The sequence below is a fragment of the Magnolia sinica genome, chromosome 4, assembly GCF_029962835.1.
Source record: "Magnolia sinica isolate HGM2019 chromosome 4, MsV1, whole genome shotgun sequence".
NCBI lineage: Eukaryota > Viridiplantae > Streptophyta > Magnoliopsida > Magnoliales > Magnoliaceae > Magnolia > Magnolia sinica.
In genome coordinates, this window is record NC_080576.1 from 67,788,437 (window position 1) to 67,932,615 (window position 144,179).

Consider the following 144,179-nt stretch of genomic DNA (forward strand, 5'->3'; position numbering starts at 1 on the left):
CTGCGACCTGGTCAAAATGCTAAACAAACCACTAATAATTAGCCATCTATAAACAATGGAATCAGTGAAAACCCATTGAGTTAACTCGATAACAAAACGACTAAACTAGGTCTTGACTTACCTTGACTTGGTAGCTCCACTTGGCAACTCAAATCTGGGTCAAACAACAAGTCATAGATTCGGCTGCGACCCGCCGAGTTGACTCACCATCCTCTTCCTTCCTTCTTCCTTTCTTTCTCTCTCTCTCTCTCTCTCTCTCTCTCTCTCTCTCTCTCTCTATCTTCTCTCTTTTTTCCCTCCCTTTTCTCCTCCTTTTCTTTTCTTTATTCTCCTCCTCCCTCTTTTCATTTGCTGAAGACCTAGCAAGGGTCCGGACCAAGTCAACTCAGACTCAACTCAGCAGCCAGCGCTTGACTCGGTCAGACCCACTACAACTTGCCCTCTTCTTCTTCTTCTTCTTCTTACTCTCTGTTTGAGAGACTAGGCAGGACCCTGAACTCGACCCAGACTAAACAAGCCTGGCAAGTCAAGCCCTTAACTCGATGTGGTGACTCAGCAGTGAGTCATGGTGCAACACAGGCCCACTCTCTTTCTCAACATCTTTCTTCTTCTCTTCGTCTTTCTCCTCCCATCTCTCTCTACCTTCTTCTCTTCCTCTTCTTCTCTGCTTCTCCGGAGACCTAGCAAAGCTGCTGGCTCAAACCAGACTCGAGCTCGACAACAGCTCCCCTTGACCCATCTTGGTGCGACAACAACAGCCGCACCCATCCATCTCTCTTGTTTCTTTTCTTCTTTTTTTTTTCCTCCTAGACATGTTCAACAGGGCCTGAACGAGGCCAGACAGGAATCAAAAGCACTAGCACTCGAACTGGCTCGACCCGATCGACGTTTCTCAGTGGAGAAGAAGACTACCAGTAATGGCAGAATCTCTCCCCATTGCTTCTTTCTTCCATCTAGCAATGCGGAGTGTCTAAATGGGTGCCGTGGAGCTTCTGGTTAAGAAGTTTTGAAGCTCAGGGTTCATTTAGGTGGTGGGTTTGGAGGTGGAAGAAAATGACTGGTTTTTCTCGAGTGGTCGCAGTAACGGGGAGGAGACCTAATGCACATGATCCCAAGCTCTTATATGGAGTTCCTCTAGCAATCTTACACCGTGGGATTCAAAATGGGTGGTTCGGATTGTGTTGCTTTGCTACACTCTTCAAATACAACTGGTACAACCAAAACTGGTCGTGGTTTTGCTTTACCACGAATTGAAAACCCTAAGATGAAGGGTTATGATGCCCCGCATCTAACTGTTAGGATGCAATGTGCCAAGTCTTTGCAGGTTGCCAGCTCATGACGATATATGGTTTCCGTTTTCGGAAATGTGCCGCACGCGACTCTGTTTGGGTTGGCCCTCACATGCATGCACATGTGCTTCGGCTTGCTAAAGGAGTAAGGGTTTGGATGGATTTGGATGGCCAACAAGATGGACGGTTCGAATCATCCAGTCGGACAATCAAGGTGGGTCATAGCATATCCCAAATGGATGTTGTACGTTTAAAACGAACGAAGGCGGGAAAAAGAAAGGAAGAAGAATCCTTCTTTCGGCTACTGGTGGGTCAAGTTGGTTTGACCGGGTCTCCCAGACCAGTGCACAGTGAGTGCACGTGCAGGTTGTGCACATGCATCACAGGTGGGGTCCACAATGATGATATCGACCAATATACTCCATTCATTCATTTTGTCAACTCAAATTAGGGCCCAGCCCAAAGTATAAGGTAGATTTAAGGCTTAGGTGGGCCATACTTTGTGATTTGGGGTCTTTAATTATAGGTTTCCATCAATTCAACAGGTAGATTTCTTATAGACTTGATCACCACTTATCCAAAAAGGTTCTAAGGGTCTAAGGACCACCCACCTAATGATTTAGGACTGGATTTAAGACCCAATCCTTAAAGTCTAGTCATGTGTCATTTGTGCCCATTTCTAAGGTTGATGGTTGACGAATTTTTGCTGATCCAACACTATAGGCTACTAGTGGACAATTAAATTCGCATATCAAGGAGGTCGGGTCCTAGTAGGTTCTTCGCATGAGTGATGGTCCATTTTTGGAAATCGATACATGGATGACTCGACTTATAGGTGAGGATTCCTTTTATTGGTCAAATTTAATTTAGAATGAAAACGATTATTTAGAGGAATCAGGTTTCCATTTATACTAGATTATGTCCTCATGGTAATGCCCGAGTACTAAAACGTACGAGGTGTTACATTAGACACAACTTCTATAGGTATATTCTTGTCTAAATCCTCTAAGAAGACTCATCTAAATGAATCCCTTAGGATTACAACATTCTCATTAGTTGTAGGAGATTCACCAACCTTCCATCACCTTGGTCGCCTTAAAGGAGCACTTCATAGAAGGTGTTTGATATTGGAGCTGAAGCCTTGACAAATAATCAACATCCTTATCGGGAGAGCAAAAATGGAGCTGATTGAAGCACATGAGAGCATCGATTAAGTAACCCAAGACGGGACATCAATGGGGCTCAATTCAACAAGTGTCATTGAATGAGTCCATGTACATTCCTTCTTTGTGTAGGATTGTCTGTAAGAATTTGATTGTCAAACTCAATTATGTTCTTGTGTAGGACATTAGTTATTCTGTAAGACCTAAATTAAAGTCTTTGGGTAGGTTACCAGATACATGTGTATACGTATTAGTCTCTGAAGGATCCTTTGGTGGGAGTAAACATAGGTCCTTAAACTAGGACCGAAGTTCGTGGTGACCCTATAGAAAACCACATAAGTCTCTAACGGAGCCGGTCCTTGTGTATGATTATAAAGTTTAAAGGTGAACCTGATTTAAAACCTCCAATAGTGAAATTTCGTATAACTAGGGGTTCAGTGCGTCCGCCGAGAGTGGAGTAGGGAAACCGAACCACTATATGTGCTTGTGTTGGAATTGTCTTTGAGCACTTGTGTAATTAGTCTTATGTGATTGTTTAGATGAATTATATATATACGTGATTAGATGTATGTTATGTTAAGAGTTTGTACATCTCACAATTTCATGTACATTATCATGTTTATAGACTAGTTGCTTATTACAACATCATTTGTAATCTATGTGATTGGACCCTCTATTGGCTTGGAAGCCTTAGAGTTAATTGATTGCTTAGTTTAATTTGTATATTAGTTTAAGTTAGGCAATTATGTTTTAAAAGACTTAATTTTTATTTGGTCCTAATCACCCCCTCTAAGACAACCTTCAGAGCGGGTAGCCCTTGAAGGGCTTAATCGCCTTAAGTTGATCCAATGGGCTTAACAATGATGTTCACCTAAGAGGGGTGTCGTCACACGACTGCCATATTTTGATAGGTCTAACTATGTCTATTGGAAGGCAAGGATGATGGTCTTTCTAAGATCCGTTGAGCCTATGGTTTAGGCAATTGTCGAACAAGGATGAGCGATGCCTATAAAATAAGTCGTAGTTGATGATAAAACCATTAGTACTCTCAAAGATAAATCCAAGTGGAGTGTCGATGAGATAGCGTGGTATACCTATGATACCAAAGCTCTCAATTTCAGTTTCCCCTAATAAATTTAAATGCATTTACACATGTGAAACTAGGAAGGAATCGTATGACATATTAGAAGTCTCTCATGAGGGAACTAACATAGTAAAAATATCAAGCTTTGGCTCTTAATGACCCATTTCGAAAAAATAAGATGGAAGAGTTTGAAACTTTTATGAAATTTTATTTTCAACTGAATGATATTTGCAATTCTATGTGGGGTTTAGGAGAGAAGATTTTGGAAGAGTGTATATGTAGGAAAATACTTAGATCCTTACTGGATAAGCTCACTCCCAAGATAACCTCGATAGAAGAGTGTAGAAACATAGATGAGATGAAAGTAGAAGAACTCTTTAAGTTCCCTATAGACATTCGAACTACACTTTATGACACCTTATAGTGCAAAAAAGTTAGTCGTCCTCAAAACATCTCATAGGCATAAGATTGCTAAATCTAAGAGTGATAGTGATGATGCGGACGAGGATGAAGATTTCGAAAGAAAAATCAAGAATTTCTTCATATTAAATAGATGGAAGAGTTGTGACAAGAGGGACAGGATACTTGAAAATCATAAAGGTAAATCTGTAAAATAACCCAAGCAAGTCCAATGTTATATTGTGAGGGTTGTGAACATATTGCCACTAATTGCCCTAGCAAAGTAAGATCCAAAGGCAATGTATATCGACAATATGGGATGATATTAAGGAGTTTGAATCTTCTTCAAAAGACTCATCTAGTATTAAAGGCTTAGTTACTTACTCGTCTTAACGGCTTATGCTACAATATCCCTCCTTAGAGACTTAAGAGACGCAAACACCTCAAGAAGGTGACCTTAGAAGGTCCCTTTGGGCTGAATTGAAAATAAGAAGATTAAGCCTCATTAGTAAGCACAATATGAATATTCGAGAATTCTTGCTTCATCTTATGCTTAATTGGTAAATTTAAGGATTAAGCCTCATTTGTTTTGATTGTTTCAGCTTTAAAATTGATGAATTTTGGTAACATATGTTTTTAGCTTAAACTGTCATTAGTCATTCTTATTTTAAAAGATATATTATTTGAATGACTATAATAAGCATGCTCCATGTTTTAATATTTATATGTACCCTTTAATCCCTTATTAGTACATGTTTTATAATTGGTAAATCTATAACTTATAGAGTTATTCCATGCTACATTTTTATTATATATTTATTGGAACTAACACTTTGTCAAATACTGACCAAAAGGGGGAGAAAGATCAAGTCCCACCAAAACAAGTTTAATTCTGTTTTGTATGATTGATTTTTTGTTGCAGTAATTGATGAGTTATGGAGCAATTATGGGGGAGCATTGCTAAATGTTACATGTCTTGATTTTTGTATTTAAATTTCTAAATCATTGCATTATTGGATATGTATTATTTTTTAATATGTCATTGGTATAGACCATGACATGGTCTAGATTAGGTTTTTTTTTAATCACGTCATTGACAAAGGAGATTGTTAGTGCACTGATTTGTGCATCTTGTTTGTCAATCACATGAGTCCTTGTGTCATATAGTAATTTGAGCCATAGGGAGTTAAAAATCGAAGACACAAGAGGACACGAGCATCAATTAGCAAAGAATTAGTAAATGAGATACACTGTTGACCCTAAGCCTTGACCCAAAACAATCCTTGAACTTTTAGATGATCCTTAAACTTATAAGTAAACTTTATTGAGCATCCCTTAGCCTTAAAAGCTTAATTGAAACATGATAAGTTAGGTTATAAGAGGTATGAAGCTGTTGTGAAACCATATGCCCAAAATAGTAATTTTTCGAGTGGTGCTCGATCTCATCGAGCAGTCGTCGAGGGGTTTTCGATGTCATTGAAGATTCCCTTGATGGTGTTGAGTAAGTAAATCAAATTTGTCCAACAAATAGTGATCTTTTTATCTGAGTTTCTCGATGACATCGAGGACTCATTTGATGGCATCGAAAGGTCCCATCGATGCTATCGAAGACCACTCGATTTTGTTGGCTAGAAGTATATAAATTGTCTAGCAACATTTCAGAAGGAAACTTGATTTTCTCAATGCCACGAAGGTTTACTCGATGCCATCAACATAGCTGTTTTCTGTTCATTTTTTTTATTTTTATTTATTTATTTATTTTTATTTTTTTTTACCGTTTGAGCTCGAACTTTATATATAGAACATTTGGTTCTTAGATATTTAGATGGGTTTTTGGTGCAATAGAAACTTTGGTGATTCCATGATCATATCACTCATCCCAAGCCTCTAAATTAATGAGTTCTAAGTCATCTTCCTTAAGATTAACACTTTAATGAGGGTTTCAACCTACACCTTAAAGATGTGCTTGAACTCCATCATTTTCTAGAGTTTAGATCCAACCTCTACAGGTATATCCTTGTCTATATCCTCTAAGGAGACCCATCTAGTTGAATCTCATGGGATTACAATATTCCCATTAGTTGTAAGAGATTCACCAACTTCTCATCACCTTGATCACCTTAAAGGAGTACTTCATGCAAGGTATTTGATATTAAGTTGAAGCCTTGGTAAAGAATTGACATCATGATCGAGGGATCAAAAGGAGAGCTAATTGAAGCATGGGAAAGCATCGGTCAAGCAACCCAAGATAATGCATCAACATGGCTCAATTCAACAAATGTCATTCAATGGGTCCATGTACACTCCTTCCTTGGGTAGGATTAAGTGTAAGCGTTTGATTGCCAAACTTGATTAGGTTCTTGTGTACGACCCTAATTCCTACACAAGAACCTAAATCAAAGTCCTTGTATAGGCCACTAGATACGGGTGTGTATGTGTTAGTCTCTAAGGGAGCCTCCTGTGGAAGTAAACATAGGTCATTAGACTAGGACCGAGGTTCGTGGTGAGTATATAGAAAACCATGTAGGTCTTTGAGGGAGCCGGTCTTTATGTAGGATTATAAAGGTTAGATGTGAAGCTAATTAAAATTTCTTATATGAAATCCGATACACTCTTAGGTTGAGTGCATTCATCGTGAGTGGAGTAGGGAAAATGAACTACTATACATGCTTGTGTTTGGGATTGTCCTTGATCACTTGTTTAATTGCGCTTATGTCATTATTTAAATGAATTATATGTATGCATGATTAGAAGAATGTTATGTGTTGATATTTAACACATCCCATACACATGTACACCATCATGTTTATACATTAGTTGCTTATTTCCACATCATTTGTAGTTTATGTGATTAGACCCTCTATTGGCTTGAAAGCCTTAGAGTTAATTGTTTTACTTAGTTTAATTTTCATATTAATTAAGTTAGGAAAATGTGTTTTAAAGGGCATAAATTTTATTTGGTCCTAATCACCCCCCTTTAGGAAATTGCCTTCATTCTTTAGCTCTGTCAAGCTTCCGTGCACATAGTCGTGGTATCCTATTTCACACAATTTCAATTAGTATCAGAGTGGATAGCTCTTGAAGGGCTTAATCACCCTAAGTTGATCCAAAGAAGCTTAACAAAGATGTTTACCGAAGAGGGGTGTCGTCACACAACCGTCGTATTTTGACGGATCTAACTACGCCTGTTAGAAGGCTAGGATGAAGGTCTTTCTAAAATCCTTTGACCCTATAGTTTGGGCAATTGCCAAACAAGGATGGGAGATTCCTATGGAATAAGTCATAATTGATGAAAGAACCATTAGCACTCCCAATGATAAATCCAAGAGGAGTATTAATAAGAGAGAGCGATATACCTATGATGTTAAAGCTCTCAATGTTAGTTACAATGCGATTTTCCTGAATAAATTTAAACGCATTTACACATGCGAAACCCGGAAGGAAGCGTGAGACATTGGAAGTCACCCACGAGGGAACTAGCACAGTTAAAAGATTGAGCTTCAGCTCTTGATAACCCGTTTTAAAAAATAAAATAAAATGGAAGAGTTTGAAACTTTGATAGAATTTTATTCTAAATTAAATGATATTTACAATTCCATATGGAATTGAGGAGAGAGGGTTCTAAAAGGGCATATATGTAGGAAAATACTTATATCCCTACTGGATAGGTTCACTCCTAAGGATTGACTTATAGCCATTCTTAATGCCTAAATCACTTTATTTAATTAGATAACTCAATTGGAATTGAAATTCTATCCTATCCAGCTATATAATAGAGAGGTTAATTTAACACTGACAAACCAAAATAGATTTGAACTTCAATTGATTCATTTCCCACATAAGGCACCAATTTATTGATAGCAGGGAACCCAATGTATCTATCGTGCTCGTAATCTATGATAAATCTATAAATTTTACAGATTAATCCCTTCCAAAAAAGATAATCCAACAATCTTGGTCTTCCTAAGCATCCAAAGTGCCCGATGTAAAAAATCAATCAAAGTAAACTAAAACTAAAGATTTATTCAATCTAAAATCAATGAATTTTCCATCATTCAAGCCAATAAACTTAAATCAAAGTAAACTAAAACATAAAAAATAACTACAAGCTTCACCTTTTAGCCCTATTTAAGAGATTTAGCCAACCATTGTAATAGTTGAAATAAACTCAAACAAAAACATGAAAAACAACTTGATTCGAAAGATTGAAGAAGAGGAAGAAGAGTGGCTTCGTAGAAGCTTCGCAACCTCTTGCTCTCTCTCCCAAACCTTAATTCGTATATAGAATATCCTAAAGCATCCCTTTATATAGGAAAATTTCACAGTGACTTCAAAATTCCGCACTTTTGTTACACTTCGGTCGCACCGAACCCACCTTCAATCAGACCAAAGTAGAGCCGAGTCTAGCCAAAACTACATTCGGGTGCGGTTGAATTTATTTAAATTTTGTTTGAAGTCTGTCTCCTTTCACTCACACTGAACTCTCCTTCGATGGCACCAAACATAACTTCGGTCGCACCTAACTGTCGAGCTGAATTAAATATGAAAATCATTATTTCTTCCTGGACTGTTTTGGACACTTTCAGTCGGACCGAACCAACTTAGGTGGGACTGAACAGTCTGTTATTTCTGTTATTCAACTGTATAATTTTTCAGACTTTTGTCTCTCATTTGAACTTAGTTTTCTTGGATCTTTGATACTTGTATTATTTAATATTATCCTCCATAGATCCAATACTTCACTTGATCATTCTTCGAGCATTAAATCTTCACTTTAATCGACCTTTTTATCTTAGTTCTCTAAATCACCTCACATAGCAAAACACATGTAATTAGATCAATTTAGCACACATGTGTATATAAAACCAATGCACAATTAGGGAAAAATATGCAATATTTCATACTCAACACACTCTCAACCAGCATTTTGTTAGTACCAAGCAAAACACGGTAAACTAAAATCAAGACCCAAACTTCAAACATCTTTCATAAGAGCAATGTTTTGTATAATCCAATGCATATGTAGATAGAATTTAGAGATACATTGATAGAATGTTGTCAATCTAAAACATAATATGACTAGTAAATAATTAAAATAAGTCCTTATTCATCAATCAACTTATGGAGTGCCTTCAAACATCAAATTCCTAGTGTGCTCAATGAATTCTCGCTCATTATCCATAAAAGTTAGGCTTTTCACCATAAGGTTAAATGTGACAATTACATAGAAGCGGTTAGATCAACATAAGTCACTGATTCCAAACCCATCTCCATTTCCTATTATTTTTTCAGCTTTTGTTTTTCATCAATGACTTTCACACTATCATCTTTCTTCTCTTACTTTTTTTCTATAAGCACATGCAATAAGTAGCCCTTATTTATTTATTTTCATAGTTAGCCTTTTTCTTCTTCTTATATCAGGGTAGATAGGAATCTCCAGGCTTAGTTCTTAACACTTTTGAATAATCATCAAGCTAAACACAGAGTTTAAGTTGGCTTTAAGGAATATGAGTCAGATGTGAATTCTGAAGTTGACTCAATTGATGTTTAAAACTTCCTATCAATAATTCATTAAATGAACTTGTTTGAAAATGTACTAATTAACTAGATTGTGGACTTTAAAATTTTACTAGTATCTCATCATCATATACTTACACACTCAGGTACACAGAAAATTAGTCTTCAAAAAGAGTTTCGAAATCTGAGAATTAAACATTTTTTAAAACTTCGCTAAAAAATTAGGAGAATGCTGATAATTCCATCGAATCTCACCCCCAACCTAAAATCTACATTGTCTTCAATGTAAAAGGATATGCAATATATCATAACATGAGACAACAAAAATAAAAGAGTAGAGAGAGTGCCTAAGAAGGATCAAATGAATTGCATGAATTCTCCATCAACTAAGGGGTTTCTACGTTGCTAGACAAAAACAACTAACCAACCAAAAAAAAACCTAAACTACTCTAACCTAAACTAGGAAAGCATTAAATAGGGAGAGGACCTCCATCAAACTAGAAGGTCAGTCCTGGTAGGCAGGATCTTTTAGAGGAATGGACATATCCTCTAAATCAAAGTTCTCAGCAAATGGCTTAAGGTGGTGACGGTTCACTTTAAAATTGTTGTCATTCGCTAGATTTTCTATCTCGACAACCCCATGAGGATAAACCATTTTGACTATAAAGGGACTGGTCTAATGAGATTTCAGTTTTTTGGAAAAAAGATAAAGTCTCAAATTATATAAAAGGACTTTCTGATGCGGTGCAAATTTTTTTCGAAGGATGTTCTTGTCATAGAACACTTCATTATGTCCTTGTATATTCGAGAGTTCTCGTAAGCCTCGTTGTGGATTTATTCAAGTTTATTCAATTGAAATTCGCACAGCGAGTCAGCTTTGTCTAGATTGAACTGGAAAGTCTTTATAGCCTAATATGCCTTATGTTCCAACTCCACCGGCAAGTGACAATCCTTCTCATAAGCAAGCCTGTAAGGTGACATACCTAGGGGGTTCATAAGTTGTACAATAAGCTCATAGCAAATCGGTTAGTCGAAGTGCCCAATCCTTGCGATCCAGGTTCACTATTTTCTCAAATATTTGTTTGATCTCCCTATTTGATATTTTAGCTTGGTTGCTCCTCTGTGGGTGATAGGAGATACTTACTTTTGTAATACCATATTTCTCCATTAAGGTTTCAAATGGCCTATTGCAAAAGTGAGATCCTCCATGACTAATGATGGCTCGAGGTGTTCTGAATATACATAAGATATTTTCTTTTAAAATTTTAATAACCACTCGATGATCATCATTTCAGCACGGAATTGCCTCAACCCATTTGAAACACAGTTGACGGTAAGAAAAATATGCAAATTTCTAAATAATAAGGCAAACGGTCCCATGAAATCCATGCCCTAGCAATCAAATGCTTTAATGATTAAGATGAGACTCAATAGTATATTTCGATGGATATTCCTCCTAATTTCTTATATCTCTCACATGCTTTACAAAATTCATTAATGTCCTTGAAGGGCATTTTATTTCCAACTTACCTTTTAGGTTTAGTTTAAAATGTGAGTTTTATTCCATTCTTATTAATGGTTCACCACCATTTTACATGGAAAAAAAAAAAACTTAACTTTTAAGTTATATTAAATTGTGAGTTTTCCACCATTACTAGGAATGGCTCACCACCATTTTACATTGAAAACTTACTATCAACTTATCTTTTTAAGTTATTTCAAACTATGAGTTCTACACCGTTTAAAGAGAATGAATCACTACCATTTACATGAAAAAATTATAGTTTTAAAGAAAACTTCAAAAAAAGGGTTCACTGTAGATGGATAGATGTTTGGATGATTGGATGGGATGGTTGGTTGGATGGAAGAATGGATAGATTGGGATGGATGGATAGATGTGTGGATGATTGGAATGGATGGATGGATATTTGGATGGTAGATGGATAGATGTTTGGATGATTAGATGGGATGGTTGGATGAATGGATGGATGGATAGATGTTTAGATGATTGGATGTGATGGATGGATAGATGTTTAGATGATTGGATGTGATGGATGGATGATTGGATATATGATTGAATGATTGGATGGGATGGTTGGATGGATGGATGTATAGATGGGATGGGTGGGTGGATGTTTGGATGATTTGACGGGATGGACGGATGGGTGGGTTGGTTAGAGGATTCGATGGATCGATAGATGGGATGAATGGATGGATGTTTGGATGATTGGATGGGATGGGATGGATGGTTGGATATTTGGATGATTGCATGGATGGATGTATGGTTGACTGGATAGATGGGATGGTTGGATATTTGGATGATTGCATGGATGGATGTATGGTTGACTGGATAGATGGGATGGATGTGATGGTTGGATGTTTGGATATTTAGATGGGATGGATGGATGTTTGGATGATTGGATGGTATGGTTAGATGGATGGATGGATGTTTGGATGATGGGATGGGATAGTTAGATGGCTGGTTGGTTGGATGGATGGATAAATGGGAAAGATGTATGGATGTCATGTTGGATACATGGGATGGATGAATGGGATGGTTGGATGGTGCATGGATAGATGTTTGGATGATTAGATGGGATGGATGGGCAGTTTGATGGATAGATGGATGGATGGATGTTTGGATAGGATAGGATGGATAGATGGTTGGATGGATGGACAATTGGTTGGATAGATGGAATGGTCGAATGGATATTTGGATGATTGGATGGCTGGATGGGATAGATGTTTAGATGAATGGATGGTACGGATGGGTGGTTGAATGGGAAGATTGGATGGGATGGATGGATGATCGGATGGTTGGATCATTATCCATGATGTATGTGTATTGTGTTTATATATGTAGTTATGCATGTATGTATAATGCTTGGATGATTATGTATGGTTGTTAATTGATTTAATGAAATTTAAGTGATTGTTTTATTATTATTGGAGTGATTTCTTACAATAACACATGCTTTTAAGCCTCCATTAAATAGAAACATATTATGTTTGTATTCTTTCTTCAAATTTTTTATTCTTAAATATACAAACATATGTATTTAGATCTCTCTTGAAGTTTCATTAAAAATTCCCACCATTTTCTCCATGTTTTCCCCTTTTTCCATGCATTTCTACTTATCGGTGTTAGTATCGACGACAACGATATTGTTTCTTTATCCCTGACTAGCAAAACTTCTAGCGATACTGACAACTCAAACACTAGCTACAATATTCATGGAGTTAGCAGCTTAGGCCTCCATCATTTTCCGCTTATTCTGATATTTGTATTTTTGTCATATGCATTACATACGTGCACATGCACTCTATTGAGCTTTGTAGGAGGCTAATGTGTGTTTATTTACACATTAGGTAATGCTAAGGCATATCAGCAACATTCAATCCGAAGCATCAATTTGATCTTTTAAATTTTGGTTACACTTTATATTTCTCTTTTCAACACTATATGCAAAGATTATATAGTGGATATGTGATGATAATGTTTTTGTGACCTTGGTACACTTATGGTTATGCTCCTTTACAAAAATAATAATAATAATAATAAATAAATAAATAAATAAAAAGCACCCTAAAAATCCTCCTTATAGGACCTAGGATCAAAACTTGGTGTATGAGAGCTAGGAACCAAGAATGGGGTACTACAGATGCTATCAGCACCGAATTCAACGGACGAAAATTTAGTGAGCCTGGTTCCCAAGTTTGGGGCATGACACATATAGTGATATTCATTCTCTCCAATATGAGATTCAGGATATTGCTACAGTACGAAAGCAATATTTCCTGATATGCAAATAATGCATTTTCCTATAAAGACACAATATTTCACTTCCTTTTATGAAGATACACAGGTAGAATACACATACTCCCTTATACCAAATCTATTCAATATTATCATGGATTCTATACTAGAAAAGAGATTACCAAACGAGGGTGCTCACACCCTGATATGTCACTAGGTAAGGAGGCCGCAAATCTTAGAACAATGATCGCAAAGCTGATCTGTAGATTGCCTAAAGACATCCACAACCCTGCATTATCTGCATTACATACATTTCTTCCATTCTATTATTTATCATCTATTTTCTCTATATATTTACCATGACTTTTCCTTATATTTTAGCTTAAATTCAAGGGCTATTCCTAAAAATGTAATTTAGAGTTTGCGATGTACCACAACTTAGAATATAATAAGAATTCAAAATAATAATAGTCTTTCAACTATACATGCCCATTGAACAGCAATGTTGTCGGAATGTCCTGTAAATGAATGGTAATGAATGTAATTCCCAATATACATTTACACACAATCCAAAATAAATGTCTACACACTCACCGAATGGACATGCTACATTATGATATGGTCAGCATAGAGTCTATTGTTAACTAAGTCCCGTCATCGTTCATTGTACCATTGTTTGTACACCATTGCTTGACCTGTGCTAGTACAAGACTGGTAAAACTTTATGGCTCCTCGTGATGATGCATACCTGCGAAGTTCAAAGCACGCTAAAAAGGTACTAAAGGCACTGTCATAGTCCTATTGTCACACCATGCCTATGTATGCAAACAGTCCTTGCAGTGCTTATGGGAAAAACCTTTGACGTGGCCAATCCCAAATACCTCTCCTCTGATCTTTGGATATGATACTTCTTTATATATATATATATATATATATATATATATATATATATATATATATATATATATATATATATATATATAAAGAGCATATTCAAATTATGAAATGAAACTTCCAAAATATTCAAATTTTGGAAGGAAAACGGAAAAAAGAAAATCATATTTGTAAGTTACAACCCTACCTTTGAAAAACACCCCCAATTCAGTCTATATTTCGTATTTTGCAGATATCTAATGGTACCTACCAGATTCCCAAATTGCCCCAACATGTAGCATACCCAGGTTATCATTAGTACATGGAATGTCACAATACAATAGCTTGTTAGAACCAGCAAATCATAAATACATAGAGTGGCCATCATAAATACATAAAGAGAGGCCCATGCCATATGAGTTGAAGAACGTCTTATAAAATACACAACTATCAATACATCCTCAAAGCATACAAACTGAAACTTTCAGCTTATTATCTGATATCATCATGCAGTAAATAAAGGTAAGGAATTTTTACAGTAGCATGCCACAGAGCGCAACTCATGTTTATTTTCTGTTCCGGTTTGTATCTTGAGTCCCTTTCCTCATCATGGCCACAAACTCCTCGTAGTTGATCCTCCCATCCTACACAAATCCAAATTAGCAAACTTAGCCAAGGTGTACACTGCATAGACCTGCTGCCAGATTCATATGGAGAAATACCATCGTCCTGTGAAGCAAGGTCCCAAAGTTTTTAATTGCCAACTGGGACAGCCAATCATCAATCCAGACTGACCATTCGTATCAATAGGGACAAGCAATGGTGCAAGCATCATGCTTATCGGATGATCCTAATCCTTCGAATGCAGACCGTTTTGTTACAACCCTCCATATTTCACGAGCCACTGATCGGATGGTTAGCATCATTAGTTTCAAGAGAAGTAAGTTCTTCAATGTTTTGATAAAGTAATAATCTTATTATGGTTGAGAGGAAGTAAAAGTATCCACTCGGACACTACAGTGCAAATGTGTTGAATCAGGAACAGAGAGTATCTTTACTATGCAAATCTCATTTTGTCCCAGGGTCAAGTAGATACGATAGGTATCGTGAAGCAAAGGGTTTTACTTGCACAAAGGGAATGAATTCAAGCCGAAGTACTTTTTTAGAGTCATAAGCATCTTTATTACGGACTGTTGGGTGTTTGCACGCAGGATAGTACAGATCGATTGTGTGTTGCCCCATAGGTTGGATGGGTAGCATTATGTAACCAAAGTGCTTTAGAATTGTAAGTAATCCATAGTGAGGCACGTTGGATAGATGTTTCAAGATGAAGATTGACCTTTTATCTCTACCCTATCTAGACTATCCGTTTTTCTTGCTATTGATAAGATGGTTAGATCATCTGATTGGTGTGATTTTTGCATCAAGGTTTTCCAATAATTCTAATATCAGATAATCGAAAGGAAATTTTAAGACGTCGAGGGTGGCATCATAATAACCCATGAGCTAATTCATTTGATAAAGAGAAGAAAAGCGGGGAAAGGCTGGCTACGGTTTATGACACTTCGGATCAATGATTGACCACCTCACGTGTGATTTAAAAACTTTTAGAATGTTGCATTCCTACTGGAGGATCTTCGAATTCCTCCTTATATGAAAACTTTCCAAGGTCAGCCCCATGGCATCCAAGTTGAGAGATAAATTGAACAAGTCGTCCAGTGTACATGTCAAAGCTTTTAAATGACAAGTGGGATAATTAATTATTGATCTTGAGTGTCCATTGTTCCATATCACAGTTGTTAAGTCATGTAGCAGACCATTCTACCAATCTGATAGAGCAGAGAAAGAAAGCTTCAATCATCATCTTGAAACATCTCTTTGAAGGGCCTGACGATAGACCTTTCCAGAAAAGAATGTATGCCTTGCTAACCCCACCCAACCCGTGCATTATATATACTAGTGGTATGGCACGTGCAGAGTAGTGATTTGCAAGACTTGGGAGAGAGGTAAAGGTTGTAAAAGGGAGTTATTTATAAGACGAGAAAGAGCTAAAGGTTGTAAAAGGGAGTTATTCCATATACTATTGCGCGTGTGAGGGTTGATATGCAGTGTTCTATAACAACTCAATCAAACCATTCAAGTTATGGTAATTACTTTCAGGTAAGTTACTTTCCAAATTTCAGATTGATTCTATGTTTCTAACCTCCAATTATTTCGAATTTCACTTGAAGAATTTTGACAGTTGACTGTAAAGTCCAGCAATCAGCCAGTTAGAAAATCAAATCAATACAATTTTTAACAAAAATCTACCTGAATATAAACCAATGGTTTTCACTATTTGATTTCAATTCATTCTCTTCCACATGTACAATTTCTTGCTGCTCTTGGATCAACTTTTTTTTTTTTTTGAAGGATAATTCTTAAATTTTATTCACCACAGCTTGAAAGAAAAGAAGCCACACAAAAGAACAATAATGAACTAATTACAATCCAAAATAGAACATGCAACCAGAATATCAACATTGCAGCAATTAGTTGCCAATTCTGACTCAACACCTGCCATGCACATGAGGCACATGTTTGGGGAGAATCATAGCCCCCTTCTGAAGGTTGCCGATTGTGAGGATGCACTTCTGATCCACTAACCACGCAAAGTGACCTTGGGGGGAGCCCCATAAAACCAAAATGCATAGGAAGAACTCATCTCTTCTCGAAATCGCCAAAGGATGAATCTTCTGATAAAGGGACTTGACTGAGAAGGATCCCAGTGGGGAAGCACTCCAAAATAAACAATCCAGAAAGTTCGGAGAAGGGGATAAATCATGAAGGTGTTCCAATAACCATGTGAACTCCCCCACCTCTTCATCATATAGAGATCTTCAACACCAAGGACACCATACACAGCTTCCCTCCGAAGTAGAGAAGCAACTAGCAACGGATTTGTCTCTTGAGGTAGACAAGCTGGCTAAAACTGGAAAATCCAGCACTAAGAGACCATTACCACACCAATGATCAACCCAAAACTGAATCCGACACCCACACCATAGGGCGAATGATAAATTAGTTTTAGCCAATAGGACCACTAATGTAACAGCTTTCCAAATTCTGGATGCTCGATGCAATGAAGATGATGCAGGACATGGAAAATTAAATATGATATGCAAGATTGCAGGCTTAGATCACACCAATTCAGAAACAATCACACAAATTCCACATCCCACATGAAAATCCAAACATTCAATTAAAGGGGAATCTATGCAGGTTCAAGCCGACACAGGTTAGGACTGGACCAATAAAATTATAAACCAAACAATGTCAAAGGGAAATAAAATCAACTACTCGTGCATAAAAATCAGTCCCTAATCCAAGGGATTCCCTAATTTCAATTCAAGGAACCCTAAGGTGATAAAAATGGGCAAATCAATTAGGGATCATGTAATATAGGGTTAGGATTCATGAAAAAATGACTATGAGAGGATAAAAGAGGATAAAAACCTGAGCCAAAAGATGATCCCGCGTGTGGACAACAACAATGGCCCAAACGGACGTGCGTGTGATCCCGGCCGCACGTGTGTGGGGCCCACTATTCAGAAAAAGGCCACCTTAGCCCTGGTCAGCCAGGGATGGACTCCAAAACCTCCAAATTTCAGCTCGATCCGATGTACGGTTTGTGCGTGGTGCTCCGCCGAAGTTTCAGCTCGCCTGCGGGCCGAAATCTGGAAACCTGCTTCAATGAAGAAATCTGATGCAACAAAAGGACAAATTCAAAGTACGGATGGTGGGGGAAGATGGAAAAAAAAGATGATGGAAGATGGGGGTGAATTGGGATCGATGTGGCTTCGCACCACGGTAGTTAGCCCTTCGAAAAGGGAGGGCTTCGCACCCACTTTTGAATTCTTCCACAACTCACGAAGAGAGCAGAAAAATAAAGCAGGAATTTTTTTATTAACTTCAATGAATGAAAAGAACTACAAGGGGTGCCTATTTATAGGGAGAACCCTATACCCAAAACTCGCACCATGTGCGACACCTATTACTTGGCGATGAAGTAAACTAAAATAAAAACCAAATAAGGAAATCTAAAGCGTTCACGATGTTCTAAATAATAACAATAAGCAAAACCTAAAATATAAAACCAATCCGATGAGTGGGCCACGATCATGAGATCCCATGGTGGGCTTTTCTTGACTATCGGGCCACTTTTCTGAACCAAAACTTGTCTTCTAGCTAGGAGGCCCTCTCTGGACGTCGTCATCGAGCCAGATCGATGGTGGGGTCCTCCTACGTACGTACGTGCATAGGGGGGGGCGGCGTGAGTGCGCGTGTGCGCGTGATGTCCCCATCAATTCTCCCCGGCTGCAAAGATTTCGCCACTGGAGAAATAAAACTCCTGAACCGCTTCAGGATGTCAGGATCAAGTCTCTGAAGCTCCTCCTCAGTGAGCCACATGCTGCCTGAAGCTGGGCGTGACTTCCATTTAACCACGTACTTCTGAAACCCGCCGTCCGACGTTGAAACTATCTGATGGTCCTGGATATCCTCTATTTCCTTTTTGGGTGTGTGAAGGTTAGGTATGGGAGATAGAGGCTGGGAAAATGAGTCGGGAAGGATAGGTATGGGAGGTAGAGGCTGAGAAGATGGGTCGGGATGGGTAGGTATGGGAGGTAGAGGCTGGGAACATGGGTTGGGACGGGTAGGTATGGGACGTAGAGGCTGAAAAAATGGGTTGGGAAGGGTAGATATGGGAGGTAGAGGCTGGAAAAATGGGTTGGGACGGGTAGGTATGGGACGTAGAAGCTGGGAAAATGGGTCGAGAATGGTAGGTATGGGAGGTAGAGGCTGGGAAGAAAGGTTAGGAAAAGTAGATATGGGAGGTAGAGGTTGGGAAAATGGGTTGGAAAGGGGTCATGGTTCAAGGGATAAATATGAGGAATCAGGATGGGTGGGCGAAGGGCCGGACAAAGTATCAGTGGTCCTCTGAAAAGTAACTAAATCCTCCACATCAGATGTGAAACTAATTCCCATGGAAGGTGGAAAATCTATCTCATACACATTGAGACCGTTTCGTTTTATAATTTTGACGGGTCCAGCGTTACACGCGTGTAACTTACGAACGGCCCTCGAAGGATACCGCTCGGGCTTGATGCAGACCATCATAGAGTCCCCAATATTGAATCCTTTGAAACATTTATACTGGTCTGTATAAAATGTGTAATGTTCATTATTAGTCATGATCTTCTGCCTGATTTCTTGATGCCATGAATGAATGTGATGCGCAAAAGACTCTGCAGACTCTGACGGCCTATGGGACAGTGACATAGGGACAAGATTAATAAGTTTCCTAGGTTTATAATCAGTAACGACTTCACAAGGACTTAGACCTGTGGACCTATCGACAAACTTATTCAACGTGAACTCGGTTGTAGGTATTACGATGTCCCATATTCTGGTGTGCTCTATATCCTTCCTAGGGGACTCATCCGGTAGATCATCAGGAAAGATATCACGTAACTCATCCATTACCGGAATGGCCTCAGTGGGTAACTCTACACTAACCGCTGGTGCACTCTCTCTAGCCACAAGGCCACACATGTTGTACCCCTCAAAATAGTGGTCTTTATGTCTCTCATGGGGTGGGTGTCTGGGTGCACACCCATAACTGATTCCTTGACCAACTCCATTCATTGGTGTATCCTCCAGGCCACCTGCTTGAGATTGGACATCTACCCCAATGGTGGGGTTTGTCCTAGCGATGGTTTTTAGTCGGGTAATGCGTACATCAAGCTGTTCACAGCATTGGTCCATTTCCAAGCGCTTAATCATAGACTCCAACGTCTGAGATATCTTGTTTAGTGACTCTTGCAATTGTTCCATGTTTAGTGTAGGGTGCAAACCGAAACTGCGACCCGTACGTGTGGGCATATAGTGACTTGCTCAACCTAAAGACCTTCTATGACAACTATATGTGTCTAAAAACTAAATGACCTTACGAGACTCTATATGAAGGAGACTACACACTGTTACTAAAATTCAACTATATATGATGGACTGAATGCATGAAGGACTCAAACTAAACCCTAAATATGTTGTGAATTCCCCTACAAGAACCCTAGGCTCTGATACCAAATTTGATGCAGGACATGGAAAATTAAATATGATATGCAAGATTGCAGGCTTAGATCACACCAATTCAGAAACAATCACACAAATTCCACATCCCACATGAAAATCCAAACATTCAATTAAAGGGGAATCTATGCAGGTCCAAGCCGACACAGGCTAGGACTGGACCAATAAAATTATAAACCAAACAATGTCAAAGGGAAATAAAATCAACTACTCGTGCATAAAAATCAGTCCCTAATCCAAGGGATTCCCTAATTTCAATTCAAGGAACCCTAAGGTGATAAAAATGGGCAAATCAATTAGGGATCATGTAATATAGGGTTAGGATTCATGAAAAACGGCTATGAGAGGATAAAAGAGGATAAAAACCTGAGCCAAAAGATGATCCCGCGTGTGGACAACAACAATGGCCCAAACGGACGTGCGTGTGATCCCGGCCGCACGTGTGTGGGGCCCACTATTCAGAAAAAGGCCACCTTAGCCCTGGTCAGCCAGGGATGGACTCCAAAACCTCCAAATTTCAGCTCGATCCGATGTACGGTTTGTGCGTGGTGCTCCGCCGAAGTTTCAGCTCGCCAATCTGGAAACCTGCTTCAATGAAGAAATCTGATGCAACAAAAGGACAAATTCAAAGTACGGATGGTGGGGGAAGATGGAAAAAAAAGATGATGGAAGATGGGGGTGAATTGGGATCGATGTGGCTTCGCACCACGGTAGTTAGCCCTTCGAAAAGGGAGGGCTTCGCACCCACTTTTGAATTCTTCCACAACTCACGAAGAGAGCAGAAAAATAAAGCAGGAATTTTTTTATTAACTTCAATCAATGAAAAGAACTACAAGGGGTGCCTATTTATAGGGAGAACCCTATACCCAAAACTCGCACCATGTGCGACACCTATTACTTGGCGATGAAGTAAACTAAAATAAAAACCAAATAAGGAAATCTAAAGCGTTCACGATGTTCTAAATAATAACAATAAGCAAAACCTAAAATATAAAACCAATCCGATGAGTGGGCCACGATCATGAGATCCCATGGTGGGCTTTTCTTGACTATCGGGCCACTTTTCTGAACCAAAACTTGTCTTATAGCTAGGAGGCCCTCTCTGGACGTCGTCATCGAGCCAGATCGATGGTGGGGTCCTCCAACGTACGTACGTGAGTAGGGGGGGCGGCGTGAGTGCGCGTGTGCGCGTGATGTCCCCATCAGAAGATCTTCTAGCTTCCCAACCGGCCTCTTCCAGACCATACTTAGATGCTCTAACTTCCATCCATAAGCATCCCTCTTCGGATACGAACCTCCAATCCCATTTGCCGAGCAATGCCTTGTTCATGGCATCCATGTCTCTAATATCCACACCTCCCTCCAATAGCGGCTCGCAAACTTCCTCCCACTTGAGAAGATGGAATTTGTGCTTTTCTTCGGCTCCTTGCCATAGAAAGTCCCCACCGCAATTTATCCAATCTATCCAGTTGTTAAGGCATAAAAATTTGTCATTGACTAGTTGCGCGATCGCACAATAGAGGGGTGTTGTGTGGCGGCACAACACTTAGGAGTACATTGTGAGCCCCCGCGACGGTACTTTGTGAGCCCCGAGCAACACAGTTGTTGCATGCCCGCGCAACAAGGATTATACCAGCAAGTGTTATGTGAATGCGCTATCGTTTGGAGTTATGCGAAGAAAGGTTTCACACATGTAAATGGCTATAAATACCCAATCGGCCATCTCATTTGAAGAAAAAAATTTCGGAGTGTCCATGGAGATTTGGTTCGCACAACTAAAGGTACCAAGAAGATCCGCACAACAAGTCCTTCCTGAGAGTCATGTGCTAGCCTTAGTTAGTTGCATCTTAAGTCGGAATTGAAGAAAGAGAAGGCTAAAGTTCCGTCAAGTAGCAGACATGTACAACAGGTGTTGTGCGATTGCACAACTAATGGGTGTTGTGTGACCACGCAACTAGGGTTGTGTATGGTTGCACAATAACTCTCTCACGAGTGCAAAGAGAGTTATTGTGCGACTGCGCAATGGGGGCTTCAAGTCTTCGAGTCAAGAATGATGACATGTTTCTAAACCAGCACAAAATTCCCTTCGTTTCGATGGATATCCAATAGGAGTCGAGATGCCGCGAAATTATTTTTTTTTATGATATTTATAATCTTTATGTAAATGTTGTATACCTAAATATATCATGTTTTAGAATCAAGGGATTTGTCAAAAGGAACGTGATTGAATTCATATGAATAAAAAATTTTATGACGAACATTCTTTCATTCAAATTTTCTTTAGTATTTATTAAAGTACATGTATTCCTGTCCCCAAAATAAAATTTTGACATTACAAAATGGTGGCTCCATTGGGGATTGAACCCGAAATCTCTGGTTGGGGACTTGGAACATTTGTACTTAATAATAGCATTGAAATAATTGGAAGATGTTCGTCGTCAAAGAAGTGTTGCGAAGGCACCAAAATGGCGACTCTCGACAAGATCATTCCTCTCTTAATCTCTAAAACAAGATATAACTAGTACTGACTGGAATAACTAATGGTGGCATGTTTGATATAGGCATTGTACTCCCTTGCAATCTTCATGGCTTTCCCTCCAGCTAATGTGTTTGTTTACTTCACACCTAATGGGTTCGTTGTGGCCTACATAAATGAATTTGAAGCATCATCGAAAAGGGTATTGAGAAAAGCCGTTCCAACTCTTGTTTGGCGTGAACAACTACGAGAAGTAGCCACGGTGATTTATGCTTCACCAATGAGGATTGGACGGTGGTGACAACTAGGAGGAAGATCCAATCCCCCCCTGCAAAAAGCACAATTCTATTGAGAGTGACAAAAGGACCAATCAAGCGGAATGCCACTAAGCGCAATCCTGACGTGACTCCACCTTCACTCTTCCCAAAAAGGACCAAACCTCTTTTCCATCCACAGGATTTTCCTGCACTTCCGATTACAACAGGAAACATGTTCCCGCTAGCTTCATCAAAAGCCCCGAAGGGGAAAGGGAAGGTGATCATGTCGAACAAGCTTTCACCTGTAGTACCACTAATAATGAATTCAGTGCGAGCTTCCGTAGCAAAAACATCACAGTCTGAATCCGTTAGTTCCCCGAGACAACAATACGCTAGTTCCGGGTCAAGCAATGGTTCATTTTCCTTAACATCACCAATGACAGTGTATTTAACCTGTCCTTCAATATCAGGCCAACCAAGGATCAAGGAAGCGACAATCCTCATGGCAAACACTAGTCAGACTAATCCGCTTTCAACAGATGAGCATTTAGCTAAGATGGCACACACGTAGGCCCTTCTAGTGGAAGAATGTAGGAACCTTCGAGATGCGTTAGCAGCATTAACCCGCAATGTGACTTAGGCCTCTGTTCCTCCAATGATGGCTACAATGAACAATAATAGACAACAAATAGAAGGGTAATAGCCGCAAAAAGTCGGATCTCACAGGTTCGCGCTTGTTGCTGCTCAAACTGTAACACACGAGAAAATCTGACAAGTGGTCGCTGAAGTCTTTCGCATTGAAAGGGAACGGGATCAAAAGGGAAGGTTTCGATATCAAACCCCATATCCTCGCGAAATAGAGGAGATGCCATTTCCCACTAGTTTCAAATACCCAAACTTCCAAAAGTTTGATGGAGATGGCTCGCCAGAGGAGCATCTAATGCACTTTGTAACAACCATGGGGAATTTTTCCACAGTTCCTCAATAATGCTTACGACTATTTGGGTTGTTTTTGATGGGAAAAACCTTTAAATAGTATTTGGCCTTAGTTCCTGGATCTATTTGTACTTGGGATCAAATGCAAGATGTCTTATGGCAAACTTCTTCTCTTCTGATAAAGAAATTAGCTTGATTGAATTGGCTTCCGTTCGTCAAAGAGAGAGTGAAGCAGTTGAAAATTTCATTGACCAATGGAAAACTTTGGGAGCGTCTGTCGACAACTGTCATGAGAGGGAGAATTAGTTAAACAATGCTTGGGCGGTATGGAGCCGGAAGTAGCATTTGGCTTAACAGGAGTTGATATAAGAACTTTTTGTGATCTTGCTACAAAGGTTGACGCTCTTGAAATCATGGCCAGGAAAGTGTAGGCTTCCCGGACAGAGCCGCCACACTGAAGTTCCAGTAGGACATCAGCATGCATCGCTAACAAAGGAAAGACGAGGGGAGACCCTCGAAGTGGATATAAAGACAACAAAAGAGAAAGTAGGAACAATTACACAAGCAGGGAGACATATAAAAGACCCAGGCTATATAAGGATCATGAAAGGTATGTGTTTGCGAAAGAAGACACACTGCCTATGATGAACCAACTATTGGTCGCGGGAACAATCATGTTACTTCAGCCGAAACGCCCCGAAGAAGTGGGGAAAAGGAAAGAAAAAATATTATTGCCATTATCGTCATATGATAGCGTATCAGACCGAAAAATACTATACCATCAAAAGTATACTTCCGAAAATGATTGATAAATAAAGTTGGGCATCGAGTTGAGTCGAACCGAGTTAGGGCTGACCCAACTCGATCCAGTTTTGAAAAAGGCCTGACCTGAACTTGACCCGACTCGGTACCGAGTCTAGCATGCATGACTCAATCCGAGTACGGGTCTGGGCTAGACTAATCCGAACTAAGTCGGACTCGGTCAGAAATACCGAGTCAGATCGAGTTGGCATCGAGTCGGATTGAGTTGCTAGGCTGGGTTACTGGGGCAAGGCTACAAGGACTTGGGCTCAAACACTTGACCCGAGGGCTGAGCCCAAGCTTAAAAACCTAGCCTTGGGGATCGAGTTGGCACTGAGTTGGATCGGGTCGCCCGGGTGGGTTACTATGGCAAGGCCACAATGGCTTAGGCTCAAACACCTTTTTTTTTTCTTTCTTTTTTAAACAAATTGTTTGTATATATCAATGAACAAGCACAAAGGCTACACAAGGACTATCTTCGGGAAGGGCCTACCGCAAAAAGAGGATAGCCCCCCATACGAGTGAGCAAGATACAGAAACAGAAAAAATAAAGGAAAAAAAAGGAGAGACTGGACCAAGGGTCAGGCAACATGCAAGTTGCCTAGGCCCACTCTATCAAGAAAGAGAAGACCACAGATGGAAGAGGGGAGGTCCTCCCGAGATCTGAAGACTGGGCTTGGCTTTCACTACCCAGTTTGGCCAGCCCATCAGCAACCGCATTGGCTTCTCTAGGGGTATAGGACAGGATCACTTCCAAGTTACGCATACAGGCTTCGATTCTTGTCTTCTAGTACCATATCGACCAGGGAGACGCTGCTTTGTTAGAGAGGGCCCTCACCATAGAATTTGAATCACTAGCCACCTCTATCTTAGAGTACCCAAGTTGGGCGCACAAAAGATACCGTCTAGGATGGCCTTGATTTCAGCCTGAGTGTTGGAGTCGAAATTGTACCCAAAAGAGAAACCGAATAAGAACACACCTCTGCAATCTCTCCCGATGCCTCCGCCTCTGGAAAGACCCGGGTTCCCTCTCGCCGATCCGGGTTCCCTCTCGCCGATCCGTCAACATTGAACTTGATCCAACCACTTTGAGGTCTAGTCCATTTGACCGCTTCTACTCTTGGATGGATGGGGGCAGGTATAGGAATGCCCAGCACGCTAAGCATTTGGATCGTGGACCTCTTAGAGGGCTTGGGAGTGGGTAGGATGGAGCTGGCCCATTTAATCCAGAAGCGAGTGCCGGATATAATATCTGGAGCGCGACTCTCAAGATTTTCAAAGCGGGCTTTGTTTCTAGCCTTCCACAGTTCCCAGAAAATAATGATGGGGATGAGACCTTTGAGAGTAGAATGCATAGAAGAGGAGAATGACCACCATTGGCTGGCCTTGATGGAAGCTGAGGTGGAAAACGGACCCCGCATATTGCAGGCCTGGCTGAAGAAATCCCAAAGATGGGTAGCCGCACCTCCTGTAGCAAACAAGTGGTCGATTTAATCCCAGAGATGGCTTAGGCTCAAACACTTGACTTAAGGGCTGAACCCAAGCTTAAAAATCTAGCCTTGGGATATCCAGACTACGTTCAAAATACAAACGTTGCTTAAAAGCACTCAAAGGGGTCTTCTTTGCATTGCAAGTTGCGACATGCAAAAAATGCGACTATGCTCATTTTAATTTTTACATGACTAATCTCATAATACTAAATGGGAGAGGAAATGAGAAGTGGTCGAAAAATGTAGATTTGTTTCATACATATGATTTTGAATCTTTGATCATTGAAACATGACAGATCCACTAGAGTTGGGCATTGAGTCGAGTTGGACCGAGTTAGGGTTGACCCTACTCGATACTATTTTGAAATCAAAAGTAAACAAACCATGTCGATAAAACAAACAAAGTAAATAAACATTGTCAAAAATCAAAAGTAAATAAACCACGTCCACATACAAACCAATAAACCTTCCGTTCATTCAATATCTTCTGTATGATGAATGCCTTTGTGGCGTGTAACCTGAGTAACCTTGTCCATAATAGTAACCCCCTCCTCTACCTTCGTCATCAAAATCATCCTTTGGTTCTCTTTTTATGGCTTGAACTGCGGGGGAACTCTATGCTGACTTCGAGCTTGAGGTGTCTAAAAGATGGTCGTTTACCTCTGCTGAATCGGACGGTGAAGACATCTTTCCATCGTCCTCATTCATAGATTCAACAAGTTTTTTCAGCCTCTTTTTATGATCCGATTTGTACAGGATTTCCAACCACTTATAAAATGCTGCAAGACTTCTAAGAAACTTTGATGATTTATCGTTTGGCTTATTTCATGTTCTCATGCCTGCTTCGGCATCATGTTGTCTTGAAAGGGGTTGATGTTGTTGTCTGGTCCTGGATGCCATTTTCAAGCTTTGTTTTACTGCTTCTTTATAATCTTGTTCTTCTTGTTCCCTTAATAGTTGGTCTTCTTCTTCTCTACTAACTGTGGAGGCAGTTCTTCTACTTAACCTTTCTTCAATTATAATAGGCCTACTTTTATATCTTCTGTGGCTGGTTGAATTGGTTGTAGGGGAAGAGGTGGAGAAAGTCTTTGTATTTGAGTCGAGAATGGCTCGAAATAAATCATGAACTTCTTGAGGAGCTTTGCTACATGGGGCAGCGTCTCCTCCCCAACAAGCCAAATGTAATTTTAACATATTTGTTTTGTTTACAAAATGTTTTCCACACAACTTCCACTGCAACTTTATCTTTTCGTCCTGGGAGTATACTTGGGCTCCATAATCCCAAATATATGTTGATGGATCATCTTCTGATGACATATCTATAGGTGTGTATTTTGAAAGAAAAATTATTTGGTTAGGTTAAGGTAACATAAATAATTAAGGAATAAAGATAAATAAACGCAATCAACCAACCATATGAGATTTAAGCAACATTTACTAATTTAAAAGTATAAATGAAAAGAGGAAAATATCCATCCACCCATCAAATATTACAATTTTAAGTCCATAAAAAATAATTGTCAAAATCCTGTTGTAAGCAAATGCAAGAGATATAGAAGGTAGTGTCTTATCCTGCTTCATGCAATTGTTTCAAGTACTGTCTCATCATGCTTGTCACTCTCCTCTTCTTCGAACTCCTCATCAATAGAGTTCCCTTTCCCCCAGTTGGACGCAGCAAATCCTATGTACAAACGAGCACTTCAACTGATTCCGGTGAAAGTGAGCTTCGATACTTGTTCACGACCCTACTCCCCATACTAAAAGCATATTTTGACGCCACGATTGAAATTAGAATTGATAATATGTCCCGTGCCATTAACGAGAGCACAGGGTACTGTGAATCACAAGCTTTCGTCTTCCATCAGTGTAAAACATCAAATTCTTCGCTTTTGTACTTTATAAGTGTCTACTTAAGATAGTGGTCAAGTTCTGTTTGGGTTGTCTGCGTTTAAGTCTCAACTTGTGCCATGAAAGACATGAAATCATTGGAACGTATTTCGTTGTTCATCAACACTAGAACTAGAACCCACTTCAAGAGTCTGACCTGCGGCTACAATATTGTCTTTTGCGGTGCCCAAAGTTTGTACATAGAAATTTTATAAATCATCAACTGCATCACGAATCTTATCGACCTCAGTGGCACTCTTCTCACCATATAACTTACTAAAGATGAATATAACCATGAACATCTTGTATTAAGGATGAAGAACGACTACAACAGCCATTACCAGACTGCACTCAGATAAATATTTATCAAACTTAAACTGCATACCCATAGTCATTGATTGTAAAAAGTCTGGTCCACTACAACTTTTGTACGAAACATCCTTTACTCTCCAAAGTTCTGACAGAAATATATTTGTTGTTAGATACTTGCTTCCTGAAAATTTCTTCATTGTGTCATAAAAAACTAAAAGGAACTTACAAACTGCTTCAGCTCTTGTCCAATCATCATCATAAGGCAACCACTGATATACTATCATGCTCCACATAGTGAGATAATGCATCTCTGAAAGCTATCACTAAATCCAACATTTCGTAAGTTGAATTCAAACTATCATGACATCTACCTTCATTGTTCTCTAAGATGATAAATTCAACTATTTCACGATCTCATTCCATGTATTTAATCATGAAGGTGACCCCCGTATGTACTTCACACTCTCTCTTATGTTCTTGATCGTTAGCTCAATTATTTTAAGGTCATCTTCTATAATCAAGTTTATGATGTAGGTTGTAACATGAAATATTTTTCCACCAAAAGACAAGTCACCAATGGCACTAAACTCGTTCCGCAAATTCATTATCACATTATCATTTACGGAGGCATTGTCCAAAGTTATTGAGGAGATTTTCTTCTCAATGCCCCACTCCACAAGGCGTCTATAGATTCAGTCTAAAATCATCAATCCAGTGTGAAGAGGCGCAAGATAAAGAAAGTTTATAGCTCTTTTGTAAAGCCTCCATTCGGCATCAACGTAGTGGACAGTTAGTGACATATACCCCTTTCGTTGATTGGATGTCATTCACAAATCTGATGTTAGACTGATTCAGGAAACCGATTCCAACTGTCCTTTTAACTTGACCTTCTCGCTTGCATACAACTTCATGCACACTCTTTATTGTTGTACAGGAGACATTCTCCTATCTGAGGTTAAGGTCTCTGGCTAATTCGACAAAAGGACTCTCTAACATCTGAAATGGACTTTCATTGACAATAATAAATCTGACCATCAGCTCATTCACATGATCTCTGTTATACTTACAGAGGACAATGTACCTTGCGACAGACCCACTAAAGATTGGGTAAATGAAAGTGTCTGTTGCCCTGAGGTCTGGCTTCTCACTTTTTTATGACACTTCAAAATGTGCTTTTTCAGAGTTGTGGTCAACCCATCTACTTGTTTAGAATATTGAGCCTTGCAGTACTTGCATTATATCTTCACCATGCCATTTTTCTGGGTTACTTCCGTAAAATCTTCCCACACTACCGATCTTTTTTTCTTTTTTACTTTTGCTTTTCCTAAAATATGTGACTGTGAGATACTAATATTAATGGGCACCTCTTTATCTTCTAGACCTAATCCTTCATCATCCGAGATCATCGGTTGACAAACCACCGGGGGTATTGTAAATTTTCACACTAGGCATCTATTAATTGAAAGATACTAAATCAGATTAGCATTAGCACTCTAATGCCTTAAAAGTTTCTATTAAACCCCAAATTAGCCACACATTCAAGGTTGGATAGATTGTAATACTTTCATATTCCCATTTAAATGCCTATGCCAAAAATCAGGCAGTATATCCCCATGTCTCTACAGATAAGTTGATCTTCCATTTCATTCTGATGCCAAATATCTAAGCAATGTGAAGATCTTTGACATGAGAAATGAAAAGGTAGAAACATATCCAAAGAGAAATAGGGTGATGGAGCGCAGATCAGGCATGGACATTTAAATAGGTTATATGAACGCATACTATCTATCTAACCTTGAACTATCTAAAATGAGACAATTTGAGCAATTTCTATGCCACCAAAAACACAATCTATGTTTGGCCACATAAAAATCCTCAAATGAGTAACTAATTATCTAACTCACAATAATAAGCTAAGGAAAAAAGCAAAATAAGTTAAGCAAAAAGCAATGTAATCCATACATATTAAGCTAACCATCTAATGCACAATAATAAGCTAAGCAAAAAAGCAATATAATCCATACATATTAAGCTAACTATTTAATGCACAATAATAATCTAATCAATAAGCAATGTAATCCATACATATTAAGATAACTATCTAATGCACAATAATAAGCTAAGCAATGTAATCCATAATTCACAAAAATAAACCAATAATTGTTTAATTCAAATAAATAAAACACATTAGCAATTTAGGATTTAGGGTTTAGCCAGATTAGGGTTTAGGGTTTGGATTTAGGGTCTAGGTCTTTAGGGTTTAGGGTTTAGCCATTTAGGTCTTAGGGTTTAGGGTTTGGATTTAGGGTTTAAGGTTTAGGGTTTAGGGATTAGATTTAGGGTTTAGGTTTTAGGGTTTAGGGATTAGGGATTAGGGTTAGATTTGAAGTTTAGGATTAGGGATTAGATTTTAGGGATTAGGTTTTAGGGTTTAGGGATTAGGGTCAGGGTTAGGTTTTAGTGTTTAGGGTTTAGGTTTAGGTTTAGGGATTAGGGATTAGCGATTAGGATTCGGTTTTAGCTCGTCCGCACCCGAACCAACCCAGACGCACCACCGGCATCCCGGTCATACCCAAGCCAGCCAGGACGCACCACAGCAAGCCCAGACACACTTGAGCTAGCCCGGACGCACCACAACGAGCCCAGACACACCTGAGCCACCTCGGATGCACTATAGCGAGCCTAGGCCGCACCCAAGCTAGCCCGAACGCATTATAACAAGCCCAGGCCACACCCGAGCCAGCCTAGACGCACCGCAGCGAGCCCAGGCCGGACCAGAGCCAACCCAGACATACCCGAGCCAGCCCGACCAAATTAAAACTTAATAATTAAAAAAATACTTAAAAATTACATGTTGATCGAGTGGTCGGGTGGGTGGGACTGTTGATCGAGCGGTTGTCGCCTGCCGGGGCTCGAGCTTGAAATATGAGGGAGTGGAGAGGAGAGAGAGAGAGAGAGAGAGAGAGAGAGAGAGAGAGGAGGAGGAGGAGGAGGAGGAGGAGGAGGAGGAGGGCTGTCGGATGGGTTTTCAGATCGGGTAGGTCCGGTCGGGTGCCGGCATGCGGCAAGTAGGGGTAGGATAGAGAGAAGAATATTATTATTTTTTTATATACCCTACACAACAACGCAAGGCGATTCGGGTTTCGGATCGGGTCAAGTCGAGTTAAGTTGATGTGCAACTCGAACTCAACTCAGTTTTCTGTTGGATCGGGCTAAGGCCACTCGGTTCGGACCGACTGCAGCCATTCGATTTGAGTCGAGTTGGGTCTAACCTAGTCGGACGAGTCGAGTCGTCCTGTGCCCAGCTCTATTGATAAAGGTGAAATTGTAGTGGGAAAAGATGATGAAAAGGGAAAGAAAGTCATAATGAACGTAGTGTTTATAGAGAGTCATAAAGAGCACGTGTTATATGGTAAAGATACCTTTCAGCCCGATGTAGGAACCGCCTTTCATGCTCCCTCCAGAGGTTCTCAATTCGGAGGTTGAGAGCGGAGGCAAGAAGTCGAATGAGCCTTAGGTGATGATCACAAGCAAGAACTGTCAATGACTCGCGAAAAGAAAGGAAAAAGAATTGTTGGGACAACAACAATGGTTAAATGTACGAAGAATTGACAGGTCAATGATTCGAAGACAGCTATGGAATGATCAGAATACAAAAATCAAGCAATGGAAAGAAAAAAGAAACAGGCGATCCAGAAGTTCGTACATAGCAGAAGATATCGGGAAAGGTTACATTAGGAGAATTGCTTCAAAAAGAATTCTTTGAAGACAAGGACATTTGTGACAGAAAGTAGACCAGAAATGTCTTTCGAAAAGTCATCAGTAATTCATGGAGTCTAAAAAATAAGAGATCTGTAGAAGATTACCTGGAAGAGATTGTTGCATAATGTGTTACCATATCCACGGTCCCTGATGATCATCGTCAAAGAAGGGTAGAAACAATGTTGGTAGTAAAGGAACAAGGAACACATACATAAGTAGCTGTTTGTCGAAAGAGGAAGTAAACCGATACATTGAAATGTTGAAAGAAAACAAAGATGTGTGTGCCTGGACAAATGGAGAGATGCTCAATTTGGAACCAACAATGGTGATGCATCGACTTAACATCTCCAAAGACAAGAGGCCAGTTAAGCAAACGCAACAGCGCATCCATCCGGATTTAGTTTTGTGAATCGAGGAAGAAGTAAATAAGCTAATCAAAGTAGGCTTCATTAGAGAAGTGAAGTATCCCAAGTGGACCTCCAATATTGTACTTGTTAAGAAAACGAATGGGCGGATAAGAGTTAGTGTTGACATCAAGGACCTTAATGAGGCATGCCCAAAGGATGACTTCCCACTGTCCATCACAGAATTGCCCATCGACAATACAACAAAATATACAGTCATGTCTTTCATGGACAGATATTCAGGATACAACTAGATACGAATGACACCAGAAGATGAAAAAGCCACAACTTTTCGAGCAACTCTGGGAATATATTGTTATAAAGTCATGTCGTTTTGACTCAAGAACGTCGGGGCAACATATCAAAAGACAATGCAAAATATCTTTCATGACATGTGGAGTGTTACGTTGATGATTTGGTGGTACGATTAGATAATCATACGGAACATCGAGAACATCTACTATCAGTCTTCCTCAGACTCAGAAAGAAGTAGCTAAAGATGAATCCGTTGAAATGTACATTTTGAGTGTCAACAGGAAAATTCCTCAGAGTTTGTTGTCAAGCAACGAGGAAATGAACTAGACCCAGGAAAAATCAAAGCCATATGGGAAATGCCTACAAGGGAAGCTCGCTTACATTCGTGGTTTTATATCAAATTTGGCATGAAGATATCAACTATCCACTCGCCTTATGAAGAAATGGGTAGAGTTTGAGTGGGATAAAGAGGGCCAAAACACATTTGAGTCCATCAAGGATTTACTGAAGCAACCTCTAGTGTTGACAGCACCTATAAGAGGCAAGCCCCTTATTTTATATATTGCAGCATGCTAAAGTTCCATCAGTGCTTTGTTAGCACAATGGAATGAACAGGGGAAAGACAGTGTTATATACTATCTAAGCAGAACATTGGTGAGGGCATAGCACAATTATTCTCCTATCGAAAAGACATGTGTTGCCATGATCTTCGCTGTGTAGAAGTTGCAACATTATAGTTTATCACATGATATAACACTAATCTCGTGAGCTAATCCGATAAAGTATCTCAAGATGTGGCCGAAGCTTTCGAGAATGTTAGGCAAGTGGGTGTTGCTTCTCTCGAAATTCACGATAACTTATACGCCGTCTAAAACAGTAAAAGGCCAGGCAATTACAGATTTCTTGGCAACACATCCAACTCCTGACTGTGAAAAAATATCAGATGAGCTACCAGATGAACATGTGAATGGCATGTATATGAGTTTCTAGAATATTGTATATATGGGTTGTTAGGTGTAAAATACCATGTATAGAGAAGCTTTACATAAGCTTCCTTATATAGCTTTATAGTGTGGTTATTTAGACCCACCTTTGGGTTGAAGAAAGTAAGAAAGACAAAAGGAGTAATTCACTAGATTCTTGAATTATCATGGTATCAGAGCTGCAACTTTGAGCATCGATCCTTCAGTCCTCTATCATCACAATCCTCATCGTAGCAGCAAGTCCAGAGATCTCCTCTCGCTGCTACCATCTCTATCAATCTTCCTCAGATCCCAAATCTCTGCAACCATCTGCCCCAAATCGATTGTTGCCATCTCCTCCATCGCAGCTTTGTCAGCATGCTCGCTGTCAAAACCCATTGTCAACAAGAGAACAGATTTGCACGTCTCCAAATCTGGCGGACAGTCTCTGCCATCTCCAGATCTGGCGGTAGTTGCTGCTAGTCTCTGCCATCTCCAAATCCGGTGGCTCATACCTACCGCACGAACCTAAAAACCTCCAGATCCGCATTAGATCGCACCAACCCATCACCAAACCATCAAAGCGTCTCCACCTCTCCATCAACGATTTGGTCCTGCTCGTCAAATCTGGTCTTGCTCGCCCAGAAATCAGTGGTACATTTCTTTTTCGTGATTTTTCTTTCTTATGGCATCCATGAATCCCTCCGATAAGATCGAAACTATCCATGTTAGGTTGGATGGGAAAAAATTTTCCTTATGGTAGTTTCAATTCAAGCATTTTTTAGCAGGAAAGAGCCTCTACGGCTATGTGGATGGTTCGATGGGCAAAACCAAATGATGAAAAAGAACTCCTATCTTGGACCACAAATCGAAGGTGATCACATGGATCCTTAACAGTGTTGAGAGCAACATTGCAATTAACCTCACGTCATTCGAGACTGCATCTGAAATATGGGCTTACTTAAAAATGTGTTATCAACATTCGAATCATGCCCGTCGCTATCAAGTAGAGTATGAGCTGTCAAAATTAGAACAAGGAGCTCTGAGTATACAAGATTTCTATTCTAAACTTACCTCCCTTTGGCATGAGATTCAACTTATGGATCCAGTTATTCCTGCTGCGGCGGTTGAGATAGTAAAGATACTTAGCGACACTAGTAAATTGATGCAATTTCTGTATAAACTCCGTCCGGAGTTTGAACCAACCCGAGCTGCTCTGATGAACCGGCCTCAACTTCCATCTCTTGAGGCAGCTCTATCTGATTTGATGGCAGAAGAAACACGTTTGAAAACCCTTGCTTCCATGAGAGAGGTTATTCCTGATGCTACCTTCATTACTCGCAATTTTTCAGAAAAGTCACGAGACATGTCGAAAGTTAAATATTTTGAGTGTAATGGATTTGGTCATGTGATTGCTCGTTGTCCCAACAAGAAAGCAAATATGAATTCCTCTGGACCAAGTACTATGTTTTGTCGATATTGCAAACAAGAAGGACATGATATAGCCAATTGCCCGACTCGCCCTCTACCTCCTCACTACCAGCGACGTGGACGTGCATTTCTGGCTTCCTCTGCTGAGAAGCCTGACTCATCATCTATGGCTCCATCGGTGCAGCCTAATCTACTTTCCCTAAAACACATTCAACAAATCTTTCAAGCGATGGGTTCTTCAGGTTCGATAGGTAATATTGATCCTAGAAATCTTTGGTATATTGACTCAGGGGCATCTAATCATATGACTGGGGATCTTTCTTGTCTAACTAATTGTGTCCCATATAGAGGAGTGAGTTCCATCTGCACTGCAGAAGGGAACCATTTACCTATCTCTCATTTCGGGTCCTTGAAAGTCTCACCTTCATCATCTCGCAATTTCTTCATTCGCAAAGTATTTTATGTTCCTAAATTATCTACCAACTTGATTTCGGTTGCTCAACTAGTGGAGAATAACTGTTTGGTGTTGTTTTCTCAGTCTGGTTGCTTCATACAGGATCTGGAAATAGGGAAGCTGATTAGGAAGGGCCATAAGAGAGGAAGGTTACTTTGGAGTTCGATCCCGGAGTTGTCTCATCTCGTTGTTTTTTTCTTCCATCTTCTCATGATATTTCCTTTGCTAATAAATGCTGGAAACTTTGGCATATTCGTTTAGAGCATCCAAATTCTAAAAACATGCTTTTCTTATTTAGATCTGGTCTTTTGAATGATGAAATCAATATTAGTCCCATTTCCATTGATATGAATTGTGTTAGTTACAAAGCGTGTAAATCTACTGCACTAACCTTTTCATTGAGTAACACTCGTACTCAAAATCTGTTTGATCTCGTTCATACTAATGTTTAGGGTCCATCTCCCATCATGGCTCCTAGTGGTTCGTTGTATTACATCATCTTTGTGGATGACTTTTCAAGACACACTTGGATTTATTTCATGAAACACAAGTCTGAAGCATTTTCATCTTACAAACAATTTTCATCATATATGGAGACCCAATTTGCAAAGAAAATTAAAGTTTTACGGTCTGACTCTGGGGGAGAATATGTCTTCCGAGTTTGAGACTTTTCTAAGTTCAAATGGAACTATACATCACCGAACGTGTCCTCACACACCGGAGCAAAATGGAGTAGCAAAATGAAAGAATCGGCACATTACTGAGGTCGCAACCACCATGGAGTATGCAAGTGTTCCGAAATTTCTTTGGTCTGAAGCAAAATTAACAGCTGTGTATCTGATCAATAGATTACCTTCCAGTGTTTTGGCCAACCAAAAAACTCTCATGTTCTTCCTTCACGATAAAGATCCAGATTATAATCGGTTACGAGTGTTTGGATGCATTGCTTTTGTTCATCTTCCAGAACGAGAACGGGATAAACTCAGTCCCAGGGTAGCTAAATGTGTATTTCTTGGATATGGGGAGCATCAGAAAGGGTATCGTTGTTATGATCCATTTTCTCATCATGTTCGTGTGTCTAGTCATGTTATATTCTTTGAAAATTTACTATACTATAAAGTTGTCCATGCATCTCCTTCAGTTACCGTTGTTCCATCTTCCATTTCTCATGTCCTCTTTTGCAGAAAATCATTTTATGCTTCCTTCTCCCACTCCTTTGCAGGTCTACCAACACCGTGTGAAGCCTATCTCTCTTGGGTCCTCTCCCTCAGCTGCTCTTGCTTCCGATCAGGTGTCTTCTTCTCATATAGTACAGGTAATTGTCCCACCTTTCACTGAGATCCAATTACGTCGTTCTAGTCGTCCGTCTACTCATCCATGTCGATTAAATCTTTTTGCCTCTATCATGCCTTGTTTTCTGGATTAAATTCTTTGGTTGTCCCTACTTATTCTCAGACATATACACAACCATGTTGGGTAAATGCCATGGATGATGAGATTCAGGCACTCAAGGAGAATGCTACTTGGACGGTGGTTCCATTACCTGAGGGGAAGCAAGTGATAGGAAGCAAATGGGTATATACTGTGAAATTAAAATCGGATAGGAGTTTAGATCGATACCAAGCTCGGCTAGTGGCCCAGAGCTATAAATAAGAGTATGGAGTTGACTATGATGAGACATTCGCTCCAGTGGGAAAAATGAAAACGGTCCGTTCCTTGATCGCTATAAGTGCTTCTAAAGGTTGGCAACTCAGTCAACTCGATGTCAAGAATGCTTTCCTCCATGGAAATCTCAAAGAAGAAGTTTACTTGAAGTAACCTCCAGGTTACAAATCCAAGGATCCATGCTTACTTTTCAAGCTATCTAAAGCTTTATATGGACTCAAACAAGCACCAAGAGCATGGTAATGCAGGACATGAAATTTAAATATGATATGCAAGATTTCAGGCTTAGATCACACTAATTCAGAAACAATAACATAAAAATTCCACGTCCCACACAAAAGTTCAAACCTCGAGCTAGGGGAATCGGTGCGGGTCCAGGCCTACACAGGCTAGGACTGGATCAGTAAAATTATGGACCAAACGATGCTCAAAGGGAAATAGAAATCATCCACACATGCACAGTAACCAGTCCCTAATCCAAGGGATTCACGAATTTCAATTCAAGGAACCCTAGGGTGAGAAAATGGGCAAATAAATTAAGGATAACGCAATTTAGGGTTAAGGTTTATGAAAAATTGATATGAGAGGGTAAAATAAGAAAAAAACCTGAACCTGAAGACAGTTCTCGCGCGCGGACAGCAACAATGGCCCAGACGCACGTGCGTGTGATCACGGCCGCACGTGTGTGGGACCCACTATTCAGAAAAAGGCCACCTTGGCCCTATTTGGCCAGGGATGGACTCCCAAATCTCAGCTCGATCTGATGCATGGTTTGTGAGTGGTGATCCGCCGAAGTTTCAACCTTCCTGCAGGGCCGGATTCTGGAAATCTGTTGTAGAGAGAAAACGGCCGCAACTATTGATGAATTTGCAAATGGAATGCTTGTAGGAGACAAGAAATATGGATGGAAGAATGTGAGATATGTGGATGGAAGAGGGTAGGGACGGATGAGAATAGAACACCATAGTAGTTAGCCCTTCAAAAACGGAGGGCTTCGTACCCACTTGCATTTTTCCACAACTCAGAAACTCAGAGAGTAGAAAAAAAAAAACACGCAGGAATTTTTATTAAAGTTCAATGAAATCAAAAGAACTACAAAGGGTGACTATTTATAGGGAAAACCCTATACCCCAAAACTCACGCCATGTGCACAACCTATTACTTGGCGATGAAGTAAATTAAAATAAAAATCAATCAAAGAAATCTAAAGCGTTCATGATGTTCTAAATAATATAAATAAGCAAAACCTAAAGTATAAACTTAATCTGACTAGTGGGCCACAATCATGGGATCCCAGATGGGCTTTTCGTGACTATCAAGCCCACTCTTGCGAATCAAAACTTCGTCTTCTAAGTAGGAGGCCCTCCCTGAACGTCGTCATCGAGCCAAATCGATGGTGGAGCCCTCCTTTGTACGTACGTGCATGGGGGGCGGCGTGCGTGCACGTGATGTCCCCATCAATTCTCCCCAGCTACGAAGATTTCGCCACCAGCGAAATAAAATTCCTGAACCGCTCCAGGATGTTAGGATCAAGTCTCTGAAGCTCCTCCTCAGTGAGTCACATGTTGTCTGAAGCTGGGCGTGACTTCCATTTAACCAAGTACTTTTGAATCATGTCGTCCGACGTTAAAACTATCTGTTGGTCCATGATATCCTCTATTTCCTCTCTGGGTGTGTGAATGTTAGGTATGGAAAGTAGAGGCTGAGAAAAAAGGTCAAAAAGAGTAGGTATGGGAGGTAGAGGCTGGGAAAATGAGTTGGGACGGGTAGGTATAGGACGTAGAGGCTGGAAAAATGGGTCAAGAAGGGTAGGTATGGGAGGTAGAGGCTGGAAAAATGAGTCGGAACGAGTAGGTATGGGATGTAAAAACTGGGCAAAATGGGTCGAAAAGGGTGGGTATGGGAGTTAGAGGCTGAGAAGATGGGTCGGGAGGGGGCTACAGATCAAGGGATAAATCTGAAAAATCAGAATAGGTGGGCGAAGGGCCGGACAAAGTATCAGTGGTCCCCTGAAAAGTAACTAGATCCTCCATATTGAATGCGGAACTAATTCCCATGTAAGGTGGAAGATCTACCTCATACGCATTGAGACCGTTTCGTTTTATAATTTTGAAGGATCCAGCACTACACGCGTGTAACTTATGAACGGCCTTCGGAGGATACTACTCGGGACTGATGCGGACCATCACAAAATCCCCAATATTGAATTCTTTGAAACGTTCATGCTGGTCTGTAGAAAATTTATAATGTTCATTACTAGTAGTGATCTTTTGCCTGATTTCTTAATGCCATGAATGAATGTGATGCACAAAAGGCTCTACAGGCTCTGACAACCTATGGGACAGTGACATAGGGACAAGATCAATAGGTTTTCCAGGTTTATAACCAGTAACGACTTCATAAGGACTAAGAGCTGTGGACCTATCGACAGAACTATTAAACGCAAACTCGACTGTAGGTATAATGATGTCCCATGTTTTGGTGTGCTCTATATCCCTCCTAAGGGGAGACTCATCCGGTAGATCATCAGGACAGACATCACGAAACTCATCCACTACCGGAATGGCCTCAGTGGGTAACTCTACACTAGCCTCTGGTGCACTCTATCCAGCCACAAGGCCACACATGTTGTACTCCTCAAAATAATGATCTTGATGTCCCTCATGGGGTGGGTGCACAAGTGCACGCCCATAACTGATTCCTTGGCCAACTCCATTCATTGGTCTATCCTCCTGGCCACCTGCCTGAGATTGAACATCTACCCCAATGTGTGTGTGAGTGGGGGGGTGTCCCGACGGAGGCCTTTAGTTGGGTAATGCACACATCAAATTGATCAAAGCGTTGGTCTATATGTTGTTCCAAGCGCTTGCCCACAGACTCGATCTGCTGGGATAGTTTGTTTAGTGACTTTAGCAGTTGCTCCATGTTTAGAGTAGGGTGCAAACCAAAACCATGACTCGTACGTGTGGGCATACACTTGCTAACTTCACCTAAAGACTTTCTATGATGACTATATGTAACTAGATAGAACTAAATGATGCTATGAGACTCTATATGAGGGAAACTACGCAGTGTTACTAAAATCCAGTATCATAGCTGGCAAAATAAGGGAATAACAGAGAGTTACAGCAATGTGAATTGTTAACTCCCTGCTAACAGAAATTTCAGCAACTAATATCAGGGACTACGGGCTTCTAAACAGCTATATGTGATGAAACTGGATGCATGAAGGACTCCAAACAAACTAACCCTAAACATGTAATATACTCCCTTATGAGAACCCTAAGCTCTGATACCAAATTTGATGCAGGACATGAAATTTAAATATGATATGCAAGATTTCAGGCTCAGATCACACTAATTCAGAAACAATAACATAAAAAATTCCATGTCCCACACAAAAGTTCAAACATTCAAGCTAGGGGAATCAGTGTAGGTCCAGGCCTACATAGGCTAGGACTAGATCAGTAAAATTATGGACCAAACGATGCTCAAAGGGAAATAGAAATCATCCACACATGCAAAGTAACCAGTCCCTAATCCAAGGGATTCACGAATTTCAATTCAAGGAACCCTAGGGTGAGAAAATGGGCAAATAAATTGAAGATAATGCAATCTAGGGTTAGGGTTTATGAAAAACTGGTATGAGAGGGAAAAATAAGAAGAAAATCTAAACTGGAAGACAGTTCCCACGCGCGGACAACAATAATGGCCCAGACGCATATGCGTGTGATCATGGCCGCACGTGTGTGGGGCCCACTATTCAGAAAAAGGCCACCTTGGCCCTAGTTGGCCAGGGATGAACTCCAAAACCCCTAAATCTCAGCTCGATCTGATGCACGGTTTGTGCGTGGTGTTCCACCGAAGTTTCAACCCTCCTGCAGAGCCAGATTTTAGAAATTTGCTGTAGAGAGAAAAACAGCTGCAAATGGATTTGTAAATGGAATGCTTGTAGGAGAAGAGAAAAATGGATAGAAGAAGGTGAGATATATGGATGGAAGAGGGTAGGGACGGATGAGGATAGATGTGGCTTCGCACCACGGTAGTTAACCCTTCGAAAATGGAGGGCTTCGCACCCGCTTGAATTTCTCCACAACTCAGAAACTCAGAAAGTAAAAAAAAAAAAAAAACACGCAGGAATTTTTATTAAACTTCAATGAAATCAAAAGAACTACAAGGGGTGCCTATTTATAGGGAAAACCCTATACCCCAAAACTTGTGCCATGTGCGCAACCTATTACTTGGCGATGAAGTAAACTAAAATGAAAACCAATCAAAAAAATCTAAAGCGTTCATGATATTCTAAATAATATAAATAAGCAAAACCTAAAGTATGAACTTAATCTGACTAGTGGGCCACCATCATAAGATCCCATGATGGGTTTTTCGTGACTATTGGGCCCACTCTTGTGAATCAAAACTTCGTCTTCTAACTAGGAGGCCCTCCCTAGACGTCGTCATCGAGCCAGATCGGCGGTGGGGCCCTCCTTCGTACATACGTGCTAATGGGTGGCATGCGTGCCCGTGATGTCCCCATCACATGGTTTGAAAATTTTCATGGGGTGTTAACCACGACAGACTATTCTCAAAGCCAATATGACTCCTCATTGTTTATTCTCAAGTCTAATTCAGATCTTGTTACTTTATTGGTCTATGTTGATGAAATTCTCATCACAGGAAGTGATGCTTAAGGAATTGCCGATCTCAAATCATTACTTCACTCCTCATTTCATATGAAGGATATGGGGCCGTTAACATACTTTTGGGGTCTTGAAATTTCTTGTAATATTCAAGGTTATCTCATGAGTCAATGGAAGTATACCTGTGATTTGATCAAGCTAGCAAACCTTACAGATAACAAGACCCATGAGACTCCTTTGGAATTGAATGTCAAGTATGGAAAAGATGATGGAGACCTTCTCACCGATGTTACATCCTATAGGCAGCTGGTGGGGAGATTATTCTATCTCACTATGTCTCGTTCCGATATCTCATATGCAGTTCATGTTGTTAGCCAGTTTGTTGCAGCACCTTGCACATTGCATTGACGGCAGTTCATCGCATTATTCGATACCTTCGAGGTACCCTCAACCAGGTGCTTCTCTTTCCATCATCGCATGATCTACAATTATCTGCTTACTCTAATGCAGATTGGGCAGGTTGTTCCATTTCACAACGGTCCACCACTGGTTATTGTGTTTTTTTGGGACAATCATTGGTTAGCTGGAAGTGTAAGAACTAAGAAGCAAACCACGGTATCTAGATCCTACACAGAAGCCGAATACCGTGCAATGGTAGAGACCTGTAGTGAAATTACTTGGTTTCAGGGATTGTTGACATGACTTGGGATCCATTTGTCTGTGGCGACTCCATTATATGCTGACAATCTTAGTGCGATTCAGTTGGCTTCGAATCCAGTATTTCACGAGCGCACTAAACACATTGAAGTTGACTGCCACTTTGTGAGAGAAAAATACACGGCTGGAATCATTTCTCTTCCTCATGTCACATCAGAGCTGCAACTTGCTGATTTATTTACCAAAACTATGACCTCATCTCGTCATAGGTTTCTTCGTGGCAAACCGATGTTGGTTCATTATCCCACATCAGTTTGAGGGGGGATGTGAATATCATGTATATGAGTTACTAGAATATTGTATATATGAGTTGTTAGGTGTAAAATACCATGTATAGAGAAGCTTTAAATAAGCTTCCTTTTATAGCCTTATAACGTGGCTATTTAAACCCACCTTTGGGTTGAAGAAAGTAAGAAAGACAAAAGGAGTAATTCACTAGATTCTTGAATTATCAAAACAAGTGTTAATAGCTGAGCCAGCTCTACCCTGGCAAATGTATTTTGATGGTGCTAATCGAATTTCATGTGCAAGTGCTCGAGCGTGGTGATTTACTCCCATATACCATTATGTTGGGTACCACATGTACAAACAACGAGGCTGAGTATAACACTCTTATCATTGGATTAGTAGTGGTGCAAGAGATGAAGATACAGGTCATACAAATCTTCGGAGACTCAAAGCTATTGATAAACCGATTAATTACCGAGTTTCAAAAATCGAAAGCCAGAATTATTTCCTTATTGTCGTTGAGCTAGAGTGTTGTTAGAAGGTTTTCGTGACCCACGCAAGAAAAAGTGGAAGCTAATGCGTTGGCTGATTTAGCTACAACAATTTCATGTCCTTTTAGGAGCCCACTTCAGGTAACTATAGAAGAACAAAGATTCATACTGCCACTCAAGCTTCTGACTGAGGCGATGAAATCGCAGCCAGTATCTTGTCTAGAAATCATAATCGATGAATGGCGGCAACCATTTATAGCCTACTTTTAGTATGGGATCTTACCAGAAGACCCATCATTTAAAAAAAAAAATACAAATCAAGCAAATGGAGAAAAAGTTTGTGATACATAACGAAGTTTTATACGGAAGATCTTACAGTGAAATGTTATTGTGATGCTTGGATACAAAAGAAGCCGAATATGTTTTATGAGAAGCCTATTCAGGAAAATGTAGAGCCCATCAAGCTGGTAGAAATTTGTTTCATCGTGTACACCATATAGGGTATTATTGGCCATCCATGTTCAAATATGCAATATCATTCGCCAAGCGATTTCAAGAATGTCAGATACATGGTAACATTATACATGTATCGCCGGAAATTTTACATCAATTTGTGGCTTCATGGCCTTTTGCAACTTGGAGGTTGGATGTTTGGCCCTATCAATCCTCCATCTTCACGAGGACGTCAGTACATCTTAACAGCAATAGATTACTTTTTTTTCTAAATGGACAGAAGCCATTGCATTACGGAGCATTAAAGAAAAAGATGTAACAGACTTTATTTGAAATGCGATTATATATTGACATGGAGTTCCACAAAAAATTGTCACCAATAATGGTACTCCATTCAAGAATAAGAATATGGAGAAGTGATGTGAAAATTTTAGAATCAAACACTCCTTATCAACACCCTATTATCTAGCAACTAACGGGTTAGCAAAAGCTTTCAACAAAACAATAGTTAGAATTTTGAAAAAATAATAATTTGACGCCAATAATAAACGAGACTGGGACGAAAGATTACAAGAAGCTTTGTGGGCTTATCAAACTACCCATCGTACAACAACGAAAGCTTCTCCTTACTCCCTAGTATGTAAACATATGTACATGTTCCTCCCTCCCTCCAAAATCACTTTGTCGGCCTGAATTAAATGTCTGAACCACATGTAAATGCGCCCCACAAACAATCAGCAAAATTTTAACGGATAAGCATCAACTCTTAATGATTTCTTATTGTGTGGCCCGCCTAGCTCATGGATTGAGATGGCTTTTGGCTCTAGATATAATAAATAAGGGCAAATTTATTTCCTAAACTTCCAATTAATGGCATGGAAAATGGACACTGAAGATTGAGTGGAGAAAAAGGGTCCAATCATCATCTTAAAACATATATTTAATAGATCCCGCTTTGCATGATTATGATTCCAAAGTAACACTTTTGTATGATGATTCTAACCATATGATCTATGGCTCCTAAACAACAAATGGTTGTAACAAATTCCACCCCATTCACAGAGTGTCAAGATCATCCGATTGTTGTGATTCTTGCACATTGTATGATTGAGATTTTATATATATATATATATATATATATATATATATATATATATATCAGTGTTTTGAATAGCATTCGTAGCATAGTGGTAGCGAAATCTTTTGTAACATACACTATAGGGGTTGAAGCGTATGCGTACCACATGTAGTGTCGTAGCGAATGTAGCATACGCGTAATGTAAGCTACGCTTTAAAAAAAAAAAATGATAATTGTATTTTGTACTTGAAACTCTCAACCTATGGGATTGTAATTTCTTTTCATACTTGTGACTTATGGTTTCAATTAGACGTTATTAATTAAAGTGGTTTTCTTAGAAAGTTGTTGATGTGATAATAATTTGATTTGGTTTATATATGTGGATTGTCTTTTGATAAATGATAATTAATAAATTGCTTGAACATGCTTAATACTAGGAAAAATGAATCATCTTTTAGGCATTTATATCTACATGTGTGTGTATTCTTACTATGTATCATTTTTTCTTGTTTTTAAATTAAAAATATAAGTATCGTGTAGCTTACGATACATGCTACAAAGGGTTGAACGCTACACAACACGTTCCCGCTATTTAAAACACTAACATATATCTCTGTGTGTGTGTGTTGACATAATTAGGCCATATCGACCACAATGAGTACACAACTGCACCACGAACAAGGCTATGGCCAACATCCCAACCTCCTCATCCAGTGGCTTTACCTCTTCCACTACCAATATGATCATAATTTCCAAATCTGGTCACAAGAGCAGATTTCTTAACCAACGTCGATCCATTAACTACACGATGCTTCTCATCTCATAAAAGAAAGGGATACCATTTAAGGAGGTAGAATAGGGAAACCAAGAATCTAAGCCCGCACAGATTCAAATTCAAAATTAAGACCGGCTAACAATATGAATATCCTTTTCCTCTCAATACTTTATTTATATGCCTTTGCATATGTGGTACAAACAAACTAGAGATTATCCAAAAAAGATAATTCCTGCCACAAATCACACATCTTAACATAATAGTACAAAATTAAACGCTCCTCCCATCTCAAATTCCCATTCTCCTAGTAGATATTATAAATCCAAGCCATATTATTCTAATTGGCATATAATTCATGGGTAGTTAGCCAAATTTCACATGCAATAGGTAATAGGAAAAGTCATTCTCCAACTTCTAGTTCCATAGAATTCATAAGCCAAGACATAACAAGCAAGTTATTTGATTTTCAATTTCCATAAGGATCTGACATAGTAGGTTCTTATACACTGACATTTATATATCTTAGCTTCTATTTTCCTCCAATAAACATCTCAATTGCTTTCAAACACTAAAGATAATTACCGAACTTAAGCTTATGGGTTGTAATCTCGAACCCAGGGTTCTCAGAATGAATAATCAATCGTTCCATCTTAGAGTTGATTTTATCTATTATCTCAAATGTAGACAAAGAAGACATTTAAACCCAACAAGTCTCCAAATTTCACCAACTACAATCCAACAAACATTATAATAATCTCAAACAGAATACTTAAGAACCAAAAGGAATACTCAAAAGGCAATAAATTTAAAAAGAAAATTCAAATCAACAAATTACCTAGAAACCAAAAAAGAGGGTAGTTCTTACGGCTAAATTACTAAAGAAAACAAATCTAGGAAAATCTAATGTTACCGCAAAGAGATTATTATAAATTTGGAAGAAAGATGCCCAAAAATTGGTCCAAACGATAATGACCAGCAAAACCTTATTGCTACATCCAGATTCAATAAATCTAGAAGAAAAACAATCCAAAAAAATCTGAAGAATATGAAAGTTCAGCAAATCAAAATTAGTAAACCTGTTTTTTAATCCAACCAAAGGGAACAAATCAGTTTAGAATACACAATAAGACCCTACTATTGTTTCTGATAAAACACAACAGCCTGAAATATTCAAAGACTTCCAACAAAAACTTCAACAAGATCTCCAAGACACCACAACTGCAGGACCACCCCTCACAAATGACATACAATCAGTGATTAAAAGGTTAAGACTCTCAAACCAAGAAAGATTATATGAAAAGAAAATAAGAGGAGATCATAAGAAATCAAAATATAAGACTCAAGATATAAGAAACCCTACGGACCTTCTTCCTCTTATACCATGTTTAGGAAAGAACGAACTTGGGAAGAAAAGAAACTTAGAGAGGACCGAATGTCTAGCCCTCTCTCTTTCTATATTAAGTGAACAACATAAACTAACCTTAGAAAAAATGGTAAAAAACGAACAAAAGAAAAGGAAATAAAAGACAACTAATAAAAGGAAAATAAGAGGCCCATGGCCCGAGGGCTATGGCCCAATTATGTCAACAAGACACACACACACACACACACACACACACAGAGGGAGAGAGCCCAACTTGCACAAAGCTTCAATTGACAAGTGGCATGGCTAATTAATTATCTAGACAATCCATTCACTCACTCCACTAAGGACAAGCCAATGTGCAAAAATCACACTAACCAAATAGACATCAGATCAATCGCATGAAAAATGGATAATCTAGATCGAGCAAATAAACAAAATAGTTACATATGATACTATTCTAACATCCATTCAATAGACCCCACCATCTACTCCACTAAGGACAAGACAATGTGCAAAAATCACACTAACCAAATAGACATCTGATTAATTGCATGAAAAATGGATAATCTAGATCGAGCAAATAAACAAAATAGTTACATATGATATTATTCTAACATCCATTCAATAGACCCCACCATCGACTGCTTATGATTCCAAAGAAGCACTTTTGTTTGATGATGCTAACCATCAAGGTGTTCCATATCCGTTACGATACGCCCATAAAGGCCGATACGTATAGGTAACAACCACGACCGTTACGCGATACAAGGGTGAAACGGGACAGTTAATTTTTTAAGACCATATCAGCCGTTACGGTGGTCGTAAAGGCCATTATGGGGCATAATGACCGTTACTCCCGTAAAGGGCGAAAAACAACCACTTCTTTTTCTATTTAAATAAAAATTTCTCATTTTTTCACTTTTCTCATTCCAAAAAACTATCCTAGGTCATTTTATAATTGATTTCGAACACTCTTACTATAGTTTTTAACATTAAAACCGTAGATTAAAGTGATTTGAGCGAATAGAACCTCCAAGGGTCATTTAAAAAAAAAAAAAATTTGAAAAAGTAGTATTTATGCCTTTTTTTTTTTTAATTTCTAGTTCTAGTGCTTGATTATGATGTGTAAACATTAAAGACTTATAATCATGTTCACAAATTCACTAGACAGCCCGATACAACACTCTCACCAAATAGTGGACCGTTAGACTACCACAAACATGTTCAAAACAAAAAATGAATACATATTTGGAATATTTACATTATTCTAGGTTTTCTAGATATTTTTTCAGAATTTTTCGGACAAATTTAAATTTTCAACCGTTACGGGGTCGTATCGGCCGTTATGCCCCCGTATCAGTAATGGTGGTGACTGTTACGGCCACCATTACCGATACAGAATACCTTGCTAACCATCCAATCTATTGCTCGTAAAAAATGAACGGTAGTAAGAAAATGGCCCACATTTGAAAGGTTAAGATAATACTATCAGCATAATTCTTGGTTTTTATTTGTTTTTATGTTATTTATTTATTTGTGTGTGTTTGGCCATATGTGTGTCTGTGAGGACAATTTCCATGCAAAGATCAACTTACGTTATCCGTGTCAACATCGTTGATGACCTCATCAATAGCAGCCTCGTCGCCCATCCCATATTGATTCATAGCTTGTTTCAATTCATCTCTTGTGATAAACCTGGTAAGAACAACAGTAAGTAATAGACAAACCCTTCCATTCCAATTCAATTTGTTCAAACAACAAGCTCGCCCTTTTTGTTTCAATTCAAACAATGTTGTATGTATTAGTGTGCATTTTAGAACTATATTGATCAGAATTCTAGTTTCAAATCCCTTCTTCAAGTGCCAAACACGAATGCACCACACCAACACTACACTCTATGTTGTATCGAAGATGTTCAGATAATCCCCTCAGTGCATGTGTTCTATCTCAAAAATTAAGGTCAAGTTGGTAAAACATGAATATTGAATATATAGAACATTGGTTTCTATTTTTCGATCTAACCAGATTTTTAAGGAACATTCACCATGAGGACCACCCTATGGATGCAACAAATCATGCACACATGCCATTTAGCATGTATGGTGCTTTTGTGTTGATGCCTGAAGACGGCACATCCAGAATTGGCAGTCAAAAAAAAAAAACCCAATGGAATTAATAATAAAGGAAAACTAACTAGTGGTTACTATGTGTGAACACCCTCACAAGAGCCATGCATCCACTTGCTAGTATTCTGTTGCAATGGGATGTGGCATTGACTCATGAAATGGTGCAATTGACTTTGGAGCCGCCCGTACCGTAGTATGGTCTTAACTTTATGGGATTAGGGATTTTCTTCGGGGAATACTCTAGTCCTAGATAAACCAAAGGTAGAGGCTACTCAGTTACAACCATGTCTCTGGAGACGGTGCACTCGACATTGATCATGATTGAGGGGATAATTATGGTAGGAGAGTAAATGGAAGTAAATGCTACCCAACTACAATCAAGACCATGGAGACGGAGTGCTCGACATTGATCATGATCAGTGTTTTAAATAGCTTAGCTTTAATGCCACGTAGCTCATGAAAATGGCTCAAGTCACATGTAGCATATGCTATATGCTAATTTTGCATACGCTACACACTACATAGCCTATGGTACAAACTACATAGCTTACACTACAAGTTATTTCACTAGCACATTAAAATCAATTAATGTTTCTGATGAATTGTTACATTTTTCATTTTTTTAAAATAAAAAATAGTTAATCTTTTCAATGATTTTAGTTAAATAATCTAAGCAGTTGTATTAAATCAGTTAGATTACTCTTTCTTTACCTTTAGGGCCTGTTTGGATTCATGAAAAGCATGACAAAGGAAGTAGTGTTTCTTGGGAAACCTTATTTCCCAAGAAATTGTGGGAGAGGGAAAAAAAAAAATCTTGTTTTCTTTTTAACCAGATTTTCGTAGAAATTTAGTATCTATTTTCAAGTTTGTTGTTTGACAAAACAAAAACAAAAATCTTTAAAAAAAAAATAAAAAATTAGGTAGTCAATAGCATATGTCGCATTAGAACATGTGGCACATTGTAGGATGCTTAGAGATGAACAATGGCACATATGGCATACACGGCATATGTGAGCACTTGAAGCTGAATTGTGGCATGAATGGTATATGTGAGGTGCTTGAAGTTGTATAGTGGCACAGGCGGCATGAAAAATGCATTGGCACATTTGACATGTGAGCACTAAATCTAGATGACAGTACTTGTGCACATTCACACCATTTGCACATGGCATATTTGGAGAATTGAAGATGGACAATGGCATGTGTGGCACATTGGTGCATGTGGGGGACTTTGCATGTGAGGCACAAGTAAGATGAATGGTGGTAAATGGGGCACCATAGCACATGTGGGGTGCAAGAGAAGATGAATAGTCACACATATGGCACATTACCACATGTGGGGATCTTTACACATGTGAGGCACAAGAGAAGATATGGCACATGTGGCATAGTGGCACGTGTGGGGCATGACCGAAGATGGACAATGTCTCATTTAGCACATATAACATATGTGAAGCAAATGGATAGTGGCACATTTGAGCTTTAACCCTTGATTAACCTATTTTCCTTCCGTTGTGAGAAAATGTGTTTCTTAAGGGTGGAGGTGGGACAATAAATTTATTTATTTTCCAAGAAAGATAGTATGAAATGATGTTTCCCACAATTTCCCACAAAAAAAAAAAAAAAAAAAAAAAAAAAAAACCCTTAACAAACAAAGGAAAGTAAGTTTTATGGGAAGCATTATTTCCTTTCCCATGCTTTCCATAAACCCAAAAAGGGCCTTATATTTAATCTTAGTGTGTTTTCCTATTATTTTAAGCTATGTTTGGTTGCACCAAATGTCATTAAATTTCATAACAAACTAATTTGGTGCCAACTGTCATGAAATAGCATGATATTTGCGCAACCAAGCACAACCTCAATTATTGCAGGAAAAGTAAAATAAAAGGGAAAAATCCAATTGCTTCTGGTGGGAAGTCAACTGTCATGAAATAGCATGATATTTGCGCAACCAAGCACAACCTCAATTATTGCAGGAAAAGTAAAATAAAAGGGAAAAATCCAATTGCTTCTGGTGGGAACTCTCTCTCTCTCTCTCTCTCTCTCTCTCTCTCTCTCTCTCTCTCACAAAGCCACCAACCCCCTTCTGAATGAGGTTTGCAGCACCTTTTTATAGAGATGCCAATGAGAATTCCCACCAGAAGCAATTGGATTTCCGCCAGCTGCCAAAGTTCAAATCCCGAGGTTGTCTTCTGCCATGACCCCTCAGGATTCGAGTTGGCCAACAGATAGTGACAATTGGATTCCCACTTTTGCACCGAACTCGAATTCTGAGGTATTCTTGATGAGTTGGCAGCTCTAGCATGATTGGTGTGCTCTCAACATGCTCTCAAAGTCAGCTTTCCTTACTAGGAAATCAAGCGGCATAGATTCCTCCTATCACAGGTGGGGTGTCTACACTAAGCCACACACACACACACACACACACACACACACAAAAAGGCCTGAAAATGGTTGTGTTAATATTTAGAGTAGTTTCTTGTCTATCACCATCCACGGAAGGGTACCATATGAAATGTCTACGTCACTGACAACCTGGCCTAACATGAACAGAATGCTGGCCTCAACAAAAACAGAGCTAGTCCAGACCAATAAGTAATGGGACAGCAGAAATCTAATTCTTACCCACTTCCATCCTTATCAAAGAACCGAAAGGCACTGTAAATATTTTCTTCTCTCTCTATTCTATGCTGATGCATAGTGGCTGTAATGAATTCGTAGTAGTCAATACTCCCATTTTTGTCAATGTCGGCCTGAAAACATACAACCAAATATCTCATCAATCATGGACCTAATTATAACCAATTGTGGAGCTACAAAATATGTTACCGCATCCATCAGCTCCTTGACTTCTGATTCGCTAAGTTTTGATCCTAATCTGGACAACCCGATTTTCAGCTCTTCATATGTAATTGTACCGCTCTGATCGGTGTCCATATTTTTGAACATTTCTTTTAGATTCTTGATTTCTTCCTCAGAAAGATTTTCCGCAATGACCTTAAAAAATCCACAAGGCACATTGATGATCAGTGCAATGCAGGTGAAAAGAAAATACACATGGGTGGGGTAACTGACTGACCTTTAGAGCAAGTTTCTTTAGCTTGTTCATTGCCCTGAATTGCTTCATCCTAGTCAGCACCGCGCTATCAATAGGTTTGTCAGGTGCTTCACCATCCTCTCTCATCCATGGATGCTCTGGTTTATATATCAAGATAGCAATTATATAAAGGTTTTGGATTAACAAGAAAAAGAAGAAACAATTTAGATGGGAATAAAATAAGTTCATGTGTTGCATTCATGTACACACATATGCCAAAAGCATCAACTGATGATGCTTGGGTGGGGTATAATTTTTCAGGAAAAGTGAAATTTTGTCTGTTCTATGAACTTTAAAGCTCTGTTTCTCACGCATGGGTAGGGGTGTCAAGTACAGGTATGGATACTACAAAATCTCAGACTACACGGGCATAGTTTTATATTTAATGTTTTGGTACTTCCTATGATAAAGGATCCCTATAACCAGTTGCGCATGTTCAAATGTAGCCCAGCTCACATGTGAAGTGTGCATGAAATCTGAGCCAGGCAAAAGCTAGTCCACACCTAGAGGTGTACACGAGTCAAACCGAGTCGAGCTTGGCACAGCTCGGCTCGGCCACTAGCTGACCCCAGCTCGAACTCAGCTCAGCTCGGCTCGGTTCGGTCAGCAGCTCGGGCCAGTTCAAGCCGAATTCGAGCCGAGTTCACCTATGCAGCATTTTCACAAACACATGGACTGCACTTTCAAATTCTCACTGTATGTAAAACAGCAGCAATGGTTAGGTATTTCATCAAACACCTTGTAGGCAACATCAAAATCAAGAAAAAAGGGTATTTGTTTCATATACATACCTTCCTTGCCACCGGCCGACACTTCATTGAGTCATTTCATCAAACACTCGGTGAGCAACATCAATATCAAAGTAACCGAGTCACTGAACTGGTTTGATCCAAGTTCAATTGGAGTTGGGGTTTGATCCGAGTTGAGTCGAGCTCGTGCAAGCTCAAACTCGGTTCAAAATTTTTTCAAGCTCAAAAAATCAGCTCGACTCGGCTCGAACTCAGTTTCGAACCGAGTCGAATCAAGCTTTTTCGAGTCGAGTCGAGCGAGCTAACCGAGCTAACTCGGTTCCTGTACAGCCCTACCCACACCATGAAGATTGCCCAGCATGAAGGTAAGGCAATCCTGGTCCGCCCATCAGTTGGGCCAGACATGTAAGTTGACTCGGTCCTTTGTCTGGTCTAGTTTATACCATACATTGTGGCCCTGCACAATGTTTAAATTATCTCTAATATTATCGAAATATCCCCGATATTATCTTTATCTTCAGCTCAACGATACCGATAACACTGATAGCAATACCAAAAACGCCGGTAGTATAAAAAATTCCAGGTATTAGCAATGTATCGCTAAGTATTGCCAACATATTAATATCACTAATGTAATCATCAATATTTTCAACTATGTAAATTCTAGGTGTTGCTTGTATTGTCAATGCATCAATGTCGCCAATATTTTCAACTATGTAAATTCTAAGTAATGCTTGTATCATAAGTGTATCGACGTTCGACGCCAACGTATTGATATCATCAAAATTTTGTTAATTATTAAAAAAAAAATATATTTCATTTTTTTTTTCATGGGCACATGATTGTATGTAGTATTCAATTTCTCATTGATAATATTGATAATGTCTCAATATTATAGATATCGCAACACGCACGATATTGAGACCACAATCTTTCGTTTCCTTTCCAATTGTTGATGATTTCTTGATGAAATATCATATGTTGTTGATAATTTGCAATATTGATGGACGTTTGGATGGATGGGATGATGGGATGGTTGTACTAATTTCTTACAACAACACATGCTTTTAAGGCCCCATTAAATGGCAACTTGTTATGTATGCATTCTTTTTGCAATTTTTTTATTTCTGAATATGCAAATATGTACATTTTAACATCTCCTGAAGTTTTGCTGAAAATTCCACCATTTTCCCTAGGTTTCCCCACATTTTTGGTTATCACGATATCATTGGCGATATCTATATTGTTTCTATATCCCTAGCCAACAAAACTTGTAGCGATACCGATACTTAGAACACTGGCCCTACATGATGGGAGGACTGGCCCAATTCTTACATAACTAGGTCTTCATGGTAAGACCCACTATAGGCATTGTTTAGAGTATCCCTGATATTATCTCTATCTCTAGCTCAACGACACCGATAACACTGGTAGCAATACCGATAATACCAATAGTATCAGAAATTTCAGGTATCCGCGATGAATCACCAAGGTATCGATATTGCCAGTATATCACCAATATTTTCGGTCGTGTAAATTCTAGGTGTCGTTTGTATCGCCAATGTATTGAAATCTCCAATGTATCACTAATATTTTCAACTGTGTAAATTCCAGGTGTCTCTTGTATCGCTAGTATGTCAGCGATATTTCGATAATATCTCCAATGTATCGATATCACCAAAAATCTATTTACTAAAAAAATCCATTTCAATTTGTTATGGGTGCATAGTTGTGTCCAATGATCAAATTGTCAACAATATTGTCAATAACACAACACGAGCAATATCGAGGACAACTATTGTTCGGTGTATCCCCAACACTATCAAAATATCCCCGATATTATCTTTATCTCCACCTCACCAATACCGATAACACCATTAGCAATACCGATAATACCAATAGTATCAAAAATTTCATGTATCCGCGATGTATCAACAAGGTATCGATATCGCCAATGTATCACCAATATTTTCAATCGTGAAAATTCTAGGTGTCGTTTGTATCACCAATGTATCAATATCTCCAATGTATGGCCAATATTTTCGACTGTGTAAATTCCAGATGTCGCTTGTATCACTAGTCTGTCGTAATATTTTGATAATATCTCCAATGTATCGATATCGCCAAAAATCTGTTTATTAAAATTAAAAAATAAAAAATAAAAATTCGTTTCAAATTTTTATGGGTGCATTGTGTGCAATCATCAAATTGTTGACGATATTATCAACAATGCAACACGGGCAATATCACGGCCTCATTCCTTCGTCTCCTTTTCAATTGTCAACGATTTCTCAGCAAAATAACATGTGTTGTCAATTTTATGAAATATTGATAAATGTTTGGATGGAAGGTAGGATGGATAGATGGGATTGACGAAATGGTTGGAATGATTTCTTACAATAACACATGTTTTTAAGTTCCCCATTAAATGGAAACTTGTAATGTATGCATTCTTTTTACAATCTTTTTATTCCTAAATATGTAAGTATGTGTATTATATCGTCTCCTGAAGTTTCATTTAAAATTTCCACCATTTTCCCAATGTTTCCCAACATTTCCAGTTATTGACGATATTATCGGTGACATCGATATTGTTTTTGTATCTCCGGTTAGCGAAACTTGTAGCGATATTGATACTTCGAACGCTGACTATAGGTAGGCACAGTAGAGTTTTCTACACATGTTGGCAACTAAGACAGGTTGCATTCATGGTGTGCCGTAAAGGCCGTTACATAAAAGTAACGGTGGCAACCGTTACAAGTTACGGGGTCGTAACAGCCATAACAGCCGTTATGGAAAGAAAAAAAACAAAAGACTAGTAACCACTATTAACGGCCCGTTACGCCCCCTATAAAGGCCATAATAGCCCCATAATGGTCTATTAGGGGGCAAATACAGGTTGATTTTATTTTTTTTTATTTTCAGCGTAACAGGACAAATATAGGTATTTTGGGTTTTTTCATTTTTTATTTTTATTTTTTAAAAAAAAAGTGAACGTAACATCCATTACAGGGGCCGTAACAGCCATTACGACCCATATCGTAAAGATAATAGTGGTGGTCGTTATGGCCATTGTTACCGCTATGGAATACCATTTGAAGTTCACCATTAAACCATTTTGTAGGTGATGACTTCTCATTTTCTAGCAGACGTAGTAGATGGTTTAACATATTATGGAAAAAATTTGTAGAAATATTTGGGAGCTGAGCCATATTAAATGCAAATCCCATACATTAGTGTCCTGTTTGACGTGTCACAACAGATCTAAAGGATCTAAGTATCAAATGTTAAACCATCAGCAACAAGACATCAAGGCCACTACAGAACAGTACATGAAAAACCAAACTTTAAAATACATGCTTGCACTCACCAAGGACTTGGGCAGATGTGATACGCTTTTTCGGATCCTGCATTAACATCTTCCTTATGAGATCCTTTCCATGATCAGATATAGAAGGCCAGGGTGCGCTTTTAAAGTCAATTTCACCTTGTAAGATAGCATCAAATATACCTTTCTCTGTCTCTGGAGTTGATTTAGTCATCCAGGTATCACATTCAACAATGGAAGGTTCAAAAATACAGAAATATTAGTTTCATGAGAATCCTAAAAAAATTTCTAGAAATACAAACCAAGAACTTCATTAGTCCACCCCTACCTCCATATGTACCTATACACACGATCACAAGTGGTAACATAATACTTACAGGCATCTAGACTAGCATCAAGTGGGCCGGCCCCACTAGGCACATGATCTGGTCCAAAGATCAGGCTGTCAACTCATCGTTGAGCACACATCGGAAAACAATGGATCATAGGGATTGTTGATGGTCCACATTCAACTAACATGTGACCTGCCGAATGACAGGACAAAAAAGATCTTTTGGCCAAGTCGCGTACCCTATGTAGCATACCTGATGACTACTTGGATGACCACGAAACATGTCCAATTGGAACAAGTGGCCATGTGTAGAAGTGTAGTGAGGACAGTGCAGGTGGGCTTCTAGTAAAACTCCCAACACTTAGGTGCCGCTTGATAAAACTTATTTTTCAGCACTTACACGATTTAGATCCTTTGGCAAATCAGATTATTAAGTGCTTAAATTAATTTCCATTGAAAATATGGGTATTTTATTCAGCTCCCCTACATTCACTTAATGCTAAAGGCTGAACGCTGAAGGTGGTGGTGCATTAAATTAAATTTTCTTTTCACTTTTGGCTAGAATATCCCTAAAATTATTTCAAAATTACATTTCAGCGCTTTTTAAGTTTTAAGCACTTGACTTAATTTTCAAAGCTTCTTTTTCAGTTTATCAAACAGCACCTTGAATAGAAATTAATGATTTTACTTACCAGCCCAAAATGGGGGCACGCCACTGAGAAGAATATATAAGATGACTCCAGCACTCCAGACATCGATTTCTTTCCCATAGTTGCGGCGTAACACTTCTGGGGCTACATAGTAAGCACTGCCCACGATTTCCCGATACATTTTCCCTGGATATATATTTGCAGTGGCATATGTATTCAGTAAAAGGGAATATTTGTTACTAAAAGTGTGATATGAGACTGAAAACCTTACTAGCATTAATATTTTCCAACCAATGGAAACAACAAGCTTATTTAGTGCTTTCAAGAGGCTTTTATGTACAAATGAAATAGAAAGAAAGAAAATACTTTAAAAACTTCCAAGAACTGACAAACACAGGTATAGTTGTAGAGAAGGAAAAGAGTGTTACTGCCTAGGTTTGTCAATAATGTGTGCTAGTGAGTCTTGAATCGGTTGAGCCTCCATTGAAAGACATTGAAGACCGAAGACTCAAAGCATCAAGGCCTGAAGACAACAAGTAAATTGAGGTGCCTTGGTAATCCTAGCGCTAGACCCCTTAAGTTCCAAAACAACCTGCCTCTAGATGATCCTTCACCCATAGGTAAATCCTTGTTTAATCATCCCAAGCCTTAGCCTTAAAATGAACATTATTAGCTAGGCTCATAGAGGATCAGAATTGTTGGAAACCAGAAAACACAAACAGCAGATTTCTGGAGACAGTTGACCGAATCGACAGTCCATCTAAGCAATTCGATCGATCGAAGGTTTCAATCAACCGATCGAAGACGGCCAAAGCTATCTAGCAAGTAATCTGGACATTTCAAAGAAACTTTGATCAATCGAAGCAGCCGTGTGACTGACCTTCCAAGAACAGATCATCAGTTTTTTGTCCAAGACCATTTGCTTGATAATCCTTCCTTAGTGACAAATCTCGTTCTTGGCAATTTCTCGGCCAGGAATTTCTCAGGAAAGGTTTTTCTTGGGATATTATTAAGAAAATCTCGCCAAAAATATAAATATTTAAAAATATTTATTGTAAATTAATAAATACATTTAAAATTTACAAAAAATATTTTTAAAATTTAAATATATATAACAAACTCCTTAGGATTTTAATATTTTCCAGTTGATATTGCAATAATATTGTTGCAAAATAAATGTGATATTATAAAATCTGCCAATATTTCAAATATCTCGGGATAATATCGTTTGGTATATTTTTCACGATATTTTCAAAATCTCAGCGATATTTGTCACCCTGAATCCTTCATGCAATTTTCTCCAGTGAAGTGGCAATCCATTCTTTATGGGTGCGATCCATCCACAAAGTATTGGATTCGATACTGTTGCCAACAATTCTGTTTTCATGATCATGAACATCGAAACTATTTGGCATCACCAGTTTAAGAGAATGATCATATGATCCATACAAATTCAGTAACAATCAAGGTCATTGCGCAACACTTACCGTCAACACTTGATCAGGTAATATTCCCAAATTTTATTTTTCCAGATTAAAAGATATCCTCCAACAGAAGCCCATGGCATATAGTAGGTCTGATATCTACCAAACTAGCTTTACAAATAGAGCTCAAATTAGTGAAACTTAAAGAACATTGAAAACCTTGCTTTTGTTACTTAATCACTTATGATAGCATTGAATTTTTTGCACTAGACAATGGATACGTTTGAAACACCATGTTAAATGGTGGTGATTCATCCGTCGTATGTGTGACATATGAATGTTAATACCATCTAAATTGCGCAACCCAACATGGATGGAGCACCTCCCGAGACTGCTAATGATTGAATGATCAGGCCAGCCAGTGGCCATAAAATGGATGGTTAACAGGAACGTGGCCAGTGACCCAAATTAAACAGGGAAATTCTCATCTGATTGGTTTGATTTGTGGGCCATGCTTGATCCACAATAAGGCCCAGGATCAAGTTGTGGTATAAACTGACATGCATGTATGCCAGTGCGTAGTAGCCACCAATTAACAGTGAATTCAAAAGTACATTAGTTCTAGTCCTGAAAATTGAGATGATTACATAGTCCAGGTAGGGTTTTATGTACTTGTCCTATGCAGGGCATTTCAGGTTGTCGTTAGAGATTCAATAAATTAACTAGCCATTTCTACAACGTAAGAATATTTGGTGCGGTTATATTCCGATACTAAAAACTGCGTACAAAAATGCAGTTTCAGATTATTTCAGTATATGACAATTTTGTTGTATGACTAACAAGGTCTCCTACAAAAAGACCACCATCATCATATAAGACTTATCCCAACTAATTGGGTCAGCATCCTACAAAAGACCATCCCATGCATTTATTAGGACTTGGGAGAATATGATTCTAGCTTGTCTTAATGCACTGAACACTTCAAGTTAAATGATGGATCTTGAATTTCCAGTGCTAATAACTGTCAATATTCTTTCCAAGGCATCATAAAAAAATTTCAACGGCTTCATAAATGGTTATTATCACCTCTCAATTAAGAGGTTACCAGCTCTACATGCTCCCCTCTCCACATGAACCTTTGGATGCAGCACACCTACCAACCTAGCAAGTGTGTGGACACATAAGTACTGAATCAGGTGTCCCCATTGTCAGTGTGAGGATGATCATACACCAAAATCAGCAGGTCAGCCACCCCTATAAGAAAAGAATAGGCAGTTTTAAGGAAACATGCCAATGGTCCACATTCAATGTGCGTGTATCATGTATGCCCACCAAATGAGTGAACCAGCAAAATTTTTGCATATTGTCATATTCATGGTGGAGGCCATCTTATGCACCACTCAAATGTCCCAAATAATCACCAGGTTGGCATGTATGCCGTGCATAAAGGTGTGTCGGGCAAGCAAGCCTCCTCGAAACAACTCACAATGCACACATACACAGAGGATGGTTAAGCGATATCCAAAACATTCAAAAAGGAGGAAGTGATTAAAGGTCTAAAAGCCCTTCCCATGTCCAAGGTCACTAATCAAACCTAGTCAATAGGAGCATGCTTAAATACCATCTTCAAGACTAAATGCTTCCATGAGGCTTTTTACTGAGAGGTTTTGCTAATGTCCCTATGTCCCCAAAGATTTTAAATGACATGTGGGATGTCCAATCATAATCAGGATTGTAAGCAAGCTATGGCGAAAGAATCACACCAATCGGATTATCTTAACGCTTTGAATGGTGCCAAATTTTTTTTACAACCATCTCCATCTGTTGTTTGCGAGCCATAGATCACATGGTTAGAGTCATCCAACCAAAGTGCTACTTCGGAATCATAAACAATGCAAAGTGAGATCTATTGAACAGATGTTTCCAAAATGATGATTGGACCTATTTTGATTCTCCGCTCAATCTTGACAGTCCATTTTTCATGCTATTGATTGGATGTTTAGGATCATTCGACTGGTATGAGTTTTGCAATGTGGCTTGATCCTAGTTGTATGAATGAATGAACAGTTCAAATCCATGACTGGTCATCCCACGTATCATTTAAAAAGATTTGGGGATGTTGTTAATGTACCCATGAATGTGGGGACATTGCTAACGTACCCATGAATGTGGGGACGTTAGTAAAACCTTTTGCCAAGATATTGATATTGGTGTTCTTTTTTGGCCAGATGTTGGTGGAGTTCTATTGACACCTCTTCATCTATATAACGAAATGAAACACATTTTTACATTCAGCAGCTATATGAGACCATAAGCTTATGGTGATGCCTAGAGAGTACACCTAATAGTGCCCCACAACACTTCAAAAGCACAAATAGTTCTTCAAATTCAACTTAATATTACCAATCAAACTCCATATTCAGTTCTCACTTTTAACCTTTCAATTTCTCCATCCACTAATAGTTTTACCCTTTTCTTTTCATGGATCATCAACTGACTTTACATTGTAGATCCATTTGCAGGGAGCTCCTACAGTTACTATCTTCTAGGAGTAAAATAAAAGGCTACATACCATAAATGGATCTTTCCAGCAACCTTGAAAGTTTAGTTACAAAAGTAGGTTTAATGGAGCACGTGAAAGAAATTTTTGAACAGGAGTTCAATATGACTGGACATCTAAACAGTTCATGAACATCATGACAATGAGGAAGAAGCAATGACAGCTAGTTTGGATAGTGATACATGGAGCATGGATAAGACCCTGCATTTTACAGCCTGTTTGGAATTGTAAATTAGGGTGTTTTTACCATGAAACATGCCACGATTAATTAAAACAGGCATTTGCCAAGCTGTCATATCCATTCCATTTTTGAGCAGTCAAAGTCCTGAATTAGTCAAACGCCAGTGGTCTCTGTTCAAGGTGAATGCAGGCAGCATAATCTCATCTCAAGAACCATTTGACCAAACGTGTGAAGGATCCACACAGTTGCAAACGTGTGAAGGATCAGAAAGGTTGCAATTCCCTCTTCTATAATCTGAATGTAAACAGCGTAACTCTTCGCAACTCCAAGGTCAAATTCCGCTGACATCAGGTTTGAAGTAAAGAATACTGTAGTAATTGCTTGATTACCATATAATTCCTATATAAATTACCGATCCCAACAGACCATTACAAATTTACAACTCCAAGACACAGACTGTGTGAGCATCCCATCCTTAGAGTATCGTGCATACTGATTTAATGCCATGCTATTAATCCTAGTTTATTAAACTAACAGTCATCATGCTACATTCAACAATCTATTATAAGATATGAGATGTTCATTGCCAAATTCTTTATAATTAAAAATTAAAATTTTAAAAAATTTAAAAAAATAAAAATAAAAAATCCTGTCAGGTACTGTTTTGATGCACCCCAAAACCAGTTTCATTTGTTAAAATGTCAAAAAAGCCCTATTTGTTAGACACAAAAAAATGAGTTCATCTCATTTTAGTTAACAATAATTATGTTTTAGAGATCTTGATCTCTAAAAAAAAATTACTGCTAACTAAAATGTGATAGCTCATTTTTAGGCATCTACCAAATAGGGCCTCTGAGATATTTCCATTTAGAAACTAGGTTATTTGGAAGTGAGAGGTCAGAAATGATGTGCAATCTTGATCTTATACATGCTGCAGTGTGTTCCTTTGATTAGTCATGTGATGTATAATTTGCTTCTTAACTATGAAATCATAGAATCAATCAAGCAAAGAAAAGCATCAAGTCCAATCTACTGTTAGAATGAAACATTCTTTACTGCTAGAGGTATCATATCAAGTTGGTTTGTAGACACTACATACAGTGCTTTGGCATCCTAGGAAAGGAATGCATGGCAGCCAAAGAAGAATCACAACAAAAATCAAAATCAAACCAGTAGAGAAACATGCGGGTGTATGCAATGTTTTAAATATCGTTATCGCGTAATGTATCACCCTTGGGATACGGATAAATATGGGTTATCGCATGGGATACATCGGTTGTATCGCTGTTGTTGGAAAACATGGGAACATTGGAAAATTGGTCGAATGTTTCAATGAAACTCTAGGGATTGTTGAAAAACACATCAATACACACTTAGAAATCAAAACATTACAAAAAAAAAAAAAGGTGCACATAATAGGGGTTTCCTTTGTATGGGATCCTAATATATGTGCTTTCCAACTGAACTGATGGAACTATATTCAAAGTCTATTCATATAATTTATAAATGTAAGAAGACATGCATGGAAACACAAGCAATACATTCAAAAGCAAAAGAAGGATCACTAAATCAGGTTACATACATGTTTAATTTTATGTTTAGATACAAAGATTGCAACTAATTTGTGAGAAATTCAGACTTTTTGTTTTTTATCAATTTTCCGCAACTTGACCCATCTCCCCCAAATCTCGAAATCGAAGTTCCAAATCCATAATTTTTCGTGAAAAACATGAAGAATCATAGATTTGTAACCATTTGACACTGGTTTAACGTGGTTTACAACAAAAAATATGGATTGAAAATTGAAAATGCTAATTGGATCGAGTAGGTGGGATATATCGGCACTACTTGTGCGTTTCGTATCGCACAAGTAGGATACAACATATATCGTGGGATATATTGGCTAATATCGTCAATATTTAAAACACTGGGTGTGAGTGGCATATGGTGGCAAGCATTGTTATAGAATTTGTCACTCGGGGTAGACTTGGCATCCCCTCACTTTCTGACTCAAGCTACTCAATTATGTCAAGTGACAGGCCAGGTTTTTGCAAATAAATAATTTAGAAATTAAAAAATAAACAATATTTTGAGGTTTAAGGATAAAACAGTGAGTTTCAGTGATCAGGATTAATCAATGTAGACATATATTGTGCCGTCTAGTTGTACAGTTCACCAAGATGACCATACAATCATATGGCCCATTCTGCTTTTATTTTTGTTCAAAGTCCCTACACTTAATGTGTACCTATCTTAGAGTTTTTGTCATTTTTGTTTTTTACTTAATTAAGATATTAGCAAGGCGGGTAGGGATGTCCAATCCTAATACCCTTTTTGACACAATCTTCTCTTCTTCTCTCCTTTCTTCTTTCATCCTCTATTCCAAACTATGGTATCAAAGATCCACGCAATTGAGTTTGGATTTCTACTGGCTTGGTTGTCTATTCTTTCTTAAAACTCTTTATTCTTCTCTCCTTGTTATCCACCATTTTCTTGTGTAGAGAGTTTCTTATGAAACTCAGGGCTTCCTCTCTTTTTGGTTTGTTAGACTCAGTGTTGTCAGAATCATGAGATTCTATACGAATCGTATCGTATGTCCGTACAATTTGAATTGTATGGATGAATCGCAAATACGATCAAACATTACAATTCATATTGATTCTCCAAAACCAGCAGCGTCCGGTGCAAAATCTTTTTTCTTCTTCTTCTTCTTCTTCTCCTTCTTGTGTGTGTGTGTGTGGGTGGGTGGGTGGGTGGGTGGAAAAATCTATCTTTTGCTACCTTTAAGAGATTTTGTGGACTTTTAGAACTTGTAGGCCATAGGAGAACTAGAGAAAGGAATCAAAATGTCTTTTTCGTCGCTCAACAAAATCAAACATCGCTTGTTGCATTCGATTTCTACGTTAAAATAGGTAAGAATACATGTAAAATATTCAGTTAATCCTTTTTATTTCATTTCCTTCATATATTGGTGAAAATATAGGTTTTTAGGAAAAGATATTTAGAATTTTTCATTTTTTTTCATTTTTTTTTTCAGATTTCTACAATTCTTTTTTAGGGTTCTTGTGTTTAAAAGTTATTTATATCCCCACATACATTATGATATCACTTCTTTTCTTTCTTTGGAGAGAGTTGTGAGATTTAGTGTTTATGTGGACCTAAATAGTTTTTTTTTTTTTTTTTTTTTTTTAAGAAGTACTCATTTATTTCAAATTTAAACTAGTTTTCTCATTTTTAATAAATTTAATATCTTCTATGTTTGTGTGGGGCATAAATAGTTGTTTTCTTAATATGTATGTAGGCTTGCCTTGTCACTTGCATGTTTTTATGACAACCCCAAGTGCAGGGCTGATAACTTGGTGACACCGAGGTCGTACCCAAGGACTTGCTATTGTCCGATTTCTGGAATACGTTAGAATTAGAACTAGAATCTAAACTAATTACTAAAATATGGTTTAAAGAGTAATTGTGGAAGAACCTATCATAAATAGAATACAAGAGTGTCAAGGATCAACTTATAGCTTCCCTAATGTTAAATTATTTAGTTCAATTAGATCACACAACTAAAATCAAAGTCCTATCCTATCTAGCCAGATAATGGAGCAGTTAAATCATCATTCATGTATTCCAAAACAGATCTGAACTTTCATTGAATTGGTTCCCTCATAAAGCATCAACGTGTTGTTCGCAGGGAATTCAAAGCATCTATCATGCTCGGAGTCAATGATAAATCAATGGATTTTACATACCAAACAATTGCAAAACATGTAAGAGAATATCAATAGTCTTCCTAAGCATCCAAAGTGCCCGGAGTTGACAATGGATCAAAGTAAACTGAAAATACTTCTTCATTCAAACCAAATATCAATGAATTGTTCAATATGAAAACCAAATAACTTGAATCAAAATAAAATAAACATTAAGAAGAACTACAAGCTTCACCAAGGTATTCTATACCATTCATCTTGCATACACAAATATTCACACATATTCACATATATACTCACTCAATTACACATGTACCCACACACATGGGCACCTCATGTGCACCCCACACATGTACACTGTGTATGAACACCACACGTATGCTCTTACATGTGAACACCACACATGACTACACTCCACACGCGTTCACCACACATGTGCATCACACATTTACATGCCGCACACCACCCACCTCACTCCACACACCCCCACAATTCCTCCCTTACACTACTCTTGTCCCCACTCTCTCCCAACATTGACCCATAACCCACTCCATTGTCACCTTCATCTACAACAAAATAGCGATGCAGTCCCCTTAATCCCTCCCATAATCAACTTTCTCCACCCCCTCTACAAATAAGACCCTCCACCCCTCCCACTCATGCCCAAACCGAGAGAGAGAGAGAGAGAGAGAGAGAGAGAGAGAGCTAAAGAGAGGCGTGGAAAGCAAGAGAGGGGGAGATGGAGAGAGTGAGAAGGGAAAGGAGAAGGGAGGAGGTGCACACGTTCACGCACACGCACACACAAACACACACATGTGAGTCCCTATACATATTTTTCTTTTCTTTTTCTTTTTATTATTGTATACGTTGGTTATTCTGAAATTTTCTTTTTTCCCTTTTTTTTGCAAGTGGAACCCTCGATTTGTGATTCAAATCTGCCCAAGATGGACGGAGAAATTGGCAACAAATCTATTCAATTTTTTGCCATGAGAAGGGCCCACAATCTGTCCATTTTGGACAGCAAGGATGAAGCCTAAATCAGTTAATCTGTCCATTTTGAACAGCCACTTTGGACCATAAATTTGTCCCAAATCGCACCTTTAAATGGGCCAGAAAGCCACCCCAAATATGAACCGTTTGATGGCCCAGAAAACTGTCCAAACCAGGACCATTGGATGGTCCATGAATCTGTCCTTTTCTAGAACTTTAAATGACTCAGATATCTGTCCAATTCTGGACCACTAAATGACCCACTAACCAGTCCATTTTTGGACTGTTAGACAGCCCACAAATTTGTCCAAAATATGGACCTTGGATGGCCTTAAATCTGGCCAATTCTGGACCATTGGACGGTCCGGAAATCTGTCCAAATATGAACCTCTAGACGGTCCAGTAAACTGGCCGAATTTGGACCTTTGGACGGTCCATAAATCTGTCCAAATCTGGACCCATGAACAGCCATAAATATGTCCATTGATGAGCCATAAAAATTGTCTAAAATTGGGCCACATGATGACCTTTAAATCTGTCCTAATTAGACTGTAAAGAGGGCATAAGAATCTGCCCAAATCAGGACCCCAAACACACGTACAATCTTGAAGAATGAGACGGATTTTAGAATAGTTTTGGTCGTCCATTTGTGCCAAAGGAGGGACAAATTGTGACCATTTAAATGCTCTAATTTTTTGGATGAGTTGGTCCATTGTATTTCATCCAGAAATTTATAAATAAAATCTCGTAATTGTGGCCAAGATTGGACAGAAATCTGGCTTTTTGATCATTGTGGAAATCTGTGAAAAGTAGGACATATGTTGGGTTCCAAAAAGGGTACAAGTGGGGACATGAATTGGGATCTGAGTTTAGTGCAAGGCGGCCCATGTAGATCTTGTGAAGTTTTAGCCAATGGCTCGTGTGCAAAATGAGGAACCGAGCGTAACTCAAGTTTGGGATGCACATTCCTTTATATCTTCAAAATTCACTAAGGCATGAAAATCCTATTTCCATCATGTGGAGTATTTTTTTTTATATATATAAGTCCCTAGGATGTGAACTCTCATTTCTAAATACTATGCGGCCCCAATTACCCACTCGCATTAGCTTTTTTCAAAAAATAATAATAATAATAATACCATTAGTTTCTTTCTTTCAAAATTATCTATACCATTGGTTGCACATTAAGTTGGCCTTCTAATAAGTCAACAATCACCCCTAATCTGACCTACGAGTCCAAGAGACGAACGAATTACTGGAATAAAATGTGCAGCAAGACAACATGAACTGAGATTTCAGGAAAATGGCATGTCTTCCAACCTCCATACCTCACGAACCCCTTTGAATATTGATTCCAAACTAAAACGAATAGCTATACCTCTTAATTAGCTTTCCAACGAACCAAAAATCACCAAAAACCTATGCATGAGTATTGACATCCGACAAAAACCGAGGATTTCGAAGTCTGAAAATCAGAAATTGACATCTATGTCCTACATGAAAAATCTAAAACACAATTTCCATTTAGTTTAATTTATTTGATCCAATTTTGATCAAATTGACCCTAGATCACCAAATTAGACACCATATTTTCAGTATTGGGCTATCTTAATAAAATATGGCTAGAAAGCAATCCCTCTCTAATCACACTAATTTTCTCCCAATTTCTCTTTTCCCCTCTCCTTCTTCAACATGGTACCAAAGGCAAGGTTTCCTTGACCCTAGTTCTTCTTACTATCCTCCTTTTTTCCATCCCTGCTCTCCCTTTCTTTCCCTTTTACTTTTTTTTTTTTTAATCTTCTTCCCATAGGATTGCTGGCAGCAACAACCACGATGCCCAAGGCCACCGGCCATCGCAACCAGGGCCTCCACCAGCCACAGCAGAAACCACCAACCCCAACACCACCATCAGCAATGGTAGCACCATCCGATGCTACCACACACAGTGGCAATCAGGCTATTTAGTTGTACTGCTGATCTTTGCCGGAAAACTCTGGAAGGCCTTCATCAATTGTTTTGCTTGTGTCCCTTGATGTCCAACGACACCCCTTGAATCTGCATTTTGGAGTTACAATGCCCACTCTATTATGAAGTTTGTGGCATCATCTTTCCTTTTTTTAGTTGTGATTAGTGTTTTAAATAGCAAATAGCATGTAGCGTAGCGTTCACCCCTTTGAAGCGTGAGGCGTAAGCTACATAGCATGTAGTGTTAGCTACACACTACTTCTAGATTTTTAATCAAGGTTGTGCTTGGTTGCACGCACCAATTCATGATATTTTGCACCAAGTTGGACTGATTAATAATGAAATTTAACAAAATTTCATTATATTTGGTGCAACCAAATGCAACCTGAAGTAATAGGAAAGGCAATGTCGAAGTATAAAGGTCAAGAAAGATTAGTGAAATTTAATACTCTTACTTATATTATTTTACTAAAAGCATTAAAATAATTAGCTATTTTTTAAATAGAAAATTGTAATAAATCATTGATAACATTAATTGATTTTAATGTTGCAGTGAAAAATAACTCGTAACGTGAGCTACGTAGTGTGTAGCATAGTCTATGTAGCGTGTAGCCTATGGAAATTATCATGAAGCATAGGCTACATGTGACTTGACCTATTTTCATGACCTACGTAGCGTTAAGGCTAAGCTATGCTATGTAGCGGAAGCTACACACTACATAGCATAGCTATTTAAAACACTAGACTTGTGATCTTGTTTTTGCATGTTATCTTTCCCATAGTACAGTGTATGGGAGGTATTGTGGGATGGGTGATGAAAAAGAGGCAGCAACGGATCCACTCAGCATGATCATCCAGGGTTAGTGATTACTACTTTGAAGTTCAATGGACCAAAACACCTAACTCGGTCAGAATTGTCCAAGATGTTTATTGGTGGTCGGAACAAAAATGGCTATACATCCAGCAACAAAGAGCCCAAGGAAGAAGATCTATCCCATGATGATTGAGAAAGCGAGAATTAACCAAGATGTCTTGCTGCTTCACTCCATGCGACCATGGTATTAGAAAATAGTCAAACAACCAAAACAGGCCCATTGTGTAATGGTAATGGTGGGACCCATTACGTAACAGTAATGGTGAGAACCATTACGCAACATGGGGCTGTAACGCCCATTCTGGAAAAAAAAATAAATTGTCTGCGGCCCATAATGGGCTGATACAGGACTGATACATTTTCTTCCTTCAACAAAATGCTTTAGCCATTACGGGCCCATAATGGCCACTGCAGCCCCTATTGTAACAGCCATAAGTTCGCCATTACAGCCACCATTACCATTTTTAAATACCTTGCAAGCAACTTGACATTAGTGGAGGATTGATGCTCTGTGAGACTGCCAAAGAAATCCGGATGCAGGTGCAATATGTACTCCCAACGTAATGATTTGGCTCATACTTCCAATCGCATAAAAAGATCACCAGTATGCAACAGGGCGAATCAACCATTGAAGCATACTAATGCAGCCCTTCTTCAAAGGAATTGGATCATTGTATGCCAACTGTTGCAATTCCTAAAGAACCCTGCAAATGGTCGGAGAAAGGGAGAATCTTTGAGTCCTTAGCAGGCCTACATACTGATCTTGAGCCTCAGTGAGTACAGATTCTAGGGAGTCCCTACCTTCTCTAGAATTAATTTATAACTATGTCAGAAGTAATGCAGAGCATCGGGCTTCATCAGGAGTGCATAACACACCAGTTCCCAAAAGATCTACCTTTGTTGTTGACTCCAAATCATCTCATTGAGGAAACCCAGAAAAAGGGCAACCACGGTCAACCTCTTGGAAAAGTGACAAGGGTGAGTTGTTATATACTCATTGCGGTCAGTGTCAACACACCCGAGATTATTGCTATAATCTTCACTCTCATCTTCATACAAAGTCCAAGAGTGAGGCAAATAGTGTGGCGATTGAGGAGTCATCATCCTCCTTTATTGATAGAGTCCGGCGCAACCAGCAAGTTTCATGGAAAGGTTGCCAATTCATCCTCTCTTTCTCTTTTCGATACTTCAAGTGAACCTTCAAACTTTGGATGAAGATGAGAGTTAAGATTATAGCAATAATCTCGGGTGTGTCGACACTGACCGCAATGAGTGAGGCAAATAGTGTGGCAATTGAGGAATCATCATCCTCCTTTATTGATAGAGTCCGGCGCCACCAGCAAGTTTCATTGAATGGTTGCCAACCTTTATCCTCTCTTTCTCTTTTCGATACTTCAAGTGAACCATCAGGTATGTCTGTTAATCATGTGTCTAAGTCTGCACCCTATTCTTGTAGGCCCAGTGCCATTAGCAAGTTTCATCAAAAGGTTGACAGGCTTAATGCCTCTCTCCTATTGATGCTACAAGTGACCCATCTGGTATATCTGCTATTCATGTGTCTAGGTCCGCGCATCTTATCCTTTTGATCATGGATCCTTGATGTTGGCACCGCTGATCACATGATTGGACAAGAACGTAATTTTTTTTCATCCCCATCGCATTAAATTGGTTGATGCATCCTACTTCAGAGTTGCTGGGAAGGGATCTTATTGGCTCAATTATTCTTTAGAGTTACTTTTTGTTCTTCATGTTCCATCTTTTCCTACTATTTTGCTTTTTGGGAGTGCTTTAACCAAGCAATTAAACTATCGCATTACGTTTTTCCCTTCCCATTGTATTGTTCAGGATACACGGACTAAGATAAGGATTCGTGGTGGATGTGGAGCTCGAGTGTTGTGCCTACTTGATGTCTCTAAGTCCTTAGTTTTTCTTTTCAGAGTCAAGTTTAGATAATAATGACCGTGTACAACTTTGGAATACACACATGGATCATATGCCAGTCAAGTCACTCAGAGTTTTGTTTCCAAATAATTTAGCGAGAATGTTCACCTTCAATGTGATAATTATTAATTTTTTTAACACTATTGAACCATCTATGAGTGTTACTTCCTTTTTCCTTAATTTATTCTAATGTCTAAGGCCTTGATGCAACCAAATGGCCTCACAAGCTGATTAATCAATATTTGAAGAAAAGACCCACATCTACATGTGCACATTCCACACGTGTGCATAAGAAAATGTGCACTTTCCCTTTTTAGCTCATCTCTACTTACCCTTTTTCTTTCATATCTCTAAATTAGGAAATATCTCCATTTTCCATTTTTAGGAAAATCTCTACATTAGGAAATATCCTTACTTTCTATTTCTTTTAAATCTCTACATTAGGTAATTTCCTTTGATATCTTTATATTACGCAAGAAGTAATCTTAGATTCTTCTTATTTAAGTAATTTCTTAGTTAGGTAATTTTCAATGTTTTTTAAGATCTTTGCTAGCTAGAAGTTCTATTTGTAGATTCCATAGTTTTTATTGTAGATTGTAAGGACTGATTATAAATAGGGACTATGGCCTATGGAATAAGACAAGTTGATTAATATTTTCTTTAAGTAATACTCATATTTCTTTATAATAGTTGTTGAAAGCGGGGGGAGGACTATTGAGCTTGCTCATAGTCTTTCTTTTGTGGTCTCTAGCATTCGGCTAGAGGATTGTTAGGTCCTTTTCCACAATCTCTTTCTTTCTCTTTGATCTATTTGATTCCCCTTTAGGGGTTTGCATTAAATTGGTATCAAAGCAATTAAAGAAAGTAATTTTCTCATCTCAATCCCACCCTTTCGTCTTTCCCCTTCCTCAATCCTTTATCTTCCAATTTCTTTTATTTCCCTTTTCCCTTCTCAAAATCACCAAACCCTAAACCATTCCTTTTCCTTTTTTTCTCCCAAATTCTTTAAACCCTATCCATACCTTAAAAAAACAAAATAAAATAAAAACTTGTTTATATCCTCTTTCAACCCTACTATATCCTAATCCTATTCCAACCCATCAATTCCTTACCCTCTCTTTTCCTTACCAAAAAAATAAAATAAAATTCCCAAACCACATAATCTTAAATCTAGAATCCAAGCCTATAGCCTATGTTCTTGTTTAGAGATGTCGTGGATAGGAAAATGTCCATACGCCTCGTACAAATATCCCCATCCAGACTTTCCTACCTGTCCATATGTATCGCGTTATTCTTATTCAGCTCATTCTAACTATGGGTCTTTTCTACCCCTATTGTCTCGAGTCTCACCCATCTTCATATGGGTCTTTTAGAGATTCCTTTCAATGGCCCTCCAGATGTTAAGAGCAACGACAACCACGTGTTGGCTACTCAAAAGCATCCCATAGCATGGAAATATCAATGATGACCAAGAATGTTCAAGAGACCTAAGAAGAGAATTTATTGCAAATGAATTCAAGGAACTCAAGGAGTTGGTGAGAGCTTGCTTTGAGCCCTTGATTGAAGAGGAAAAGCTTTATGCGCTTCAATCTGTTTTATCCAGAGTTCCAAGAAACAGCGCGATTATATATAGTGTGGCAACTCAAAAGGAATCCTCCTTTGGTTGGTTGATGGATCAATGGTCAGATTGGAGAAAATTCAAGTAAAACCAAAAGATCAACTAGTGGATGATCCAATTGAAGAGACTGAAGGTTTAATAGATATGGACGATCAGGTGGTTAAAGAGATTAATAGTGCTACAATTATAGTAGCAAGCTCCATAAAGGTCAACACAATAGTAGCATCTCAACATCAGTCAAGGTATGAAAATAAGAAGCCAACTGTGACCAAGATGCCACAATCAACATCTAGAACGTGGACAACCAACAAGAAGCAAAGGAAAAGATGATGCATGTTTCAACACCGTATTATGCACCAGCTAACCGTTAGGCATGTAAGTCTCTATCATCAACTACCAGAGAAGCCGAAGAAGACACACTACAAATGAAGATCTTTGCAGGAGATTATGACTACCAATTTAAAGTCAAGGATGAGTTTTTTTTAAGCCGAATGGAAGTGATGCAACCAAATGGCCACACAAGCCAATTAATCAAGATTTGAAGAAAAAGCCCACATCTCACATGTGCATGTTCCGCACGTGTGCATAAGAAAATGCGCATTTTCCTATTTTAGTTCATATCAACTTTCCCTTTTCTTTCATATCTCTAAATTAGGAAATATCTCTACTTTCCATTTTTAGGCAAATCTCTATATTTGGAAATATCCTTACTTTCTATTTCTTTTAAATCTCTACATTAGGTAATTTCCTTTGATATCTTTATATTAGGCAAGAAGTAATCTTAGATTCTTCTTATTTAAGTGATTTCTTATTTAGGTAGTTTCCTTCTTCTTCTTTTTCAGATCTTTGCTAGCTAGGAGTTTTATTTTTAGATTCCATAGTTTTTAATGCAAATTTTAAGGATTGATTATAAGTAAGGCCTATGGCCTATGGAATAAGACAAGTTGATTGATATTTTCTTTGAGTAATTCTCATATTTATCTATGGTAATCACTAGGGAGGGGGGAGTGATCTCTAATTCAAGGCTAGAAGACTATTAAGCTTGCTCATAGTCTTGCTTTCACGGTCTCTAGCATTCGGCTAGAGGATTGTTGGGTCCTTTCCCACAATTTCTTTCTTCTTTTCTTTGATCTATTTGCTTCCTCTTTTGGAGTTTGCAGTAGGCCTACTCCAAGTACTTTTGCCTCTGGTTATAAATATTTCATTTCAATTCATTCATGATTATTCCCGTTTTACTTTGACATATCTTTTTAAAAATAGAAGCAAGGTACAATCAATTGTAAAACTGTTTGCCAAAATGATTCGGACTTAATTTGAGACTCAAATTAAGGTTTCCCAGCTGACAATTCCAAGGAATACATGTCATGAGATCCATAGTTATCTCTATGAGCATGACATTAAATTCCAAACTTCTTGTCCTTACACACCTCGATATAATTGAGTTGCTAAATGCAAGAATCAGACCTTCTTGAGGTAACTTGATCCATGTTAATAGAGATGGAGGTTCCAAAGGTCTACTAGGATGAGGCAATTCTAACTACCGCTTACGTGATTAGTAAGATGCCTTCACGTTCACTCGGCAATAGTTAACCCCCTTCACATCTTAAATCTCAATTCTCCTTTGTTCAATATTCCTCCTTAAGTGTTTGGGTGTATGTGCTTTGTTCATGCGTTGGAACCTTACCGTGATAAGTTAGGATCTCAATCTTTTAAATGTGTTTTCTTCGGTATGCATCAAGCAAAAATGTGTCTAAGTGTTATTCACTTGAAACAAGGAGGAAGTATATCTCAAAGGATGTCACAAGTTTTAAGAATGTACAACACCTAAATTCAAGGGATATTGAACTTGCCCCTTCATTTGGTGAGGCATTTCTCCTTCCTATCACAGAAGACAGCCCTTGTTCATGTTCCTCATGAGTCCATAGAAAAAGCTCTTTAGGTATATACCCGCAAAAATAGAGAAGTCTTCAAAGATGATCAACCACCACCTCAATGCCAGAATCGGACAATTATTCTCTTCCTTCTAAGCCAATTCCCTCTACAACTCCATTCAAGTTTCTAATTGCTCTTTGCAAGGCTAACTGGGTACATATAGTTTTAGAGAGGATACAAAAAATATGGTGTCCCAACTCTCGAGGGAGCACTGAAAATACAAATATATTCTCTAACATTTATAGAACTACCCCAACTAATGTTGTGAGCTGTGAAATTACAATGCTACCCTTTAGAAAACATAACATTTTGACAATTGGCATAGTCTCCTCTCTGTAGGCCAAAACCTCAAAGAAATATCCAAAAAGCTTCTGTTCACCTTAATTGCCTATTCTAGTGCCATAGTTTACCGTCTTACCATCAAATCGACCATCTAGATAAAACCATTTGTGCTAGATGACACATCAAGGTGCTCATGAGACCAATGCACTTTGGTCATAACTCATAAAAGATTTGAGCATATAGCTCATTTGGCCAATTTACCGATTCCTTGAACTGAGGTTCGACATGGTCAATTAGTTATCTCCTAGATATCTTTGATTCAATAAACATGAATCTCATAGAGTGCGACAATACCTAAATGCTTTGGATAATTTGACAAAGAAACTTATATATGATTATATGCTCACAAAACGAAATCCACAAGGATAGTCTTTTGAAAGGTTTGACATGGTCAATTAGTTATCTCCTAGATAGCTTTGATTCAATAAACATGAGTCTCATAGAGTGGGACAATACCTAAATGCTTTGGATCATTGACAGAGAAACCTAGTATATGATTAGATGCTCACAAAATGAAATCCACAAGGATAGTCTTTTGAAAGGTGTCTACAAGAGGAGAACATTGCAATCAATCAGCAAGTAAATCATGAGCGCGTGTCATCTTGTGAGTGTCCAAAGTATGTTTTGATTTATTTATTTTTTTATCAGAAGCGATTTATTTTGACAAATAAATTCAGTATGTTCATGCGTTCACAAAATGGAATACATAAGGATAGTCTTCTTTCTTTTTGGGATTGGATCATCCAACTGGAGCAGACTTCAGGCTGTGTACAATCCTGTATGGGGAAAACAATTTGGACAGTCCGGAATGACATATATGTATGCCCATAAAAATGCACCATAGCCCTTCCAAGTTCCAACATGGATAAGAAAAAAGGGCAGCTTAATCCAACAAACTAGAAATGCAGGAAATGAAAAGCAAGATAAAAATTTAAAAAAAAAAAAAAAAAATTGCAGGCTATATTACAAATCAGCATCTTACCCTCCTCAATGAACACGGAGAGACCAAAATCTGTCACCTTGAGTGGCGAGTACTCCTCCTTACTGAGCAGCAAGAAATTCTCTGGCTTGAGATCCCGATGCATCACCCCCATGAAATGGCAGACGTGGACCACATTGACGATTTCACGGCCGATGGCAGCAGCAGCACGCTCCGAGTAACTACCCTTGGCAATGATCCGATCGAAGAGCTCCCCACCGGAGCAGAGCTCCATGATTAAATGGATACTGTTGTGGTCCTCATATGCGCCCTTGAATTCGACAATGTTGGGCTGGCCAGTGAGATGCTGCATGATTGCGATCTCTCGGCGCACGTCCTTGATATCACTGTCGTGGACAAGCTTGCGCTTGGAGATGGATTTGCAGGCGTATTTGAGGCCAGTGGACTTCTCAGTACAAAGACGGGTGACCCCGAACTGGCCGTGGCCCAATTCCCTCTCGAGAGTGAAGAAGGAATTGACATCCGAAAAGGGCTTTGAGAGGATGTTGCCAGTGTGGGAGGATGTTGCGGCTGAGCTTAGGAGTGATAAGTGCTGCTGTTGCGGATGAGCTTTCTTTTGTTGTTGGTGTTGTTGTGGGTGTTGCTGAGGGCGGAGAGGAGAGGATTTTTGCGGGGGAGATGAGATTGGGATTTCATGCGTTTTTGTGAAGCAGCTACCCATTTTAGGAAATGGTTTTGGTTTTCGAAGTCTGCTCCAGAAGGATTTCTTAGCAGAGAAAGAGCTTTCATGGCATGCATAAAAAAGGAAGCGTAGAGAGAGAGAGAGAGAGAGAGAGAGATTCGAAGCGTGTTGTTGTAAGCTGGTGCACTTTGCGATAGCGTGTTGTTGTAAGCTTGTGCACTTTGCGATGGGGAAATTTTCTAGAAATGTCCTCGACAATTACTCGTTTTACAAATTGGTTTAATACGCGGGAAGTTTGAAAGGTGAGGACATTATTGTCACGCGAAAAGCTTGGTTCGAAATTCGAACCGCATAAAAGAGCGGATCCTGGCAGAATTTAATTGCAATGCGCTTGCACACCACTTAGCGTTCACTTGCAATATATTCTCTCAATCGAACCTGTCAAAGCTGTGGGTGTGGGTCCCGTCTACAATGGGACCTTAAAAGTCCAAATTCAACGACTGTCTGTCTATCACTTGGAGACTTATGATTTCAAGCAATCTGCTGTCTGGCGTGTGAGACCCCACTACTTAGACGCTTGGATTGATGGATGTGTGAGCCACGTGGTTGATAATGTGTACATGTACACATACATATGTTCGCACTTTGTCAGAGTACATTTATCCCGGCCTATTCCTTACTGTGGGGCCCACCGTGATGTATATGCCTTACATCCACGACGTCCATTTGTTTTTACACGCGCGGCGGGGCCTTGTCCTGGATCTGGAACACTTGCTCGCGAGAATAGCAACAGCGCTGACGAAAGCAAGCCGCGTGATACCAACGCTCGACCAGGGTCCACGGCTGGTCAATTCCCGTCCTTTAAGCTGCCAGGATCATGTTGACGCGTTGGTGGGAAACGAGCCAACCAAGACGCTTATCAACCGGCTTTCACAGGGGAGAGAATTATGGACGCGGAATGCTTTCCGTGCGACCCACCATGATGCATGCATTTTATTCATGATGTCTGTTGGGGAAAAATATATGAGCCGATGAGTTGACTTATGGGATGGACCGTCTCTACAAATCACCATGCACTCAATAGGATTTGATCCTTAAGGAGCATCTACTACCAAAGATAGGTCAACCTTCGAGGAGGTCGATGCAACTGTAACGACACTCAAAGAGAATGCTACCATAAGTCTATTCAAATGGCCGATTGCCGACCGAACCTATAGGTCAGCCACAAGACGACTATAGGTCGGTCATAGTTCGATCATAACTTGGTCATAGCTCAGGTAAATGTCAATCTGACAGAAAGCTCAATATTGCTTGTGCCTACCATATCTGACACCTCTATCACCCAACCTTTTCTTGGACCAACAGTCTGGGAATCTCTCCAACAGCCTGAAGAACTCTCCCAAGATCTTCGGGGGATCAAATCAGATCCCAAAAACCTTGGATGACGGTAATCTCAAGAGGATCCTGGACGAATCCGAATACTTGTGCAGAATGGTCTCCGACATATCGGAAGAAGACTCCTTACGGCATGGTCTTCCTTCTCCTATAAATAGAGGTATCCCCAGCCAATGTAAGGTACGCATACACATTTTAATACTTGACTGGTGTTGAATGTCAAATATTGCATATTTTTTCCCAATTATATCTTGGTTTTATGAACATGATAATGCTTAATGGTATATTTTATACATGTTTGTGTTGCAAGGTGAGTTTAAGAGCTTAGATTGAAAAGAATGCTAAAAATATTGATTTAATGCTCAAGAATTACCAAGGCAAAGAATGGATCTTTGGAGACCAAGATTGAAGATTTCAAGACCCCAAGATCCAAAGAAACCAGGTGGAGAAGGAAGTTCACAGTGCAAAGTGCAGAAATTAACAACATCAAAAATAATCTTGTCATCGACCACAGTTCGATGACATCGAAGCCAGAATTTGATAACCTCGAACACAGCTCGATGACATCGAATTTTTACCTAAAATCAAGTTAGTTGCTAGACACATTGGATGCAATTCTCGAGTACTCGAAGCTTCTCTCGATGACATCGAAGAATTGCTCGATGACATCGAAGTCTGTTCGATTGCATCAAATTTATTGAAGAATTTGAAGCAACTCACTAGACTGTTTTGGATATTTTTTCGATTACTCGAAAACAATTCGATCGCAACGAAGACTGTTTGATGACATCGAAGGTTTGTTCGATGATAAGAAGAGTTACGCAGTGCAAAAGGTGAAAATGCACAACTTCTGGATTCAAATCCCTTCGATGACGTCGAATGATGTTCGATGACATCGAAGGCGTTACGCAGAGTTACGTGGACTGTGTAAATTGAGGCGATTTTGCGATCTTGTGTGAACTAGGCTTATAAATATGAGTTTCCTAGACACTTTTTAGATATCTATGGTTTTGAGGAGTAGAGCAAAAGGGTGGGGCCATCTTCCAAGAGTTTCTTCTTCCTTTCTTCCTAGTTTTTAATGCTTTCTTTGAGGATTTTAGATCCAATCATGTCTATGGTTTGCTAAACCTCTTAGTTAGGGCTAAGAGGTGAAGCTCGTAGCGTTTTTGAGATGTTTTTCTTGTTTTGATTCATGTTCTTATTGGACTTCTTTAATTCTATTTCGATATTTAAGGAATACTTTCAGTTATTAATGGTTTGTTGTGACTTAAATTACAATAGATCTACAATAGCTTTGAGTATCTTTTTCTTTTTTTTCTTATTTTGTGATTGTGGGATTGGTAAATCCTGTTGTTAGCCATCGTCTCCAGGGCATGGTTTGGTAATGAAATCCCTTCTAACCCTTACAATTTTCCTTTATTGAGAATTAGGTTAATGAAAGTTCAAATTTGATTTTATTGATATATCTTCCAATTGGATAGGATAGGACTCCAATTCCAGTTATGTTCCTTGAATCAGATAAGGAAACATCCTGATAGCTACAAGTGGATCCTTGGAACCCTAGTTCTCACCTTTAAATTCACAATTTTAATTAAATAATTCATAATTACTCTTCCAATTATTCATATTGATCTTCTTCTAGTTTTGCTTCTAGTTACTTTCAGAAACGTACAAGATTAGTCCATGTGGATTCAACCTCGGTCTCACCAAGATTATTACTACATCGCGACCAAGGACTAACGGTTGCGTTTTTCTGAATTTAATTAGTTTTAGAATTAGGTTAAGATTAGGGTTAACTTTTTGTTTTATTTTTAGGTTAGGAATTTTTCTACTTTATTTTTAGAAACTAACTTTGTTTTCTGCTTTGTAGGATCTTGACCTAGCATCTCTTATCTGTTAACTTCGTTCTAACTCTCTCTTTCTTACTTCTTATTTGTTGTAGTTTTCAATTCTTAGATTTAGGGTTAAATTCTGAACTTGAAGGCTGCGAGTATTTCATGCCCAAGTGGGTTCGTGACAACGCTCGACGTCTCTTAAGTGAAAGAGGATTAATTGAAGGGTTATCTATCCATCACAGAATTAGACACCGCTTAAGATCCTCAGAGTCAATTGAAGTAATGGATGCTAATCAACCGGCCAATCAACTGCAATTCAACCTCAACCTCCGGTTGAGGAAATTTAGGATGAGAATGAGGTGCATCAAGCACCCCTGCCTCGTACTTTGTAAGATTATTTATAATCGGCGGGGGTGAGCACACCTTCTTGTATGATTTTTTCAGAAAATACAAGAAATATGGATATCAAGCCAGGAGTGATCTAACTCCTCCTAAAGTTACATAGACTTGAATCTGAAAGTCCATATTTACACATGAAAGAGTTTAATGAAATTATAGTCACTTTATATTTTCCTAATGTGTCCGAGGACACAGTCAAGATGAAACTCTTTCCCTTCTCCTTAAAAGAAAAGGCTAAGACATGGTTGCACTCACTACATCCACGATCCATTGGTAGATGGAACGACATGACAAGGGAGTTCATAAAGACATTCTTCTCATATCATAAAACAAATACCCTTAAAAAGTTGATCATGAGCTTCACCCAAAAGGAAGATGAAACATTCTTCTAATATTGGGAGCAGTTCAAGGATCTTGTCAGTTCATGTCCACAACATGGTTTTGAAACGTGGCACATAACAAGTTTCTTCTACGATGGACTGACATCTTCCATATGCCAAATGGTCGAGAGCAAAGATGTCAATGATGTGTGGGATTATTTTGACAAGCTTGTTGAAAATCCCCAACTAGCATTTTGCTAGTCCCAAGCATTTTTTGACCCTCAAAACTAAGTAATAAATGGGGGATAATATGCAATATTTGACCCTTAATACAATCCTCAACCAACATTTTGCTAGTCCCGAGCAAAGTATGCGAAAAATGAACTTTAATGCATAATGTTCAAACCTTTTTCAGAAAATAATATTTAGTGTAATCAAGTATGAATGAGTAGATTCAAGATAAGAAAGTGAGATTTTAAAAACTTAGAGCCGAATCACATAAGCAATCAATCAAATAAGTTCTTTAAGTTAGAGCATAGTTTGCATATCAAGTTTTTCAATGTGCTCAGCGGAAATCAGCTTACTTCTCATAAAAATACTGTCTTTTCATAATGTTAGCCATGCTCATCACTTTAAGATTGGTTAAAACTCAAGTACTGATTCCGAACTTATCCCCTTTTTCTCATTTTTCCAGTTTTTGATTTTATATCGATGGTCAATTTTTTTATTCATTCTTTTATAGACCTTGCATTATTTTTGCATTCTTTTCTAGTTTTTTCCGATCTTTTCACCATACATGACCTTTTTATTGATCTTCTATTTTTTTAATTGGTCTTTTTCTTCTTTTAAGGTGGATAAAGTTCTCCAGACCTGATTCTCACCATCTATTAATGATTCACATACTAACAATCAGAGATTCTAGCATTTTTCATAAAAAACAATTTGAATGTATCTTGTGATTTAGATTAACATAATATTCAAACTTCCTCTTAATCAATTAAGTGCAATGACCGTAAGTGATAGGCAACTTAGTTGATCAAACTCCAATAATTCAAAATTTGTTTCTTATCTTATCGTCATACTCAAAATAGTCTTAAATGCACAACTTATCACTTTCTAAACAGATAAATATTAATTTTTTAAAAATTTTTTTTACAAATTTTACTCAAAACCTTGAAAACACTGATTAGTTTACCTAATCTCTCATCCCCAACCTAAAATCTACATTGTCTTCAATGTAAAAGAAATAAGCATGATTTGCAAAAGAGACAACGTAATTGAAGGAGAAATGATGGACAGATAATACCTGATGAAGGAATTTTGTGGCTTTTTCTAAAGAATCTCAGCGTGAAGGTGGGTTAGCACAAGAATTAAGCAACCTAAAAGCAAACTATCCTAAACAACCAAAAAGCAAATTATTCTAAAATAGTGGAAGTAAACTATCATAGTCCTAAATTCTGTGAAAGCAATAAACCTAACTATACCTCCGTCAGACTAGGAGGTCAATCCTGGTAAACATGATCAATCAGAGGTATGGACATATCCTCTGAATCAAATTTCTCAACAAATGGCATTAATCGATGTCCATTTACTTTTAATTCATTGCCATTGTTCAAATTCTTTATCTCAACAACCCTACGAGGATAAACATTGGTAATAGTGAAGGGGCCGGTCCAACGAGATTGGAGTTTGCCCTGAAAGAAATGTAACTGAGAATTATATAAAAGGACCTTTTGACCTGGTGTAAATGATTTTCGAAGAATGTGTTGGTCATGAAACACCTTCATCCTGTCATTGTAAATTCTCAAGTTCTCGTACGTATCATTCCGAATTTTTCGAGTTCATTCAATTGAAGTATGCGTAGCGAGCCAGCATTGTCTAGATTGAAATTCAAATTTTTGATCGCCTAATAGGCTCTATATACCAATTCCACAGGCGAGTGGCAAGCCTTCCCATAAACAAGTCTAAATGGAGCTATTCCAATAAGGGTCTTAATGCAGTATGGTAAGCCCATAAGGCATCGGTCAATCAGATTAACCAATCCTTACTATCAAGGTTAACCATCTTTTCCAAGATGTATTTAATTTTCTTATTGGAAATCTCAGCTTGCTTGCTTATTTGTGGGTGGTATAGAGTGCTCACTTTGTGGGAGATGAAATATTTCTTCATTAAGTTCACAAATGGCCTATTATAAAAATGTGAGCCCCCATCACTAATGATGGCTCGAGGCGTTCTGAATTGGGAAAGATGTTCTCTTTTAAAAACTTAATGATTGTTTGATGGTCATTGTTCCGGCATGGAATCGCTTTGACCCATTTAGTGACATAGTCTACTGCTAGCGGAATATATAAATTCCCAAAGGATTTGGGGAATGGTCCCATGCAATCAATGCCCCAACAATCAAATGCTTCAATGATCAGAATGAGGTTCAGAGGCATCATATTTTGATGGGACAATGCTCCCAACTTCTCACAACGCTCACAAGCTTTGCAAAATTCATGAGTGTCACTGAACATAGTGGGCCAGTAAAAGCCACACTGTAGAATCTTGGCCGTGGTCTTTTTTATAGAAAAGTGACCACCACAAGCCTGAGAGTGATAGAAGGAGATGACACTTCGGTGTTCATTGTCTAGCACACATCTCCTTAAGATTTGGTCTGGGCAATATTTAAATAAATATGGATCATCACAGAAGAACTTAAGAACCTCGTCGAAGAATTTTTTTCTTATTTTGCGCTGTCCAATGTGTCAGCATGAAACCTGTGGCAAGATAATTAGCAATATCAGCAAACTAAGGTGAATGAGAGACTTTGAACAACTGGTCGTCAGGGAACATGTCATTTATATGTGTTGTCTCAAGGGAATCAGAAAGATTAAGGAGGGAAAGATGTTTAGCCACTACATTCTCTACTCCCTTTTTATATTTTATTTCCAAATCAAATTCTTGGAGTAGGAGCATCTATCTTATCAGGTAAGGGTTAACATTATTCTTAGAAAGAAAATACTTGAGCTCTGCATGATCTGTGTAAATGACGATCTTGAATCTGATCAAGTATGACCTAAATTTGTCCAAGGTGAATACTACGGCTGAGAGTTCCTTTTCCATAGTCGAGTAGTTCACTTGGGCAAGATTTAGAGTTCTACTTACATAATGAATAATGTAAGGCTTTTTTTCTTTTTTCTGGCATAAAACCACCCCAAGAGCATAGTCAGACGCGTCACATGTAAGTTCAAAAGAAAGGCTCTAGTTGGGTGGCTGCATGATAGGTGCAGTGGTTAACATGCCCTTGAGCTTAGAAAAAGCTTCCTGACATTGCTTGGTCCACTCATATGGTGCATCATTTTGAAGTAGATTATATAGAGGACGAGAGAGGTGATTAAAGTCTTTTATAAATCTTCTGTAAAACCTAGCATGTCCTAAGAAGGATCACATGTATCGTATGTTCTTAGGTGGAGGTAAGTTAGATATAAGATCAATTTTAGCCTTATTTATCTCAATTCCCTTAGACGAGATGATGTGTCCAAGGACAATTCCCTTACGAACCATGATGTGACACTTTTCCTAATTCAGTACCAAGTTCTTTTTCTCGCATCGCTTCAACACAATTTTCAAAATTTCTAAACATCCGCTGAAGGATGGACTAGAGACCAAGAACTCGTCCATGAAGACCTCTAAATATTGCCACACTATGTCAGAAAAAAATACTCAACATGCATTGCTGAAAAGTGGCGGGGGCATTACATAACCCAAATGACATCCTTCTATAAGCAAAGGTGCTGTAAGGACATTTAAATGTGGTCTTTTCCTGATCTTCAAGGGCTATCTCAATCTGATTGTAGCCCGAATAACCATCGAGGAAGCAATAATAAGAGTGACTAGCTAGCCTTTCCAAAATTTGATCGATAACGGGCAAAGGAAAGTGGTCCTTCCTCATGACGGTATTCAACTTCCTATAGTCAATGCACATTCTCTAACCAGTAGTGATCCTACTTGGCACGAGTTCATTATTGGCATTGGATATGATGGTGATTACAGACTTCTTGGGAACCACTTGAGTTGGACTCACTCATTGGCTATTGGATATTGGGTATATGATACCTACATCCAATAGCTGAAGAACCTCGGCCTTAACCACTTCTTTCATATTTGGATTTAGTCTACGTTGTGGTTATCATGAGGTCTTCGCATTATCCTCAAGATGAATGCGGTGAGTACAAATCAAAGGGTCAATTCCCTTAAGGTTCGCAATCGACCATCCAAGGGATCCTTTGTGCTCAATGAGAGTAAAGATGAGCATACTCTCCTGTTCTTGCTCAAGGTGGGAAGAAATCACCATCGGGTATGTCTCATCTTAACCTAAATAAACATATTTCAAATTAAAGGGTAAAGGTTTTAAGTCAAGCTTCGGTGCCTTGAAGTTAGACGGTAGAGGCACTACATCAGTTTGGGGCAATTCTTCAAATTATAGCCTCCCTTGGTTAACTTCAAGTACCAACACGGTATCCAGCATGGTCCCCCTCCCCCTAATCATGTCATCATCAAAATCATGGGAGTGGGCTAGGCACGTCTCTAGAGGGTCAGGGGATAACGTCAGAAGTGTTCTATCTTTCACGAAAGAATCAACCAAGTTAATATCGTGGGAGTCGTCATCATCCTGTAATTGATTGCTTGTGTTGAAAAAGATATTCAACTCCAATATCATATTTCCGAAAGACATGCTCATGACTCCATTCCTGCAATTAATAATTGCGTTTGAAGTGGCAAGGAATGGGTAACCAAGAATGACGGGAATTTGAGTGCTCATGTCCACGATGGGTTGAGTATCCAAGACGACAAAATTTACCAGATAGTAGAATTTGTCAACCTGGACTAACACATCCTCGATTATCCTTCTTGGTACTCGAACTGAGTGTTCAACAAGTTATAATGTGGTCCAGGTAGGTTTTAATTCACCTAAACCTAGTTGTTCGTAGACTAAGTATGGGATCAGATTTACGCTCGCTCCTAAATCAAGAAGTGCATTCTCGATGTGGTAATTCCCAATTACACAAGCGACAGTTGGGCTACCGGGATCTTTGTATTTCTGTGGCACATATTGCTTTAGGATGGCACTCATTTTTTCAGTTAAAAATATTTTCTTTTAAATATTTTATTGTCTTTTGGTCGTACACAAATCTTTTAAAAATTTGGCATATGAAGGTATTTATTTAACCGATCCAGTAGAGGGATGTTGACTTTACTTGTTTCAGCACCTCTAGAATGTCCTGAGTGTTAGAGAGATGTTTTGGTGTAACCAGCCGTTGGGGAAATGGGGCAATTATCTTGCCTTGAAGTTCCAGTTCTAATTCTTTTGGAGCATTGCTGGGTCTATCATCGTTGTCCTCTTTCGAGTCCTTAGACTTTTCAGCCCTAACCAGAATAGTTTTGTCAATGGTTCTCCCACTCTTAAGAGTGGTGATAGATTTAGCTTGCTCCATCTAATTTGAAGAGCTTGGATCACTTACTCATATTACGGTTTGGGATTGGGGAGAGGTTAAGCAGGAAGCATCCCCTTTCCCCCAATTGTTAAGTGCGACTCTATCCTTTGAATAGATGACACAAGCGTTCCCAATGTTGATCTGATATCCTGGTTGAGTAACTCTTAGTCTCGAATATGTTTTTGAACCGGATCCTCTTGAGGTTTCCCTTGATTTAGAATTTGATTAAAAAAACCTTGAGGGGTAGCAGTTTGTCCATTCTTCCAACTGAAGTTTGGATGATTTCTCCAACTAGGATTGTACGTATTGGAAGTAAGTCCATTGAAAGGTCTTTGGTAATTATTCACGGCATTAGATTGCTCATTCAATACCTCTTGAAAGGCAGGTATTGTTAAACAATTTTCAGTTGTGTGAATGTTGTAAGCACAAATACCGCAAATAATTTCCTTAGCCTTATCCTTCTTTAGTTCCATGGTCTCGAATTTCCTTATGAGTTTAGACACTTTAACATTTATATCATCATCCTCTTTCAGAAGGTATAATCCGCCCCTCTCCTTTGATTGAGTGGGCCTAGAAGTGGTGCTTGATTTTAGGGAGGAGTCCCATGATTGTGCATTTTCAACAAGTCTGTCCAAGTAGTCCCACACATCATCGACATTTTTATTCATGAATTCCCCATTACACATTGTCTCGACCAATGGGCGCATGGAAGATGTCAGACCATCATAGAAAAAGTGTATAATGTGCCACGTTTTAAAACCGTGTTGTAGGCATGAACTGACAAGATCCTTGAACGGCTCCTAACATTGAAAGAATGTTTTATCCTCCTTTTGGTCGAAGTTCATGATTGACTTTCTAAGGGTGTTCGTTTTATGATGTGGAAAAATTTCTTTATGAACTCCCTTATCATGTCATTTCATGTGCCAATAGATCGGGGACATAGTGAATACAACCACGTCTTAGCTTTCTCTTTCAAAGAAAAGGGAAAGAGTTTCAATCTGACCGTGTCCTCAGACACGTTAGGAAAATATAAAGTAGCTATAATCTTGTCAAATTCTTTCAAGTGCAAATATGGACTTTCAGATTCAAGTCCATGGAATTTTGGAAGGAGTTGGATCACCCCTGGCTTAATATACATGTCCTATATTTTCTGGAAAAACCATGCATGAGGGCGTGCTCACCCCCGCCATTTGTAAATAGTCTCGCAAAGTACGAGGTGGGGGTGCTTGATGCACCTCATTCTCATCCTGTACTTCCTTAACCCGAGGTTTAGGAAGAGAGGAAGAAGTGGAGCAGACCTTGGAGAGAAAGAGGTAGAGTTCGCACCTATTGTGCAGAACAAGTACTGTGCGACGCACATGTAACGCCCTGAAATTCGGGGGTCGAGCATAACTCAGCTCCCGAGTTCCAAAACATCACTTATGCAACATATTTAATAATGGGTGTATGTTGTCTGTGTTAGTGCATAAAACATGGAATAGATTAAGCCAAAACACAGATATAATTCAGGGATAAGTGAATAAAGCAAGCGAAAGACTTATAGAAAGATATGTGTACAAGTGTGAATCCCTGAAGTACATATACAAACCAGGTCGTAATGTAAGTGTTACTTATCAAAATTTCAAGTATCAAGTTACATCATTTGAATCCCAAAAATAATCCCAGAGTCCCGCGCATCAGAACAAGGCTCGCTAGAACTCGTCTGAAAATTGCATATAGGAGAAAGCAGCCTCATCATCATCCATCTCCCGCTCTGCCTCAGAAGTCGCATCAGCATCTGCAACATTAGAACCTAAGACAGTCTGGTGGGTGTTTAACACCGCCCCAGAACGTGGGAGTGAGTGATCAACTCAGTGGAATAATAAGGCACTGGTTAACATGTTATCAGTTCAATCAAACAGTAATGATAAAGCGGAACAATTAAACAAGTCCTAAGTACTCTTGTTAATGCAGGGATGTATGCAAAATGATGCGTGCCCTCACGCGTACACCCTTAGCGTCTTCATCTTACGTTACGCATGACACCACCTTAAAGTGCACCACATCTACAAAGCACATGCAAATGCGGTGCATGGATATGATTACCAAGTTGTTATTAGTCCTTTTCATACAGCAGGATTGGGAAGCTAAGATACCTTCCTCATGTCAACATCCAAACAATGATCCATTCTAGGGTCGTCAATCCTAGGCATCTCATACGATCATATGGTTTCAGGTCGCAGCAAAGGGCTCGTCACCAATCAGTGCATGCCTTTCATACCTTCGTTACTACACCAAGGCTCGTCACCTCAATGCGGTATCCAGGCATGCTCGAGGTCACTACAAAGGGCTCGTCACCAATCAATGTAGGCCGACAGCACGAATATAGTGTCCCATACCACCATAATCGGCTCACGAGTTTAGTTGCTCACTGGTCACTACGGGGAGGCTCGTCACCCCAGCGTAGGCCAACAGCTCGACCACAGTGTCCCATACCACCATGTCTGGCTCATGAGTCTTGGCGGATCAAGGTACCATGGTTAATAGGATTTCACTGGTAAGTTCGGTACCCTAGATTCAAGCAGTAGCGTCCATACATGGTGAACATACATCGGACAATCGGGTTACTTGACGAACTCGACTAGCACGAGCGCACATTAGGTTGAATGACATAGAGTGCGCAAACACTCCGCGTGGCCAAACCACTGCCGACAACTCTAATACGACTCGGGTTCGTCTAATCACGTCCATTGTGGCGAAAGCAATCTCAGCCACAACCTTAAGGCAGATTACCGATTTCCTGGACTATTCATGGTCCCAAACACAGTACACTACAACAGATAATCATATTAAATGTAGAACTGTAATGGAGCAACAACTCAAATCATGTGGTACTCAAGCATTTGAAGAATATCAACTTAACATAAATGTAAGCATAAGTAATACTTGAAATTAAATAACAAGGAATGTAACTAGCAAGAAGGAAATCATACACACTAGTGGGAGAGTTGAGAATCGCTCCTCAACACCCATACTAGGTTCAAATATCACACCGTAGATCATTCAGACATTTCTACAAACACTTAGAATATATAATACAACATACATGACGTATGTTGAAATACATGCATTTGGACAATTCCTTTTACCAAGGAGTTGTCACGCATACATTTAGCATACATACATGACAAATAATCATGGCAAACACAAGTGCATATTTTATACGTATACGGTACTTTATATATACACATAGAATACACAAATCTCAATATAATACATGCATATCAGGAACACAACATAAACACAACATTTGGCATGTGAAATCTCATCTATAACAAGAATAAATCATTAACTGGCATTGAAAGCCTTGAAAACCATAACCTATACACTTAAAGTCCGCACCTTAAGCCAGAAAAGAAACACCGAACTGATTTAGACGAGTTGTCTTCGTCAACGGCGATAGAATACCCTAAAACAAGAATAGAAATGAGATACAACAACACCAAGACTAATCTAAGCTCTAACACAGATTAGGGTTAGGTTAACTTATCCCAAGATGAACTCAGAATCGTCAGAATAACGATTCAAAGTGGAGGTTCAAGGATGTAGAAGAACAGGAAAGAATCCAAGATGATTCATCAACTTCTCTCTCACTTTCTCTCTCTTTTCCACTCTCTTTCCAAGCTAGGGTTAGAGAAAATTCGTATGGAAAAGAGAGCTAGGGTTTAAGGACTATAAATAGGCCTAACTTTGATGAAAATAACCCCAGGGACAAGGTATACCTAGGTTATAACCAAAGCATGCCTCTCTCGATCCAACGAAGCACTTCTGGTGGGCCAAAAACCACGAAAGGTCGGACTTAAGCTCTTTGACCATGGATCTAGGTCAAGCTGAGTTTTCATACCGACCGGCTGTTCAGATCAGCCGTGGCGGACCATACACAATTCAACGGTCACTGAATCTCGATCAGGTCCATAAGCACAAGGATATGCCTGGGTCACCTTCCCTGATCAGAGGGTGAAATTGGGTCAGAATCGAACGGTCAGATTGTTTAAAATCATCGCGCAAGTGACACGACTTAGATTTCATAAAAACTTATTAAATTTTCAACCGTTCTCACACTCTTCACTCCGAACTCAATCAAATCGACCCAGAACATCGCATGGACTTGATTTTCGAGGTGATGGTCAAGCCCAACACGGTGACCGCAATAACCTAAGATCATCGCTATCGGACTTTCGACACGCGGTCCAGGTCCGATCCAGAACTTCCAAAAATTTTCCAGAACAACTGGATTTAGCGATGAATCCCAGATTTCAGAGTAACATAGCGCTAACTAATCTATAAGTTTTGAGTTATGCAGATCGAATTTAAAGTGATTGATGCGAATTTCACAAGCAATCGAGTATAGCGCTAATTACCCTAAAAACAACTACTTAGGGAAAGATAAGCACAAAATTTCCAAGGTCATTACAATCTACCCCCCTTAAAGAAAATTTCGTCCTCGAAATTTATACCTTCATAAATTCCTCAAGGATCAGAGGGTAGGTCTTCCTGACCTCAGCTTCAGATTCTCAAGTAGCTTCTTCTACACCATGATGCGTTCATAGCACCTTCACAAGAGGGATAACCTTGCTACGCAATACCTGCTCCTTCCTGTCAAGAATACGCGTCGGTCGCAGTACATAAGTAGCATCCTCACTCAACTGCACTTGCTCCCAACTGATAATATGCGACGGACCAGGAACGTACTTCTTCAGCATAGAAACATGAAATACGTTATACAAGCCCACAAGAGGTGTGGGCAAAGCAAGGCGGTAAGCTACCGCTCCCACTCGATCTAGAACTTGAAATGGACCAATAAATCTCGGCGTCAGCTTTCCCTTCTTACTGAATCGCAAAACTCCCTTCATAGGAGAGACCTTCAGAAACACATAGTCTCCAACCTCAAACTCAAGCGGTCGACGCCTCGTATCAGCATAACTCTTTTGCCTGCTCTGCGCTGTCAGAAGTCGACGTCGAATGATGTTAACCTTCTCTGAAGTCACCTGCACCAACTCCGGGCCAAGCAAACTACGCTCACCGACTTCTGATGTGGTGCTCTACACGGGCGACCATACAACGCCTCATAGGGAGCCATGCCGATACTAGCCTGGAAACTGTTATTATATGCGAATTCTGCATACTGAAGACAATCATCCCATCTGTCTTTGAAATCCAAAACACAAGCTCACAACATGTCTTCCAGGACCTAATTCACGCGCTCCGTCTGCCCATCTGTTTGCAGATGAAACGCGGTGCTGAACTTCAGTTTCACACCCATCGCTTCCTGGATGCGAGTCCAAAAGAGAGATGTGAAACGCGTGTCTCAATCACACACAATCTCCAGGGGAACTCCATGCAGATGAACTATCTCCTTGATATATAACCTAGCCAACTCGTCTGCAGAGTTAGTGACTCTGATCGGTAAGAAATGCACCGACTTCGTTAATCGGTCGACGATTACCCAAATAGAGTCATATCCCTTCCTCGTTCTCGGCAACCCAGAAATAAAATCCATAGAGATGAAGTCCCACTTCCATTCAGCTATGGGCATGGGTTGCAGCAATCCAGGAGGTCGGCGATGCTCTGCCTTGACCTGCTGGCACGTGAGACAACGAGAAACAAATTCAGCAATCTGGACCTTCATACTGTCCCACCAATAAGACCTCTTCATATCCTGATACATCTTCGTGCTACCTGGGTGCATCGCAAGTTTAGAACTATGGGCTAACTCGAGAACCTCCCATCTCAAGTCAGGGATGTCAGGAACACATAACCGGCCACGAAAACGTAGGCCCCCATCAGAACTAACACTCCAGTCGGAGTTCTCATCTGTACCAACCCGCTTCCTCATCTTCACCAAAAGCTCATCATCTGCCTGGCTGCAACGATCCTCTCATCGATAAGGGGCTGCACACGAATGTGTGCGATAACCTCATACGACTCAACCACCGTAAGCTTCTGCTCAAAATCTCGCACGAACTCCAATATATCCCACTCTGCTATCATCAGCGGAGCCGCAAACTCAATAGCCTTCTTGCAACTCAACGCATCTGTCACAAGGTTCGCCTTGCCCGGATGGTAAGAAACATCGAACTTAAAGTCCTTCAATGTTTCCATCCATCGGCGCTGCCTCATATTCAAATCACGCTGCGTGAAAATATACTTAAGGCTCTTGTGGTCGTAAAAGAGCTCGAACTCCTCACCATAGAGGTAATGTCTCCAAAGCTTTAATGAGATTATGACAGCTGCTAACTCCAGGTTGTGCGTAGGGTAATTCTCTTCATGTTTCCTCAACTGTCGCGAAGCATAAGCAATCACCCTGTCCTTCTGCATAAGGACACAACCCAGACCAACGCGAGAGGCGTCAGTATATATAATATACTTAACCCCTTGCTCTGACAATATTAGCACAGGGGCGGACGTCAACTTGTCCTTTAGCTCCTGAAAAGCTAACTTCGCCTGCTCATTCCAAGCAAACTTCAAATCCATCCATGTCAACTGCGACAACGGCCTGGCAATCTTCGAGAAGTCCTGAATAAAGCGTCGATAATAGCCTGCAAGACCCAGAAAACTCCTTACCTCAGTAACTGAACCAGGCTGCTTCCAGTCCTGCACTGCAGCTACCTTGGCAAGGTCGACAGCTATCCCTTCCTTGGACACCACATGTCCCAGGAACTTGACTTCCTCTTTCCAGAAATCACACTTCTTGAACTGCGCGAAAAGCTGATTCTTCCTCAGAGTATCTAAAACCGCTCTTAAGTGCTCCTCGTGTTCTTCCCGACTCGCCGAATAAATCAAGATGTCATCGATAAAGACAATGACGAATCGGAACAGGAATGGCCGAAACACCTTGTTCATCAGATCCATGAACACCGCCGGTGCGTTCATCAGACCGAACAACATCACAAGGAACTCATAATGACCGAAGCTAGTCCTAAAAGCGGTCTTCTGTATGTCCCCATCCTTGACGCGCAACTGATGATACCCTGACTGCAGATCAACCTTCGAAAAGTACCGTGCCCCCTTCAATTGATCAAACAGATCATCAATTCTGGGTAAATGGTACTTATTCTTCACAGTTACCAAATTCAACTTGCGATAATCAATACATAATCGCAAGGAACCATCCTTCTTCTTCACAAACAAAATAGGTGCTCCCCAAGGAGACACACTAGGCCGAATAAAACCCAAGTCCAGCAAACCATCTATCTGCTTCCTCAACTCCTCTATTTCACTAGGAGGCATACGATAGGTAGGTAAAGAAATGGGCACCGCACCAGGCATAAGATCGATAGCAAAATCAATCTCACATTGAGGAGGTAATCCAGGAATCGACTCAAACACATCTTCAAACTCCTGAACTATTGGCGTACTAACTAATGCCGATTCAGCCATACTCTCCAACAGAGAAGAATAATAATCAATACGAAGAGGGTAACTGACCTGAACTGGGAAAGTAACAGTCTCGCCCTCAGGTCCATGGATCGTCACTGATTTAGCTTCACAATTAATCTCAGCTCGCATCCTCGTGAGCCAATCCATACCCATAATAACATCGTAATGATAAAGCGGTGCGACTAAGAAATCAACACGGATCGATCCACTTCCAAGATCGACCAAACAATCCATACAACGCTTGCCCAAAGCAGAGGAAATCCCCGTAGCGGTAGTAAGCGTCACTCCTTGCATAGGAACAGATCTCAAACCCAAACGCCTAACTGCCGCATAAGATATAAGAGAAGTAGTGGACCCTGTATCCACTAACATAGAAACGGGAATACCTTCAATGTGCGCTGTCACCTCGAAGGACCTCGACACTAAGTCAGACATAGGCGCTTCAGCTGAAAGCGCATGAACTCGAGCCTGCTGCTGACGATTCGACGGAGGAACCATGGGCCGCTGAGGTGGCCTGAAGCTAGGAACTGTAGGTCTGAAGGATGGATGAGCTGGCGCTGATCGAAGAGGTAGAGGAGAGATCACATGAGGCATCGGACGGCTAATCCTCTGTGGTGGAGTGAAACCACTGGCTCGCATACGGGAGAAGCAAAAATGGTCCAAATGCCCTGTCTTCCCACAATATGAACATCGAAGATCAGCTCTCATCTGCTGAGTGGGTGGCGTTGAACGCCCAGGAGGAGAATCTGCTCGCGGCCTCTTGCCGAGGAAAGGTGCACCCTGGAAATCCGGTCGCGGCCTAGGAACCATCGATGCTCGCATGCGGGACGACCTATCCCCGTCCTGCTCTGCTCGTAAGGACATGCTCACCAGCTCTGCATAAGAAGAAATGCTAGCACAGCAAATCTTCGATCGGATCTCAGGTCTCAATCCCTTAGAGAAACGCCGCATCCTCATCGGCTGATCACCCAGGATCAAAGGAACATACCGACCCAGCTCAGTAAACCGGTTCTCATACTCCGTCACCGACAACCCTCCTTGGCGGAGGCGAAGGAACTCACTCTCCTTCTCATGTCGGTACGTAACCGGGAAATACTTCTCGTGGAAGCGCGCCTCAAACGCCTGCCACGACCACTCAAAACCTTCCTCGACAGTGCGAAGAACACTGTCCCAAAACATGAAGCAGGCAAGCTCAACCTACTCAACCTCAGAGCAGTGCAGCGGTCTCAGCATTTTAGAGATGCGGTCGATCCAATACTCGGCCTCCTCGGGTTTATGAGAACCCACAAACGTAGGAGGTCGTAAGCGCTGGAATCGCTCGAAAGTGCCGCTGGCACTGGCGCTCCCAGATGGAGGCATAAGTGAAACAGGTGGAGTCGCCCTCACTGACTGAGCAAAGATGCCAGCCATGGAAGAGAGGAACTCCTGCTGCTGGTGCTGCTGCTGTTGAAACTGCTGCTGCTGCATCAACAGCATCATCTGCTCAAACCTATCAGCAGGTGGAGCAGACAAAGGTGCACGGCTCGGCTCAGGAACCGAGGGCTTGACTGGAGGAGCCAAAGGTGTCGGCCCAACACCGGCATGAGACGGACCCGCCAGTGGATCTGACTGGTTATCGCTCAAGGGAGGAACCCAAGCAAGCGACTCAATCAAAGAGAGACGGGCCGAAGACTTCGAACCCTTAGGAGGCATCCCTACATTCAACAGAGGATGCAACCTGTCAGATTCTACGTCACATAATCCATCCATACAGCAACACAGCACAACTCCAAAGACAAACAACATGCATTCCATTAATCAAAATCGTCGCAATACAAGTAGTGCAGCAATACATGAATCACGACTAGGAAAGCATGAGAACAACAACATCTAACACTCCAAACAACCACAACAACTACAAACAACTACAACCACAAACATCTACAACAACTCCAACTACAAAGCCAACAATGGCTACACACAGAAAGAAAATAACAAACAAAGCAAAGGACGGCTACGACGACTGCTACTCGTCGGAATCAGGAGATGGAGGCGGGGCACCCTTATCCTGCAAGCAACACAGGATAGACTTCAGAGTTCGAGTCACCTTCTTAAACTTATGTTTAACAAGGCCTCGAAGATCAACAATATCCTGGCATAAAACAGCCTGCCCTTCTTCAAGCCGTGCAAGACGGGCATCTCTGGCAGTCTGCTCTGCGCTCTACTCTGGCGCCACAGGAGGAGAGCTATCACTCGTATCCTGTGCCTCATCCTCTTCCTCGTCCTACTCTGTTTCTTCCTTAATCTCAGCACCGCCTTCAGCATAACTCTCTTTACCATCACTCTCAAACTCAGCCTCACACTCTGAGGCATGCCAACCAGAACCGATCTCCATCTGCTAAGAGTCCTCAGATTGATATGACGAACAGGAACCGGCTTCTCAGCTCCAAGCCTATAGCCAAACTCATGTGCAAGCTTGCAAATGAGGCGGCCAAATGGAAGTGACTCGGTCCTCCTACTCGAACGAGCGATGAGAATAATCTGGCGCAGGATGTACGTCGGCACACACAACTTCGCTTCTTGCCCCACCTGATATAGAAAATCCACCATCAGGCGCGTACACTCGCTGCGATTGCTCCACCTTGGATATACATTGAACGTACACATGTGATGAAGCAAACGGAAGTCGTCCGTCATGTAGGTATAATCCGCCCCTCTCCTTTGATTGAGTGGGCCTAGAAGTGGTGCTTGATTTTAGGGAGGAGTCCCATGATTATGCATTTTCAGCAAGTCTGTCCAAGTAGTCCCACACATCATGGACATTTTTATTCATGAATTCCCCATTACACATTGTCTCGACCAATGGGCGCATGGAAGATGTCAAACCATCATAGAAAAAGTGTGTAATGTGCCACGTTTCAAAACCGTGTTGTAGGCATGAACTGACAAGATCCTTGAACGGCTCCTAACATTGAAAGAATATTTTATCCTCCTTTTAGTCGAAGTTCATGATTGACTTTCTAAGGGTATTCGTTTTATTATGTGGAAAAAATTTCTTTATGAACTCCCTTATCATGTCATTTCATGTGCCAATAGATTGGGGACATAGTGAATACAACCACGTCTTAGCTTTCTCTTTCAAAGAAAAGGGAAAGAGTTTCAATCTGACTGTGTCCTCAGACACGTTAGGAAAATATAAAGTAGCTATAATCTTGTCAAATTCTTTCAAGTGCAAATATGGACTTTCAGATTCAAGTCCATAGAATTTTGGAAGGAGTTGGATCACCCCTGGCTTAATATACATGTCCTATATTTTCTGAAAAAACCATGCATGAGGGCGTGCTCACCCCCGCCAGTTGTAAATAGTCTCACAAAGTACGAGGTGGGGGTGCTTGATGCACCTCATTCTCATCCTGTACTTCCTTAACCCGAGGTTTAGGAAGAGAGGAAGAAGTGGAGCAGACCTTGGAGAGAAAGAGGTAGAGTTCGCACCTATTGTGCAGAACAAGTACTGTGCGACGCACATGTAACGCCCTGAAATTCGGGGGTCGAGCATAACTCAGCTCCCGAGTTCCAAAACATCACTTATGCAACATATTTAATAATGGGTGTATGTTGTCTGTGTTAGTGCATAAAACATGGAATAGATTAAGCCAAAACACAGATATAATTCAGGGATAAGTGAATAAAGCAAGCAGAAGACTTATAGAAAGATATGTGTACAAGTGTGAATCCCTGAAGTACATATACAAACCAGGTCGTAATGTAAGTGTTACTTATCAAAATTTCAAGTATCAAGTTACATCATTTGAATCCCAAAAATAATCCCAGAGTCCCGCGCATCAGAACAAGGTTCACTAGAACTCGTCTGAAAACTGCATATAGGAGAAAGCAGCCTCATCATCATCCATCTCCCACTCTGCCTCAGAAGTCGCATCAGCATCTGCAACATCAGAACCTAAGACAGAGTCTGGTGGGTGTTTAACACCGCCCCAGAACGTGGGAGTGAGTGATCAACTCAGTGGAACAATAAGGCACTGGTTAACATGTTATCAGTTCAATCAAACAGTAATGATAAAACAGAACAATTAAACAAGTCCTAAGTACTCTTGTTAATGCAGGGATGTATGCAAAATGATGCGTGCCCTCACGCGTACACCCTCAGCGTCTTCATCTTACATTACGCATGACACCACCTCAAAGTGCGCCACATCTACAAAGCACATGTAAATGCGGTGCATGGATATGATTACCAAGTTGTTATTAGTCCTTTTCATACAGCAAGATTGGGAAGTTAAGATACCTTCCTCATGTCAACATCCAAACAGTGATCCATTCTAGGGTCGTCAATCCTAGGCATCTCATACGATCATATGGTTTCAGGTCGGAGCAAAGGGCTCGTCACCAATCAATGCACGTCTTTCATACCTTCGTTACTACACCAAGGCTCGTCACCTCAATGCGGTATCCAGGCATGCTCGAGGTCACTACAAAGGGCTCGTCACCAATCAATGTAGGCCGACAGCACGAATATAGTGTCCCATACCACCATAATCGGCTCACGAGTTTAGTTGCTCACTGGTCACTACGGGGAGGCTCGTCACCCCAGTATAGGCCGACAGCTCAACCACGGTGTCCCATACCACCATGTCCGGCTCATGAGTCTTGACAGATCAAGGTACCATGGTTAATAGGATTTCACTGGTAAGTTCGGTACCCTAGATTCAAGTAGTAGCGTCCATACATGGTGAACATACATCGGACAATCGGGTTACTTGACGAACTCGACTAGCAGGAGCGCACGTTGGGTTGAATGACATTGAGTGCGCAAACACTCCGCGTGGCCAAACCACTGCCGACAACTCTAATACGACTCGGGTTCGTCTAATCACGTCCGTTGTGGCGAAAGCAATCTCAGCCACAACCTTAAGGCAGATTACCGATTTCCTGGACTATTCATGGTCCCAAACACAGTACACTACAACAGATAATCATATTAAATGTAGAACAGTAATGGAGCAACAACTCAAATCATGTGGTACTCAAGCATTTGAAGAATATCAACTTAACATAAATGTAAGCATAAGTAATGCTTGAAATTAAATAACAAGGAATGTAACTAGCAAGAAGGAAATCATACACACTAGTGGGAGAGTTGAGAATCGCTCCTCAACGCCCATACTAGGTTCAAATATCACACCGTAGATCATTCAGACATTTCTACAAACACTTAGAATACATAATACAACATACATGACGTATGTTGAAATACATGCATTTAGACAATTCCTTTTGCTAAGGAGTTATCACACATACATCTAGCATACATACATGACAAATAATCATGGCAAACACAAGTGCATATTTTATACATATACGGTACTTTATACATACACATAGAATACACAAATCTCAATATAATACATGCATATCAGGAACACAACATAAACACAACATTTGGCATGTGAAATCTCATCCATAACAAGAATAAATCATTAACTGGCATTGAAAGCCTTGAAAACCATAACCTATACACTTAAAGTCCGCACCTTAAGCCAAAAAAGAAACACCGAACTGATTTAGACGAGTTGTCTTCGTCAACGGCGATAGAATACCCTAAAACAAGAATAGAAATGAGATACAACAACACCAAGACTAATCTAAGCTCTAACACAGATTAGGGTTAGGTTAACTTACCCCAAGATGAACTCAGAATCGTCAGAATAACGATTCAAAGTGGAGGTTCAAGGATTTAGAAGAATAGGAAAGAATCCAAGATGATTCATCAACTTCTCTCTCACTTTCTCTCTCTTTTCCACTCTCTTTCCAAGCTAGGGTTAGAGAAAATTCGTATGGAAAAGAGAGCTAGGGTTTAAGGACTATAAATAGGCCTAACTTTGATGAAAATAACCCCAGGGACAAGGTATACTTAGGTTATAACCAAAGCATGCCTCTCTCGATCCAACGAAGCACTTCTGGTGGGCCAAAAACTACGAAAGGTTAGACTTAAGCTCCTTGACCATGGATCTAGGTCAAGCTGAGTTTTCATACCGACCGGCTCTTCAGATCAGCCGTGGCGGACCACACACAATTCAACGGTCACTGAATCTCGATCAGGTTCACAAGCACAAGGATATGCCTGGGCCACCTTCCATAATCAGAGGGTGAAATTGGGTCAGAATCCAACGGTCAGATTGCTTAAAATCATCGCGCAAGCGACACGACTCAGATTTCATAAAAACTTATTAAATTTCCAACCGTTCTCACACTCTTCACTCCGAACTCAATCAAATCGACCCAGAACATCACATGGACTTGATTTTCGAGGTGATGGTCAAGCCCAACATGGTGACCGCAACAGTCTAAGATCATCGCTATCGGACTTTCGACGCGTGGTCCAGGTCCGATCCAAAACTTCTAAAAATTCCATAAAACAACTGGATTTAGCGATGAATCCCAGATTTTAGAGTAACATAGTGCTAACTAATCTACAAGTTTTTGAGTCATGCAGATCAAATTTAAAGTGATTGATGCGAATTTCACAAGCAATCGAGTGTAGCGCTAATTACCCTAAAAACAACTACTTAGGGAAAGATAAGCAAAAAATTTCCAGGGTCATTACTGCACAACACTGTCAATGCACAACAGATTGGGGCGCACAGTGCTCGCCAGCACACAGTGCCCTCCAGTAGAGTGTTCCAGTGCACAATGCTCCTGTGCAAAGTGCTGATAGCAATAATAATGTTTCTCCATTATAGTGACATATGTGTGATTTCTTCAGCAGTTAAAGATCAACAAAAAGCTTCAGATTTGATCAAAGGAGTGATCTAGATATATGTCACATTTGCTTTGTATTATGGTTTTATGAATAGTCTATTTGAGAATCAAAGGAGAGAAAGGATGTAAAAGAATTCAGAACGAATAAATGTTGTGGTTATCTTCTTCATCTTCTTTTGTTAATTATTAAGTGAATAAAATACCCAAATTGAATGCATTTGTTTCTTGTTCGAAACAAAATGACAACTCTGCTAGGGATCATTGTATTCACTTGATATTAACTTAAGAATTGTGTAGAGGACAATCACTACTGTTTGGCGTCTTTAAGGCGCCAAAATGGCGACTCTCAGTGGGAACATCCTCCCTTTCATCTCCAAAATAGAATATAACTTCATTTAAATACTAACTTGTCCCATTTTGTAATATGGAGAGATTCAAGAGTGAGAAGATATTACAACCAATCATTGACAATCATTTAGAAAAATATAGTCTTCTAGTTTATTGCTACAGGGTTCATCGTCGAATATGCCGATGAACAAGCTGAATGTCGCAAAAGAAGAGCAGCATCAGTCAAGTGTACAGAATCACAGATAGTTGTTACAGTCATAACCGCTTCGCCAGTAGCATGGGAAGAAAGAGATAAATGGATCGTTGTTACTCGTAGAAGGACAAGGACCCAGAACACCATTGCTGTAGGAATGAGTTCGCCATTGAGAAGGGCCAGGGGACTGATAACGCGAAATATAACTAAGAAACATCCTGAGCTCGCTCCACCAGCAATCTACCCCAAGCAAGCTATCTTTCCTTCAACGTTACAAGATTTCACTACCCTGCCTACTAAGAACTCCCGGTGGACAAGAGAGCAAAAGGGCAAAGCTCTACTGATGAGCTACTAGGATCCACGTCACCAATCTCCACATCCCCCCAATTAACTGGCTACCACGGGAATACACGAAGGTCATATGAGTCTCCTCTTTCGGCAACCCCTATAACGTCAATACACTCTCATTCGACCTCTACTACCCCTCGTCAGGGAATGGAGAGGTTGCTATTTACATGGCTGGGACAAACCGAGGGTCTTCCCCAACTACAAAGGATCGCATAGCTGAAATGGTAGAGGCACAAAAAGCATTAATGGAGGAATGTAGAAACCTCAGGAGGCCTTGGGGACTCTTGCACATAATGTAGCCCGGATGACGGTACCCCCAATGACCGATAACACAAATGAATGAGAACAGCACTCCAAAGGGTCACAACCGCTGAGGACTGTGTCACACGGATCTGCCCCCACGATGAGAGCACTAACAAAAGAAGAGGTATGAAAAGTTGTCGAAGAAGCAGTCAGGTTAGAAAAAGAACGTGAGGGTACAGGAAGATTCAAATATCGGACGCCATACCCAAAAGAGGTCGAAGATATTCCATTCTTGAATAATTTTAAACATCTTAATTTTCAAAAGTTCAATGGAGACGGATCGCCAGAGGAACATCTCGTTCACAAGCATGGGAAATTTTTCTACAGTACCGCAATATTGTCTCCGGCTGTTTGGGTCTTCTTTGACTGGCAAAGCATTCAGATGGTATTCCAGCCTAGTAGCAGGATCGATGTGGACTTGGGAACAGATGCAGGATGCGTTCATATCTAACTTCTTCTCATCAGAGCGTGATGTCAGTGTTGCGGAATTGGCTTCTGTTAGACAAAGAGAAAATGAACCTATGAAGAAATTCATTGATAGGTGAAAAACTTTGGAGGCTTCATGGAGGCAGTTTCCAGAAGAGAAGGACAAGTGAACATGTGTTTGAATTCTATGGAGCCGGGAATTGCCTTCAGGCTTATGAGCGCTAATATAAAAACTTTTCGCGAATTAGCGACAAAAGCGCATGCATAGGAACTAATGGCTAGGAAAATGCCAACATTTCAGATCAGAACTGATGGGAGAGGATCAAATCGATTACTGATAAATACTGTTGTTCAAAAAAGAAAGAAAAATACTTTCTATAATAAGCAAGAAGCAAGAAAAAGAGAAGATTCAGATCAGTATAAAGATCGAGTAAATGATAACTGAACTCGATTGAACGATTATCATATAGAGTATGATTTTAAAAAAGAAGACGTCATACTAATGATGGAACAGTTATTGGTTGCCGGAACTATTCAGTTACCTCAGCCCTCCTAGAAGAAGTCAAAATGACTAAGGACAAGAGATATTGCCGCTATCATCGTTACGTTGGACATTCGACAGAAAATTGCTTTATGTTAAAAGATATGTTGTAAGCTGAGATAGTAATGGAAAAGGATGAGAAACGAGACAAGAAAGCGACGATGAATGCAACCTTTGTAGGAAATCCATTGAAGATCCAAAAAACAAAAGGGAAGGTTCTTTCAACAAAAGAATGGGCGGCAGCGATGGATTTGCTCACCAGTCCTTGTTGTGATTCACAATTTGTTGAATTATCCTCTAGAGAAGTCAGTCATGGTTTAGCTTTCATTCGCCAAAGGAAAGATGAACTGGTTGGAGAATTCATTATTCGATGGAGATCCTGGGGGCATCATGTTTGCGATTGGTGAAAGAAGAAAAGGAACGAGTTAAGTTATGCTTGGAATGCATGAGGCCAAGTATTGCTTTAAGTCTTGCGGGTTCAGATATACAGACATTTCAAGATTTGATCAAAGAGACTTGCAGTTTAGAAAGGATTATTACAAGAGTGTCTAACTTTTGTATAAACCACTTGATTCCGAATCTTAGGAGAAACCGATACAATGAAAGGATAAAGAAAAATGAAAGATCAACAGGAAGGGCAAGAAAGATCTGCTATAAAATACATGGATGAACATATAGATAAGAAAATGAAGAAAGAATTTGCGCAGCTCAAGGCTCATAAGAAATATTCATTCGAAGAAGATGACATGCTCCCTATGCTGAATAGATTGTTGGCAGCTGAAAAGATCGTATTGCCACGGCCAAAACGTCTAAGTGAAATGAATAAAATGAGTGAAGGTGATTATTGTCATTACCATCGTTTCCTCGGACATCAAACAGAAAATTGTTTCAGCTTGAAGAATAAGTTGTAGAAGATGGTTAATAAAGGTGAAATCGCTATAAGGAAAGTATATGAAATAAAAAAGGAGATAAGAGCACACAAGCCTGATTAGTTCAAGACTGGGGGCAATGATAATCTTGGGTAAACAATACGAGGTGATGCGGCATGATTTTTATTACGAAGATTCTCAAAGCAATGCTTCCTAATCAAAAGGGGGCATGAAAAGTAGAAAGATCAACGGCTTCAAAAGACAAAGTCATGTATTCCTCTTCATGTGAATGAATAAAAGGTCGAAATTTTCAAGTAAGGCTACTCAAAATATATCAAGCATATCAAGATTGAAAGCATTGATGATTGCTGTCAAGCGTCGATGATTGCCACTGATGTCAATGATCATCGTCACATTCGTCAAATGCTGTCAAAATCGCCAAGTGATGATGATTATCGCCAAAATTGGCAACTCTCGCTGTCGTCATCAATCGCTCATACAAATTCATTCTATCAAAATTGCTATCATCGCCAAGCTAATACATTATCTTAAATATAATATGAGTGTTCTCAGAACATTATCAATAGCGGAGAAATATCAATTATTGATTCACCATTTTTGAAAGTGGAATAAAACTATATGGCCAACCACATATAAAGTTGATGACAGTGATGGTAGCTTATCATTTAAGGTAGCCTAGCCAAGCTCTCTATGGCCAACTACGCATAAGACCTATTATCATTGGCGCTATATATGTGTGTGTGTGTGTGTGTGTGTGTGTGTTATTTGGGTAGCAGTGTAGTGCCAGTGACCCTAAAAAGCTCGTATAGGCCACATCATGTGCATACCCATGCGGGCAGCAGGCGGAGCCAATGACTAAAAGTCCCTAATGGCCAATCACGCGTGAGACCAATGCCGCATGTAGAGCTTCCGACAGCATCATGGGGAAGGATGAAAATACCCTCTCGTGAATGGGTATGACCTTGCAGGCTAAGAAAAAGCGGGCCGAAGTGTGTGCTTTAAGCCAATCATGCGTAAGACCCCCCAGATTCCTGGTTTGATTCCAGTAGTAACTCATGAGGAAGGGTTTTTAGCTTACTCATTAATGGACTGGCGGCCTTGGATTTGGAACCAAAAGGTAGCACTTGTGCCCCCTGTGAACTGTAGAGAGTTACTGTGGCCAGTGCTGTGCGTAAATCCCACCAAGTTCATGCCCCAATAGCGTCATTAGGCACCTCTGATGGATCGCGGTTTGTGAACTCCCCGGCCGCGATAAGTCCCATGAACTCTAGAGAGTTATAGTGACCATTCGTGTAAGACTTAACTCTCGCATGAGTCTAAGAAACTGCTTGCTCCACCACTCAAGAGCTTAAACTGTGTGCAAAACTAACTCCACTGACTATAAAACAGAAATAGTTCCACCCATTAAAATAAATATCACATAGGAATGCTTTATGATTCGTAAATATGATGAATTGTAGATATAATGAAGCATGACTATGAAAGTATTGCGTTAACATGTATCCCAAAACCAATTATTGTATTGCCAAGAATGTGCTTTCTTTAAACAAAACATTATCATTCATCAACACAATATAACAAAAAAAGCAAGGAAATTTATATGAAAATACAATTTTATAAATCCTCAGACATGCCTAACATTGCTGCATAACGCTGTAATTCCTCTTTTAACTGAATTTGTGTTGTAGCAGTTGTATGTTCAGCTTCAAGAATAATCTTGGCATGATCAGGAACGCCGGCCAATTCTAACTCCAAAGAGGCGACAACTTCCCTATTCTTCGCTTGTTCGACCTTTTCAATGTCAGCAATCTGAGTATTCGTTTCAAGCTCCTCCCTAACTTGACACATATTCGACTACTCTTCTTCTCTTCGAACCTTGAGCAATATAATCTCTTTCTCCAGAATGGCGATTTGGTCATCGATGATTGTCTTATTTCTATAAAAAGCTTTCAGCCTCTCATGAAGAGATTGATTAACAGTGCCACAATTGGAAAGGATGTCGTCCGTTCGAGAAAGTTTCTCCTTGAGTAGCATTAGTTCTCTTTGACGATTCAAAATCTCTAGAGCAACGATTACACTTCGTGCTGCTTCTAAATTTTTGGTAGAATCATAGAACTGTGATAAGGAGCCTTGAAGGGATTGAACATTGACATGGGCCAGACGAGCTGAATGGTTAAGAACAACTAAGGCACTGTCCAAAAAGGGCCACCGTCATGCCCTAAACTTGGAAACTGGGCTCACAAAATTCCTAATCGCCAAATCCGATGCTGACAGCCTCCGTAGTGCCCCATTCTCGGCTCCCGATGACCATATGCCAGATTCCGATCCTGGGATCCTACAAGGAGGATTTTTCAATGTATATTTATCTCGTAAGAAGCATAACCACAAGTTTACCCAAATCACAAAGGCAATATCATCATCCCATATCCACTAATATAAATAGTTGAATACAGTGCTGAAAGGGAAAAATATACGTATATCAAAAATCAAAACTCTAGAAGATCGTTGCACGCTCCAAGCTCAACGTTGTTGTGACCTAACGCCACCTACACGCATCTATCGTGCATAAGCTTATAGAAAGCTTAGAGGGTGGTGTAAGTGTGCGTAAGGTAAGTGCCAAGTATACAATATCAGAGCAATACAGAAACATGTTAGTAAGTCTATAAATATCATCAGCCTTATCCAAGCTATGTGATGCAAAAACATAATAAGCCAATATCATAAACTGAGGAAGCAATGTAGATCAGTCATGCAATGCGAGACATAGTAAGACAGATATCATATACTAAGGATGCAATGCACTTTGTAAATCCTAACGAATCTATGAATACCGTCAGTTGTATCTAGGCCATATAAATGCAGGAACATAACAATCCAAAATGCTATATGCTGCGGATGTAATGCAATATGCAGTGCGAATGAAATGACCAAGCTAGAGTGTGAAGTCGGGATGATAGTACGTAATATCGCATGCTATAGGGTCCATCATAAGGGACTTTTATCCAAACTAGTCCCATACCTAAATTTGGATAGCTCGACTCAATGTGGTAGACTCCTAATCTCAGGTTGGCCGCACGCCCCAACTGAAATTTTGGCCATTGCGAAGGTACTCATAACAATTAGTTGCGCACCACCAGCCTGAGTGGATGGTGAATGAATGAATGAATGGGTATAATGCTGAGTACGCAACTCCCACTCAGTAAGTCCACATATTAGTGCCGTACATCTTTGGGATCATCACCGGGGTTTATTACACTCCACGCTGGCTGCCGCCTCCCTAGCCACATAGCCATGCAAGTGGCAAAGACCTCCTTACTCACCTGCCAGTAGTATGCCAATGCCTACCTGGCTCGTCGATAGCGGACCCATTTGGGAGCTGGTCAAACTCAGCTTAGCTTAAAGCCCCCTCACTCGGGCGGATAAGGCCACACCCCCTTCTAACTGACTATGACATAGTGGGAGACGTGGCCTACTAGTATTCGGCACTCGGGTGCTTATGTATATCCACTCGGTTTAGACGTTAGAGCGTCTCCTGGCCACGGAGGTTTAGGGACTTTCACCTATGGATATCTAACGTGCCTAAATGCTCGAATTAAACATTTTCAATGTCCCATCTGGCCATCCACGATATGCCTGTGGAGGCTACGACCCTGATATCGCTAGGGCGTACAGTAGTCATATCATAAAATATAAGATGCATGAATCACACAGTCCAATCATGCATCAATTCTGCGCATACCGTGCACTCATGTGGGACGACTCCACCTATCAGGGAGTCCCATGAACAACCTGCCCTATGACATATGCAATGGTCAACAACATCTCATAACAAACATGCAGATGATGCGTATGGGCATGTATCATTATGTTATGCTGTCACATACTCATAATCGGTTTCGATAACTGGCATCAATAATCAATCTCGATAATCGACATTGATGATCAACATCAGCCTTGATAATTAGCATTGATAATCGGCACCGATAATCGGCCTCGATAATCAGCATCGATAATTAGCATCAATAATCAGCATCGATAATCGGCCTCAATAATCAGCACCGATAATCAGCATCGATAATCGACATCAATGAGAATGGGCCTAACAAGGCCTAAGGAAAGGTCATAACGTGGATATTTAACCATCATTGCCCATCAATGTGGACATTTAACCAACATTGCTCCCAAGAAGTGACCCTCATAGGGCCAAACATATAGTGGGGGCCATGGCCTCACATAAGGGCCTCTCGTACAATCATAATGGGCCTCATCACATGGGCCTCATATACATTAAGTGGGCCGCATCGCATGGGCATCATATAAATCATAATGGGGCTACATCACATGGGCCTTACACATCGCAATGGGCCACATCTCATGGGCCTAATGCACATCACATTGGATCGCATCACATGGGCCTGATATACATCACAATGGGCCTCTTCTCAGGGTCTCTCATATAGCACAATGGACCTCATATACATTGTCATGGGCCGCATCACATGAGCTTCATATACAACACATCGGGCCTCACTCATGGGCTATATATACATCACATTGGGCCTTATACAATTACAATGGGCCTCATATACCTCAAGTGGGCCGCATTGTATGGGCTTCTTATACGCGCAACAAGTGGGCCCAACCAAAATAGATGGGAAATAAGTACATCAAAGTGGGCCACAGTTGAACGACAGAGTGGATAAAATACACATAGCAAGGTGGGCTGCTGTTGACCGGTTAGCCCACCAGTGTCCCTGCCTACTTGGCGTCCAAATAGGTGGACGATGTGGATACAACACGCATCATGGTGGGTCCTACTAAACATGGGGCATCCAGAACGTGGGCTGATCCGACACGTCCACCTAACCAGGTGGACCGATGGATGAATAGATACATCAAAGTGGCCCAGCGGCTAGCAATTCCTACTGCTGGGCCTACCATTGGATCTGCTCAATCTTGGGCTCATGCCCTGAAATGATCAGTCCAAATGAATGGTTTGGATATAACCCATACATCATGGCAGTCCTCACCGTCCACGTGGATGGTGAGGATACAACACTTACATCATGCAAGGGCCCCACGTGAGGGTGGGTCCCACCGTCCAAGGTCTGGACGGTGTGGATGCACCACACGTGTAGGGCCCCATACAAATGGACGGTGCTGGAATACATATATACAAGGCGGGTCCCACATCCAGCTCAAAATGGATGGAAGATTTGGATATAGAATACATATATTAGAGGTGGGCCTCACCCCACACGTACTACATGTGTGGGTGGGTCCCAAACGCTAGAAAAATGGACGGACGGTTTTGATATAACATATATCTCATGGTCAGTCCCACCGTCCCAGCCTAATGGACGGTGAGGATGTAGGGCATATACATCAAGGTGGGTCCCATCCCACACGTGCAGCATGTGTGGGGTGGGCCCCACACGCACCAATGGATGGATGATATTACACATACCTCGGGTATAGACCCACCAAACTTGGTGATGTCAATAGCAACTCTGAGCTGCGTGGGATCCACCATCTGGATAGATGGATGGCATAGATGAAACACATACATCAGAGGTGGGTCCACACGTTCGGCCCACCTCAACTGTGAATAGAGCTGATATTTATTTTCCTTTCACGTAGTCTAATAGCCTCAGCTGTTGGACGATCTAGAACTAGACGGTGGATATAATGTCCATTAAGGTGGGGTCTACATACACATGGCCCACCAGCTACATTCATCTAGGTGGGCCCATACGGCTTTGTACGGCATGGATCAAGTGGGCCACACCCATCACAAGAGAGGGAGAGATAGAGAGAGAGAGATCGTGATGGAGGGGAGGGACCCCTCTACTATGGACCCTCCATTTCTTATAATGCATACATCAAATGGGTCCCACCACAAGTGGGCCCTCAAATCATCAAGATCAATGGTAGGAATCCTAGATCACCCACCGTTTACTCTTCTTCTTGGATCCATGGCAAGCTAAACTCCTAGGCTTCTTCTTTGATGGTAGATGATGAGAGTTGAGGGGTTGGATGGTGAGGATCTTAGGGTAGGAAGTGGGCCACACACAAAGCTCTTCTTTCTCTCCTTAGAGCTTGGACGTCCACTCTTCTTGCTTGCTTGGGAGTGAAGAGAGAAATGAGAGAGAGAGTGATGGATGGATTGATGAACGATGGGTGGTATGGGTTGTGTAATAGAGAGTTGACTTGGGGAATGGCTTGTGTACTTGGGGATGTGATAGAGTGATGGGTTGTACTTTGATTAATTGATGTGATGGGTTGTAGAGATTCTCTCGAAATTTGCAATGCTCGGCGTTTCTTCAAAATGAACGTGGGCCCACAACTCCTGGCCCGGGTATCGCATCGGTGCACAAGACGTAGCGTTGGAACTGCGGCAATGGCGTGGTCGTGATGGTACAAGTCTCGAGGTGAGTTGACTCAGATATAAGGGATGCAACTTAGAGTCGAGCGCAAATGCCGATTACAGGTCGCGGTGTGTCGAAATTCGACAGGGAGGATCGCGAAAGCCTACGGAATGGTACGATCTTATAGCTCTCCCCTCCTAATAAAAATTTCATCCTTAAAATTTAAACCATAACACAACTAATTATAGAGCTCACCAAGGGAGGGAAAATCTCATCACTATAGATATAATCACAACATACTAACATAATCAAACACCTAAGCGATGGGGATAACGCCCACGAATCTTAGCCTCTTACTCCCAAGATGCCTCCTCTATACTAAGATGACCTCACTGATCCTCGGATCCTAGTAAGAAACGATCGAGACTGGAATACTATGCAGCCTCACAATCTTAATGTTAGGGAGCTATATTAGAAAGTTACTAAGTCATCTGAACTCTGGGACCTAATCATTCTAAGTTCTCAACAATCATACAGTGAAGGATAGTTATCATTGATATGTGATGTTATCCTCAGGTATTCCTAAGTTATGCTCTGATACCAACTTCTGTCACACCCCAAACTCAGAAACCAGGCTCACAAAATTCCTGATTGCCAAATCCGGTGCCAACAGCCTCCGTAGTGCCCCATTCTCTGCTCCCAACGCCCATATGCCAGATTTCGATTCTGGGATCCTTTAAGGAGGATTTTTCAACATACATTTATCTCGTAAGAAGCATAACCATAAGTTTACCTAAATCACAAAGGCAACATTATCATCACATATCCACTAATATAAACAGTTGAATACAGTGCTAAAAGGAAAAAATATACATATATAAAAAATTAAAGCTCCAGAAGACTGCTACATGCTCCAAGCTCAACGCTGCTGCGACCTAACGCCACTTGCATGCATCTATCATGCATAAGCTTATAGAAAGCTTAGAGGCTGGTGTAAGTGTGTGTGCAAGGTAAGTGCTAAGTATATAATATCAGAGCAATGTGGAAACATGCTCGTAAGTCCATAAATATCATCAGCCTTATCCAGGAGAATAGCCAGACTTTCCATAATCAAGTTGTTCTTCTTCTAAGGAGGTCATTATGATTAGAAGAGAGGCATTAGACGACTGATCTGGGTGTCAAGAGTTGGAGATTTGGCCCTAGCCTCATCCTCTTCTTTAATATCTACTTCAACATTGGTTTCTTGATTTAATAAGACGTCTCCTTCGTCGGTCAAGCTTGTAGAAGAAGACGTATCGCTACTTGTAGTGTTAGTCGAGTTTTCTGACAAATTATCTTCTTCCGACATGGTTTGTTTTCCCTTGTAATCAGTCTTCATAGGGAGAAGACGAGTGCTTCGAACAGGAGAAGGGGCCTGTTGTGCCAAAACTTCAGGAGACAATGACTTGGCACACAAGCGAGTCATAGGAGATGTAGTAATAGTAACTCGATTTGCAGTAGGGGAAGTTATAACTGTAGCATGACCTGTAATAGGAGAGACTGTGGCTGTTGCATCACCCATGGCAGAGACGACTATGGTGGCTGCATGGTTAATGGTGGGAGAAGTTGTAGTTGTGACAGGCTCTGTAACAGGAGAGGTGACAGGAGTAGGATGTTTAGGTTGGTCTCTTCCTTAAGGAGTAGGGGAAGGAAGAATACCACCCGCGGTCTCGAATTCATCACAAGGAGTAACTGGTCTTTCTCCCTGTCTTATCAAGTCTAAAGGAGAGCTGAAAGCGATCCATCCTTCTAGAGTATTTGGCAACTTTATCTCTCTAATTGGTTCTTCTACAGAAATTTTGTGACAAAGTTGCCCCGGAACAGCGGCATGTCTTTTTCAATAAAATATCTGATTCCTTGCTTTGGTTTGTAGTTTCTCAAACGCGGAGGAGGAATCCAGATAAGACGATCCATGGGAAAACAATTGCGCACCAAGTAGTAATGATGCATCCACCACCGCATGTAGGTGTATGAGGCTGTTACTCGATGATTATACCCCAAGAGAAGAAAACGGGAGCCAAAATTTCTTGTCAAGAGCTGCTTCCATATCAGAGCCCAATTTAGGGGCCGACTCCATAACTTCTCATTATCCATGTGACCTCCTCTCTTGCCTGAGGTGCGGCTTGATCATACTCAAATTGTCTGGCAAATCTACTCAGATAGTACGGCTCTCTCCAAAACTCTACCCCTTCTCGCATGGGTAAGTTGGAGGAGCAGATACAAAGAAAGAAGGTCCTCTCAATAGGTTCCAAGTTCTTGTTATCTTCAACCTCCCTATCTTCAACTTGGTAATTTAAATAAAATGGAAAGAAATTAATAGATTTCGTGTTTTCAATCTTATCCATTATCCAGTCATACCCCTTCTTTACCATCTTTCGCTTAAGGAAATGCCATAAGGGTAGATGTTCCGGATGGACATAGGCCTTCTCCGGATCATCATAAGTCCAAAGTCAGTAAATGCCAAGCCAGCCGGAAAAATAGTGCCATGGGGTGAAAGAGGATGTGGCTCCAATTGCTGGGCTTGAGCAATGCACCACAGCATGTCCAAAAGCTCTATATAGTGAACATAACAGAGGGGGAGCTAGAGAGTATTTTTTCCTACCTTCTGCCATAGTGCCTGCCGCTACGAATAAAGTTGGTCAAACAGACTCCGAGCTTTTCAAACTAGGAAGGATGACCAAGCTTAACCAATAAGCCAAGAAAGCAGCTAACTCGGTCTCAGTGGTGAATTTGGTTGGGCCCTTTATCTTTTTGCGAGTTGCTTCCAATTCGATGCAATGACTACTAGGGAACCTAAGGGATGAGAAAAATGAAATAAGGATATATACATGTGTGAGAAATTTTATTTAAAAGAGAAAAGGAATGTTAAAATGCTTACAGTAGGTATCATGAGAAATGCGTGAGCCATTAAAGAGGGGATATCTTGTGAACATCTGGGAAATAAGACATCTCGCGGAAGAGTTCAATGGTATATGCGGAAATCTTAGGTACCCTATTGGGGTCAACGTAAGCAAATTCCTCGTTCATAGGATCATACTTATCTAGAAAGGATCTAGAGATAGGTAAACCTGCCATCCTATGTAGATCCCACAGGGTGATACTTCACCAACCGGGAGGTGAAAAGAATTTGTAGTAGAAGACTAGTACTTTAGAAAGCCTTTGTAAATCATGGTGTCCTTGTGAAAGAACTTTGAGGTGACTTCTATAACAAAATATATCTTCGTTGCAACAAGAACATCTTTATATTTCTTCAAGATTGCCTTGGTCCATGCATTATAGTATGAACAATTGCCCCAAAAACCTCGTGTCCTAAACTCATCCTTTCCCCATAATGAGTCACGATCACGAAAGTGTTGTTGAATTGTCTCGAAGAAATGTGTAGGGTATATGGCATGGAGATTTTAACACGGCGTAAGGAAGCACATGTATGATATCTGTCCGGTCTTCTGGATTAGGCATTTCTTGGTGAGAAAGCCCTCGAGGATTTTTGGCTCTTTGATAACCCGGTTTGACACATATAGGAGTCAGTTTTATGTCATGTAATTAGATGGCTCACTTTAGATTATTGACAGATGACGTTGGAGATGCAAAGGGATGATGATAGCCTCATCCTTGTAAGGATTTCTGAATTTGATAGCATCAGTATTAGATTTGATTTTATCTCAGGCATTCTAGAAATGTCTCTTGTTGTGCTCCCAGATTTTCTCTTAAAAGGCTTCATCTTTACTCTTTTCTCTTACTTTCTTCGAAATTGCAGGAGAGGGGGAAGCTTCGGCAGGGGACATACGAGTGTCATCTGTTCGAAGATTGGTGGTGGATTTTAGCCAGTCTTCCCAGTCAGACTCTCGGCCTTCGGTAGGGGGTCCATCTATTTCTCTCATTAGAACAGCTGTGCGGATATGGTTAGACAAGCGTTGAATTTGATCAGCGAAGTTAATTATGGGAGGGGTTGGTACTTTGAAGAAAGAAGAGCAACCTTCAGAAGATCTAGCCCTCTTTTGGGAATGAGTTTCAGGTGGTTGAGGGTCGATGGTTCGGCGACATTTGGGGAAGTATGAGATCCCTTAGAACGGGCCATTAGAAATCTGCGAAAGTTTTAATAAAGGATTTCGATGAGCAAGCAAGTTGAGATAGGCAAAAGTTCAAAGTTATGTGTGTATAGAAGTCCTACTATGTGCAAGTCACTGTTGTGCACAAGTTATTGTGCGTAGGAAGTTACTGTGTGCAAGTCGTTGTTGCGCGTAAGATGTTGTTGTGCGCAGGAAATTGTTGTGCGCAAGTTACTGTTGTGCGCAGGAAGTTGCTGTGCACAAGTCGTTGTTGCGCGCAAGTCGTGGTTATGCGCAAGAAGATTTAGTGCATGAGAAAATTCAGCGAAAGAGAAGGATGCTATGAAGTAGGAATGAAAAAAGTGAGCTTTGGCCGGGTTTATATAGGCTCGCGGACCCTGTTGTGCGCAAAATGTGTTGTGCATGAAAAGCCTCGTGCGCGGGTTTGGAATTACGTACAATGAGAAAAGAGAGAAAATTAATTTGAATATTAAAGAATTAATCCTACATTTTCTTGTTTTGTAGATAAAAATAAGAAATACAGGATCAAGGTGGCATCTGTTGAGGCATAAAAAGAGAGAGAGAGGTGACTTTTGTTGTGCATAAAGGCTTTGTGCGGTAAAAATAGGTCAGTCCGCACAATGGAGTCCGTACAATGGAGTCCACATAGTGGAATCTGCATAATGGAGTTCGCATAGTGGAATCTACACAATGGAGTCCGCACGGTGGAATCTGTACAATGAAGGCCGCACAATGGAGTCCGTACAGTGGAATCTACACAGTGGAGGCCGCACATTAGAGATCGGCATAATGAATACCGCACGATGAATATGTGGCATACTCACACGTGTGAGAGGGCTATAAATACCCCGTGACCCTTCTAAAGGGGTCATTAGCACCAGGTTCAGGAAGAGGGAAGAAGAGGGGCAGACCTTAGAGAGAAGGAGGTAGAGTTCGCACCTATTGTGCGGAACAAGTACAATGCGGTGCACAACACTGTCAGCGCACAGTGCTCGCCAGCGCATAGTGCCCTCCAGCAGAGTGTTCCAGTGCACAATGCTCCTGCATGAAGTGCTGACCGCACACAATAATGTTTCTTCGTTAAAGTGACATATGTACGATTTCTTCAGTAGTTAAAGATCAACAAAAAGCTTCAGATTTGATCAAAGGATTGATTTAGATATATGTCACATTTGCTTTGTATTATGGTTCTATGAATATTCTATTTTGAAATCAAAGGAGAGAAAGGATGTAAAAGAATTTAGAATGAATAAATGTTGTGGTTATCTTCTTCATCTTCTTTTGTTAATTATTAAGTGAATAAAATCCCCAAATCGAATGCATTTGTTTCTTGTTTGAAACAAGTGGTAACTAGGGTTTCCAAGGATCCACTTGTAGAGATTAAGGAGAGTAATGCTTGATTCATAGACACAACTGGAATCAGAGTCCCATCTTATCCAATGGGAAGATATCTCAGTAAAACTAAATCTGAACTTTCTTTGATGTAATTCTCAATGGATGAGAGGTGTGAGAACTGGAAGTGATTCCATCACAAAACCATGCCCAAGAGACAAGACAAACAACAAGATTTACAAATCCCACAACCAATCATAAGAGAATTAGGAAGATTAGGCAGGATTCTGTCACCCAACCATGCCCATGGGACGATGGTAAGCAAAAAGATTTCCTAATTTCACAATCTCAATACATGAAAAGAACATACTCAAAGCTATCGCAGATCTATTATAATTTAAGTTAAAATAAACCATTTAAAATTGAAAGTATTTCTTAAATATCAAACTAGAATCAAAGATAGTTCAACATAAACATGAATCAAAGCAATAGAAAAATCCCATCACACTACAAGCTTCACCTTTTAGCCCTAGTTAAGAGGTTTAGCTAACCATAGACATGATTAAACTAAAATCTCTTAAGAAAATCATAAAAACAACAAAAGAAAAGGAAGAAAAACTCTTGGCGACAGCTTCTCCATGCTTTTGCTCCACTCCTCAAACCCTAGAAGATGCCTAGGGATGCCCTGGGGACTCCTATTTATAGTTGTATATCACCTCCGTTTGCACCGAGTTGGAAACTTCTGGAAACTACTTCAAATTTACGCAGTTCGGACAACATTTGTGTAACCCTCAACTGGTCGAGGACAACCTTCATCTAGTCGAGGATGACAGGAATTTAGAGGATTTTGTCACTGGAGTTCGAGTCAAGGAATCTTCAAGTAGTCGAGCAGGATTCTTCGACTGGTCGAAGATGGGCTTAGACTAGTCGAAGGATGCAGATTTTTAAGGTTCTTTTTCTTCACTTCAAGTCTTCAATGCTCTTCATTCCTCACTTGTTTTCTTGGATCTTTGACATGTGAATTCTTCATTCTCGGTCTCATAAGATCCATCCTTGGCTTTGGTGATTCTTGAGCATTAAATCCATACTTTTAGCATCCTTTTCAATCCAAGCTCTTAAATTCACCTTGCAACACAAACATGATTAAAATAGAACATTAAGCATTATCATGTTTTAAAAACAAGTAATAAATGGGGGATAATATACAATATTTGACCCTCAACACACCACTCTTAAGAGTGGGAAAACAATTGATAAATCTGTTTCGGTAAGAGCTGAAAAGTCTAAGGACCTGGAAGATGATACGAATGATAGACCTAACATTGTCCCAAATGGATCGGAACTGGAATCTCAAAACAAGTTGATTGCTCCATTCCCCCCACGGTTGATTAGACCAAAACCTCTCTCTAACTTTCAGGACATTGTAGAGGTGCTTAAACAAGTGAACGTCAACATTCCTCTGCTGGATGCTGTTAAACAAATACCTTCATATGCCAAATTTTTGAAAAATTTATGCACGACCAAAAGATGGTAAAACATTTAAAAAAATCTTCTTGACAGAAAAAGTGAGTGCCATCCTAAAGCAAGATGTGCCATAAAAATACAAAGATCCTGGTAGCCCAACCATCACTTGTGTAATTGGAAACTACTGGATTGAGCACACACTTCTTAACTTAGGAGTAAGCATAAATCTGATTCCTTACTTGATTTACAAACAACTGGGTCTGGGTGAATTAAAACCTACCCGGACCACATTGCAGCTTATTGATCACTCAGTTCGTGTACCGAGAGGGATAATCGAGGATGTGTTGGTTTAAGTTGACAAATTCTATTATCCAGTAGATTTTATCATCCTAGATACTCAACCCATCGTAGATATGAGCACTCAAATTCCCATCATTCTTGGTCGCCCATTCCTTGCTACATCAAATGCAATCATCAATTGTAGGAATGGAGTCATGAATTTATCTTTCAAAAATATGACATTGGAACTCAATATCTTTTTCAATATGAGCAAACAGGCAGATGACGATGACGATACCCACATCATTAACATGATTGACTCTTTTGTGGAAGATAGAGCCCTTCTGACTCTATACTCTGACCCTTTGGAGATGTGCTTGGCCCACTCCCATCATTTAGATGATGATACGATTAGGGAGATGGATGCCATACTTAATACTATACCGATACTTGAAGTTAACCGGTGGAGGTCATAATTTGAAGAATTACCCTAAACTGATATAGTGCCTCTACCATCTAACCTCAAAGCACCGAAGCTTGACCTAAAGCCTTTACCTTCTGATTTGAAATATATCTATTTAGGTCAAGATGAGATGTACCCAGTGGTGATTTCTTCCTACCTTGAGCAAGAATAGGAGAGTATGTTTATCTCTACTCTCATTGAGTACAAATGAGCCCTTAGATGGTTGATTGTGGATATAACATATATGTATATTAAAAAAAAATGCATCGGGCCATCTAAACAATGGATGGTGTGGATCATCACCTACAATAAAGTGGGCCACACCGTCTGATGTAGATGGACGGGGTAGATGTAACACATATTAGTGGGATCCACACCATTACAAAGAAAGAGAGAGAGAGAGAGATAGAGAGAGAGATATATGGTGAGATAGAGGAACCCCGCCACTATGGGCCCTCTTGATTAAATCACATACATCCAGATGGGTCCCACCAACAAGTGGGCCCTGAAATTTAAAATAATGACAAAGCACCCACCTTATCTTCCTTCTCCTTGCTCCCTTGGACTCCTTAGCTCCTTACCTTCACTTTTAATGGAGGTTGATGAAAGATGAATGGTTGAGATTGGAGATGAGAGGTATGGTTTAGTTTGAAATTGGTGGAGAAGAGAGATGGTTGTGGTTGAAAATGAGAAAAAGAGGAATGGTGAGGTGGAAAGATGGTGGACTTTTGGAAAAAGAGGGAATGGGTGTAGTACTCGATGTATGGGATGCATTTATGGTTAATTGATGGGACTAATTGTGTAGAGATTCCCTCGAAATCCGCAACGCACTGTGTTTCTTCGGAATAAACGCAGATCGGCATCTTCTTGCCTGGGTATCGGTTCGATGCGCAAGTCACGGCATTGGAACTGCGGCGACGACGCGGTCGCTATGATACAACTTTCGGATCAAGCTGACGTCGGTGCGTGGGACCTGGCTTAGGATCATGCACAAACACCGAATACGGTGCAAAGGTTGCCAGAATTTGACCGGAAGGACCGCGGAAGCTAACAGAACAGTATGGACTAGGACACGGGTCTTACAGTGGACCTTTAAGGAATTGACCATTTGATTTGTACTCACCACATTCATCTTGAGGATAATGCAAAGACCTCTTGACAACTACAATGTAGACTAAATCTAAACATGAAGGAAGTGGTTAAGGCCGAGGTTCGTAAACTATTGGATGTGGGTATCATATACCCTATATCGGATAGTCAATGGGTGAGTCCAACTCAGGTGGTTCCTAAGAAGTTTGGAATCACCATCGTAGCTAATGTCGATAATGAACTCGTGCCAACTAGAGTTACAACTGGTTGGAGAATGTGCATTGACTACAGGAAGTTGAATACCGTCACAAGGAAGGACCACTTTCCTTTGTCTTTTATTGATCAAATTTTGAAAAGGCTAGCTGGTAACTCCTATTATTGCTTCCTTAATGGATATTTAGGCTATAAGCAGATAGAGATAGCCCTTGAAGATTAAGGAAAAACCACTTTCACATGTCCCTTTGGCACCTTTTCTTACCGAAGGATGCCTTTCGGACTATGTAATGCCCTAACCACTTTTCAGCGATGCATGTTGAGTATTTTCTCTGACATGGTGGGGCAATATTTAGAAGTCTTCATGGACAACTTCTCTGTCTTTGCTCCATCCTTCAATGAATATTTGGATCATTTGAAACATGTGCTGAAGCGATGTGAAGAAAAGAATTTGATTAGGAAAAGTGCCATTTTATGGTTCGTAAGGGAATCGTTCTTGGACATATCATTTTGTCCAAGGGAAATATGGTAGATAAAGCAAAAAATTGATCTTATCTCTAACCTACCTTCACCCAAGAGCATATGAGACGTGCGATCTTTCTTAGAATATGCTAGATTTTATAAAAGATTTATAAAGGACTTTAGTCACCTCTCTCATCCTTTATGCAATCTCCTTCAAAAGGATGTACCATACGAGTGGACTGAGCAATGCCAAGAAGATTTTTCTAAGCTCAAAGGCATGTTGACCACTGCACCTATTATGTGGCCACTCGACTAGAGCATTCATTTTAAAATTATGTGTGATGCATCTGGCTATGCTATTAGGGCGGTGTTAGGCTGGAGAAAAGAAAAGAAGCCTTATGTTATTCACTATGCAAGTAGAACTTTAAATCCTGCCTAAGTGAATTACATAGTAAAGAGAAAGAACTCTTAGCTGTAGTATTCGTTTTGAAAAAATTTAGGTCTTAATTGATTGGATCTAAGATCATTATTTACACAGATTATACGACAGTAAAGTATCTTCTTTCTAAGAATGATGCTAAGTCCCGCCTGATACGATGGATCCTCCTACTCCAGGAATTTGATATAGAAATAAAGAATAAAAAGAGAGTAGAGAACGTAGTGGCTGACCATCTTTCAAGACTTGATCTCCCTAATTCCCTTGAGATGACACCCATAAACGACATGTTCGCTGATGAACAATTATTTAAAATCTCCCACTTACCTTGGTTTACTGATATTGGTAATTATCTTGTCACAGGTTTCACACCGACTCATTACACTGTGCAAGAAAAGAGAAAATTCTTTACCGAGATATGTAAGTTCTTCTGGGACGACCCGTATTTATTTAAATATTTCTAAGACCAAATTATAAGGACATGTGTGCCAGACAATGAACACCAAAGTATCATCTCCTTCTATCATTCTCAGGCCTGTGGTGGTCATTTTTCTACTAAAAAGACCATGACCAAAATTCTGTAGTGTGGCTTCTATTGGCCCACTATGTTTCAGGACACTCATGAGTTCTGGAAAGCTTGTGAGCGTTGTTAGAAATTGGGAGCGTTGTCCCATCAAAATATGATGCCTCTGAATCCCATACTGATCATTGAAGCATTTGACTACTGGGGCATTGATTTCATTGGGCCATTCCTCCAATCATTTAAAAATTTATACATTTTACTAGCAGTAGACTTTGTCACCAAATGGGTTGAAGCGATCCTGTACCAGAACAATGACCATCAAATAGTCATTAAATTCTTAAAGGAAAATATCCTTTCCCAGTTCGGAACACCTCAAGGTATCATTAGTGATGGAGGCTCACATTTCTGGAATAGGGCATTTGCAAATTTAATGAAGAAATATGACATCTCTCATAAGGTGAGCACTCCATACCACCCACAAACAATTGGGTAAATTGAGATTTCCAACAGGGAAATTAAACACATTTTGGAAAAGACGGTTAACCCAGATTGCAAAGGTTGGTCAATCCACTTGACCGATGCTTTTTAGGCTTACCGTACAACCTTTAAGACTCCCATTGGAATGTCTCCCTTTAGACTCGTCTATGTGAAAGCTTGCCACTTGCCTGTGGAATTGGAACATAGAGCCTACCGGGCTATTAAAAATTTGAACTTTGATTTGGACAATACTGATTCGCTACGCAACTTCAGATGAATGAACTCGAGGAAATCTGGAATGATGCATATGAGAACTAGAGAATTTACAAGGACAGGATGAAGGTGTTCGATGACAAGAACATCCTTTGGAAATCATTCTTGATTGGTCAAAAAGTTCTTCTGTATAATTCTCGGTTGCATCTTTTTCCGGATAAACTCCGATCTCATTGGACTTATCCTTTCACAATTACTAATGTCTATCCTCATGGGGTCGTCGAGATAAAGAATCCAATGAATGACAATGTTTTCAAAGTAAATGGACATCGTTTAAATTCGTTTGTTGAGAAATTTGATTCAGAGGACATGTCCATACCTCTGATTAATCTTGTTCCAGGATTGACCCCCTAGTTTGATGGAGGTGTAGTTAGGTTTATTACTTTCATAGAATTTAGGATTAGGATAGTTTGCTTTCCGTTTATTTTGTCATTGTGCTAAACCATCTTCACATTGAGATCCTTGGAAGAAAGCCTCAAAATTCCATCTTCAGGTACTACCTTTCCATCACTTCTCCTTTCCTTTCGTTGTCTCATATGGATTGCATGCTTATATCTTTTACATTGTGGACAATGTAGATTTTAGGTTGGAGTGTGAATTAGTTAGACTAATCAGCGTTTTCTTATTTTTGAGCAAAAAAAATTGTGGAAAATTTTCAATTTTTCGAGATAAAACCTATTTGGAAATTGATAATGTGCATATTTAGGAATGTTTTAAGTATGATGATAGGATAGAAGTCGAATTTTGGATTGTTGGAGTTTGATAAACTAAGTAGCCTATCACTTGCGGTTCTTACACTCAATTAATTAAGAGGAAGTTTGAATATCATGATAATCCAAATCACAAGGTACGTTCAATCCACCTCTTGTAAATGGTAGTAGAATTTCTAATCGTTAGTATGATGATCATTGATAGATGTTGAGAATTGAGTTTGGAGAATTTTATCCACCTTAAAAGATGAAAAGAACCAGTTAAAAAACAGGAGATCGACAAAAAGGTCATGTGTGATAAAAAGAATGGAAAGTTTGAAAAGGATGAAAAATTTAGAAAAGACTGGAAAGAATGAATAAAGAAAAAGTGATCATCGATATAAAATCAAAAACTGAAAAAAGAAGGAAAAGGGGAGAAGTTCGGAATCAGCACTTGAGTCTTCAACCAATCTTAAAATGATGAGCATGGCTAACATTATGAAAAAGATAGTATCTGTATAAGAAGTAAATTAATTTTCACTGAGCACATTGAGAAACTTGATATATGAACTTATGCTCTGATTTAATTAATAAAGAATGGATTTGATTGATTGCTTATATGATTTGGGTCTAGGTTTTTAAAATTCCATTTTCTCAACTTAATTCTACTCATTCATACTTATTTACATAAAGGATTGATTTCTAAAAATGGATTTGAACATTGAAGAGTGAGAAGTACTTCATGCACGTTTTTCTTGGGACTAGCAAAATGCTGGTTGGGAAGTGTATTGAGTGTCAAATATTGCATATTTTCCTCCAATTATATCTTGGTTTTATGAACATGATAATGCTTAATGGTATATTTTATATATGTTTATGTTGCAAGGTGAGTTTAAGAGCTTGGATTGAAAAGAATGCTAAAAGCATTGATTTAATGCTCAAGAATTACCAAGGTAAAGAACGGATCTTTGGAGACCAAGATTGAAGATTTCAAGACCCCAAGATCTAAGGAAACCAGGTGGAGAAGGAAGGAAGTTCGTAGTGCAAAGTGCATAAATTAGCAACATCGGAACTGATCGTGTCATCAACCACTGTTCGATGACATTGAAGCTAGAGTTCGATGACATCGAATTTTTACATGAAAATCAAGTTGGTTGATGGATACATTGGATGCAATTCTCGAGTACTCGAATCCTCTCTCGATGACATCGAAGAATTGTTCGATGACATTGAAGTTTATTCGATGGCATCGAATTTATTGAAGAATTTTGAAGCAACTCGCTGGAATGTTTTGGATACTTTTTCAATTACTCGAAGACAATTCGATGGCATCAAAGATTGTTCGATGGCATCGAAAGTTTGTTCGATGATAAGAAGAGTTATGGTGTGAAAAGTGAAAAGACGCAACTTCCGGATTCAAATCCCTTATATGACATCGAAGGCGTTACGCGGACTACGTAAATTGAGGCGATTTTGAGATCTTACGCTAACTAGGCTATAAATATGGTTTCTTAGGCACTTTTTAGGATATCTATGATTTTGAGGAGCAGAGCGAAAAGGTGGAGCCTTCTTTCAAGAGTTTCTTCTTCATTTCTTCATAGTTTTTAATGCTTTCTTTAAGGATTTTAGATACAATCATGTCTATGGTTGGCTAAACCTCTTAGCTAGGGCTAAGAGGTGAAGCTTGTAGTGTTTTTGGGATATTTTTCTTGTTTTAATTCTTGTTTTTGTTGAACTTCTTTGTTTCTATTTCGATATTTAAGGAATACTTTCAGTTTTTAATGGTTTGTTGTGACTCAAATTATAATAGATTTGCAATAGCTTTGAGTATCTTCTTTTTCTTATTTTGGGATTGTGGGATTGGTAAATCCTATTGTTAGCCATCGTCTCCAAGGCATGGTTTTGTGATAGAATTCCTTCCAACCCTCACAATTCTCCTTTATTGAGATTAGGTTAATGAAAGTTCAGATTTGATTTTATTGATATATCTTCCAATTGGATAGGATAGGACTTGTTCACAACCCCATGTGTAGGGTCGTGATATAGTAATAATCTCGGTAAGACCGAGGTCGAATCCACAGGGATTGAAACTTGTACGTTTTTGAAATTAACTAGAAGTAGAATTAGAAGAAGATGTGAAACTAATTCTAAAGTATTTGAGAGAGTAATTGTGAATAGAGTAATTAGAGCTAAGAATTTAAAGGTGGGAACTAGGGTACCAAGGATCCACTTGTAGTGATCAGGGAGCCCTCTTGCCTGATTTAAGTAATATAATTAAAATTGGACTCCTATCCTATCCAATTAGAAAATATATCAATAAAACCAAATATGAACTTTTATTAACCTAATTCTCAATGAAGGAGAACTATGATAATTGGCAGGGATTCCATCACCAAACCATGCCTAGGAGATAATGACAAATAACAGGATTTACAAATCTCATAATTTCAAAGCAGGAGAATTGGGAAGGTTAGGAAGGATTCCATGATCCTACCATGCCCAAGGGATGATGGTGGACAACAGGACTTACTAATTTCACAATCTCAAATTAGGAAAAGAATATACTCAAAGCTATTATAGATCTATTGTAATTTGAGTCACAATAAATTATTAAAAACTGAAAGTATTCCTTAAATATTAAATTAGAATCCATGGAGTTTAATATAAACATGAATCAAAGTAATAGAAACATTCCATCATGCTACAAGCTTCACCTCTTAGCCCTAGCTAAGAGGTTTAGCTAAGCATAGACATGATTGGACCAAAGTCTCTTAAGAAAAACATGAAAACAACTAAGGAAGAAGAAGAAAAACTCTTGGTGACGGCTTCTCCACCCTTTTGCTCCACTCCTTAAATCTTAAAAGATGCCTTGGAGCATCCTAAGGAGTCCTAATTATAGTTGTGGAACTCCAACTTTCACACCTAGTTGGAAAAATCTAGAAACCGCCTCAAATTTTCGTAGTTTGCTAAAATGGACTTCACGTTGTGCAGTTTTCCAAAATAGATTTCACTTTACTCAATTTCACAGAATGATCCAGAGTTTCAGAATATGCTTTTTCAGGATGATTTTAGGATTCCTTTTCTTCACTTCAAATCTTTGATTCTCTTTATTCCTCACTTGGTTTTCTTGGATCTTTGGCATATGAATTCTTCAATCTTGGTCTCCTAAGATCCATCCCTTACCTTGGTAATTCTTGAGCATCAAATCCATGCTTTTAGCATCCTTTTCAATCAAAGCTCTTAAATTCACCTTGCAACACAAACATGAGTAAAATAGAACATTAAGCATTATCATGTTCATAAAACCAAGATATAAATGGGGGATAATATGCAATATTTGACCCTCAACAGGTCTCTAATTCCAATTGTGTTCCTTAAATTATACAAGGAAACATCCTGATAGCTGTAGGTGGATCCTTGGAACCCCAGTTCCCACCTTTAAATTCACAAATTTTAATTAAATATTTCACAAGTAGTCTTCCATTTATTCAGATTTAGTTTTAGATCTTCTTCTAGTTCTGCTTCTAGTTACTTTCAGAAACGTATGAGATTAGTCCCTATGGATTCAACCTCAGTCTCACTGAGATTATTACTACGTCACGACCCTACACTTGGGGTTGTAAAGAACTGGTGATTCTTTTCCTTGAGATCTAATCCTACAAAAGACCCAAGGTCCTAACTTAGGCATTGGAGGGTCCCCTATACAAGCCAATGTCTCCTTTGTCTATTACCTTTCTCTGTGTAGGTCCCTAGGGGCTAACCAAGGAGGGTCTATTGGAAAACTGCATCAACAGTTTGGCGCCATCTGTGAGAATGGCATTTTAGCCATTCCTGCTTTATTAGAAAAACTACAATGGCAAAAGGGAAGAAAAGAACTCGATTCTCCTTAGTTGTAGCTCCAGTTGCACCTGAAGGCACACCGCCTCCCCTGGAGCAACCCGAACAACAGGAAAGCCATCAAGGCTCTTCCTCACAACGCCATGCTAATTCCAGTTCCGGGAGGCAAGGTCATTGGTCTCATGCAAGTGGAGGACGATTGAACTCCCTTAAAAAGGAGGTCAGAATGCTAAGAGAGAACATGGGCTACATGAAGCAGATGTTGGAACAACTGCAGCCACAAGATGTTCAAAGAACCAACAGGGAGGATGATCAAATCGGCCCTTCTTGTACATGCACGGCCTCTCAGCGGAGACGACCACCCTCCTAGAGGAGCCAACGACATACCTCGGCTAAACCATCCCTGTCTCATGTTTCAGAGATCGTGGCCTTGCCTGCTTCCGATCTATTCCATGAGTTAGACCGAAAGAAGCGCTGTAAAGCCTCGGTCAAATCTACGGCAGAGAGCAGTGAACCTCGGGAGGCCGAGCTAAAGAACTTTTAAGATCAGATCAGAGACATGCAGTAGGCCTACCGAACTAACGCACCAACACAAGCCATAATAGAGGAATCCGATCCCTCATTCACTACAGACATCATGCTGCCAGATTAGTTTCGGTTGCCTCAGATTGCTCCATTCTCAGGGAATACCGACCTGTCGGAACACATGGAGTCCTTTAAAGTCTATATGGAGCTCCACGACACATCTGACGTAGTCATGTGCCGAGCCTTTTCCCTAACTTTAGCTAGGGCTGCTCGACTGTGGTTCAAGCAATTGAAACCAAACTCTATTAGTTCATTCTCACAACTCAGCCAAGCCTTTGTCACGAACTTTATCGGGGGAAAGAAGAGGCTCTAAGCACCTGCCCACCTCCTTCACATCGTTTAGAAGGACAGTAAGCTTTTGAAGGACTACATCAAATGTGTAAGACCAGTATCCTAGTTCGTACTATTCTGTAGGCTTCCGTGGTCCTCCCTGTCAAATTTCAGCAACCCTCAACTTGTATCCGACGTTTGTGAGCGATCCTAAGTAGAGTCCTGCATACCAAAGTCGGCTCGACCCGAAACTTGTACCCTAGTGACCGTGCCGTCGTCGCGGTTCCAACGCAGTGACTCGCGCACCGATCCGATACTCGGGCCAGGAGGCCCGCGTTCATTCTGAAGAAACGTAGCGCGTGCAAATTCTGAGAGAATCTTTGTGACCTATCCCATCAATCAATCAATCATTCAATCAATCAATCATTCAATCAATCAATCAATCAGGTCAAGTACACACCATACCACAATTACAAGCAACCCATTCCTTCCCATTTCCAAAGTCAACTCTCTCTCTCTCTCTCTCTCCACCCATCCCTTTCTTACAACTCTATCACTCCCCCCATCACGCATCACCCATCACTCCAACTCTTTTCATCCCATCACTTCCATCTCTCTCATTCTCTCTCTTCACTCCCAAGCAATACCCCCATTTCAACCTTCCAATCTCCATCAACCTCCATTAAAACAAAAGGCAAGGAGCATAGGAGTCTAAGGAGCTCAAGAAGAAGGTCGATAGGTGGCTGATCCACCGTTAAATTTCATTTTTTTGGGACCACATGTGGTGGGACCCGTTTGAAGTATGTAATGTAAGAAATGGAGGGCCCATAGTGGCGGGGTCCCTCCTCTCCATCACGATCTCTCTCTCTCTCTCTCTCTCTCTTTCTCAGATTTTGTGTAACGCCCTAAAAATCAGGGGTCGAGCAAAGCTCAACTCTCGAGTTCTAACGCATCACTTATGCAACATAGATAATGATGATTAAATGTTGTCCATATTAGTGCATTTAACATGAGTGGGATTACACTAAAACAACATATCATATTCCAGAGATAATCAAATTAAGCAAGCGGAAGACTAAGATAGGTATATACAGTATGTAAGTTTTTCTCATTCCCCAGAGTATGAGTATGATTCCAGGCTAAATTTATACATGTATTGTTCCAAAATTTACAAATATCAAGGTGTAACTGTCCAACTAATCCATGCAACCCTATAATCCCGTCGAATCAAAATAAGGTCTACGAAGACCCACCTGATAGCTGAACATAGGAGAATTCCTCCTCCTTGTCCATGAAGTCCATTTCAGCTACATAGACTTTGCCATTACCTACATTTACAATAGAGTCTGGTTGGTGTTTTAAAATACCATCCCAGGTAGGAATGAGTAGCTAGTTCAGTGGAACTATAAAGCAAAGGTTAACATGTTATCAATTCAGTCAAGCAGTAATGATAAAGCAATACATCAAACAATCCTAACTACTCTTGTTAATGCAAGGATGATATGCAGAAATGATGCATGCCCTCGCCTGCACTCCCTCAGCGACTTCATCTCACGGTCGTGCATGGAAACTCCCTAAACATGCGCTTTCTCGCCAAAGCACATGCAACGTGGTGCATGGTCATGTTAGCCAAGTAGTTTATTAGGCTTATTCATACAACAGAATTCCAGAAGCTAAGGTACCTCCCTTTATATCATTAACCCAACGGGGATCCATCTAGGGTCATCAGTCCTAGTTAATCACATATGATAGACAAGTTGTAGGGCATCACCCCTAATGCAAGCAGTGGATAGGCAAGTTCAATTGATTATACTTGAGGTCACTCCACCAACGCCTTACCAACCGGAGCACTATTTTCGAAGGGGGTCCGGATCAGATGGTATATCCCAACCCACACTGGGACCGTAGCCAGGCTTCACCAGTGTAGGTCGACATCTCGAATATAGTGTCTCATACCACTGTATTCGACTCATGAGTTTGGGTTGCTTACTGGTTACTATGGGGAGGCTCGTCACCCTAGCATAGGCCAACAACTCGACCACGGTGTCCCATACCACCATGCCTGGCTCATGAGTCTTAGCAGATCGTGGTACCATGGTTGAATGGGCTTTACACTAGTAGGTGGTACCTTAGATTCAAGTAGTAGTGTCCATACATGGTAAACACACAATAGGCCAATCGGGTTATTTGACAAGTTTGATTGGTATGAGCGCATGCTGAATTAATAGACATGAAGTGCATAAGCACTCCACGTGGCCTAACCACTGTCGATAATCGTCGTGTGACCCGGATTCATCGAACATATTCATTATGGTGAGACTGGTTCTGCCACTCAAATAGGAATTGTTACCGATTGCCTGGACTACGTAGTAGTCCCAATCATACTCAAATACAATAGGTATTCACATGTGATAGTCATAACAACATTTAACAAATAATTCAAATATAAATCCCATTTGAACATTTTAACAAACACATTTAACATGTCATTATACATATACATTTCATCCATAAATCACGTAGTTGCAATTTAGATTACATGAAGGGAACTTTAAATATTGATAAGGTAGTTGAGAATCCTATCTCAACACCTTTACTAAATACAATTCATCAAGCAATTTCTCATTCAGACATTTTATCAAGCACTTAGACTACACATTAATTTATACATAGACTAAATTAGTTACGGCATATATTATGGCAAATCCTTTCACAAGGGGATTGTCATACATACAACAAACATGAATCCTAGATTAATAGTCATGACAAGCACAAATCAGGATTTCACACTCATTCAAACAAATTTTCAAACGCTTAGGCTACCCCTTCTCCCAATATATAGACTAGGTTAGTTACAACACTTATCTTAGCAAATCCTTGCACAGAGAGGTCAGCATGCATAAGACAATGATGAATCATAGTTTAATAGTCATAGCAAATACAAATCATATTTACATGTTCATACAAACATTTCAACAAACACGTAGAATGCATAATATATTCAACATAGTTTACACATGTATAATTCATGGAAAACATCGTAACTAAGATCATATGGTAGCAATCAAGTTAGACATCGATCATTAGCTGACATTAAAAGCCTTGAAAACCATAACCTAAATGTTTATAGTTCGTACCTTTCATCGGTTAACTCGTTTCGAACTCGGTTTGAATCCTACGCTCCCGTATATAAAATAACGGGTACCTAAATTACGAAACCGGTTAACTATTACGTCGATTACTCTATTTGGATTCCTAAATCATGATTAGGGTTAGGATTTCTTATCCAAATAGAATTTGGAATCAACGGTGGGGGGGAGGCGATTCAGTGCGTGGAGTAGTGGGAGTGAATCCCAGCAACGATCTCCCGAACTCTCACTCTTTTCTCTCCTTTTCTCTCTTCTCTCTCTTAGGGTTTGGAGAAATTCGTATGGGAGAGAGAGAGAGGTGGGTTTAAGGGCCTTATATAGGCTCAAAAGTGATGCAAATGGCCCCAAGGCCATGATATACTTAGGTTATAGCTAAAGGGTGTCCGTTTCGGGCAAATGGAGCTCATTTGAAGGTCCATTACTCACTTGCATCATGGAGCAAGTTCCCTAACCAAGGATCTAAGCCAGGTTATGATTTCGGTACGATCGGATTAGTGGATCGACCGTAGAGGACCCGTTTCAGTTTAATGGTCATCATCACTCGATTAGGGCCATAAGTATACTGACATATGTAGGAAAGTTTCCCTAATCTAAGGGTATAGTTGGGTCAGAATCTGACGGTCTAAAACCTTAAATTTAGCATGCAAGCAAGCGGCCCAAGTCACTTAAGTTTGAGTTTATTTTCTAAAGATATTTGCGTTTCTCAACACTTTGCTCCAAGCTCAAGTTGTGCGTTTCTTGATACTATTTGGACTCGATTCCCGCGATGGTTATCAAGCCCAATAACGCGGTCATTACCTTATAGTTTCTGAAAAGGCTAAGCTATATGTCCTAGAGGGGGGGTGAGTAGGACTATGCCAAATTAAATCTTTAACACTGAAATTTAAATGAATAAAGAAAAGATAGCACTTTAAACAAATCACAGTATGAAAATGTAAAGCAACCTCAAAATTCAAGTCTTGAGAGGTTGATACAAATGTTGTTCTAAGGACAACCTTGCACCATAAAAACTAAGGGTTTATGGCAGGACAACCTTACTAGAACGGTTTAAGTATCAATATCTCAAACTAAAGAGGAATAAAAAGTAAATAGCAAGAATGGAAGTCTAAACTATTACAACATTCGCCACAATGCTTGAAATGTAAATATTACAATATTCACATCCACACATACATCCCACAACTTTGAATGATAAAAGATATAGCAAATAAACAAACATTCAAATCACAAGACACAAACAATTATAGTGGTTTGCCTGTGTGTTCACCAACTGTTAAACAATAGCCACACAGCTTGCTACTCCACTCCTAATATCCTCACACAGGGGATATCAGCGTTCACTAGGAAAATAGGTTTTTCTCAGGTTCACCTAAAACCCTCACAATTGTGTCTTTCTAATGGTCTTACACAATTCAAAAACCCCACACTCTGAGTTTTCTGGCTCTCCTCAGATAACCAATACTTAGAGATTTTTCTGGCTTAATCTCAAAGAAACCAAAAGCATAAAAGATTTACACAAATGTAAAATACCTGGATTTCTCCTTTTGTAGTAGCCTGGAAGAACCAAGTCAGAGTAGAAGTTCGAATGTAGAAGTTCAATGTCTAATACTCACTTTGAAATGGTTCTAGGTTCTAATTGATTTTAAATTAAATCAAGTTGGGCTAGCACTATTTGATTTTGATTCCAAGAAGTGGAATATCACAATTTCTCTTTCAAATTGGATTGGAATGTAGAAACAAAATCAAATATAAAAAGCTAACAAAAGAGAATATTAAATATGCATAATGTAGCTTAAAAAGAACACAAACTTATCTCTCAGAGTAATGCCTTGATTTTACTTTAATTAGATATAAAACACTACACCAAAATTGTGAAAAAAGGACGGTCCAAAACCGTCTCAAATGACCAAAAAGGACGGTCATGGACCGTCGCAAGGGCCGTCAAATTTTGACGTGTCGTATTACTTAAAGGACGGTTGAAAACCGTCATTTTTTTTGACGAAAAAAAGACGGTCATGGACCGTCCTAAAAAAGGACGGTCGTGAACCGTCCTTAAAAAGGACGGTCTTGGACCATCTCTTATAAGCCTTTAAAGGACAGCCATCGACCGTCCTTTAAAAGGACGGTCATGGACCGTCAATAAAAAAGACTATTGTAGACCGTCTCTGATAAGCCTTCAAAGGACGGCCATAGACCGTCTTTTAAAAGGACGGTCATGGGCCGTCCTTAAAAAGGACTGTTATGGACCGTCTCTTATGGGCCTTCAAAAGATAGCCATAGACCGTCCTTTAAAAGGACGGCCATGGACCGTCCTTAAAAAGGGTCACTATACACCTATTACAATATATTTCATCGTATTCTTCCTGATATACACCTGTTATATATATTTCATCATATTCACATTCACATCCATCTAAACAACCCAAACTACGTAAATCCAACATAAACTACATTCATCCAAACATAAACTACATCCATCCAAACACAAGCAATCTTATCCACATTACATTCCTCCACACATAAATACATACAGGTTTAACATCATAAATAAAAAAAGAAAAAAAATCAGCAACAATTTTCTTTTTGTGTCTTTCACCTAAAAAAAAATATTAAACCAACAAAACATTATAATTCAGAATCATGAAGAATTGCATAAACTTCTTCAAAAAAAGTGGGCACTTTTTAAAAATAAAACTGATCATTAAAATAGGTTTACGTTTAGGTTTTAGGTTTTAGGTTTTAGGTTTAGGTTTAGGATTAGGTTTTAGGTTTTAGGTAATTAGTTTAGGTTATAGGTTATAGGTTAAGGTTTAGGTTATAGGTTTTGGTTTAGGTTTAGGTTTAGGTTTAGGTTTAGGCTTAGGTTATAGGTTTATGTTTAGGTTTAGGATTAGGTTTTAGGTTTTAGGTAATAAGTTTAGGTTATAGGTTATAGGTTAAGGTTTAGGTTATAGGTTTTGGTTTAAGTTTAGGTTAAGGTTTAGGCTTTGGTTATAGGTTTAAGTTAAGGTTTAGGTTTTAGTTATAGGTTATAGTATATAGGTTATAGCTTTAGAGAATTGAGAATAGGTTAAGGTTAAGGTTTAGGAAATTGGGTCCGAGTTCGGGATCAGGTTTAGGTTTGGGTTATCAAGTTTAGGTTTAAGTTTAGGTTAGGGAGTTGAGATTAGGATTAGGTGTAGGTCTAGGTTCAAGAATTTGAGAATACATTTCGATTTCAGGTTTAGGTTTAGGTTTTAGGCTTATGTTTAGGTTATAGGTTTAGGTTATAAGTGCAGGTAATAGGTTTAGGTTTATGTTAGGTTATAGGTTAAGGTTTAGGTTTAGGAAATCGGGTTCGGGTTCAGGATCGGGTTTAGGTTTGGGTTTTCAAGTTTAGGTTTAGGTTTAGGTTAGGGAGTTGAGATTAAGATTAGGTGTAGGTTTAGGTTTAGGGATTTGAGAATACATTTCGATTTTAGGTTTAGGTTTAGGTTTTAGGCTTATGTTTAGGTTATAGGTTTAGGTTATAGGTTTAGGTTTAGGTTAGGTTATAGGTTAAGGTTTAGGTTTAGGAAATCGGGTTCGGGTTCGGGTTCGGGATCGGGTTTAGGTTTGGATTTTCAAGTTTAGGTTTAGGTTTAGTTTAGGGAGTTGAGATTAAGATTAGGTGTAGGTTTAGGTTTAGGGATTTGAGAATACATTTAGGTTTTAGGTTTAGGTTTAGGTTATAGGTTTAGGTTTAGGTTTGGGTTAAGCTTTAGGTTTAGGTCATAAGCTTTAGGTTTAGGGAACTGAGAATATGTTAATGTTTAGATTTAGGAAATTGGGTACGGGTTCGGGATCGGGTTTAGGTTTGGGTTTTCAAGTTTAGGTTTAGGTTTAGGTTAAGGAGTTGAGATTATGATTAGGTATAGGTTTAGGTTTAGGGATTTGAGAATACATTTAGGTTTTAGGTTTAGGTTAAAGTTTAAGTTTAGGTTTAGGTTTAGGTTTAGGTTATAAGCTATAGGTTTAGGGAATTGAGAATAGGTTAAGGTTTAGGTTTAGGAAATCGGGTTCAGGTTCGGGATCGGGTTTAGGTTTGGATTTTCAAGTTTAGGTTTAGGTTTAGGTTAGGGAGTTGAGATTAGGATTAGGTGTAGGTTAGGTTTAGGGATTTGAGAATATATTAGGTTTTAGGTTTAGGTTTAGGTTATATATTATAGGTTTAGGTTTAGGTTTAGGTATAGGTTATAAGCTATAGGTTTAGGGAATTGAGAATAGGTTAAGGTTTTAGGTTTAGGAAATCGGGTTCGGGTTCGAGATCGGGTTTAGGTTTGGGTTTTCAAGTTTAGGTTTAGGTTAGGGAGTTGAGATTAGGATTATGTGTAGGTTTAGGTTTAGGGATTTAAGAATACCTTTAGGTTTTAGGTTTAGGTTTAGGTTATAGGTTACAGGTTAGGTTTAGGTTTAGGTTTAGGTTTAGGTTTAGGTTTAGGTTAAGGTTATAGGTTATAGGTTTAGGTTTAGGTTTAGGTTATAAGCTATAGGTTTAGAGAATTGAGAATAGGTTAAGGTTTAGGATTAGGAAATCGGGTTCGGGTTCGGGTTCGGGATCGGGTTTTGGTTTGGGTTTTCAAGTTTAAGTTTAGGTTTAGGTTAGGGAGTTGAGATTAGGATTAAGTGTTGGTTTAGGTTTAGGGATTTGAGAATACATTTAGGTTTACGTTTAAGAAATCAGGTTTGGGTTCGGGATCGGGTTTTCAAGTTTAGGTTTAGGTTTAGGTTAGGGAGTTGAGATTAGGATTATGTGTAGGTTTAGGTTTAGGGATTTGAGAATACATTTAAGTTTTAGGTTTATGTTTAAGTTATATGTTATAGGTTAAGGTATAGGTTTAGGTTAAGGTATAGGTTTAGGTTATAAGCAATAGGTTATAAGCAACAGGTTTAGGGAATTGAGAAAAGGTTAAGGTTTAGGTTTAGGAAATCGGGTTCGGATTCGGGATCGGGTTTAGGTTTAGGTTAGGGAGTTGAGATTAGGATTAGGTGTAGGTTTAGGTTTAGGGATTTAAGAATACATTTAGGTTTTAGGTTTAGGTTTAGGTTTAGGTTTAGGTTTAGGTTATAAGCTATAGGTTTAGGGAATTGAGAATAGGTTAAGGTTTAGGTTTAGGAAATCGGATTGGGGTTCGGGATCGGGTTAAGGTTTTGGTTTTCAAGTTTAAGCTTAGGTTTAGGTTTAGGGAGTTAAGATTAGGATTAGGTGTAGGTTTAGGTTTAGGGATTTCGGAATACATTTAGGTTTTAGGTTTAGGTTTAGGTTATAGGTTACAGGTTTAGGTTTAGGTTTAGGTTTAGGTTAAGGTTTAGGTTTAGGCTTAAGTTTAGATTATAAGATATAGGTTAGGGAATTGAGAAAAGGTTAAGGTTTAAGTTTAGGAAATCGGGTTCGGGTTCGGGTTTAGGTTTGGATTTTTAAGTTTAAGTTTGGGTTTACGTTAGGGAGTTGAGATTAGGATTAGGTGTAGGTTTGGGTTTAAAGATTTGAGAATACATGTAGGTTTTAGGTTTAGGTTTAGGTTATAGGTTACAGGTTTAGGTTTAAGTTCAGGTTAAAGTTATAGGTTATAGGTTTAGGTTTAGGTTAAGGTTTAGGTTATAAGATATATGTTTAGGGAATTGAGAATAGGTTAATGTTTAGGTTTAGAAAATCGGGTTCGGGTTCGGGATCGGGTTTAGGTTTAGGTTAGGGAGTTGAGATTAGGATTAGGTGTAGGTTTAGGTTTAAGGATTTGAGAATACACTAAGATTTTAGGTTTAGGTTTAGGTTATAGATTTAGGTATAGGTTAGGTTATAGGTTAAGGTTTAGGTTTAGAAAATCGGGTTCGGGTTCAGGATCGGGTTTAGGTTTGGGTTATCAAGTTTAGGTTTAGGTTTAGGTTTAGGTTAGGGAGTTGAGATTAGGATTAGGTGTAGGTTTAGGTTTAGAGATTTGAAAATACATTTAGGTTTTAGGTTTATGTTTAGGTTATAGGTTATAGGTTTAGGTTTAGGTATAGGTTTAGGTTTCGGTTTAGGTTATAAGCTATAGGTTTAGGGAATTGAGAACAGGTTAAGGTTTAGGTTTAGGAAATCGGGTTCGGGTTCGGGATTGGGTTTAGGTTTTGGTTTTCAAGTTTAGGTTTAGGTTTAGGTTAGGGAGTTGAGATTAGGATTAGGTGTAGGTTTAGGTTTAGGGATTTGAGAATACATTTAGGTTTTAGGTTTAGGTTTAGGTTATAGGTTACAGGTTTAGGTTTAGGTTTAGGTCAAGGTTATAGGTTATAGGTCTAGGTTTAGGTGTAGGTTTAGGTTATAAGATATAGGTTTAGGGAATTGAGAATAGGTTAATGTTTATGTTTAGGAAATCAGGTTCGGATTCGGGATCGGGTTTAGGTTTTGGTTTTCAAGTTTAGGTTTAGGTTTAGGTTAGGGAGTTGAGATTAGGATTAGGTGTAGGTTTAGGTTTAGGGATTTGAGAATACATTTAGGTTTTAGGTTTAGGTTTAGGTTATAGGTTACAGGTTTAGGTTTAGGTTTAGGTCAAGGTTATAGGTTATAGGTTTAGGTTAAGGTTTAGGTTTAGGTATAGGTTAAAAGATATAGGTTTAGGGAATTGAGAATAAGTTAATGTTTAGGTTTAGGAAATCGGGTTCAGGTTTGGGTTTTCAAATTTAGGTTTAAGTTTAGGTTAAGGAGTTGAGATTAGGATTAGGTGTAGGTTTAGGTTTAGGGATTTGAGAATACATTTAGATTTTAGGTTTAGGTTATAGGTTACAGGTTTAAGTTTAGGTTTAGGTTAAGGTTTAGGTTATAGGTTTAGGTTTAGGTTTAGGTTATGGTTTAGGTTATAAGATATAGGTTTAGGGAATTGAGAATAGGTTAATGTTTAGGTTTAGGAAATCGAGATCGGGTTTAGGTTTAGGTTAAGGAGTTGAGATTAGGATTAGGTGTAGGTTTAGGTTTAAGGATTTGAGAATACACTTAGGTTATAGGTTTAGGTTTAGGTTATAGATTTAGATTTAGGTTTAGGTTAGGTTATAAGTTAAGATTTAGGGAATTGAGAATAGGTTGAGGTTTAGGTTTAGGAAATCGGGTTTGGGTTCAGGATCAGGTTTAGGTTTGGGTTTTCAAGTTTAGGTTTAGGTTTAGGTTAGGAAGTTGAGATTTAGGATTAGGTGTAGGTTTAGGTTTAGGGATTTGAGAATACATTTAGGTTTTAGGTTTATGTTTAGGTTATATGTTATAGGTTTAGGTTAAGGTATAGGTTTAGGTTTCGGTTTAGGTTATAAGCTATAGGTTTAACGAATTGAGAATAGGTTAAGGTTTAGGTTTAGGAAATCGGGTTCGGGATTTGAGAATAGGTTTAGGTTATAGGTTTTGGTTAAAATTATATGTTAAGGTTAAGGTTATAGGTTTAGGTTTAGGTTAAGGTTATATGTTTAGGTTTAGGTTAGGTTATAGGTTTTTGGTTAAGGTTTAGGTTATAGTTATAGGTTTTGGGATTTGAGAATAGGTTTAGGTTATAAGTATAGGTTTAGGTTAGGTTATAGGTTAAGGTTTAGGCTTAGGAAATCGGGTTCGGGTTCAGGATCGGGTTTAGGTTTGAATTTTCAAGTTTAGGTTTAAGTTTAGGTTAGGGAGTTGAGATTAGGATTAGGTGTAGGTTTAGGTTTAGAGATTTGAGAATACATAGGTTTTATGTTTAGGTTTAGGTTATAGGTTTAGGTTTAGGTTTGGTTTTGGTTTTGATTTAGGTTATAGGTTATATGTTTAGGTTAAGGTTTAGGGAAAGGTAATAGGTTTTGATTTAGGTTATATGTTATAGGTTTAGGTTTAGGTTTTGATTTATGTTATAGGTTATAGGTTTAGGTTAAGGTTTAGGTTTAGGTTATAGGTTTTGGGATTTGAGAATGGGTTCGGGTTTAGGTTATAGGTTTTGGTTATAGGTTATAGGTTTAGGTTAAGTTTTAGGTTTAAGTTATAGGTTTTGGGATTTGAGAATGGGTTCGGGTTTAGGTTATAGGTTTTGGTTATAGGTTATAGGTTTTGGTTAAGGTTTATGTTTAGGTTATAGGATTTGGGATTTGAGAATGAGTTCGGGTTTAGGTTATAGGTTTTGGTTTAAGTTATAGGTTTTGGGATTTGAGAATGGGTTCGAGTTTAGGTTATAAGTTTTGATTTTGGTTTAGGTTTAGGTTATAGGTTTTTGGATTTGAGAATGGGTTATGGTTTAGGTTTAGGAAATTAGGTTCAAGTTCGGGATTGGGTTAAGTTTGAGTTTTCAAGTTTATGTTTAGGTTTAGGTTAGGGAGTTGAGATTAGGATTAGGTGTAGGTTTAGCTTTAGGGAATTGAGTTTAGCTTATAGGTTTAGGGAAAGCTTAGGTTTAGGTTATAGGTTTTGGGATTTGGGAATAGTTTTAAGTTATAAGTATAGGTTTAGATTAGGTTATAGGTTAAGGTTTAGGGATTTGAGTTTAGGCTATAGGTTTAGGTTTAGGTCTAGGTTTAGGTTTAGGGAATTGAGTTTAGGTTATAGGTTTAGGGAAAGGTTAGGTTTAGGTTATAGGTTTTGGGATTTGAGAATAGTTTTAGGTTATAAGTATAGGTTTAGGTTAGGTTATAAGTTAAGGTTTAGGGATTTGAGTTTAGGTTATAGGATTAGGTTTAGGTTTAGGTTTAGGGATTTGAGTTTAGGTTATAGGTTTAGGTTTAGGTTCTAGGTTTAGGTTTGGGTTTTGGGATTTGGTTTTGATTATATATTTTGATTTAAGTTATAAATTATAGGTTTAGGTTTTAGGTTTTGGTTTTAGGTTTAGGTTTGGTTTAGGTTATATGTTTTGATTTAGGTTATAGGTTAACAGTTTAGGTTATAGGTTTTTGGATTTGAGAATGGGTTCGGGTTTAGGCTACAGGTTTTGGCTTTGGTTTAGGTTACAGGTTTTGGTTTTGGTTATAGGTTATAGGTTTAGGTTTAGGTTTAGATTATGGGTTATAGGATTTGAGAATGCATTTGGGTTTAGGATATAGGTTTTGGTTTTAGTTTTGGTTTTGGTTTTGGTTATATGTTTTGATTTGGGTTTAGGTTATAGGTTTAGGTTTTAGGTTAAGGTTATAGGTATAGGTTTAGGTTTAGGTTAAGGTTATAAGTATAGGTTAAGGTTTAGGTTTAGGTTATAAGATATAGGTTTAGGGAATTGAGAATAGGTTAAGGTTAAGGTTTAGGTTCGAGTTCGGGATTGGGTTTATGTTTGGGTTTTCAAGTTTAGGTATAGGTTTAGGTTAGGGAGTTAAGATTAGGATTAAGTGTAGGTTTAGGTTTAGGTTTTAAGTTAAGGTTTAGGTTTAGGTTAAGGTTGAGGTTTAGGTTATAAGTTAAGGTTTTAGGTCATAGGTTTTGGTTTAGGTTAAGGGTATGGTCCCTGCAAATACAGATATAAACACGGCCATCCAACACAAATGCCAGGCCCTACCAATGCTGTCCAAAAAAAATGGACAGCTTCATCATGGTCATAATAGCGGTTCCCTAGCTCTTTCCAGGAAACCCCGCTCTTCCGAATAGCTCCGACGCACATCCGAGTCTGCTCCATTAATTTCGATCAAATACATAAACACGGCATGTCCAAATGGCCAGGCCCCTCCAATGCTGTCCATAGGAAATGGACAGCTTCATCATGGTCATAACAACAGTTCCCATCTTCCAGGGAGCCCCGCTTAACATCCGGATAGCTCCGACGCACATCCGGGTCTACTCCATCAATTTCGAGTAAATACATAAATATGGCCTGTCCAAATGGCCAAGCCACTCCAATGTTGTCCATAGGAAATGGACAGCTTCATCATGGTCATAACAGCAATTCTCACCTTCCACGGACCCCCGCTCAACATCCGGATAGCTCCGACGCACATACGGGTCTGCTTATTTAAATAAAATGGATTATCAAGATCATTTAAATAAAATCAGGTCTAATCAATAATCTGACCTTGAGGATTCTGTTAGCATTGTTGATGGCACCTCGAATCTTGTTTTAGGGCCTAGAAAGTCAAAATTAGATACAAAAATTAGAAAAACCAAAGAAATTTAAGAAAGATAGTCAAAGTCCATGTGAATGAGCACAAGTATGCACCTACATATGAATTCTGAAAAGCTATTGCATATCACAAAAAATAATAATAACAATAATAATAAATAAATAAATAAATAATAAAAAATCCTTGCGTTTGGTTATTCAACAAAATGGGTTAGAATGAATTCATTTACCTAATTCATGGAAACCTTGCGTTTGGATATTCAACAAAATTGAATTGTAATAATTCAATTTGGTTCAATAGACTCAGATTTCTAAGAAGGATTTAATGGTTTTAAATCCATGGTTTTCTGGAAAAGGTCCGTTTCCTGAACGTCAAATTCAACGGGGAAAGTAACATGGTTAATATTACTTTTCACAGTGCAAAGTTCCAATTATGTCTCTTCTTTACCTTCCATTTTTTTCTTAACAAGAAAATCCATATTTACTAATATTTCCATTTTTCTATTTTTCAAAAGAATGAGTTCGAACTTCGAAAGCGTCAGCTCCAACACTCGTACTTTCAGCCCAAACCCTAACCAAGGACTCCAAAATTACCAAGTACTCATAAACATTCATTGCAAGCATTTTCTGTCTATGTGCATGACGACCATACTGTTAAGATCAATCCTCTTATTTTCATTTACAGAAACTAGTGGATGACAAATTATGTGTAACATACAGAGACGGTTCAGCCACTTGTGCAATTAGGGAAGGTTCAAAAGGGCCAGATTTTCACTTTGCAGACCTTGAAAATAGAAGGCAAAACAACTCTGTCAAATTGGACACTAAATAAACAAGCAGCATTATCTAAATCATGAAATGATATACTTCACATAAATAATATGAGAAATATCTGATAATCTATCTGAACATTCTCATTTCAGCTATGTAATCATCCTAGATATTTACACAGTTGTGTCATTTTTTTAAATGATGGAATTTTATTAATAATCCAAAAGGCCACACATATACCTGTAGTTATAAACAAATTACTGTTGCAAGCTTAGCTGCAGGAGGAATCGAACCAACAACAATGTAAGGTAACAATGCAAGGTTTCTCAAATTACTCGAAGCATGAGGAATCAGACCAGTCAGATTGTTTCGTAGCAACATCAACTCAACCAAATTCTTGAAATTCCCTAATTCTTTTGGTAACTCCAACACGAATGTTGCTACACATTTTAAAAGTCACACTTTACAATTCAGAATGAGATCCAAGTAGTGAATCAGGTGGGCCTTTTCATGTTGCTACACATTTTAAAAGTCACATGATTAGTTAGAACAGTCAACAAATGAACACCCATGGATAGAAATAAGCTATAGCCCACATTCAACCAGAAAAATCCTCATTAAATGGCTTGAACGATCTGACCATGGTTCTCCAGTAGCAAAACTAATTGCTAGGGCAAACATGTCTAAGACCTACTGGCATAATATATCATCATCATCATTATCATCTAAGCCACGACAGTACTTACCTGATTCCATTTCTAATGTAAGTCAGCCCAAGCAACATCTTCTTGCAACTGGATGAAGTGTGTAAGTGCAAAGAGGCTTGTTGCAGGTGATTCGGTCCTTTTTCATCTAGTATGCTCATTCAGATCCTCATGCCACCTATCTTATGCATGCAGCATTTCAACCTGCCATGTCATATATAATTTGCATCTAACACTAAAATATATTGGTTTCATCATCAGGAATGAAAGAATCAGTTAATCCTGGGACCTGGCATGCTAATCAGCCACAAACAGTCATGCCTTTGTCACTATATATATTAACTTCTTAAATTGTCTTTCATAAAAAGAAAGAAATAGTTACTGACCATATGCAGTGGTGGATTTCATGCATGAGGGTTTGTATGTAGATTTCACAGGATTTGTACTCTCAAGGCAAGGAGTGATGATATACTCTCCTCCATCTCTTTGAGTGTCCTTAACAGTTGCATCACAATTAAATTTTCACTGGTACAATTTGGAATGTACAAAATAATGGAAAGTAGATTACTGAATCACAATTTCATGTAAAATCTTTCTGCCAGCTCTAGATTCCTAAGGTATTTCAAATCTACCCTATGATTAGAAGCTAGATTTGAAGCAAAGAACATTATGGAATCAGGTCGCAATGTGCACACTGAAAATAACTTAGAAAAGGATGAAGCTTGTGGAGAAAGTTTTTGCAGCTCTAGCAAACCCATTTGTAAGTATTAGATCATTCAAGTGCAAAATATTAAGAAAGTTTTTTAGTGTAGTACATGTGAATTAAAACTGCACTAATAGTAAACTGTTAACTATAAGAGGAACTAAGGCAATGGTAATTAAACGATAAACAAAAAATAACAAAAAAAAGGATAGATCTTATCCAAATAAGTGTGTTGGCATGTGTGACAAGCAAGCATATTTGGTTGAAACAGAATATAGGAGTTTTTATAACATTGCTAGATAGGTCACAGATTCTAATAAGGTTGCAAGTACAAAGGAACATACCAGCAAAAAAGTAAGATTAAGATATATATTTAAATAAAGTGGGTGGACATAATCATCAACAACATTTAGCTCACAAAACCGCCATAGCAAGGTGTCCAGTTCTATGTATTGTAGGACTTTGGTGGTACACTCAAGTTCAATTAACAATTATATTTTTAAACATGAGTTCTTATTACTTAACAACTAAAAAAATTATTTTTGAACTAAAGCCTATTTGTAAAGCAATAAATAATTGTGGAAATAGAAACTGGCGATATTTGCTATAGTAGGGCCCCAAATCTCAATGATTTAGACACTGTATGATGGACCCCACTTCTACAAACTGAAAATAGTCTTGGCATTGCATGATAAATTGTATGATACATGAAGATGTAAGGGACGAAAAAAAAAATCAGGCCATGTTAAGAAGCATAAGAAGAAAAAGAAATCCTAGGAGCCCTTAGACTCTAATAACATGTTAAGAAGTAGGAGAGAATTTGTGAGAAAAAGAGCATATGGGGCTGGAATGTCCAGCCCACTCTTATTTATAATATTAGAAGAAAATGAAAATTACATATTATGCCTTATATTAAGGAAAAACTAAAGGGTAAGGGGCAAATAAAGAAAGCATGAAACAAAGATAAAAGGCTGAAAAATTGGGGATAAAGGTCCATAACATATATAAAACCCAGGTGTATTTACCTGTGGACCCAGTCATCCTTTTAAGAAACTTTCCTCTTTTTTCTCTCTCAATATTCCATAATGGTTAACAGATGGTCGATTGAAAAAGCACAACTGTCTATATTCAACTAATCTAGGACCTCTTTTATATTCATGGATCTAGGACCTCACAACCTGAAATGATTTTTGATAATGATCCATCCACAGTGGTATAGTTTAGACCAACGGTATGGATTAGTCACCATTTGATATAAAGTAAGGTCTAAAGTGTCAATTTCGCATGAAATTTGGAAACATCACTTGAAAATGTCTGCAACACTCCTATGTTAGTTTTGCATCATTTAGAACATGGTGGTGACTCTTCACTGATTGCAACACAAAATGTCCCAACCTGGAGAAGCAATTCCACTCTACTTACTTCTAGCCTCCTTGAGCTGAAAACCACCAAAATAAAAATCTTCATAGGTAAAAATACTACTGACATCTACAATGACATAATGAACATTTGAATTGCCTGATTTATCAAGCACATAAATTTTTAGAAAGCTACTTCAATCATGCATAGGTGTAACATGCCTTTTGTGTTTGTTTGCAAACTATTACAATAATCCCAAATCATGTGCATGTGATCATGTAGATGCTAGATGATAAAAAATCAGATCACAATAATAAATGAACCTTTTTTGCACGTATCATGCTATGAGGCAGCACTGCCAAAAAGAAAAGTCACATCGAACCCCTTAGCTATTGAACTGATTGAGGTGCTCATGTGTGTTTATGTATATGTGAAAGTTCACATGCAGCCCCATCTTTCTCAGCAATTGTGTCACGTGTGTTAGACATCTGACCCATGCAAAAGGTCAAACACAGATCACCTGATGACAAAATAACGTTGGGCAACTCACTAGGCAGGCCACACCAAAAAAATCAATGAAAACCAATGATTTGACTCAATATACATGTTTGACAAAGTTCCCATTGACATTTCCATTGAGTTACTTTTCAAAAAGCATAAATAAAAATGTAACAATGGAAATGTCAATGGGAACTTCAAAAACTCCCATATTGTCTTCTATTCTACTTGAAAATCTCTGTTTTCTCGTGGAAAATTGTTAATGCAACAGTCCCTTTGGCCACTATTTAAATATATGGGACTGTTTAGCACCACAGCCGTACATTTGGCCATTAAGTTAAAAATCCACTCATCAGGCAAGTCACCGTGTATGAGAACAATAGGTAGTTCAATATGGCCATTGAGTTATGTCCCATTTGGTTAACAGATGGTCAATTAAAAAAGCACAACTATCTATATTCAACTAATCTAGGACTTCTTTTATATTCATGGATCTAGGACTTCACAACCTGAAATAATTTTTGATAATGATCCATCCACAGTGCTATAGTTCAGACCAACAGTATGGATTAGTCACCATTTGATATAAAGTAAGGTCTAAGCAAGCAAAAGGATCATGTGCCCAATGACCAAACAGTCCTCACATTAATAACAAAGCATAAGAATGAATGATCCCTGTGATAGGTAAATCACAAAGATAAGTAGCAACCTAACACAAAATCTAGCAGCAACATACTCCACCTATAGCAAAAATGACAACAAAAGAAAAGCAAAATGCAGGTTATAAAAAAGAAACATCCAAAAATCCCATCTTCAAAAGATTGCTCCTGCAGGGGCAGGCGGCATAGTGCTATCACAGCGGCATATGATGACAACATTGAAGCATAAAGTAGCAGATGACCATCATTATCTCCCCCAAATGACTCATAGAAGGGGGGAAAAAAAGAATCATAG

At 39.3% G+C, this 144,179-nt stretch overlaps 1 protein-coding gene and 1 non-coding gene across 3 annotated transcripts; both read right to left on the minus strand.

Annotated features, from left to right (window-relative positions):
• Window positions 1–14,365: 14,365 nt before the first annotated feature.
• LOC131243192 (calcium-dependent protein kinase 29-like) lies at window positions 14,366–76,648 on the minus strand. Of its 2 annotated transcripts, XM_058242358.1 has the most exons (8): window positions 75,849–76,647; window positions 57,375–57,518; window positions 56,394–56,546; window positions 52,257–52,372; window positions 52,007–52,174; window positions 51,803–51,930; window positions 48,647–48,746; window positions 14,366–14,726 (listed from the first exon to the last, which is right to left on the minus strand). In XM_058242358.1, the coding sequence occupies exons 1-8, from the start codon at window positions 76,525–76,527 to the stop codon at window positions 14,649–14,651; spliced, it is 1,566 nt and encodes a 521-aa protein (XP_058098341.1). In that variant the 5' UTR covers window positions 76,528–76,647; the 3' UTR covers window positions 14,366–14,648. The 2 variants fall into 2 exon arrangements, with proteins under 2 accessions (XP_058098341.1, XP_058098342.1); XM_058242359.1 differs by lacking the exon at window positions 56,394–56,546 and having other exon boundaries at window positions 75,849–76,648.
• Window positions 76,649–80,452: 3,804 nt separating this feature from the next.
• On the minus strand, window positions 80,453–80,559 carry LOC131244755 (small nucleolar RNA R71). Its single transcript, XR_009170533.1, has one exon. It is a non-coding gene; the product is annotated as a small nucleolar RNA R71 (small nucleolar RNA).
• Window positions 80,560–144,179: the final 63,620 nt, after the last annotated feature.

Coding starts and splice junctions, on each gene's coding strand:
- LOC131243192 (XM_058242358.1), bottom strand. CDS start 76,527: ATGGGTAGCTGCTTCACAAAAACGCATGAAATCCCAATCTCATCTCCC. Junction 52,373..56,393: donor CACATCTGCCCAAGTCCTTG/GTGAGTGCAAGC, acceptor TATATAAACCAG/AGCATCCATGGATGAGAGAG. Junction 48,747..51,802: donor TTTGATAAGGATGGAAGTGG/GTAAGAATTAGA, acceptor TGTTCTTACCAG/GTTTATCACAAGAGATGAAT.